Consider the following 103027-nt stretch of genomic DNA (forward strand, 5'->3'; position numbering starts at 1 on the left):
AAACAGAATCCTAGTTTCTTTCTCAATGACTGATGGGCAAAAGAAATGTTCAAACACCAAAGGATCTTTTATTCGATATATGTGGCATAAAAGAGTTCAAGTTCTTCAAGCACCTCGAATTCCTTTCCTTTCTTATGTACGAGTATCACATCTATTCCTAAAAGTGTCCTACCCGTTTGCACTGTTTTTCAGACAAAAGATATGAAAAATGCTGAATAGTTGCTTCCAGTTATTTGTTTTCAGCACCTATTATTTTGCACGAAAGGCATTAGGACGGTATCCATCAAGTCTAACAACATTTGAAAGTATGGGCTTTAAATATCAAGTTGCTAGGGTACGTCCGACCTTTAAATACAATGGCTGACCAAATGCTACTATACAAGTTTGCTGACAAAATTCTCGAATCTTTCCAGTGCCTGGCACAAAACTGTGAAGCCGATGTCATAGTAATTACGAGGAGCATTTATGACTTACTGGCAACCTACAAAAGTTATTTTGTAAAGGCTATCATGGGCAACTTCCTTCAAATATCTGTTCCACCCCACAGGTCATTGATCTCCCTATGAAGCTGCAAGACATCCAACATGAAGAGAATATGTGCTTTTAAATATTTATAAACATCATGCAGATCTTTCATCATAATTGCAGTTAAACCTACATCATTATTTCATTCAAAAATTTTTAGCTGAACAGTCCTGTTAAGTTCCAACAAATTGTGTTGGTTGTTAAGTCTTTTATTTGAATGTTCTTATCTTGAACAACTACAGTTTTTGAGACGATACAGAATGCCTCCCATCACGTAGAAAAACGATGTGCCCATCAAGTAACTGAACATAAAGTCTGCATTGCCATAAACAAACAGAGAAATGTTGCCCACAAAGTTTCAAACATAGGTTTAAGATAGATGATATCCAAATGTAAAACTGAACCATAAGCGTACAAAACCACAACATGAATTTAAATTCTGGGAACCCTGTACTTCGTAAACATTTGATGATGAGCCTTCCTGCAATGGCGAAAGAAATGAATTTTGCCTCAAATCTCTCCAAATGCTGCGTGCAATAGCGGTCAACTTTTTCTTCCATTTTCCAATGTTCAACAATATCACCGAAAGCATAGTGTCAGGAATTAGTTCCCTGTGTCCTTTCGGAAGACAGTCTGATATGGGTACTGTGTACTAGTATAAACCTGGAACCATATGTCTTCGATAATTATGATAGCAGTCATCAGAACAATACGAATATGTTCCTTTTAAAGTTTTCTGTTGGTATCAAGAATATGATATGATTATATACCCTGTTCTTTTGAAGCCTAAAACTATGATTTATTTGGGTTTATGGTTATTAGTGTGTCATGTCCGAACATTCTAAGAAGCTTGGCTTCTTCCACAGTTTTTATGTCCTGGCGAAAGTTGCCTTCAATTTCGTCCATCTGATCATCCCGAGAAAGTGACAATTCTCTAGAAAAGAAAAAAATTATCTTCAGTGATGGTTGAGAGTTTTATTCCTGAAAAGACCAGCCCTTCTCCCTTTCTTTGTGTAAAACTATAATACTGCCCATTTGCTGCTAAATCTGAAATTGTTTGAACACATTATGTCTTGTACAAATGTGTTACCGAGTTTCTTAGGTTCAGTAAGTTCCTCACTTCTAAACACAGTACACAAATTGGATGTAGCCTTGGGAAGTCACCTTTGATCATTCAGGATCTGCAGGGTTTTTATCAAACCACAATATATATATATATATATATATATATATATATATATATATATAAAAAGAAAGATGATGAGACTTACCAAACAAAAGCGCTGGCAGGTCGATAGACACACAAACAAACACAAATATACACACAAAATTCAAGCTTTCGCAACAAACTGTTGCCTCATCAGGAAAGAGGGAAGGAGAGGGAAAGACGAAAGGATGTGGGTTTTAAGGGAGAGGGTAAGGAGTCATTCCAATCCCGGGAGCGGAAAGACTTACCTTAGGGGGAAAAAAGGACGGGTATGTGTTTGAATTTTGTGTGTATGTTTGTGTTTGTTTGTGTGTCTATCGACCTGCCAGCGCTTTTGTTTGGTAAGTCTCATCACTTTCTTTTTATATATATATATATATATATATATATATATATATATATATATATATATATATATATATATAACAGAGGGAAACATTCCACGTGGAAAAAATATATCTAAAAGGAAAGATGATGAGACTTACCAAACAAAAGCGCTGGCAGGTCGATAGACACACAAAAAAACACAAATATACACACAGAATTCTAGCTTTCGCAACCAACGGTTGCTTCGTCAGGAAAGAGGGAAGGAGAGGGAAAGATGAAAGGATGTGGGTTTTAAGGGAGAGGGTAAGGAGTCATTCCAATCCCGGGAGCGGAAAGACTTACCTTAGGGGGAAAAAAGGACAGGTATACACTCGCACACACACACATATCCATCCACACATACAGACACAAGCAGACATATTTAAAGACAAAGAGTTTGGGCAGAGATGTCAGTCGAGGTGGAAGAGTAGAGGCAAAGAAGTTGTTGAGAGACAGGTGAGGTATGAGTGGCGGCAACTTGAAATTAGCGGAGATTGAGGCCTGGCGGATAACGAGAAGAGAGGATATACTGAAGGGCAAGTTCCCATCTCCGGAGTTCGGATAGGTTGGTGTTGGTGGGAAGTATCCAGATAACCCGGACGGTGTAACACTGTGCCAAGATGTGCTGGCTGTGCACCAAGGCATGTTTAGCCACAGGGTGATCCTCATTACCAACAAACACTGTCTGCCTGTGTCCATTCATGCGAATGGACAGTTTGTTGCTGGTCATTCCCACATAGAATGCATCACAGTGTAGGCAGGTCAGTTGGTAAATCACGTGGGTGCTTTCACACGTGGCTCTGCCTTTGATCGTGTACACCTTCCGGGTTACAGGACTGGAGTAGGTGGTGGTGGGAGGGTGCATGGGACAGGTTTTGCACCGGGGGCGGTTACAAGGATAGGAGCCAGAGGGTAGGGAAGGTGGTTTGGGGATTTCATAGGGATGAACTAACAGGTTACGAAGGTTAGGTGGACGGCGGAAAGACACTCTTGGCGGAGTGGGGAGGCTTTCATGAAGGATGGATCTCATTTCAGGGCAGGATTTGAGGAAGTCGTATCCCTGCTGGAGAGCCACATTCAGAGTCTGGTCCAGTCCCGGAAAGTATCCTGTCACAAGTGGGGCACTTTTGTGGTTCTTCTGTGGGGGATTCTGGGTTTGAGGGGATGGGGAAGTGGCTCTGGTTATTTGCTTCTGTACCAGGCCAGGAGGGTAGTTGCGGGATGCGAAAGCTGTTGTCAGGTTGTTGGTGTAATGTTTCAGGGATTCCGGACTGGAGCAGATTCGTTTGCCACGAAGACCTTCGTGGCAAACGAATCTGCTCCAGTCCGGAATCCCTGAAACATTACACCAACAACCTGACAACAGCTTTCGCATCCCGCAACTACCCTCCTGGCCTGGTACAGAAGCAAATAACCAGAGCCACTTCCCCATCCCCTCAAACCCAGAATCCCCCACAGAAGAACCACAAAAGTGCCCCACTTGTGACAGGATACTTTCCGGGACTGGACCAGACTCTGAATGTGGCTCTCCAGCAGGGATACGACTTCCTCAAATCCTGCCCTGAAATGAGATCCATCCTTCATGAAATCCTCCCCACTCCGCCAAGAGTGTCTTTCCGCCGTCCACCTAACCTTCGTAACCTGTTAGTTCATCCCTATGAAATCCCCAAACCACCTTCCCTACCCTCTGGCTCCTATCCTTGTAACCGCCCCCGGTGCAAAACCTGTCCCATGCACCCTCCCACCACCACCTACTCCAGTCCTGTAACCCGGAAGGTGTACACGATCAAAGGCAGAGCCACGTGTGAAAGCACCCACGTGATTTACCAACTGACCTGCCTACACTGTGATGCATTCTATGTGGGAATGACCAGCAACAAACTGTCCATTCGCATGAATGGACACAGGCAGACAGTGTTTGTTGGTAATGAGGATCACCCTGTGGCTAAACATGCCTTGGTGCACAGCCAGCACATCTTGGCACAGTGTTACACCGTCCGGGTTATCTGGATACTTCCCACCAACACCAACCTATCCGAACTCCGGAGATGGGAACTTGCCCTTCAGTATATCCTCTCTTCTCGTTATCCGCCAGGCCTCAATCTCCGCTAATTTCAAGTTGCCGCCACTCATACCTCACCTGTCTCTCAACAACTTCTTTGCCTCTACTCTTCCACCTCGACTGACATCTCTGCCCAAACTCTTTGTCTTTAAATATGTCTGCTTGTGTCTGTATGTGTGGATGGATATGTGTGTGTGTGCGAGTGTATACCTGTCCTTTTTTCCCCCTAAGGTAAGTCTTTCCGCTCCCGGGATTGGAATGACTCCTTACCCTCTCCCTTAAAACCCACATCCTTTCATCTTTCCCTCTCCTTCCCTCTTTCCTGACGAAGCAACCGTTGGTTGCGAAAGCTAGAATTCTGTGTGTATATTTGTGTTTTTTTGTGTGTCTATCGACCTGCCAGCGCTTTTGTTTGGTAAGTCTCATCATCTTTCCTTTTAGATATATATATATATATATATATATATATATATATATATATATATATATAATTTTTATTTATTTATTTATTTTTTTTTTTTACTGCAAAGGAAGACACTAATGACTTTAAATTGGGGCTGACCTTGCTGGATGCTGTTTACTTATGCAGCAATGAAAGTTTTATTTATGATTGTTCCAGACATTTTTCATGAACTGTTATTGACATTTCTCATTTGAGATGGTTGCCCTTCTCATCCCTTCTTTTCAAACCTATGTTTCTAGGCCTCTTTGTTTCACTTTTGTCGTTGAAATTCCACTATGCAATATCACACTCCAATATATTTTTACAAATATAACTCTTCAAACACATTTTGGAAACCATCTTTAATAACAACCAATGCAGAGAATAAGAGCAATTAGTGAAGTCTAATGAAAACAAGCCAATGTCAGTATGAGTTGATAGTGAGGGGACAGTAAAGGGGTCAAACAAATGAGCCCCACCAGCAGATCTACTAAGCAGCTTGAAACCCACAGGCTCAGACAGAAATAAAATGAGATTGTGAATGTTAGCAAAGGGAGTGAAAATACAGAAAAGAAATGCACACATGGTAGACAGGAATCAGTCCTGGGAATTAGTGCTGAATGATGATGATAAAAAAATTCATCTCTTCAAGTTGTGTAATTAAAAAAGAACAAAAATTAAAAATATGTAATACTCAGAAGAAAACAAGGTTTCTGCATTTTTAAGGGATAGTTTAAAACTGTAATCAACTTGCCGAAACACATAGTGGAGCATATTTTCAGAACCACTCCAAATCTTACCACCAAGAGTTCTTTTGTTCTCCATATGGCAAAATGGTTCAACTTACATGTCAGCTATATAATGAGGTGTTGTTAACAAATGACTCCCTGGGGAGGGACAGGAGGTGTATTATATTTCCACGCATCCATCCTGAAATGGTGTTGCCAACTATAATTTGCAACACCTCAGCAGGTGCAATTTTGGCTGGCATTAGCTATGACAAGGCCAAAGGAAAGTTCCCATGTGTTAGTCAGATCTACTGTATTGATCCATTGAATTGTCTGCAATATCGCTTTCGAACCTCTTATATTGCGCAGTTTTAGAAGCTTTAACTTACATATGGTTCTATGATTCATCTCATGTAAACACAGTGAAGAAGGTTATTACATTGGTGAGAACAAACAAGAAATTTCCCCTGCCTGGTAATGAGAATAAATGAGAAGAAAAAATAACTGGAAGTTGTTCATAATCTCGTTCTTCATTCTTATGTTGACATGCATGGTGCCCCAGCACAGATAAAAGTGAAACAATTAAATTAAATTATCCGCACCACAGAAGAGAGTACATTAAGGCAACTAAGACAGGAATAAATTGACACTGCTTGAACTCTTGTTCTTACAAAATTTATTTAAGTTAAAAAAGTTGTACTGTACAATTGTGTAAAACACTCTCTCTCTCTCTCTCTCTCTCTCTCTCTCTCTCTCTCTCTCCCCCCCTCTCTCTCTCTCTCTCTCTCTCTCTCTCTCTCTCTCTATGAGTGACTGGAAAACTCAGTAGCACAAAAGAATTACAAGAAATAATATATATGAAAATAGTTTTCGAATCAATGAGTATTTGTAACCATATGATAAAGAAAATACTCAGATTCTAACACATCTTACTTTAACATCCAATGAATGAGAGAATAACAAAACAGGGTGAGGGTTTGTATACAGTAATTTGTGGTAGTTTAAGTGGCTAGTTTATTCTCTACAATAAAACTTATAGAGTGATGTCACACATGAGTTACTCATAGTAAGAATGTGGAAAATTATATAAAAATAATCTGAGTTTCCTCTTTCCCTACATATTTACAAAATATTACAAATTCACCAGAATTACAGTGCGTCAACAAGTTTAATAAATATGATTTAAAAACTCTGCAACATTTTTTTCTTTGTTTGTAATCTGCAACATTTTCTATTTTGATCAGATTTTAAATGAAATAAAGACAAACTGTAAAGCAGTTTAAAAGTTCTAAAAATAATAATATAACCATGACAGGAAAAGCTGAGCATTTCTTATCGGGTGGTAGAAGCTCTTCATCTGTTTCCATATGGATTAGATCCAATGTGCTAATAGAAATGGTTTTACTTATAAAGCTATTGTAACAGTAAAATGAAACAGACATTTACTTATCAGAACTCGCACACTAACAATGTTAGTGTAATAAATTAATTTCTTTCTGCTGTACTGGGTATTGAATCATATACTGATTTGGAAGGAGTTAGGTATCTTCATCAGCTTAACGACAAACTTGAACATTTCTGTGACAGATATTCTGACTTGTGAATACTGACAGTGAGCAATACATCTTTACGACTGATTGTTGAATGCTATGTTAAATTTATGGTACATGGCATACTACGGAAAAGATCATCATCACAAGTGACTGCCAGTTATTGTTTCCAAGTTCTTCTCTTAACTACAATCAAACAATTTTGATTTACTTTACCAATTTAGTATAACAGAGCTGTTACTTTAATAAAGTCATGTGGTTCCTATAATGAATATCTTTGTGTGAGTTAAAAAACCACTAGAATTAATGCTGCATGATAAGTTCACAACAACTGTTTGGGTATCAAATCCTATCAAATATATGATTAGCTGATACTACTCCTACCTGTACTTATGTGTAAGTGAACTAACAAAAATTAACTCCTTCGTATTTGCATAATTGTTGAAAATATTTTTTGCATTTAACTGTAAATCTAGTTCTTTTAATAACTCCAATCTCACATTAAAGACAGATGAAATGATCACATGATTAAGAAAATACCCTTACATTTTTAACAACAGCTGATGATATTCTATTAAAGGAATTATCCAGGCCAAGGAAAAATAAGCTTTTTAATGGCAGTGGCTTATTCTCTTAGTTTTTAGTGTACTGAATCCTAATGTGATTTTAAAAAAATCCATATTAACTACCATTTTTTGAAATTAATATTCTGTCTTCTTTTTTAATGCAATTTTACCTATTTTAAGTATATATATATATATATATAATATATATAACAGAGGGAAACATTCCACGTGGAAAAAATATATCTAAAAAGAAAGATGATGAGACTTACCAAACAAAAGCGCTGGCAGGTCGATAGACACACAAACAAACACAAATATACACACAAAATTCAAGCTTTCGCAACAAACTGTTGCCTCATCAGGAAAGAGGGAAGGAGAGGGAAAGACGAAAGGATGTGGGTTTTATGGGAGAGGGTAAGGAGTCATTCCAATCCCGGGAGCGGAAAGACTTACCTTAGGGGGAAAAAAGGACAGGTATACACTCGCACACACACACATATCCATCCACACATACAGACACAAGCAGACATATTTAAAGACAAAGAGTTTGGGCAGAGATGTCAGTCGAGGTGGAAGAGTAGAGGCAAAGAAGTTGTTGAGAGACAGGTGAGGTATGAGTGGCGGCAACTGGAAATTAGCGGAGATTTAGGCCTGGCGGATAACGAGAAGAGAGGATATACTGAAGGGCAAGTTCCCATCTCCGGAGTTCGGATAGGTTGGTGTTGGTGGTGGGAAGTATCCAGATAACCCGGACGGTGTAACACTGTGCCAAGATGTGCTGGCTGTGCACCAAGGCATGTTTAGCCACAGGGTGATCCTCATTACCAACAAACACTGTCTGCCTGTGTCCATTCATGCGAATGGACAGTTTGTTGCTGGTCATTCCCACATAGAATGCATCACAGTGTAGGCAGGTCAGTTGGTAAATCACGTGGGTGCTTTCACACGTGGCTCTGCCTTTGATCGTGTACACCTTCCGGGTTACAGGACTGGAGTAGGTGGTGGTGGGAGGGTGCATGGGACAGGTTTTGCACCGGGGGCGGTTACAAGGATAGGAGCCAGAGGGTAGGGAAGGTGGTTTGGGGATTTCATAGGGATGAACTAACAGGTTACGAAGGTTAGGTGGACGGCGGAAAGACACTCTTGGCAGAGTGGGGAGGATTTCATGAAGGATGGATCTCATTTCAGGGCAGGATTTGAGGAAGTCGTATCCCTGCTGGAGAGCCACATTCAGAGTCTGGTCCAGTCCCGGAAAGTATCCTGTCACAAGTGGGGCACTTTTGTGGTTCTTCTGTGGGGGATTCTGGGTTTGAGGGGATGAGGAAGTGGCTCTGGTTATTTGCTTCTGTACCCGGCCGGGAGGGTAGTTGCGGGATGCGAAAGCTGTTGTCAGGTTGTTGGTGTAATGTTTCAGGGATTCCGGACTGGAGCAGATTCGTTTGCCACGAAGACCTAGGCTGTAGGGAAGGGACCGTTTGATGTGGAATGGGTGGCAGCTGTCATAATGGAGGTACTGTTGCTTGTTGGTGGGTTTGATGTGGACGGACGTGTGAAGTTGGCCATTGGACAGGTGGAGGTCAACGTCAAGGAAAGTGGCATGGGATTTGGAGTAGGACCAGGTGAATCTGATGGAACCAAAGGAGTTGAGGTTGGAGAGGAAATTCTGGAGTTCTTCTTCACTGTGAGGTCAGATCATGAAGATGTCATCAATAAATCTGTACCAAACTTTGGGTTGGCAGACCTGGGTAACCAAGAAGGCTTCCTCTAAGCGACCCATGAATAGGTTGGCGTACGAGGGGGCCATCCTGGTACCCATGGCTGTTCCCTTTAATTGTTGGTATGTCTGGCCTTCAAAAGTGAAGAAGTTGTGGGTCAGGATGAAGCTGGCTAAGGTAATGAGGAAAGAGGTTTTAGGTAGGGTGGCAGGTGATCGGCGTGAAAGGAAATGCTCCATCGCAGCGAGGCCCTGGACGTGCGGAATATTTGTGTATAAGGAAGTGGCATCAATGGTTACAAGGATGGTTTCCGGGGGTAACAGATTGGGTAATATATATATATATATATATATATATATATATATATATATATATATATATATATATATGATGTTCCAGGATAGAAGTGGAAGGAATCAATAGTGGGGCAGAATAAACTGCCCCGCAAGGAAATATTTCAATACTAATCAACACAACAATTCAATTCCAGTAACTCTCTTGAAAACTTGTACACCGAATGTTTCTTCAAGTAAACTATAACACTTTTGTTTTCAAAAAGAGGTTTTTGTCACACTTTATGTACTCCATGTCAGGCCCACGAATACTATTCCGCAGGTTGTTGAGCACTGTCATCTGCAAAACAAATTCTACACAACTTCCATCCCCCAGGCCCAAACACAACATTCTCAATAAAGTTGGCCATTGGGTTTGAGAAGAATCTAGAAACTGCTGTTGGCCCAAAATGGCACTTGCATTCGATAAGACCGCTCCAAAATCTGCAGTACACAGAACTGAAACTGAAGCAGTATGCGAGTGTTTGTGCAAGTGCTACCATAGATCAAGAACACTGATATCAGCTTCAAGGTGATCACGACCATGCCAGAGCCAAGGCCAGCTGCCGATACTCCTGATACTCTTTAGATGTAACTGACAGCTGTCAATGGTGCAGAATAGAGGCAGTCCCACAGACCTGCTGGGCCAGAGGACTTGGTATACCTGTTGTTAGGCAGAGAAGGAAACGAAACTACTGAATCTGTACAAAATATGTTGCACTCTTTAATAAACTGCAGCATTTTAGGTGTGACCTTTAGAAAAGATCATTAACTGTGGATGCTAAGTCTTAATGCTAACCTTTTGGCCCCAGAGTTTGAATATTTGCAAATAAGATTCATCTTTCATAAATAGTTTGTCCTAAGATGGAGAACGTTTCAAGAATTTCAGCGAGCAAATTCCCCATTTATCAGGGGCAAAATTAAAAGCAGTCGGGTTGTTTGGATCTAATATTTGAAAAATGATATTTCATTCCATCTTCAAATCATAAATGACTGTGAGTAAGAGGGAGGGAGGAGGTGTTTGTTACCAAGTTCTCAGGTAATAAAAAAGATCCACATCAAATTTCTGTTGTAATTGATATGCTGAAAAAGTCCATGAAGTTAGGCTGTTTAATGGGGCTCAATTTTCATTTTTGAGCACATGCCACAATTTTCTCCCTGCAAATTTGTGTATGTCGGAGAGGAACAAGGTGAGCACTTTCATCAAATCATTAAAGTGATGACAAAAGGTATCACAATTGCTGGAACACCCATACAATAAGAGAGACTGTGCATCACTTTGAGACGTACAAAAGGCAATTCGCCACAGTGAAAGCAATGGTAGATGCTTTAAGGAGGATAGAGAAAATTAATGTAAGTCAATGGCTTATACAGAAAACTTACGTTAAGTCAGTGGACACGTACGTGCTATGCAATAACGACTTTTTTTTCACGCATGTCCTTAGTATAAAACCTTCACTCATGCTGGAAAATTAAATTACTTTCCATTACAATTACAAATGCTTTGCTAATTTTCTAGTTTATAAAGAAGTCATGTTGCGGTAAAACTTATGTGATGGGAAAAAACTAGTCAGATTAGGATTCAGTATACAAAAATCCTTGGGATTAAGCCATTATGTAGCAAAAATTAGTTAAAGACATTTTTCATTGGCCTGGGTTATCTTTGGATTTTCAATGCAAACAAATTAATCATGCTGCAGGAAGAGATTGATGGAGTTTACTCAGTTTAAGAAACAAAAGACAGAAATGTCAATTGCATTTGTTTCAATGCTTGTTCAGACTTGGAGAGAAACTAAAAATATTTGGAATGTCAATTGTCTCTCATAAAATACTAAGATCACTTAATTTGTGACAGAACTGCTACCAAGAGATTTCATAAGATTGTAGCATTCCCCAAGCCTCTTTCGGTCACCAATTCTCTCTAGAGTCTTTGCTGCTTCTGCAAGCATGCCAGCACGCTCGCCTGGTGATGAGAGAAGCTGTGCTGGCAGGTGCCGGCAAGCCAAATATAAGGCCATTGCATGCTCTCGCTCTCCACTAACTTCTTGTTGGCTTTTATCTACAAAACCAAACAATGAGTGCAGTCAATCACAACTGTATATCTGAACAAAGAAGAAAAATATATTTAAAATACATAACATCACAGCAATCTTAGTAATACAATACACATTCATTACTCAAAAAAAGTCTGTATTTTTGAATGGAATTTTCTCACTATTTCAAACCTGTTCCATTTTTCACTTTTTAAGAATAATCCAGATGTTTCCCAGAAGGCACAAAAAATTTAAGAATAATACATTTTATTACTCTTCAAAGATTTCACTGTGAGATTTACAGCTCTTGTGAATTATTAACTTCATTTATGAATTTATAGGCTGTTATTTTCTTACCACAAAATGCAGTCTCTAAACTAAAACAAAATTCCTCATTCAAGAATTTCTCATTACCGTTGCCATGTGTAAAATAGTGTACAAGGGTCAAGTGAAGAGGTCTTGGCCAGGCATAAAGAAGGTATTCAAATCAACAAAACATTGCATTTTGTTCCAATTTTGGTACACACTAGGCAATAATATCAAGTCAAGTGTCAACTTGCATGATAGAATAGCTTTTTCCATTTGGAAAAATAGTTGCATGTCTTTTGTTTAAATTCGTAAAATGAGGCAGTGGTGGTGTAAAATTCCTTGTTTTCAATGTATTTTCACCAATGGAAAGATTCATAAGGAATTTGCTCCTTCATTTTGAATGGTTTAGAAATGGACAGCTTAATTCAACACCCTCCCACCTTCTCTCTCTCTCTCTCTCTCTCTCTCTCTCCCTCCCTCTCTTCCATTATACTTTAATATCCCATCAGCTGCATAAGACATGGGTTTGTGAAGGTGGTTATTGTACAGATAGGAGAAGAAAACAACAGTTGTGGCCTTACTGAAAGGATAATATTGGTTGAAGTAATATATGGACAGAGGGGATGGGGTGGGGTGGGTGGGAGGCTAAATCAAGAGAGCTAATCATAATTAAACTGGCTTCTCTCCTGTTGCCAGAGATGTGTCTTTTGATAAAAATCTACCAACGAATTGTACAAACCTTCATTTTAATATCTTGAAGTTAGCAAAAGGAATACAAAGACAGAAAAGTTCTTCAAGCACAGTTTCTCCATTATTTGACATGGAAAATAGTAAAATCAGCCCCAAAAAAGTATTTCAAAGAAGAAACTTTTCAGATGGCAATATTACGATTTTTAACTTCCTATTAGCTAAGGAAAATTGGGACAGTGTTTACATGCAAACAACTGTTGATAATATGTTCTTAAGCTTCCATAACACCTTCCTTTATTACTTTAATACAGCATTTCCTTTTGAAACAAAAACTTCAAGCAATCAAAATAGAAAGTCATGGGTAACAAAAGGAATAAAAATTTCTAGTGTGAGAAACAGATTTCTCCAATATTGCTCCAAAAAATTCATAGTCACTGAAGAATTTTCTGACTATTGTAAAGCCTACAAAAAAAAAAAAAAAACTTATCTTAGAGTGATTAGACAGGCAAAACTTTTATGGAATGACAATTTCATAAGAAACTCTTCAAACAAAATGAAAGCTATGTGGAAAGTTATTAAAAAAGAAACTTGTAGTTCAACATCTAAAAAGGAAAACATTTCTCTAACACTTAATGATTCTAAGGTCACAGATCCATACACAGTTGTAAACAAGTTCAATGAATATTTCACCTCACTAGCAGAAGATCTCATTCAGGCAAACTGCAAGGTATCGTTCTTCAATTCCACCAATACGTCAAACAGCACTAATGTTACAATGTTTGTTTATGAAACAAACCCTGATGAAATTATGAACATAATAAAATTGTTACGCAATAAAATCTCTAGTGGCTATGATGATGTACCTGACCTCATATTAAAGGTGTGCGCTCCCCATATAGTAAAGCCATTATCAACCATCTACAACCAATCATTAAAAACTGGCATTTTTCCAGATGCTCTCAAAATAGCTAAAGTCTCACCATTACTAAAGAAAGGTTCCCCTGATTTAGTATCCAATTATAGACCATTATCCATATTAAGCATCTTTTCAAAAATCCTGGAAAAACTTTTTTATGACAGGCTTATAAATTTCATAAAAAACCACGCACCAATCAGCATTCAACAACATGGTTTTAGTAAATCTTTATCCACCCAGACAGAAATTTTTGAACTGTTGGACCACATACTGAAATCAATTGACCAACATAATATAGCTGCAGGTATCTTCTTAGATCTCTCTAAAGCCTTTGACGTACTAGATCATAAAATACTGCTTGCTAAACTGGAAAGAAGAGGAATAAGAGGTGTGGCTCACAACTGGCTATGCTCTTACCTACAAAACCGCAGACAGAAGGTATCACTTCAATACGATATTAATGTACAGAATAAAATAAATAACACAGTTTTCCTCTCGGAGGAAAGAACAATAAGATATGGTGTTCCCCAGGGTTCTGTTCTAGGGCCATTACTTTTCCTCATTTACATAGATGATCTTGTTGAACGTATGAGCCCACAAAAAACTATCCTGTTTGCTGATGATACAAGCATAGTGTTGACTGGATCTAGCCCTGAATCCCTTCAGACAATATCTGATAACTCTATGGAAAAACTTTCTGAGTGGTTTAACAAAAATGGCCTAATTGTTAATAGTGGGAAAACTGTATGTATCAACTTCCATCTAATTCCCACATCCAGTCAAAAAGCTATCCAAGTAAAGTTAAATAATGATAAAATTGAAAATGTAAATGCAACAAAATTTTTGGGTCTATGGGTACAACAAAATTTAAAATGGGACACACATATAAACAACTTATCAAAGAAACTCTCATCATTGTGCTATGGACTAAGAATACTAAAATCTACTAGAAGTAAATCCACATTAATGCAAGCATACCATGCGCAGTTCCACTCACTGCTCCGCTATGGAATCATGTTTTGGGGAAATTCAACTCACAGCACAAATATATTTAAACTACAAAAAAGAGCACTGGGGATAATCTGTGGCCTCAAAAAGCTGGAATCCTGTAAATATCAATTTATAAAACTTAATGTCCTAAGCATCCCATCCCTATTCATTCAAGAAACAATCCTATTCACCAGGGAATACCTCTCAAGAACAGGCAAATTAATCCAAAACAATGATATACACGCTCATTATACCAGAGGGCAATCTAATATCCATCAAATTTTTTCAAGGACATCATCATACCAAAAATATATAACTCATCTGGGTGTCGTATTACACAATAAAATTCCAGAACAAATAAAAACTGCTCCAGATCCAATATTTAAAAATAAACTAAAGGCATTTCTGACAAAGCACTGTTTCTATTCAGTACAAGAATTCCTGGAAATGAAAAATTATAAAGTTCCTTTGTAAAATACTGTGATTAGAGTAAAACATTCTGTAGGCAAAATAATAACCTAATTTCTACTATACACAACTATGTTTCAGTTTCACTTCCCAAAATTTTTCAACTCGCTTTTGAATGTACAAGTACACATTCTATTAGTATTAAAACTTAATTGTCTGTGAAATCTCAATGTTAATTTCATGTTTAATGTAGTTTTTAAATGACATTGTCCTTCTGTTGTGTTTCCAGTTGACATTTTCACTATTCTGTAATCTCAGTGATTATTTGTGTAAATTTAAAGTACCACTACATTGCCTACATGTTTCTTAGTTCCCCATGTAAATTGTTTGTATTCTCTGTATGTGAAGTTACTATATTCATCAATGAACAATTCTGTGTACATTTTTTAAATGGCAGTCCATTACCTATTTTTTTTTTCTCCAAACTACATATTTGTTAAGAAAAATGACTTGTCCCATATCATGTGTACTTTGTACAATATGTGATCCACAGGATAAATAAATAAATACAAATATTTCACACTCAACACATTCCAATGGCATACAAAGTGAAAAAAAGACTTGTGAAAAAAATACCTTAAGCAAAAATTATTATCCAAGAGTGTACAACAAATTTCTCATTTTCTACTGGAATAACGCCAAGGAATGACTAAAATCTTGTCAAAATGAGTTGGTCATAATTATCTACCATCTACTTCAGTACCATTCATCGATCAGTCCACATAAGCTGACTCAAGCAAATGTTAAAAAGGTACTGATGGTGGGAACTCTTAACGAACAGAACTTGAAATGAAGGGGAGATGGAGAAGCAGGTGTTATTTCTGTGGACATGAAGGACAGCTGTCAACAATTCTAATGGTACAAGCATCTAATGATAATATTAATGATTTAAAGTTCTAGAGACATCTATGTGCATCTTGTGACCATTGCCTTTTAATATGAAACAAGAAAATACTAATTGTTAACGAACATTTATTACTGTGCCATTTACATCTTACTGGGCACTACTGTATTAAGCAAAGAGAGTCAATAAGCACCTATAGACAGAGTTACTTCAACAAATTGTGAAAAAAATGAATGAATGAATGAACTGATTTATAAAGTAACAACTTAATTTTCACCTATTTCCTAATATAGGAATATTCATATCTGGAGGCTTGTGAAGTTGTGGAAAATTAAAGTTTATCAGCATAGTTATAGAAAGCTTAACATGGCTGCAAAAGAGCAACTGTGTAAATCTGAAGAGGTTGAAAAATCAGCCAACCAGTTGCAAATAAAGGTTTATAAGTCCTTGACCTAGGTTTCAATATTTGTAAAAATATCTTCTTCAGAAGCAGTGGGCCAGGCCTTGTTACATGACATATTGGTACATTAGATTAGATGAAGCCGAGTGGCTCTTGTCATAATCAATGTTGACAAAACTAGAATTACCACAAGCCATGGCTTTAGATAGCAACCAGAGTATGTGCATTGTACTTCAAAATGAATGCTCACTAGTAAATGCCAACAGGTAGAGGTTCTTGTCAACACAAAATTGTAATAGGCGACACAGAATAAAATATTTGCATAAGTTGTGTGTACATCCTGCCAGAGACTAAGTTCCTAGCATGATGTACATGTAACTTATCCAAATAAGTCTCTGGAATGATGTACACGTAACTTATGCAAATATTTTATCCTGTGATGCCTATTACAATTTTAATACTAACAAAGAGATATAGGAGCTGGCCAGTACTTACCTCAGCTCAGTACAGCCGATAGATACACAAAAAACAGAACCGAAAATTTACGTTCCTAGCTTTCGGAACAAATGTTCCCTCATCAGTGAGGAGAGAGGGGAAAGAAAGGGATGAAGGGAAAGGAGATTCAGTTACTCACAACCCAGGTTATGAAGCAACAGGGAAAGGAAAACAGGGAGGGTAGCAAGGATGGAGGCATGGTTGTCAGAGGGAAGCCAAAGATATTCTACTGTAAGTACTGTGCCAGCATCAAACCAAAGAGGATGCATACAGAAGTAAAGAGGTATATAGTATAAAGATAAATACAACTATGTAGGATGAAAAGATGCGTGAATGGCTAAAGAGGAAAGGGAAAGAGGAGAAGACTGAAGAGTAAATGGGAGTGAGGATGTTTAATGTAGGTTCAGTCCAGGGGGATGGCGGGATGAAAGGATGTGTTGGAGTGCAAGTTCCCATCTCCGCAGTTCAGAGGGACTGGTGTTGGGTGGGAGAAGCCAAATGGCACATACGGTGTAGCAGATTCCTAGGTCCCTAGAATTATGCTGGAGGGCATACTCCGCTACTGGGTATTGGGCATCTCCTAGGCGGACAGTTCATCTGTGTCTGTTCATGCGCTCAGCCAGTTTAGTTGTTGTCATACCGATGTAAAAGGCTGTGCAGTGCAGGCATGTCAGTTGATAAATGACGTGTAGTTTCACACGTGGCCCTGCCTTGAATTGTGTATGTTTTACCAGTAGCGGGGCTGGAGTAGGTGGTTGTGGGGGGATGCATGGGGCAGGTTTTGCAATGGGGTCGGCTACAGGGGTAGGAACCGCTGGGTAGAGAAGGTATTCTGGGAATATTGTAGGGTTTAACAAGGATGTTACGGAGGTTAAGGGGGCGACAAAAGGCAACTCTGGGTGGTGTGGGGAGAATTTTGTCAAGGGATGATCTCATTTCAGGGGTTGACTTGAGAAAGTCGTATCCCTGGCGGAGTAATTTGTTGATGTTTTCGAAGCCAGGATAATATTGGGTGACAAGGGGGATGCTTCTTTGTGGTCTGGGGGTAGGAACATTGTTGTTGGACGGGGAGGAATGTATTGCTCGGGAAATCTGTTTGTGGACAAGGTCTGCAGGATAGTTGCGGGAGAGGAAAGCAATGGTCAGGTTATTGGTATAATTGTTGAGGGATTCGTCATTGGAGCAGATACGTTTGCCACGAATACCTAGGCTGTAGGGAAGGGAGCGTTTGATGTGGAATGGATGGCAGCTATCAAAGTGAAGGTATTGTTTGTTTGTGGGTTTGATATGGACAGAGGTGTGGATGTGAGCTTCAACAAGATGAAGGTCAACATCCAGGAAGGTGGCTTGGGTTTTGGAGAAGGACCAGGTGAAATTCAGATTCGAAAAGGAGTTGAGGTTATGGAGGAAATTAAGGAGTGTTCCTTCACCATGAGTCCAGACCACAAAGATGTCATCTATAAACCTATACCAGGCCAGGGGAAGCAGCTGTTGGGTCTTCAGGAAAGACTCCTCCATGCGGCCCATGAAGAGGTTGGCATAGGACGGAGCCATCCCAACAGCTCCTATCTCTCTTCAAAGTCCTCCACCTCTCAAATCCTTGCTTGGAGAACACACTCAGAAACATCATCCTAGAAGCCAGCTGCAAACTTGAGTTCCATGCCACACACCACCTGAAACAACTATCCACAGTGCTAGTGCAACACCTAAGAAGTGGGCTCCCTCTCCCTATCCCTCACAAACACCAACCACAACAGAACCTTCAACAAATCCCCCTCATAGCCAACAAACCTAGCCTAGCCACCCTACTCAATCTCCCCATCCCAGCACATACCCCACACAGACCAAATCTCAACTATAACCACAGTGAAATGCCACATATCACCAGTCCCAATTCAGTTCTAAACCTCTCATCCAGATCCCTCTCTCCTCCAGAGACATCTGTTCTATCAAAAGGCTTAACCTTTAGCCCCACACCTAAATTCAACCACACTGCCCTGGTTAAAGATCTCCTCTCATTCACCCGGAACCTCAACTGGAAATATCACTTCACTACCCAAACACAGCCCCCAAATCCTAGACCCAGTGTTGAACCCTGTCTAGAACAGTTCCGACCGCCATCTCAAAGGGATCCTCCTCCCCTCCCCCAAAACCATCCCTTGCAGACATTTCAGGAATTCCTCACATCCAGTGTTGCCTCCCAGCCTTTCTTGAAGAACAACCCCCAACATCACCCCAGCTGAATCCCGTGCCATTAAGGAGCTGAAAATAGACCGCTCTATTGTCATCCTCCCGGCGGATAAAGGCTCCACAACTGTCGTACTTGACCGTGTGGAGTATGTGGCACAAGCACTGCGTCAACTCTCCGACACCTCAACCTACAAAGCTGTTACCCAGGATCCCATTCCCTCCATCCAGACTGAGCTGCAGAAAATCCTAAAAATCCAAGGTCCCTCACAAGGCCTCACAACGGCTTCCATAGACTTACTCACACCACCTGAGCCACGTACCCCTACCTTCTACCTATTACCCAAAATCCACAAAGAGAACCATCCTGACCGTCCCATTGTAGCAGGCTTCAAAGCCCCAACAGAATGTATCTCAGCTCTGGTAAACCAGCACCTCCAACCTATCACCCGCAGACTCCCATCCTACATCAAAGACACAAACCACTTCCTAGAACACCTCAAATCCATTCCCACTCCTCTCCAAAAACCTCGTTCCTTATCACACTTACCAACTTCATCCTCACCCATAATTACTTCACTTTTGAAGGCCAGACCAACAAACAAATCAGGGGAACGGCCATGGGAACCAGGATGGCTCCGTCCTATGCCAACCTCTTCATGGGCCGCATGGAGGAGGCTTTTCTGAAGACCCAACAGCTGCTTCCCCTGGCCTGGTATAGGTTTATAGATGACATCTTTGTGGTCTGGACTCATGGTGAAGAAACACTCCCAACCTCAACTCCTTTTCGAATCTGAATTTCACCTGGTCCTTCTCCAAAACCCAAGCCACCTTCCTGGATGTTGACCTTCATCTTGTTGAAGCTCACATCCACACCTCTGTCCATATCAAACCCACAAACAAACAATACCTTCACTTTGATAGCTGCCATCCATTCCACATCAAACGCTCCCTTCCCTACAGCCTAGGTATTCGTGGCAAACGTATCTGCTCCAGTGACGAATCCCTCAACAATTATACCAATAACCTGACCAGTGCTTTCCTCTCCCGCAACTATCCTGCAGACCTTGTCCACAAACAGATCTCCCGAGCAATACATTCCTCCCCGTCCAACAACAATGTTCCTACCCCCAGACCACACAGAAGCATCCCCCTTGTCACCCAATATTATCCTGGCTTCGAAAACATCAACAAATTACTCCGCCAGGGACATGACTTTCTCAAGTCAACCCCTGAAATGAGATCATCCCTTGACAAAATTCTCCCCACACCACCCAGAGTTGCCTTTCATCGCCCCCTTAACCTCCGTAACATCCTTGTTAAACCCTACAATATTCCCAGACTACCTTCTCCACCCAGCGGTTCCTACCCCTGTAGCCGACCCCACTGCAAAACCTGCCCCATGCATCCCCCCACAACCACCTACTCCAGCCCCGCTACTGGTAAAACATACACAATTCAAGGCAGGGCCACGTGTGAAACTACACGTCATTTATCAACTGACATGCCTGCACTGCACAGCCTTTTACATCGGTATGACAACAACTAAACTGGCTGAGCGCATGAACGGACACAGACGAACTGTCCGCCTAGGAGATGCCCAATACCCAGTAGCGGAGTATGCCCTCCAGCATAATTCTAGGGACCTAGGAATCTGCTACACCGTATGTGCCATTTGGCTTCTCCCACCTAACACCAGTCCCTCTGAACTGCAGAGATGGGAACTTGCACTCCAACACATCCTTTCATCCCGCCATCCCCCTGGACTGAACCTACATTAAACAACCTCACTCCCATTTACTCTTCAATCTTCTCCTCTTTCCCTTTCCTCTTTAGCCATTCACGCATCTTTTCATCCTACATAGTTGTATTTATCTTTATACTATATACCTCTTTACTTCTGTATGCATCCTCTTTGGTTTGAAGCTGGCACAGTAGTTACAGTAGAATATCTTTGGTTTCCCTCTGACAACCATGCCTCCATCCTTGCTACCCTCCCTGTTTTCCTTTCCCTGTTGCTTCATAACCTGGGTTGTGAGTAACTGAATCTCCTTTCCCTTCTTCCCTTTCTTTCCCCTCTCTCCTCCCTGATGAAGGAATATTTGTTCCGAAAGCTAGGAACGTAAATTTTCGGTTCTGTTTAGTTATAGATATATATGAGACTGATTTTGTACAAAATTCTTCATGAAATTATGTTTAACACTTTACATCTATTAGCTCTATGATTCAATTAATATACAGCCCATATAAACAGAAAAGGAGACTGACAACAGATTAAATGTTTCCTCTAATTCCCAGAGGTCTTTGAGATGTATGTCAAGAGTGTGGATAATAACTTTACTATATTTAGGTACCTTTCAAAATTTTGCTCTACTTGAAGTGTACTACAAAAACGTAGCACCGCTATCAATTTCCATCTCTCTTATAAGAGTGCCCAGCAACCAACGTTCTAATCAATTAAAAAAACAGTATTTTATGCTGTACATAAAAGCAAGTCTTTAATTACAAACTCAACACAATTTCAACACAAATATAAGAATACTTAGCTTTTTGTTTGCTCTTCACTTGAATATGTACAGTAATTTTTTGGGGGTTGATAAAACTTCTATCAACTTCACAAAAATAAATCACTCAGTAGCAGTAAGAAAGGGGTTGGTTGGCTCACTCATCCACAATGAAAAGCTATTAACCCTAGGACGCCTGGGGGGGGGGGGGGGGGAGGGTGTTCGTTGAACCCACAATTTCTTTATGTCCCCTGCTTTTGCCCAAGTAACTTTCATACTACATACTCCCTTTGAGTTATTGTTTGTTGGCTATTTTATGAAACGTTAGTATCAATATATTTTATAGAAAATTCCTGCTTTGAAAGAAAAAAATAAATAAACTTATTTTGGGTCCAACAACCTCCCCCCCCCCCCCCCCCCCCCCACTTAGGCTTCCATACTATAGAAAATTTCCCTTAGTAGAATTTCGTATTTCTCATCTCCACAACAATGCAAGTTAGTTTCTTGTTGGTTGGTATTCTTGATATTCACAACAATCGGTTTACTTTCAGAGTAAGCGATTGTTGATGTCAGTCAGCTGTTATTTATCTTTTAAACTTGCAGTGAGTTAGTGCAGTTCCCTACTGTTCACACCCAGACTTAGAAATGACTAAAAGAATACATGACTCGTCTTTAGAAAGAGTTCTGAATGAAATTTTAGATGAAGAATCTGACTGAAGGAGTGAAAGTGAATATGAGGATGGTGTTATGGAGTATGATTCAGATCGAGAAAGTGATGTGGATGTTAGAGAAGATGAAGATAGTGCAGCTTCAGGCAGTGACCATCAGGATGTTATTGTGGCCAAGTCTGGAAGAAGGTATGTAACCAAACAGCCTAGAATTCCTCGGAGGTCTGTTGCTAATATAGTAAGAGAGCAGGCAGGAGTAACTCCAGCTGGTGTTTGCCATTCACCTGGAGAAGCCTTGAAGTTACTTCTTACGCTTGACATCATGGATGTTATAGTAAAACATTCAAATGAAGAGGCAGTTAGGCGAAATGTTACTTTGACTAATGAGAAAGAATTGTATGCCTTAATAGTAATCATGATACTTATCGGGGCAAATAAGGACAATTCTGTCAGTGTACACGATCTTTGGTCAGACCTAATGGGTTGGCCAGTTTACAAGGGTATTATGGCAAGAGAACGTTTTAAGGAACTTATTGCAGTCATAAGGTTTGATGACAAAAGTACCCACCAGCTAAGAAGGGAAGCAGACAAGTTCACAGCAATCCGTGATGTTTTCAACAAAGTGAATGATAGGTTTCCACTACTGTATAAACCAGGGGTCCACCTCACCATTGATGAGATGCTCAACTTGTTTAGAGGGCGCTGCCCCTTCAAAGTATTTATGAAGGATAAACAGGGCAAGTATGGCATCCTTATATGCATGATGTCCGGTGCAGTTGACAGATACGTCTTGAATACGGAACCCTATGCAGGTAATGTTCAGAATTAGTCGAAAGAAGAACGGGGTACAGCAGCTGTCGTAAAAGTCTGGTAGCACCTGTGAAAAATACTGGTCGAAATATTACTACAGACCGATACTACACATCTGTGGATTTGGCAGAAGAGTTATACCAAGACTACAAGGTTACTACAGTAAGAACTCTCCAGTCAAACAGGAAGCATATTCCAGGCATAATGAAGAACGCGTCAAATCGAGAGCTATATTCATCAATGTTCTTGTTCACAAACCCATGAACAGGTAGGCCTCCAGTAACTTTGGTGTCCTACATAGCAAAAACGAAACCAAGTAAAAACTTACTGATGCTGTCAACAATGCACCAAGATAAAGACACTGTTGGAGGAGAGAAGAATAAAACTGAGATAAATGCATATTATAATTCCACTAAAGGTGGAATTGATACCATTGATCAAATGGTGCGTATGTACACTTGCAAGAGGGGAACAAAGAGATGGCCTCTCTATCTGTATTTTACTCTCTCATCGACATTTGTGCTATCAATGCAACCACCATATTCATCCAGCAACATCCAAGATGGAATGAAAAGAAACACAACAAACGGAAACTTTATCTTCTGCAAGCTGGGATGGAACTAGTGAAATTGCAGGTAGAAGAAAGAAGTGCCAATGCAAGAGGGTTATCTAACCAAATTGTTCAATCAATGGAGACTATTCTACAAAAGAAAATCAAAGAAATGACAACAGAAGCACGTCAGCCTCCTGCGGGGAAAGGTCGGTGCCATATTTGTATAAGAGAAGCTAAAACAAAGAAGCAGAAGTACAACAATCTAAGTAAACCAAAACAGTATTGTGGGCAGTGTCATAAACATGTGTGTAACACACATTCAGAAAAAATTGTGAAGTGTGTCTCTTGCCTTGAAGTTGAGGATTCAGAGTAGTCCACTATATATGAACACGCCTGTATTTTGTATTGTAATATGTCAATTTTTTTATTCACTCAATCCAATATTTGCAACAATTAACAACATTTATAAACCGATGCCTTAGTTAAAATACATAAACCACTTTGAAAGTTGTAATTTTTTGTCAGTAAACTTATTTAATACCTGTGGGCTTGCCGAACACCCACCCACCCTCTTAGGCATCCAAGTTAGGAAAAAGGGCATGGGTGTCCTAGGGTTAAAGCCTGTGCAATAAAAATCATTTCTGTGCAACTTTTTTGAAAATTTCATAAATATTACACTGTGTGATAAATGGAAGAGACCAATTGTTAAAAATTCTTCACTTTCTCAAGACATATCCAGTTACCTGCATATAATGAACTTGTTTTTTACAACATCTCTTTCTCTGGAAGTATGTCGTGTTGACCAAATTGATAACAAGATGTTAACTAGTTGATAACGGACATCCTGTGCATTTCAAAATCATTTACTTGCCAGACCAGTATTCAGGCGTATAGCCCGTCATCAGTGGCATATATCACATTGTGCACATCTGCATCAAACAACATGTCATGTAGAAATCTCTCTGTCTGTTAGAATGCTGTGGATCTCTGTGGTACATGGATCATCATTTGTACATGCTAAAACTATGAAACATGATGCACACATACACAGCATACACTATTTATCACAATATACCACGAAGATAAGTTGAATAGTGGTGGTTGTAATGTAATTAACTGTCGGAGATAAAGTTTATCTCATGGGAAAAGTACGATGCCCACAGTAAAGAGCTAAGGTAACTTCATTATGTTGCCTGAATGTGTGTTTATTTAATTATGAATATTTTCTTTTATGATAAATAATGGATTTGTTTGAGATGTTAAATGTTGTAGATTTATATGTATTTATTTATATGTATCTTTGGAGTTTATTAAGGTCAGTAGACCAAAGAATCTGGAATGCAGGAATGTCTGCAACTTCCGGGCACATTTTGGCTTGCCCGCCACTTCTTTGTCGGTATTGGAGGGAGATGGACGTGTTTACGTGACCAGTACAGTACAATGCATTTAGAGTATCAATCAATGTACATAGTGAAAATGTTGTAGTTACTAAACAAAAAGTACGAATAAATATAATTTTTAGCTGAAAGTATTTCGGATCCGGTAGTGTTTATTTCAAACAAGAAGAAAACCCAGGCCATGCTTGATGGAGTAATTATTTTTGCAGACAAAACTTCGAAAACCCCTAGACAAACGAGATCTGCAGTGTGTAATCTTTCAGCAACTACTAATAAATAAGTCTTGCTGAAATTGTGCTGGAACTACTCGTATTATTCTCAATTACAAACACGTGGTGCGAATGTGGTCCTACCACAATATACCGCGTAAGATTCCACAATCATTCAGTTATCAAGAAACGAGAAAGGTAACAACCAGTGCAATATGGTGGCGTCGTTCGGGATTATTGAAAATGTTACCGAAATAAACTACCACCGAGATTGCGAAGAAAACGACAGAATTCGTACATCCTGGATGTAAATGTTCAAGGAAGTCGTATGCTGATACTTCCAAGACAAAGGAAGTCGAATGCTGATACTTCAAGACAACGGAATGCAGTTACTGGAGCAAGAATAACGGGGCAATAAGTCAAGAAAGAAGAGAAAAGTGTAAAGTGTTGTGCAACAAAAAAGCAATATTCATATAAGTGTAGTGTTTCAGTGTTGTGAATTCCATCATGCACCAATCAACAAAGAAGACGTTATAAGATAAGAAAATCAGTAAACTGTGAGTAAGATAGTTTAGTATCCTTTAGAAAAGATAAATTTGTTGTGTTTTGTTTATTCCTGTGTAAAAAGATGACTATTGTGAAAGAGGAAAGTATTGACGGTGGTGTCGCCAACGCTAGTACAGATGTAAATTTATCATACGAAAGTGAATTCAACAGTAATAGTCCGAATCCTGTAGACAAAGTTGAAACTCGTATGGAAAGACAGAATGAAGTTAAAGACATGTTATCAAAAATAATGAATTATATGGAGGGAAAATTTAAGGCAATTGATGACACTAACAGACAAAACGGACAGTGGTTAGGAAATATTAAAGACAGACTCGATGCTAATGAGATTCGTTTGGATCAAATGGAGCAAAACAATGCTGCTCAGTTAGACCAGACTCTTAAGCTCATGAGTGATAAATTTGAAAAACAGTTCAAAGAATATGAAAAGAAAAATGACGATCACTTTCAAAAAGTAGAAGCAAAAATTTCTAATTTGAGTCGTAATATGGTTAAGATCACGGGGAAGGTCAATTATGTCGGGAGAAAAGTTAAAAATGTAGATGCAAAAGTAAAAAATCTGAAAACTGAAGTTAATACAGGTAGAGAGAAAATCCATAATGCGTTTAAAGTTGTGCATTCAGATATCAAACATGAAGAAGAAACAGTATCTGATTGTATTTCTCTTGTAGACGATAAAATTGTTAAAGTAGAAAGCAAATTTGAACAAAAGATAGGAATTATTATTGAAAAAATAGATGTAAATAATCAGATAAACAAAAATGAAGTCAAGAGTTTAGAAAGTAGTATTAATGACATCACTAAGAAACTTGAAAATGTTAGTAGCAATATGCTCACCAATAGTTTGCCGAACAATATTGGCACTTTGTGGTGCAACATTCCAGTAAAAAACTTTTCAAATGAGAGCAGTATGCATCTGGTAGGTGTCTTGTAGCATTGCAAAGATAACTTTTTTCCAAATATGAATGATAATTTGAAAATTAAATTTGTGAAAAGATTTCTAGAAGGTGAAGCATTGTCATGGACTAATCATTATTGTACGGAGGGAATGGCTTTTGCAGAGTTTGAGGAGAGATTCTTAAGTAAATTCTGGTCAGAGACAGAACAAGCAAGAATAAAAAGCGAATTCTTCAATGGACCTGTTTATAAACATGAATATGGTAGCATGAAGCAATTTTGCAGAAATCAGTTAAGGAAACTCACTCACCTAAGCAAACCTTTTGATGAACTCACTCAAATTGATGCACTTAAAAGGAGGCTACCGTGTGAACTACAGTGGGAGTTAGCTTATGGTCCAGATGACACAATTGATCAGTTTTTGAAATATGTTGACAAACTAGACAGAATTATTGAGAAAACGGGTAAACCACCACACCATAGTCAAAACAATTTTCGAAAGACAGGGCATACAAATTGGGGAAACACACAACATGATAAACAGGAACCACGCAGTTTTGGAAGTAGTGATTCTCATCAGAGAAATCTCCAGTACAACTTCAAGGGATCACAAGGACATAATTTCCATTACAAGGGTCAATATGGAAATAGTCATAATCAATTTGGTAACAGACACTTTGGAAATAAACCAAAGGAGTGGAATAGTCATAATGATATGGGGAGAACTGAACAGGAGTTAAAAAACTGAATAGGGCTCCATTGGCGGTCCGCAAGGTAGGAGCTACTTATACACAAATGGAAAGGGCCAACCCAAACTATCAAACTAAACAGAAAGATACCAGTGACATAATGAGCAATTATTTTAAAGAGAAGTGTTATCCCATTAATGTAGTATCTGTTACAAATAATATATGTCGTACAAATAAACCAGAAACAAAAGGTAAGTTATTTAAAGACACTGATTGCTTAGAAAACTGTGAAGAATTAAACTTAGATTCATTCTATGAGTGGGCTGAGAGGGGCACCTTGCTGGAAAATAGTTGTTCAAATGATCCAAGTGTATTAGGAATTAGAGAACTTATGGAAGAGTTTGGTGGGCTAGGAATGAAAAGAGCACCTAGTAAGGATGATTTAAATGTGTATCTGCATACTGAAGGTAAGGGTGCAGAGGATCAAGGGGATAATTTTTGTGATGTTGATTGGGAAGGAAAGGAGATTGAGGATAGTAGTGAAGAAAGATGTTTTATTGGTGTAAGTGAGGAGTTGGAAGCTTTAGGGATTACTAATATAAAAGAGGATAGTAATGAAGTTAGTGAGGTACACATGAAAACAGTTGACAATTTGAATGACAATGATGCCAGAATTTTAGTCAATGAGTTATTTGATCTTGATACATGTAAGAAAAATGAGAAGGAATTGACAGCAGGTAATCTTAACAGCATTAGGGGAGTAGATGATGAAATGTCAGATAGTGAGAAATTTTTGTTTAACCTATGGGTTAACAGTAGTGCCATTAAAGATGATGAAAATTTCAGAAAGGTAACACTTGATATATGTGAAACGTTGTATCCAGAATGGTGGCATAGAATTAAGTATCACATTGCACCAGTGTTAAGAGATAAATATAAAGGAGAGACACACAATAGCACAAATGAATGTAGTTGGATTAATGAAATATTCAGGAATAGTAATCAGGCCAAAGAAAATGCAATTAGGGTAATAACAGCATATAACTCTGGTGGTAATGATACAGGTAAGGACACTGGAAAGGGATATGGATTTAGTGAAATTGAAGATGACTTATTACATGAGAATATTAACAAAAAATTTGACTTTGATGTAAGCAGTCCGTTTATTGATGTGCAGATAGGATCATGGAAAGGAAAGTGTTTAGTGGACACAGGAAGCACAGTAAATCAATAAGGAGACAAGACATGTCACCCACCCCCACAGTTTGAGAATAGCAAATCTCATAAATTTTGAAATCTTGTTCTTTCACTTAAATAGACCATAATGCTTAAAAAATTGTATAGTTAATAGACTATATTTTCTTGTAAATGCAAGTGTGCTTTTGTTTTAAATCATGCTCACCGTAACTGTTTTTATTCAGCTCCGTTTATAACACAACACAGATACTTTGTTGGCTTATTTTGCCTCTTAATTTTGATATCACATAATTTACAAGGCTCATGAGAGAATAGTGTTGTTGAATTGAAATACTTTTTCAACCTCACTGATGATATAGGAGTTAGTACTATGTTTGTTCTAATATGAGAAAATGTTTTAACTTTAGTATTATTTTATAGTAAATTTCTGGGCAACAAATCGACATATGTATTTATGTAATTTATGTTGTGAGACAAAGGAGGAAGTCAATGGTTGATGAAAGAATAAACAGTTTACTACAGTTGTGATAAAAAGTTGTATACAAGCCAAGACAATGATGCAATTTCTGTATCGGACTGACAAGTGGACCAGGGTACACTTGTAAGTCCTGGTGGGCTATTGTAATGTAATTAACTGTCGGAGATAAAGTTTATCTCATGGGAAAAGTACGATGCCCACAGTAAAGAGCTAAGGTAACTTCATTATGTTGCCTGAATGTGTGTTTAATTTATTTAATTATGAATATTTTCTTTTATGATAAATAATGGATTCGTTTGAGATGTTAAATGTTGTAGATTTATATGTATTTATTTGTATGTATCTTTGGAGTTTATTAAGGTCAGTAGACCAAAGAATCTGGAATGCAGGAATGTCTGCAACTTCCGGACACATTTTGGCTTGCCCGCCACTTCTTTGTCGGTATTGGAGGGAGATGGACGTGTTTACGTGACCAGTACAGTATAATGCATTTAGAGTATCAATCAATGTACATAGTGAAAATGTTGTAGTTACTAAACAAAAAGTACGAATAAATATAATTTTTAGCTGAAAGTATTTCGGATCCGGTAGTGTTTATTTCAAACAAGAAGAAAACCCAGGCCATGCTTGATGGAGTAATTATTTTTGCAGACAAAACTTCGAAAACCCCTAGACAAATGAGATCTGCAGTGTGTAATCTTTCAGCAGCTACTAATAAATAAGTCTTGCTGAAATTGTGCTGGAACTACTCGTATTATTCTCAATTACAAACACGTGGTGCGATTGTGGTCCTACCACAATATACCGCGTAAGATTCCACAATCATTCAGTTATCAAGAAACGAGATAGGTAACAACCAGTACATGGTGGAGGCATGTTTATAGCTGGAGGGGAAAAAAAGGATAATGTCTAGTGACATTAGTACAGATACCGAATGTGAAATAATTTGGATGAAGACAAGTTTTAGAGATGGATTGAACATGGTCATCAGATGCTTTTATAGACCCCCTGCCTCAGCATCAGTAGTAGCGGAACACTTGAGGAGAAACTTGGAGAATATTTTGTGTCAATTCCTTGGTTATGTTACAGTTTTAGGTGGAGATTTTAACTTAACAGATAGAAGGCACAAAGAATCATATGAACTTGTTCTATGTGCTTTACCTGAAAATTACCTTGAGCAGTTAATCAGAGAACTGACTCTTGAAGATAACACTAGATCTGCTAGTCACAAAAGACACAAACTTTTCGACTCAGTTAGCGTAGAACAGGGAGTGATAATGCAGTTATGGTGAAGCTTTATTCTTGTTGTGGATTGATTTCAAGTGATCAATATATTGTGAGATGCCTTGTCTTTATTTGTTTCCTGTAACAATAGGTACCTTCTTTTCCTAATTTCCCAGTCACTGTCTTGTTTTCTCTTAATGTTGTGGTACTGCTATGCAGTGCCGCGTATTTGACCGCTGACTTCTTTTCTAAATGCAGAGGGAGAGTGCTATACGAGAGCTTCTGCATTTAAACAACTCACTACAAAATCACAAAACACTGTTTCCATAGTTCTTCTGTATTCAAATAAATTCTCAACTCACAACAACTGATAATTAATAAAGTTTTTCAGACAACATGTTCATAAATGATGCTTCAATGCTTGACTAAAACCATACCTCTGTATTTAACTCGAGATTGTACGGCATAGACTTTATACAACAACATTCATTTTTCTTTAGTACTTGACCACTGTCGCCAGGCCCCTCTTGTTTGTGGTCCACAGAAAAGCATGACTGCCAAGTGCAAGTGGCACCTCACTGGCCTGTTCAGTTTATAGAAAACTGACAATTGTTTACAGTTCCTGGACCTGAATATAAAAAAGCAGGGCAACAAACATGCGTTCTCCGTTTATAGAAAACAAACTACGACTGATGCCGTGATCCCGAATGATTCATGCCATCCGCAGGCTTATAAAGAAGCTGCTTTCCGTAGTCTCGTGCATAGGGCAGTCAATATACCTATGAGCGAAAAAGATAGGGAGACTGAAATTAATACCGTTAAGAGAATAGCGATGAATAACGGTTACAAAATAGATATGGTTAAAAAACTGTTAAGGAAAAGTAATAAGTGCAAAAAGAAAAAACCTGATGGAGAGAAAGTGAAAATTATCACGATGCCATACTACGGAACAGTCTCACAGAAGATAGCAAATGTTTTTAAGCCATACGATGTTAAAATAGCTTTTCAGACTAATAACCTAGTGAGGTATAGCCTTAAGCACGATATTGGCGAGAAGAGAAATAAGTTTGAAAGATCGGGAGTTTATAAGATTCAGTGCAGAACTTGTGATGCAAAATATATAGGGCAGACAGGAAGATCATTCGCGAGCCGGTATAAAGAACATAAAGATGCGTTCAGGTTAGGAAATTATGACAAATCAGCTGTTGCGAAACATGTATATGCAACAGGCCATCCCCTTAATAGCATAGAAGATAACGTAGAAATATTGCATGTAGAAAAGAAAGGGAGGAAACTTGATTTACTAGAGGAATTCGAGATAGCTATCCATGAAAAGAAACAAAGCAATATTCTAAATGCACAAGATAATTTTAAAGAAATGAGATTTTTTAGCGGGTTTTTAGAATTATTTTAGGGTAGGTATGCGACTTTAAACTTGTTGCATGTCAATGACGGAGTTGCGAGAGGCTAACGATGGCAGACCAATGCAATAAGGAAATAAGGCGCCCAATAGCATAGCATTATCGTCAAGCACACGGCTGTAACCATGCCACAACACCTAGGCACGTCAGTCCACAACAGCTCCCGAGCCGGCACAGTGCGACAGCATACTTGGTAGCTATGGGACGGCCATCGACTTGTGTCAACAACTTCAATGTAAGACGAGGACCCACAGTCCAATATACTTTTAATTCTGTACTCTATGGACTTCCCAACTATTTGTGATGGTATTTTGTCTTTTTAGTCCGTTTAATTTCATGACATAGACTTTACAACCTGATGATGAGAGCATTGTCTCTTGAAACGCGTTGTTAAAATAAAAGAATCGCGGTTGAATGCTAACAGTGATAACCACTACTTTGGATAGATATCTACCCAGTATAATAGTTCGTAATGGGAGGGACCCTCCATAGTATACACTCTCTATAAGGAAACTTCTAAAGAAACAAACTACTGCATAACAGGTGCACAACAAAGCATAGGATTATAGATACAGAGATGTTGAATGAAATGTACTTGGCTGTCGAGAGAGAAATGCGTGAAGCCTTCAATGACTACTGAAGCAGAATGCTGTCAAATGATCTTTCACAAAATCCAAAGAAATTCTGGTTGTATGTAAAGGCTGTTAGTGGCACCAAAGTTCGAGTTCAGTCCCCAGCGAATGAGACAGGAACTGAAATAGAGGGCGGCAAAGCTAAAGCTGAAATGCTTAACTGTGTTTTCCAATGTTCCCTTACAAAAGAAAACCCAGGAGAACAGTCCCAATTTAATCCTCAACCACTAATAAGATGAGTGAAATCAATATTGGGTTAGTGGCGTTGAGAAACATCTGAAATCATTAAAACTGAATACAGCTCCAGGGCCCAATGGAATCCCTATAAGATTCTATACTGAATTTGCAGCTGAGTTAGTTGGAAGAAAGCACAGGTCACACCTGTCTACAAGAAGAGTAGTAAAACTGACCCACAAAACTAACATCCAATATCTTTGACATCAATTTGTTGTAGAATTTTTGAACATTTTTTCAACTTAAACATAATGAGGTATCTTGAACAGAAACATCTCCTTCATGCCAACCAGCACATATTCCAAAACAGTTTATCATGTGAAACTCAACTCATACTTTCCTCACATTACATACTGAAAGCTATGGATCATGGGAGTCAGGTAGGCACAGTATTTCTTTATTTCCAAAAAGCATTTGACACAGTACCACATCTACACTTATTGTCAAAAGTTTGATCATATGGGGTATCAAATGAAATTGGTGACTGGATTGAGGACTTTTTGGTACAGAGAACACAGCACGCTATCTTGGTTGGGGAATTGTCGTCGTCAGATGTAGAAGTAACTTTGGGTGTGCCCCAGGAAGTGTGTTAGGACCCTTGCTGTTCATGTTGTATATTAATGGCCTTACAGACAATATTAATACTAACCTCAAACTTTTTGCAGATGATGCAGTATGTTGTATCTAAATGACCCTGCAGATAATATTAATAGTACCCTCAGACTTTCTGCATTTCTGCAGTTATCTATAATGAAGAACTGTGAAAGAAATTAAGTAAATATTCAGTCAGATCGTGTTAAGATTTCAAAGTGGTAAAAATAGGCAACTTGCTTTAAATGTTCAGAAATGTAAAGCTGTGCACTTAACAAAATGAAAAAAATACATAGTATCCTGTGACTATAATATCAATAAGTCACATTTGGAATTGGCCAACTGTTACAAATATCTGGATGTAAAACTTTGTGGGGATACGAAATGGAATGTGCCTCTGTGATCGTAAGTTCAATTCTGGATAAAGCAGGTGGCAGACTTCAATTTATTGGTAGAAAACTGGGAAGTGCAATCAGTCTAAAAAGGAGACTGTTTACAAATGTACGACCCATTCTAGAATATTTCTCAAGTCTGTGGAACCCATACCAAACAGGAATAACATGGGATATTGAACATACACATATAAGGGAATCATGAATAGTCACAGGTTTGTTTAACCTGGGGAAAAGTTTTGCACAGATGCTGAAGAAACTGAACTGGCCGAGTCTTGAAGATAGATGTAAACTATCACGAGAAAGTTTAATACCAAAGTTTCAAGAATCTGCTTTAAATTATGATTCTATGAATATACTACAATCTCTTGCATATCGCTCTCACAGGGACTGTGAGGATAAGATTAGAATAGTTACAGCATACACAGAGGCATTCAAACAATCATTCTTCTTGTTCGCCAAAAGTGAATGGAATGTACCCTCTGCCATGTAGTTCACAGTGATTTGCAGGGGGTAGATGTAGAGGATTATTGGAAAAAAGCACAGGTCATTCCCATTTGCGAGAAGCACTGCTGAACAGACAAGCAAAACTATAGGTTTATATCTCTGACATTGGTCAGTTTTGGAACACGTTTTATAGGTTTATATCTCTGACATTGGTCAGTTTTGGAACACGTTTTATGCTCGCATTTTATGACATTCCTGGAGGCCGAAAATCTCCTCTGTAGGACTCAAGATGGGTTCCCAAAATAATGGACATGTGAAATCCAGAAAGCAGTAAATGCTCGGTATCCAGGTAGATACAATGTTCCTTTACTTCACGAAGCCATTGGATACAGTTCCAAACTGCTGCCTAATGAATAAAATGCGAGTGTACATAGCATCAGACCAACTGTGTGAATGGACTGAAGAGTTTCTTGCAAAGAGAGCACAACATTTCATCCTGAATGGAGAGGAGTCCTCAGAAGTAAAAGTAACTTCAGAAGTGCCCCAGGCAGGTTTAAAGGAACGTTACTTTTGACAATATATATAAATCAGATTTGCCGATGGCATTGTAATTCTGTCAGAGACAGCAAAGGACTTGGAAGAGCAGTTGAACGGAATGGACAGTGTCTTGAAAGGAGGGTAGAAGATGAACATCAACAAAAGCAAAATGAGGATAATGGAATGTAGACAAATTAAATTGGGTGATGCTGAGGGAATTAGATTAGGAAATGAGACACTTAAAATAGTAAAGGAGTTTTGCTATTTGGGGAGCAAAATAACTGATGATGGTCGAAGTAGACAGGATATAAAATGTAGACTGGCAATGGCAAGGAAAGTGTTTCTGAAGAAGAGAAATTTGTTAACATCGAGTATAGATTTAAGTGTCAGGAAGTTGTTTCTGAAAGTATTTGTATGGAGTGTAGCCATGTATGGAAGTGAAACATGGACAATAAATAGTTCGGACAAGAAGAGAATAGAAGCTTTCGAAATGTGGTGCTACAGAAGAATTCTTACAAGGATGCAGATAAAATAAGTGAAAGAGTTAGATGTCTTTGGACATGCCAGTCAAAGTAATGAAACGAAGTACACGAGCAGCTGTTCGAGCGTCATCAGCTAAAATATCCTGTAAAGTAGATGGCAGAGACAGGACAACACGAGATTGACTAAAACGGGGACACGACAATAAAACATGGCGCACTGTTAATGCATGACCACAAGGGCACTGCGGGGCTGGGTCACCAGAAAGCAGGTAGCGGTGGCTAAACCGGCAATGCCCAATTCGCAACCTGGTCAGAAGGACCTCTTCTCGCCCGCCGAGATGGTCGGGAGGAGGTTGTCCAAACTGTTGGGAACGGTTTTACTGCCCAGAGCTTGTCTCCTTGAAGTGAGGACCAAGTATCCCACCACAAGGACACAAGCCTCTTACAAACAACCCGACTAACGTCAGTTGACGGGACACAATGGGAGGCTGGCCGAGGCAGGAGGACTGCAGCCTTGGCTGCAGCATCAGCAGCCTCATTCCCAGGCACTACCACATGGCCGGGAACCCACAGAAAGCTGACAGGAGAGCCATCGTCAGCACCCGAATGGAGGGACTGCTGGATCCGTTGCACCAAGGGATGGACCAGATACGGAGCACCAAGGCTCTGAAGAGCACTGAGTGAATCAGAGCAGAGTACATACGATGAATGGCGGTGGCGGCGGGCATACTGAATGGCCTGATGGAGAGCAAAAAGCTCGGCCGTAAAGCTGGAACACTGGTCGAGGAGCCGGTATTTAAAGGTGACGGCCCCGACGACAAAGGCACAGCCGACACCATCGTCGGTTTTGGAGCCATCAGTGTAAATAAAGGTGTAAATAAAGGTTTTACTGCCCGGAGCTTGTCTCCTTGAAGTGAGGAACCCACACGTACCCTAAACTTTTGATCTGTTAAAAAGGAATCAATAAAAAGGGGCAGGCGACCGCGTAGACCCACCTGTGCATAGTGCAGAGGATACCTCCTCTCCAACAGGTATCATAAGCCTTCTCCAAATCGAAGAACACGGCTACCGTTTGGCGCTTTCGCAAAAAGTTGTCCATAATGAATGTCGACAAAGTCACAAGTTGGTCAACAGCGGAGCGGTGGCGACGAAAGCCGCATTGAACATTGGTAAGTAGCCGTCGACATTCAAGAATCCAAACTAACCGAGCGTTAACCATGCGCTCCATCACCTTACAGACACAGCTTGTAAGAGAAATGGGACGGTAACTGGAAGGAAGGTGTCTAACCTTCCCGGGTTTGGGTATAGGAACAACGACGGCGTCACGCCAACGTGTGGGGACTTGACCTTCGGTCCAGACGCGATTGTAGGTACGAAGAAGGAAGCTTTTGCCTGCCGGAGAAAGGTGTGCCAGCATCTGAACGTGAATGGCATCTGGCCCCGGAGCAGAGGACCGGGACAGTGTAAGTGCACATTCGAGTTCCCGCATAGTAAAGGGGGCATTATAATTTTCGAGATTCAGCGAGTGGAAGGAAGGTCGCCGAGCCTCTTCTGCCTCTTTCCTGGGAAGGAAGGCAGGGTGGTAATGGGCGGAGCTTGAAACCTCCGCGAAAAAGCGGCCGAAGGCGTTGGAGACATCCACAGGATCAACAAGGACCTCATTACCTGAAGTCAGGCCAGGTACGAAGGAGTGGGCCTTAATGCCCAACAGCCGGCGCAGGCCACCCCAGACGACAGAAGAGGGAGTAAAACTGTTAAAGGAGCTGGTGAAAGGGGCCCAAAAAGCTTTTCTGCTGTCTTTGATGACTCGACGGCATTGCGCTCGGAGTCGTTTGTATCCAATACAATTCGCCAACGTAGGATGGCGGCGAAAGGTGCGTAAAGCACGTCGTCGAGCACGGATAGCATCTCTACAAGCCTCATTCCACCAGGGGACGGAAATGCGACGCGAAGAAGAGGTAGTACAAGGAATGGAACATTCGGCAGCATTGACGATAACAGCCGTGAGGTATTCGACCTGACTGTCACAACTGAGAAAAACGTGGTCTGGAAAGGTCGCCAGGGAGGAGTAAAGCCCCCAGTCAGCTTTCGGTATGTTCCAGCTCGAAGGACGTGGGGATGGGGTGTGGTGCAGGAGACGAACGACACAGGGGAAGTGGTCGCTCGAATAGGTGTCAGAAAGGACATACCACTCGAACCGACGGGCAAGAGTGGTAGAACAGATCGAGAGGTCCAAGTGGGAGTAGGTATGAGTAGAGTCCGAGAGGAAAGTCGGGGCGTCAGTATTGAGGCAGACAAGATTGAGATGGTTGAGGACATCCGCCAAGAGGGAGCCTCTCTGACAGGATGCAGGAGAGCCCCAAAGGGGATGATGGGCATTGAACTCGCCAAACAATAAAAACAGCAGAGGAAGTTGAACAAGCAGGTGCATCATGTCAGCCCGACTAACTGCGGATGACGATGGAGTGTAGACAGTACAAACAGAAAAAGTAAAGGCAGGAAGAGTAATACGGACAGCTATTGCTTGGAGTGGGGTGGTCAATGGGATTGGATGGTAATAGACATTGTCCCGAACGAGCAACATGACCCCACCATGAGCTGGAACACCGTCCACAGGGGTGAGGTCAGACCGCTCCAAGGTATAGTGAGTAAAAGCAATACGGTCAGTTGGGCGAAACTTGGTTTCCTGGAGATCAAGGACGAGCGGACACTGCAGGCGGAGGAGCAGTTGTAATTCCTCCCGATTAGATTGAATACCTCTTATGTTCCAATGTAACAAAGCCATCGCTAGTCAGAAAAGAGGGGGAACGAAACGGGTGAAGAGCTGGTCACCTCGATGGCCGCGGAGGGCCAGGTTTCGAGGGAACAACGCTACAACCGGCGGGAGGTGGATCCTGTTCAATCGAGTCGTCGCCAGCGCCGGCTGCGTTCCCGGGTTGCGTAGGAGGGGCAGCATCATCGCCAACGAGAGGCCAGCTGAGCGCCTGGCAGCAGAGCATCCCGGCGAAACTGAGGACGGCTGGGAGCAGCGACTCACGGATGGAGCGTCAGACGAACGAAACGCGCCGGGGTGAAGAGGGGGATAAAGACTTCTTCTTGGAGGCCTTCTTGGAAGGCCGATGAGGCACGGGGATGGTGGGCTGGACCCGAAGAAGGTCCTCACGCGCGGGGTCCATTTTGGTACGCCGGACCTCGGAAGCCGGGGTCCGGAACGTTTCCCCGATGGACGCCTGAGAAGAGGATCGCTTCTCAGGCGGCGGAGGGGGAGGAGGAGGAAGGGTGGCCCCTGGGGCAGAGGGGGCAGGGGCCGCGAGGGAGGGTGATTTGGAAGGGAGGGATTTGGGAGGCGGAGGCATAGACCCCGGATGGGGTGAGGAGGTGGAGGGGGGACAGGATAGGGGTGAGGATACTGTGGAAGGAGTGGACACGACGGAGGCAAACGAAGTTGTCAATGTCACGGGATAGAGACGGTCATACTTCTTCCTGGCCTCAGAATAAGAGAGACGATCCAAAGTTTTTAATTCTTGAATCTTCTTCTCCTTCTGATATGCGGGGCAGTCTAAAGATCTAGGGGAGTGGATGCCAGGACAATTGACGCACCGAGGTGGTGGGGTGCATGTATGTTCCTCACGAAGAGGACGTCCACAATCGCCACAAAGGGGCTCAGCCTCACACCGTGACGACATGTGCCCAAAGCGCAAACACCGAAAGCAGCGCATAGGAGGCGGGACGTAAGGTCGCACGTCGCACCGGTAGCACATCACCTTTACCTTCTCCGGGAGAATGTCCCCCTCGAAGGCGAGGATAATGGCTCTGGTGTCGATGCGACGGTCTTTGGGGCCGCGCTGAACTCGCCGGACAAAATGCACACCTCGGCACTCCAGGTTGGCTCTGAGCTCCTCATCAGATTGCAGCAGGAGGTCCCGATGAAAAATAACCCCCTGTGTCCTATCCAGTGCCAGATGCGGGACAATGGACACTGGGATGTCTCCTAGTCGGTCGCACGCCTGGAGCGCCGCCGACTGTGTGGCGGAGGCGGTCTTTATAAGAACGGACCCCGAACGCATTTTACTGAGAGCCTCGATTTCCTCGAAGATGTCCTCGATGTGCCGGACAAAGAACATGGGCTTGGAGGTGGCGAACATCCCCCCATCGGTCCGAGAACAGACTAAATAGCGGGAGAAGTACTTCGCCCCAAGCCGGCGGGCCTGTCCTTCCTCCCAGGGAGTGGCCAAGGGGGAAAGGGCAGGAGAACCAGAACCAGAGACAGTACCTTTCTTTTTAAAAGACTCTGCCGCAGAGCGACCTGATACATGTTGACGTTTCATCTGTTAAACGTCCGTCCCGATACCACCCACTCCGACAAGGGGCTATCCCCACGGGCGCCACCCAGCCTTAGCAAGGGCCACCTGGCAGGATGACCGTTGCCGGGAGTCCCAATGCCCCAAGAAGATGGGCATCTACTCCTTGGCCGACGTGGGGAGGGTGCAGCTCAGGTATCGGCAGTACGATCCCTGTGTTGTCAGGGGGCTACAACCTAGAGAGTACATGACGACCCCACCACAACGGGCTGGCTACCGTGCTGGATTTCGGGTGCCATGGAAAGTCCATCATGATCGTAGATGCAGATGGGGACGCACTATGGGCGTAACTTGTGCAACCCATCAGGTGTTTAGGCCCAAATTGAGGAATAGTGGGTGTGGTTACAACGCCGTTGCAATGCTGTGTGCCAAGGTCTTAGTGCACTGAGGACCAGTGATACACCACGTAAGGCGTCCTTCCCCAAAAGGCTCGTACTTCTGTAGAATTTTGAAAAAAGGAGGTCAAACCCCAAGGGGGACCATCACATGGAATGCCGAAACGGTTGAAACTCCTTTTAGTCACCTCTTACGACAGGCAGGAATACCTCGGGCCTATTCTTACCCCGGACCCGCAGGGAGGATAAACAATTTGTGACAGTGCCACTTCCCTATACACAAATATCCCACACGTCCAGGGCCTCACTGCGATGGAGCACTTCATTTCACGCCGATCACCTGCCACCCTACCTAAAACCTCTTTCTTCATTACAGCATACGGAAAAAACAAGACTACTATATCTTTCCGAGCGAGCTCTGATTTTCCTTTTTTCATTGTGATGATCATTTCTCCTTATGTAGATTGGGGTCAACAAAATATTTTCGCATTCGGAGGAGAAAGTTTGTAATTGAAATTTCGTGAGAAGATCCCGCCGCAACGAGAAACACCTTTGTTTTAATTATGTCCACCCAAAATACTATATCATGTCCGTGACACACTCTCCCCTATTTCTCAACAATACAAAATATCCTGCTCTGCTTTGAACTTGCTCAACGTACTAAATCCTATCTGATAAGAATCCTACACTGCACAGCAGTACTCCAAAACAGGACGAACAATCATAGTGTAGGCAGTATCTCTAATAGATCTGTTGCATCTTCTAGGTGTTTCCATTATTTAGGGTCAATTGCCAATTTTCACACCATACAGATATCTTATCTACATCCTTTTGCAATTTGTTTTGATCTTCTCATGACTTTTCTAGATGATAAATGACAGCATCGTCTGCAAGCAACCTAAGATTGCTGCTCAGATTGTCTCCTAAATCATTTATACAGATAACAAACAGCAGAGGGCCTTGGGGAATGCCAGAAATCACTTCTGTTTTACTCTATTACTTGCTGTCTGTTACTACAAACTGTGACCTCTCTGACAGCAAATCACAAATCCAGTAGCATACCTGAGATGATATTCCCATAAGCACGCAACGTGATTACAAGCTGCTTGTGAGGTACAGTATCAAAAGCCTTCTGGAAATCTAGAAATGTGGAATCAATTTGAAATCCCTTGCCAATTGCACTCAACAATTTGCATGAGTAAACAGCTAGTTATGTTTCACAAGAACAAAATTTTCTAAATCTGTGTTGACTGTGTGTCAATAGACAATTCTCTTCGAGGTAATTCATAATGTTCAAACACAATCCGTGTTAAAAAATCTTGCTCCATGTTGACATTAATGATATGGGCCTGTAATTTAGTGGATTACTCCTGTTGCCTTTCTTTAATATTGGTGTGACCTGTGCAACTGTTAAGTCTTTGAGTACAGATCTTTTATCGAGTGAGCGATTGTATTTAATTGTTAAGTATGGAGCTACTGCATTAACATACTCTGAAAGGAACCTAATTGGTATACAGTTTGGCTGTAAGACTTGCTTTTATTAAGTGATTTAAGTTGCTTCACTACTCTGGGCATATCTACTCACATTGTCAGCATTCGAATTCTGGAATATCTACTTCATCTTCATCAGTCAAAGAATTTCAGAAGGCTGTGATTAGTAACCTGTTTTAGCAGAATGTAATTGATATTATTTCCATTTCTATCAAGCAGAGAAGGCACTGGTTATGTATTGCTGCTAGCATACTTTATACATATTACCGGAATCTCTTTGGCGTTTCTGCCAGGTTTCAAGAAAGTTTTGTCGTGGAAACTATTATAAGCATCTGACATTTAAGTCTGCAATAAATTTTGAGCTTCTGTATAAGATCGTCGGTCTTGGGGATCTTGCATTCATTTAAATTTGGCATGTTTTTTTCATTTTTTTGCAGCACTGTTCTGCATACCAAGGGGGATCAGCTCCATTGTTCGTCAATTTACAAGGTATAAAGCTCTGAATAGTTATCAATACTATTTCTTTGAATTCAGGCCACATTTGGTCTACACTTGCATTGTTAATCTGGAAGGAATGGAGATTGTCTCTCAGGAAAGTATCAAGCAAATTTTTATCTGCTTTTTTGAACATGTATATTTTTCTTTTATTTTTGAAGGATTTGGAGTTACGGTAATCAGTCTCGCAATAACAGCCGTGTGTTCACTAATCCCTGTATCCATTTCCTTGCTTGTTATTAGTTCAGGATTATGCTGAGAGATTCAGTGCGAGTTCACAACCATTTACTATTTAATTGGGCTCATGAACTAACTGCTCGAAATAATTTTCAGAGAATGCATTTAGCACGATTTCGGATGATGTTTTATGCTTACCTTTGGATTTAAACATGTATTTTTGCCAACATATTGTGGGTAAATTGAAGTTGCCACCAACTATAATTGTATGAGTCAGGTACATGTCTGAATTTAGAATCAAGTTTTCTTTGAACATTACAACAATTTTATCATTTGATTTGGGAGGTCAGTATAAGGATCTAATTGTTATTTTATTCCACTTGCCAAGAATGACCTCTACCCATACTAACTCATATGAACTATTTACTTCAATTGCACTACAAGATAAACCACTTCTAACAGCAACAAATACACCACCACAAACTGTTTTTAGCCTATCCTTTCTGAACACCATTAGGTCCTTTGCTAAAATTTCTGGTGAACTTATCTCCAGCTTTAGCCAGCTTTCAGTGCCTATAACGATTTGAGAATCAGTTCTATTAGCATTTGGAGCTTTGGTACTTTCCCAACACAGCTATGGAAATTTATAACTGTTGGTGATTCCTTGATCTAAGTTCTTCCTGTGTTTTGTGTTTCCCGAGACCCTCTAACCTAAAAATCTGCCCACGTCCATGCCACACAGCCCCTGCTACCCACGTAGCCACCTCCTGCGTATAATGAACTCCTGACCTATTTAGCAAAATCCGAAAACCCACCCCCCTATGACGTAAGCTGAGGAATCTAAAGACTTATATGGTTGCAGAGCAGTCTCAGCCTCTGATTCATAACATCCACTTGGTTCTGTACCACAGGTCCACAATTGGCACTGTCAACTATGCTGCAAATAGTGAGTCCTGCTTTCGTCTTGCAAGCAAGACTGGCAGCCTTTACCACTTCTGATAACCACTAGAAACCAGAGAGAATCTCTTCTGATACAAAGTGACACAAGTCATTGGTACCGATGTGGGCCACCTGCAATTCCTGAATTATCAATGTTAGCTGATGACACCAGCATCCACATCATGCTCCCAAACTCAATGGTGCCCACAGAGAGATGTGGTGCAGTGGTTATGATATTGCACTTACATTTATTCATTATGGGGTTCAAATTCCGACTACGTTTTCATGAATTAGATTTTGCATAGTGTCTGTAAATATATTAAGACAAGTGCTAGAATACTTCCTTTGAAAAGCTCCCTTTTCTTGTTTATTTCAAGACTGAGCTTCATCACTAATTACTGTGTCATCAATGAGATACTAAACTGTGATCTTCCTCATCCTTAAACTGTATCAAATGCCCACAGATAACAATGTTTGCTGTAAATTGTCAACTGGTGTTTAAAATAATCACATTCAATATGTACACTTCTGGACATATGTTTCTATGGAGAAGATACAATGGAATCTCACTTAACGAGTACCTCCCATAACATGCAATTCACATAATGAGCAAAACAAATTGTAAAGAAAGACTTGCTTAACGAGCAATGTTTCACATAATGAGTAATGATGATTTAGTGTGACATCATCAGCTGTTGGCATGTGGCAGGGGAAACATTCAACAATATGAACATCTTCCATTGTCAGCAGTGGCATATGAACAATGTCTTTAGTATGTACTGCAGTCTGGGTTTAGCATTTTTTCGCTGCCCTCTTAGTGCAGCTTGGGATCAAACTTTTTCTAAAATGTGTTGCTGAATGTGACTGAGGCATTTGAGTCAGTACCTGCGAAGGCTATAGTCAACAAGATTGTGCCTTTGGCCAAGAGTATGGCACTACAAATGGATAACAATGATATTGATGAGCTCGTGAAAGATCATAGCCCAAGAAATGACAACCTAAGAGCTTATCGAGTTGCAACGTATTTCACAGCAGTAAGTTGTGAGAGTTCTTCAGATGAGAAGGAGGAGGCCGTAACAGCAAAGCAGCAATCTTCAGTGTAACATGAGAAATGCTGAAAGCATGGAAATTGGTTGCATCGTACACTGAAAATCATCATCCCAATAAAGCAGTGGTTATGTGCGCTGCAAATTTATTTGATGATAATGCTGCATCGCATTTTCGGCAAGGGTTGAAGCATCTGCAGAAACAAATGACTACAAACAGCTTTTTAGTAAAAAAGAATTAGTTATATACCATGAATAATAAAGTACGTAACATTGCATGTAAAGTTTTCTTTGAATAAATGGCATGAATAAGAGAAAACTTTCAGTACTTTTTCTGCATGGATTGCATTATAATGCAATGCATTTTACATTAATTCACATGGAATAAATTGTTTCATTTAACGAGTGTTTCACACTACGAGTAAGATTCTGGAACGAAATATGCTCACTATGCAAGGTTCCGTTGTATTGACATCTGTAAAAACAATACTGAGCTTCTGAAGATGACAAATTCATTTGTCAAAACTTGAAAAGCATAATAAAATCTATTTGCAACTGATGACTGAGATTTTTATGAAGGTGGTAAAAATTAAGAGAGAGAGACCAAGATCTGACAACAGAATGAAGGTTCAAATGGATGTAGCCTACAGTAGTTACATAGAGACAAAGAAGGTTTCAAAGTTACAATACAAGACGAAAGCTGTGTGTACAACAAAACATACACTCAAAAACTTACCCTTTCCACAGATAATTGATCCACGACTATGTCGCTGTCGAAGACTTCTGTCCAGAAGTTGTTGTGTGCGTCCTGGTGCAGCACCAGCCATCATTCGTGCTGTCGCTTCATACAGGAAAACTCGTGCCAATGCAGACTAAAAGAAATCATACCATAAAACAATGCAATATTCACTGTAAAATATGTTAACAACACACCAACTCAGTTAATACAAAATACACAGTAATTTGTGCTTGGTCTAACGATAAATGAAGATAAAACCAAATACATGGGCAGTGGAAAAGCATATCAGCCCAACATGCCGTCAATTTTCAGTGTGAATGGATACACATTTGAAAGAGTTGATAGCTTCAAGCATCTTGGTTCCACAGTCACTTGCTTTAATGACATCTCAACTGAAATTAAGATTAGGCTGATATCAGCAAATAAGGTATATTTCTCCTTGAGTAATTTATTTCAGTCAAGACTCCTCAGCCTCCCAACTCTCACTTATGCTTCGGAAATGTGGCCCTTGACGGAAACCGATGCAAGGCTGCTCGACGGATTTGAGAGGAAAGCTTTGAGGAGAATAATTGGCCCTGTGCATATGAGAGAACAATGGAGGAAAGGGTACAACGCAGAATTGTACACTATATACACCGACTGTAACAAAAATCATACGATCAGGAAGGATGAGATGGACAGGTCATGTGGCAAGAATGGAGGAGTCTGAGGTGATAAAGAATATTCTAAAACAATGAAAAAATCCCAGAATTCTAAAAAATTCCTGGGTTTTTCCGGGATCTCCCGGGTCGTATACACCCTGAGTGTTTACGTAACAACTGGTATATGACATGTCGTTTCAACTTTTCCAAACTCTACCCCTTTTCCTAAACCTAACCAATCCTTTTTCTTCACCAATCTTCCTTCCCCTCCAACTCTTCTGCCAGGAGCATGAGCCACTGGCTCCATAGGCTTGTGTAAGTAATACCTTTTATATGTGTGTTTTCCTGCCACCGCTTGGTGAGTAGATTAGAATATGAACTTTCATAAAATTATGTATTATGCTTTTGGCTGTGAGCCTGCTGTAAACCTGTTCTACTGTTACCTTGACTGTGTTTGGGCCCCTTTATCAATAAGCAAACACAGTTTTTGAAAAGCCCTCCAATGTCCCAGGTAGATCATTTATGTAGAACAAGAATGGGAGTGGGCCACTTACCAAACCTTGAGGCAAAACATTTTTAATATTTTCCCAATCTGAACTTAATATTATTCTTTTCATTTCACTTGCTAAGGTGACATTTGAGGAGAAGCTTGGAGAAGGCCGAGTGTAAATTTCCTTGTCATATTACAATATTAGGGATAGTTTTCACCTAATCAGCTACAAACTGGGAGACTAAAGTGATTAGGATGATATTAGTGGGAGTGAATCATGTCACATTGTTCCAGACATCTTATGCAAAAATTACCTTGAGTAGTATCTTAGTTCTGGTAACCAAGAGGCTCAAACTTTTTGATTCAGTTACCATAGAATAGTAAATCAATGATCTAAGGCCAATACAGCATTACTGTATAAGGCTGTAAATAGGAATGTAAAGAAAGATATTTCTGCTCAACGGGTATGACAAGAAACAAATTTCAGATAACCTGAGCAGTCAACATGAAACATTCATCTCCAGGGCTGAAAATGTTGAAAACAAATGTGTCTGAAAATGTTGAACACAAATAGACTCAATTCAAGAACAATATGCCTTACACAGGTACGTGCTGAAAAAAGATGCAAAGAATAGCAGATATCTAGTGTGGTCTGATAGTTGTGTTAGAAAGCTGCTCTGAAGACAGAGTGAGCATCACTGTAGATTTAAATGTAGGAAAAGACTCAAAGACAAACAAAAAAGCAAAAATTATTGTGTGGTGTGCCACATGTGAGAGACTTTCACTGACTTCAAAAGTAAAATTCTATCTACCAATCTGATAGAAAATCCTAAGAAGTTTTTGGTCTTATGCTGAATCAGTTAATGGATCAGAGGCATATGTTCAGACACACTGACCATACTTACATCAAAACAGAAGCGAGGTGTAATCCTGCATCATCTTACTGACAAACGATACTCGCAACAAAAGTAATTTCTATAGTAACAAAATCACAACATAAAATGTCAAATATAATTATTCAGATATTGTGTGTTAATTTGATTTTAGTTTGCATGTGGAGAGCTGAATTGAGGGATGATGTCTGTCTTTAGCACAGGACGGGACAGCAGTCACAGTGCCTCAGTGAGAGGAAATACTTGCTGTGACACAGCAATAAGCATTTCATGGATCATCACTCTGACCTGGAGGTGTGCAGACACACCGAAAAATTATATAACAATAATACTGAGAAGTTGTAAAGGAAGTTAGAGAAACTTTTGTGATGAAGAATAATCATGAGTGATACTTTATTAGTTTGTCAATGCACACTAAGCAGCACAAAAAACACAACATTCAAGTTTTTTTAATTTTTTTTAAATTAATCACTTTTATGACACTAACTTAATACTTAATGATAAAATATTATGTGTAGCTTCATCTAGGTATTTAACAATAGATAAAAAAGAGCTAATAATAGAAGACAATTACAAACAAATTAAGCAAGAGACCGAAAGAACACAAATGGATTCACACTTCAAGCAAATTTTGGGAAAGTTTATGAAGGTAATGTATGTCCATATTGGATTTCAACACTTCACTCTTCACTTGACACACCTCTCTTCATATTTTTAGAGGTGTGTAATACCTCCTCTTGCACTATCAAGGGATTCAACCTATCGGATATGCTCCCGATTAATGCTTCAACGTCCTCTTGAGGGATCATCTCCCATTTTTTTCAGGGGAACCTCCCACAGGCCATCTTCGATCTCTGGAAGGAGCAGATAGACCCTTCTCTCCAGTTAGTCCCATAAATGTTGAATAGGATTCAAATTAGCCGAGTCTCCGCTTCATCCAGTAACTCTTGCGCAATTCTCAGAACATGTAGGCATGCAGTGATGCATTGGTGTAAAGCCATCACCAATAACTGAAGCAAAAGGCAAAAAACATGATCCACAATAATTTCCTGCACATATCAATGCGCTGTACGACTCCTATGGTCCACGGAGACCAAATTCGTCCTTGCAGTAGTCAGGATGATTCCTGTCCACATCCAAAAACCACCATGAAAAGGTGTCCTGAATGAGAATATGCATGGGAAATACTTTTCCACAGTTCTCCAGAGCATCTCTCTACCATTAGGGGATTGCAGGCCAAATCAAGACTCATCAATGAACAACATATGCTCCCATTTTTGTACTTTCCATCCACTATATTCCCCAGCAAGACACAGATGAGCTGTGTAATGCTCTCTTTCTGGGGCTGTAGCAGGTCTTCTCGATTGAAGATTGGTAACACTGACCCCTCCAACTTGGTGGAGTCAATTGTGTGCTTCAGCAGCTGCAGTATGACAATTGTGAAGACCTTGAATTGATAGAAGTGGTTGTCTCTTGCTGATACTGATCTTATTGAAACTGATCTCAGCTTCCATGTATTGTTGCCAGTTTCCCCTCTACCTTCTCACGATTCTGGAAATCGTGAAAGTTTTCGTTCTCACTACTTCGGCAACATAACGCATTGTGAGACCACCTCCAGGGCTTAATAGCATGTTTATTCTTGAAAGCTGATTGCGATAATCACAGAAAGACTCTACAAACACATCTGATGGCCAGGGATCAACACAAGGAAGAGCTAGAAGAGTGGGAAACATTATTTCCTCACATCCGGAGATGTGTTTTTCAGGTTGTACAGCTACACTCCCAATTTTCTACATCCAGAGCAATGCCAATACAATTCACTGTCAAAAGTTATCGCATAAACTGCTACACTTTGATTAAACAGATAATTAATCATCATTTATTGTGTAGTACATTTTTTGGTCAGTGTATTTGAAGGACATGGAAATATTTGAACTTTTAACTTACAGTGTGACAGTTATTGAACACTATGAAAAAAACCTTAAATTACATACAAAATATGGTCTGCACACTCTTTTTTCAACATTTAAATGTCACTACAGATATTTGGATTCAGGTTATGACATGTTCAATATGCATGCTATCACTGGCGATGATGTGCTGCAGACGAATAGCGAAATTCTGCATGACCTGCTGAGTGTCAGAACATTGATGCTGCCGAAGACCTGTATGGCTGTTTTCAACTCAGTAATGGTTTTAGGGTTATTGCTATAAATCTTATCTTTAATATAGCCTCACAAAAAGCAGCTACATGAGTTCAGATCTGGAGAATATGGCGGCCAGTCGAGGCCCATGCCAGTGCTCCTTCAGGACATCAAACACTCTCCTGCTTCAATGGGGTCGAGCTCCATCTTGCATAAACCACATTTGGTCAAAATCAGGGTCACTTTGGATAATGGCAGTGTTATCATCTTCCAAAACCATCACATACTATTTGGTATTCACTGTGCCAAAACAAGGACTATCACAATGATTATTCCGCGACTGAACACTACACACCACACAGTCACCCGCTGAGGGTGAAGAGACTTCTTGATCGCGAAATGCGGATTCTCAGTCCTCCAAATGTGTCAATTTTGCTTATTGACGAACCCATCCAAATAAAAATGGCTCAAAAAAACAACGTGTGTATGCATGCACACAGTAATTCCCATCAGGCCCCACAGCCAACCATGCAGATTAAACATCCTAATGCAAACCATTTACAAATAATGACAATTTTATTTTATGTGGTTCGATCATTGTCACCCTGTACAACTGGCATGGGAAGTTTTTCCTGGTTAGTGGTGTAGAAGATTAACATTGTTTGAATTTACTGTAGTAATTACACCTTTGGTGTTTGTGTCCAGAAGATAAGTATGGGAAGTACACGGTCAAACTACAGCTATACATTTCTAACAGCCAGCCATGTTAAAAGCAGACACTCATTTAAAATGTACTGTACAATATTCTTGAACTTTGTCAATTTATGCTCAATACTTCATACTACAGAAATGTAATAATAAAACATGTTCCAAAATTGTATAAAATACAAAAGGGGCAGGCTATTTCTGTTTTCTAGGAGGGTCATACTTTTTTAAATTGTCCTAAAAATGTCCAAATGACAGATACTGAAATAAGTGAACACTTCACAGACTAAAAACCACTGGATCTGATGGAGCACACTTGTGATTCTACACAGAGTATGCACAAGAACTTGCTCCTCCTCCACCAGCTGTGTACTGTAGGTTTGCTGCAAGAACAAAGTATTGCTAGTGACTGGGCAAATGGGGCAGGTTATTTCCATTTTCAAGAAGGAGCATTGGACAGATGCACTAAACTTTAGGCCTGTATCACTGATATCAGTATTTTATACAATTTTTGGAACATGTTTTATTATTACATTTCTGTAGGATCAAAATCTCATTAAAGGAATCAGCACGGATTTAGCAAACAACGGTCATGTGACACCAAGTCATCTTGTTTGTGGACGAGTTGCAGAAGGCAGTAGATACTGGCAGCCAGGTTGATGCTGTGTTTCTTTACTTCCAAAAGGCTAATGTTAAAGTTCTGTACTGTCACCTACGAGGGCACTGTGTATCGGACCAGTTGTGTGATTGGATTTAAAAGACCTAGCTAACAGATCAGAACAAAACAGAGCAGCCACTAGTAGGGACTAGAAAATTTAACATCATTTTTGGCAGAATTCGCATGTACTTTTGGCAAAGTTTACACCTACTTTTTGCAAACTTCATGTATATTTTTGTTGAAGTTCATGTCCACTTTTTTAATTTTTTTTTCTAAATGTTTAGCTACACAAATTTAAAAGGTTGTCATACTATGAGTGAAGAACAACAAAGCCTAGTTCTTAGGAATTAACCACAAAAAAAGAAGGAAAAAAAGGAGGAGGAGGAGGAGGAGGTGACTATTTAAACTTTCAAAAACGGTTGTTCTATTGAAAAGCAGCAACATTTTCTCACTGGTAAACTGAAAGTGTCTACAATTTAAGGTGTTTATAGACATTATTTGTCTTTTACTGCCCAATTTGATGATTACAAAATCTGAAGGCTAGTAATTTTGACCTTTCACAGGCATTCATAGCCGTGTGACCCATGCTTGACAATACGCCAGATAGAACTAACAAGGTAATTATCGGAGATGTAGAACCAAACATGCAGTAACTCTGTTTTAATGTTAGGAGCAGAATTTCGACAGTCAAAAAACATTAGAGATTTTGTTTTCCAGTCGCTGTAGCACAGGGTGTGGGCAATATAGGCTATATTGGCAGATGGCTACGTGTGTACGCAAGCTATAAGTTTGACTTCCAGAGGGATGAGGAGCAGTATGGGGAAACAAGCCCTACCCTTCTTTCATAGGACAGTAGCCTACACCAGAACTGACACATTGTCATAGATATTGCCAATCTCTTCTGGTGTTGTAAGGGTCATAATCAAAATCCTTGATGGACCAAGATTAGTTGCTTCAATTATTTCAAAATAAGAAATTAAAATGATGAGAAACACACAACACAAAGAATGTGGGGATGGCTACCATGCAACTACTTGTTGAGGTTAGCAGAATGTTGTTAACATAGTTCAGGCCCAACCTCTAGCGGTATTTGACACAACCACAGTTCAAAATATCTGCCACCTAATTAGCCATGTTAAAAGTGTTCGCATTATACCATCTTCTGAGCTTTAGTTAACAAACATACACATTTCTCTGTTAGAAAATGCTGGGTCCCACAGCTGAACACTACATTGCATTATGCAGAATGCATCTTTAAATAGACCATTCAACCACCTGCAATTGGCATGGCAACACAGAATGCACTGATATGTCATTGCGTTTGTCCACTTTTTATTTTGTGAACAGTTTCTTGCACACAATCTTTCCAGATTTGGCTTTGCTAGATGATGTACAGTAACAGTAACTCAAAAAGTGTTACTTTTTCGATATTTATGAGCAGAAAATAACATTTATTTCAAACTATCTCTGATAAAATAGTTCATCTGGATACAATTCGCTAAAAAATAGCATCTATTAAGTAATTTCGCGTTTTGCATTTTGAGGCAGATTTAGCAACTATTTTGCATTTATCGTAAAATGCAAATTTTTCCAGTCACCAACAGTCAAGAACATTTTCTTAATAGGAAGAAGTCTTCAGACATAAAAGTATCTTCCGGGAAACTGCCAAAGGACCATCACCATTCACAATACACACTGAAGTGACAAACGTCAGGGGATAGTGATATGCATATATACAGACTGCAGTAGTATCACATATACAAGGTATAAAATGGTAGTGCATTGGCTAAGCTGTCATTTGTACTCATGTGATCCAAGTAAAAAGGTTTCTGACGTTTGAACACGGAATAGTAATTGGAGCTAGACACATGGGACATTCCGTTTTGGAAATGGTTACAGAATTCAATATTCAAAGATCCAAAGTGTCAATAATGTGCCGAGAATACCAAATTTCACGCAATACCTCTTACCACGGACAATGCAGTGACCAACAACCTTCACTTAACGACAGAGCATTAGTGCCTGCATAGAGCTGTCAGTGCTAACAGACAAGCACACTGTGTGAAAGAACAACAGAAATCAATGTGGAACATACGACAAACTTATAGATTAGGACAGTGTGGAAAAACATGGCATAAACAGGCTATGGCAGTTGACAACTGATGTGAGTGCCTTTGCTAACAACTTGATATTGTCTGAAGCGCCTCTCTTGGGCTTCTGATCATATCAGTTGGACTCTAATAAAGAACTGGAAAACTGGGGATTTTCCCATACAACCATTTCATGAGTGTACTGTGAATATCAGAAATCCAGTAAAACATCAAATCTACTATGTTGCCGCAGCCGGAAAAAGATACAGCAAGACGGGGCCAACGACGACTGAAGAGAATCATTCAACGAGACAGAATTGCAACCCTTTTGCATATTGCTGCTGATTTCAAAGCTGGGCCATCAATAAGCGCGAAAACCATTCAACGAAACATCATCGATACGGGCTTTCAGAGCCGGCGACCCACTTGGGTACCCTTGATGACTGCATGACACAAAGCTTTATGCTTCGCCTGGGCCTGCCAACACTGACATTGGACTGTTGATGACTGGAAACATGTTGCATGGTCGGATGAGTCTCATTTCAAATTGGATCGAGTGGATGGACAAGAACGGGTATAGAGACAACCTCATGAATCCATGGATCCTGCATGTCAGCAGAGGACTGTTCAAGCTGGTCGAGGCTCTGTAATGGTGTGAGGCGAGTGCAGTTGGGAGTGATATGGGACCCCCGATATATCTAGATACAACTTTGACAGGTGACACGTACGTAAGCATCCTGTCTGATCACCTGCATCCATTCATGTCCAATGCGCATTCTGTCGACTTGACAATTTCAGCAGGACAATGCGACATGCCACACGCCCAGAATTGTTACAGAGTGGCTTCAGGAACAATCTTCTGGGTTTAAACACTTCCGCTCGCAACCAAACTCCCCAGATATGAACATTATTGAGCATACCTGGGATGTCTTGCTTGCAACGTACTGTTCAGAAGAGATCTCTATCCCCTCATACTCTTACAGATTTATGGACAGTCCTGTAGGCTTCATGGTATCAATTCCCTCTAGTACTACTTCAAACATTAATTGTGTCCATGCCATGTCATGTTGCGGCACTTCTGTGTGCTCGTGGGGGCCCTACATGATATTAGGCAGTTGTACCAGTTTCTTTGGCTCTTCAGTGTACAAATGTAATGTATTGTATATAAATAGGCAGAAAGATGAATTATTGTGTAACTACACGATTGCAGAACAAACAATGGAAGTAGTCAGCCATTAAATACCTGGGTGTGTGTATGATGGGATTTGAGGTGTACGACGACATAAAAGTAATCAAAGGTATGGTAGATGCCCCACAGATTCATTGGAAGAGTTCTCAGGAAGTGCATATTGCTCATTAGTCTGGGAGCCACACCAAATAGGATTGATAGAGCTGAGTAACAAACTCAAGTGGCAGATGCTACATGACCAGCATTGTGCATCATGAAGTGGTTTACTGTTAGAATTCAGGAGCAGATGAGTCAACCAATATATTACTTTCTCCTAAGTATTTCTCGCAAATCGATCATGAACATAAAATCATAGAGATTCAAGCTCACACACTGGGTTACCAACAATCATTCTTCCCAAACACTATTCATGCCTGGAACAGGAAAGGAGGGCCGTGACAGTGGTGCACAAATTACCCTCCTCTACACACCATCAAGTGGCTTGCAAAATACAGATGTAGATGTGATATTCTGTTGTAATTTATCTTCTTAATTATGTCTGAGGAAACATGAAAGATGGAGAAGGGTACATTATTACAATGGATTTTTTTCATAACAGATGCTCTTGACACCGTGAGAGGTATTCCTTCAGTTTCTAAAAATTGAAACTCTTAAAATATTTAGCTGTTTAAATCAAATGATGGGAGCTCCAGGTAGGAATATCAACTATAGGAAAAGAGAGTTTTACTTCCCAAAAGAAGGCACATTAAGTCGTAGACAGGCATAGAGCTTTTGGCTGCAACCCTCATCAGCAAGAGAGAAACCCACATCATTCATACACACAAGCAAGCACACCTCATGCACACATGACTGCCAACTTCAGCATTCTGCCCTGAGATGCTGGAGTTGGCAGTCAAGTGCGCATGAGGTGCACGTGCTTGTGTGTACAAATAGTGTGTGTTTCTCTCTTGTTGATGAAGGCTGTGACCGAAAGCCTGATGTAAGTGTCTCTTAACTGTGCATGACTGCCACTTAAGGTGTGTTCCTTACGATAAGTAGCAATCTGTCTTTTCCTACATTATTTAGCTGTTTAGATTTTTTCTTTAGTTCATTTGTTCATATACTGTATTTCCAGAAACTGTACAAAACTGAATTTAGATATGCTAACTGAAAGTTAAAATGAAAATAAGACACAGAGAATGAAAAGACCAATCACTGGAAAATAACAAATCAGAAAACATAAACATTAAATAATAGTAGTAAAGAAGTTATTTTCTTACAGGTACAAGTTGTGCAAGACGTCTCAAAGATGACAGATCCCTCTGAAATCCTGTAAGAACTGCATTGGAGACTGGAACTGTGATGTTTGTTGAGTTCACATCCACATCGCCCATTTCATCTTCCCACAAAGATGTTCTCGTCTCAAGAAGACAGTCACATATGAGTAACTGAGCAAGCTGGAGAAGGAAGTAAGCTGATGAGTACACAGATATTTACATGCAATAACAGCAAATATTTTAACATTTTCCAAGCACAATACTCATCTGACAAGGGTACCATACCTATTTGTCATCACTAACTCCATCCAAATTTATGGTACATACAGGGCTTACGCAGAAATGAAAGTGACAAGTGGGAGCTACAGATGGCATGGCATTTATAAAAAATAGCACTTTTAGTGCCAGCCGGACAGGTATGTGCCATTTATGTTAGTGCTATTTCCAGGCAGCAGTTGGCACAGCGGAAAGAGTACTAAATGGTAATCTGAGGGTTGTGGGATCAGTTCTCTACTTTGAAACTTTTTTATTCTCAATTTTTACATTACTTACACTGAAAATAAACCAAAATAATGCTTAATATATTGTATTTATTACTATTTTCAAGAAAGGCATGAAAAGGAAATGCAAAGGAAAATTTGAGATTTGAAATAAATTCCAAGGAACTACTGTACTTCACAGCTTCCATGAGGACTCTGCAAACAACTTTCCAAGAAGGGATTTTAATTGATGCACATTGTATTTCATTAATTTCAGTTTGACCTTCAAGCAGCCTAAGGAGCTGCACCGAATAATTGGTTCCCACAATGGATAAAATCGGCCCACAGGCCACTGGGCAAACCACTAGCAATGGCTACGGAGCTCATTCAGTTGCTAGCTTTTGACTGAGCAACATGGATTTTTTTAGAATATTATCAGAACACAGCGAGAATATTGTTTTTATATACAAACTTTAAAACAACCATGCCATTGTAAAAAATGTGGTGTTTATAAACGTGTTCAAGAAGCTGAGAAAATTACTACTTCCCGTTCTTTCGATGAAAATACCCCAGCACATGTAAATCACAACCTGTAAAATAATAAAAGTATCTAATTTTATGTATGAAGTTGTCCTGTACACACTACAGTCCCTCCCTGGAAGTTTCTTGCAATCCCAAATTTTCCTTTGCCTCTCCTTTTCATGGCTTTTACGAAAATATTAATAATTACAATATACTGAATGTTATTTCTATTTATTAGCAGTGTAATTAACAACAACAACAAAAATTCCATTAGGGACTCGGCCCCCATGACTGCTGGATTGCCGTTCTGTGCTTCTTTCATTGCGCCCCGCCCACTGGTGCCTGAAAATTACGCTGACATAAATGGCTTGTGCCTCAACTGACCCAAGCCTAAAATGCTATTTTTTCCTAACCAATTGGCCATCTGGAGCTCCTGTTTCTCTTACTTCCATTTTTGGCCAAGCCTTGCATACACCATAAATGGGAACGAAATTGGTGAAGATGAGTAGGTGCGATCTCCCCTTTTGGGATTAATAAATACCCTTTTTTTCTTTTCTCAACTACTAATGTATGGCATATGGTGTTGAATTTGTTATCGGAAAATACAATTTAAATGCAATGAAACACAGATAAAAACAGTTTTGTTGGCAGAGCTAACACGATAAAATTTCACAGTATAACCCTATTACTGTACTTTGCTGATGCTTCTGAACACTGGGGTTGCATTGTAGAAGTACTGCATCTTTTATATGTCACATGCAATGCAACTACAATGCACACCAGGGATCATGAATCAAACGAAACAACCTGCTGACAACTAAATTCATAACACATCATAAAAACACACACAAATAAAGCAAGTATCAATTGCAGACACAGCTTCAATTTTGAGATTTTTTTTTTTTGTTCCATCAAGTAACTGAAAATCAACATTAAAATTTTTAACTGCCATGAGAGAAGTCAAAATGATCATAATATAGCAAAGACAGCATAACAAAGCTTAAAACCACCCAATTTCTTCAAAGCCAGTTCTCTTAGACAGCCTGTCAAACTGAAACAAAATGTTAAGACAATGGAAATTCTAGCGCAGAAGTAACAAACAAGAAATGAGAAAAGTCAACCACTCACCTGAAAATGAATGATGTCTGGCGCATTCATGTGAACCCCCCTCCCGGTGTGTGTGTGTGTGTGTGTGTGTGTGTGTGTGTGTGTGTGTGTGTGTGGAGAATCTGATACATAAACTCAAACTATACAAAATGATTGCACAAATCTATAACACCTAGTGAGTGGACTAACGAGACAGTAGGTAGTGAGCATTTAATGGAATCGGAAACACAATCATTTTACTCACATTTGAATCCATGTGATCTCATAGTGTGCAGCAATTGTTGAATGTAAACAATGGAAAAAAGAACAGCAATTGATCGAAATGTTTTATTAATGCAGATCTAGATTTCAACTATTACACAGACATCTTCAGTGCATATAACAACAGGTAACATTAGGGCTGAGTGTCACTCAGTAAACAAGAATAGTGGTGTAGAGTTTATCGGAGTCTAAGATCAACTCCTGTAAGAGCTACACCACCAATATTGTTTATGACGTGACACTCTGGGACTAATGTCACCTGTTGTTATATGCAATGAAGATGACTATGTAATAGTTGAAATCTAGATCTGCTGTTATTAAATAACAGATTTCACAATCAGTTGCTGTTCTTTTCTCCACTGACAAAATTATTTGTCAATGTTTGATAATGGACATATTTACATGATGTAGAGGCTGATTGGAATATAAGTGTTGATGAGAAGCTTTGCAAAGGCAATGGCACTTTTGCATCAAATACTCGAAACCAATCATTTATGTGGTAGGTTTGAGGCTCTGATGTAGCCTTAGCAGTAGCTGTCAGTTTCATTTTCTTGTAGGACACGAAAAAAAGGGAGGTTGGAGCATATTGTCTTTCCAACATCAGCAAAGTGTCTTTCCAATATTAATATCTTTCAAGATATTTTTATCTCAGAGAAGGGTGGAGCAAGGAAACAGTTGCCTCGGGTAATTTAGGAAACACTGGAAAACCTTAAATCAGGATGGGTATCTTATCCACTACACTACCTTGCTTGACTTTCTTGTGTTGATTTTTGCATGCATCATAATGATGATGGAGAAAACCGGCATTATAATGCATGTAAATCACTAAATAAACTGAGAGACATTTTGTCGAGCAATGTTATTACTGAAATACTAGAAGCATTTCCTAAAGAGTTGCAGTTTTCTGAAGATGAGCTTTAAAATACAAATCGCTATGTTTAACAACTGCTTTTATACAACACTAGCCACAATAATTCAGCATGATATTGTGCAAGATAAAAGATCATAGTTTTACTACAATTACAACTACACACCAGAACTGTGTTGTCAGATGGTCTGCAGCTTGCATAAGTCAAACTCTCATCAAGAAGACTGCCTGCAGTGTTGCACAGGGCCAATGCATGTTGGGCTGAAGAGCGTGCCCGTCTTCCCGGACTCCTGCTACTGCAGTGTACTAATGCAGCACGTCGAGCACGGAAAGCGGCTAACATAGCTCGTGGCAAAGGGTCAGCTAAGCTTTCCAGAATCTCGGGCATTGCCTCAACGCGGGCGTAGAGCCTTTCTGCCTGAGTTTCCTCACCCAACATCCAATAAGCAACTACACCAATAACACCTGACCACCAGTGAGCAACTTCATCTTCACTACCTGCAAACAAAAACAAAAAAAACTGCTACATTTATCATACACAATATAGAATAAATAACCTGAACTCAGCTGTAAGAGAGCCAGAGACATTTAATCCTATGCTAGTATTATACAGCTACTGTGGGATACGTACTCCAAGTGTACCAGAGCACACAGAGCGCTTACAAGGCAGGTATCTCTGGAGCTGGCCCTAGCTTGGAACTCCCAAATTAAATAAATTCATATCCAGATAGGCATAGCTTAACTTCTTGAAGTGGTCATAATTTAACATTTCATAGGGAGCATATGTAACTTATGGAATGTCCTAGATGTCACGAATCAGGGACAGAGGTGGTGTGTGTGTGTGTGTGTGTGTGTGTGTGTGTGTGTGTGTGTGTGTGTGTCTCTTTTGTGCCTAAACAAATCAGGTAAGACAAGCCATAGGTGAAAACATATTAGAGATGCATCTGTGAGAAGGTCAGACTAACATATGGCTTCTTAAAAGGGTCAGCAACACTTTCAGTTGTTACAGAGGTGGAAGTTTTTATGACCGACTGATATGGCCTTGTAACAGTAGAGCGCTGGTAAAGATTACTGATAAGGCTACAACCAAGCATAACACATGTCAGGTGAAATACGAGGAAGATTGGTAGGATAATGAATGTCCAGCAGCAATTTCAGAAAGCAGAGAAGTACTAAGAGCATATAAAAATGCAGCATGAAGCAAAATTTCATTCAGCTTAAGGATGCCCAGCACAACTGAAAATAAAGCTTAAATAAAAGAGGCAAGGGGCTGGATAGCTTAACAACTTAAATCAGCACAACCCAGTTGTGAAATTATGGCAACGAATTTGAAGATATTGCAGTCCTCAACACTGCCAAACCATCTAGTTATGAAGTATACCATCTAGGTTAACCTCGCAAACAGCAGAAAAGGTGACTGAAACCAACCAAGTCAAAGATTATCATCACAAAACTGCGCAATTTTTTACAGTAACTCAAGATACATCTACTACCAACAATTAATTTCTAGTCCTCAAGAGGCAAACACAGGCTGTTAAAAATGTTAAACAACATGTGGAAGGACAAAATTAAGAATCTGGAACTAAAACCAAAACCGATATCCCAATTTTAAAGAAAAAAGAAAGAAGCAACATGGAAATATTTCTACAGACAAATATCACTGTCAAATTGCGTCATAAAATTCTGGAATGCGTGGTTAAAAGGTATCTTGAGTAGCACGTCGCAGATTTAAAAAGAAATTTTTGGAGAAAAGTGAACATGCTGGATGAATATCATCATGAGCTCTGAGGGCAGGCAAGTATTAAGTGAAGAAGAGAAGACTGGAATGTAGAAGGAACACAGGGGCTATACGAGGGAAAGAAACTAGATGACCATACAAGGGAAATACAAGTGGATGAATGTGAGATGGTGGATGCGATACAGCAAAAAGAATTTGCCAAAGCACTAAAAGATCTAGGGCATAACAAGGCACCTATGGTAAATGACATTTCTTCCTAATTATGAATACCCTTCGGAGAACAATCCACATTATATGCAAGCTATAAATGGGTAAAATACTCCCAGACCACAAGAAGAATGTAATAAATCCAGTTCCCAAGAAAGCAGGTACTTACAACTGTATGACTGAACCATCAGTTCACTGTTGCAAATACCAACACAAATTATCTGCTGAAGAAGAGACTGATTGGTAGAAGAACACTTAATGTTCCAAAATTTTCAAGCTAAAATTGTTTTTAATGAAAATATTACACATTACATTCAAATAGTTACTGCAGTCTAAAATTCAAAAGATAATTGATTCTTGTCACTACATTTGCAACACAGTACGTATAAATCATATTTTTTTAGGAACTGAAAAATCACAGAATAGTATTTATTACTTACTTGTGACATGAAATGCAGATGCGTGCTGATGCTTGGAAGCAGTAGCAGCAACAGCATTTTCCATAAGTAGCTGGACGTAAGTGAGAACATCTGCTGTCTGGGTACGCCGATATGGTTCTGAAATCTCTGACATCTGAGATGTAGTTCCAATTAATGGAGTGTTTCCTGCACCTGGTGCAGCCAAAGTTTGTAACGCACACAGAAGAAGGTGATCACGGTAAGCACGTGCCACACATGCTACTGGATCAGCACGCGAGCCCAGCTGGCTAAAAGGTGATGGTGCTGCAGCAGCGGGTCCATAGATCCATCGACCAGATACAACAAAGCGATGTCCATATGACGTAAACAACCACTGAAGTCTTGCAGGAACTTGGCTACGGCATACATTACGTGCCAAACCAAGATAATACCTATATGGAAGACCAGATGTGCCTATTAGCTAGTTAAATATAGAAACTTATGGTTCAAAAAATTAGACTGTCACACATGAGATTCACTAATTTTTTGTTTTAAATGTCTTAACAATGCTGACTTACAATATCACTGTTTCCACATATAACAAAAGCAAGTACACAAAAACATGTAATGAATGAAATCATTAGTAACAGAGAACTTGCAAGAGTTAAAAATGGAAAAAGGGTAGGAGGAGAAGATAACAGGGGTTTAAGTGTCTATCGACAATGACATCACTGAGACAGAGTACAATGTCCAATAGGCAAGGAGTGGGAAGAAAATATGTTGTGTAATTTTCCAAGGATCCATCTGGGCATTTGCTTTAATCAACTTACAGAAATCGTAAAAACCTAAATTAAGATGGCAATACGGAAGTTTAAACTATGCTCCTTTCAAATGAGACCCCAGTACGCTTACCACCAGGCCACCTTGCTTAGTGATTAACAGTAGAAAAGTAGGGTTGAGGATATGTCATGCTTTTGTTGGAGGAACCATACTGTCAAACATTCTCCATGTTATTTAAGGAAATGACAGAAAACTTAAAACAGGGCTGACAAATCAAAATATGAACATGGCGAAATACAAGTCTAGTGTCTTACATTAAACTACCAAAATAGAAGATCCAAGAGAGGATCTTTATATGCTTTAAATATTTGAAAATGCACATACTTCACTTGTGATACATACCACGCCACTTTCTCCTTACTCTGTTACAGTCATCAACAATAAACGAACTTTTTTTGTAACTTTTAACCACTAACAAGGATGTATCTCACCTGTTCAGTATCTGCATGAAAGAGGGACATGATTCTTTTATACGAAGTGCAGCTGCAACATATACATCTGCCATTTGCTCCACAGTTAACAGATGGGCAGCTGCTTCAGACATATTGACAGCACTCAGTGCCAACATAATGCCTGTCCAATGACCATCTGCAGATCCTCCCACAAGATGTAACTGGTTCAGTCGATGATACACTTGTGACAGGTCACGAGCAGAATTAATGGCCTCCCGTCGTGTTGAGCTAGTATAAAAAATGAAAATGTCAACATAACAAATATATCATGCAAGTAAAATGTACATGCAGTTCCACAATAAATATAAAATAAAGAAAAGAAGTTTCATAATTTCATAACAGAGGGGTAGTTCGAAATATAAACTATCAGAAGCATCTCAAGTGCAAATCATTTGAAACTTGGCTACTAACTTAACATACAGTATCAGATCACAGTAATCTGATTTAATTTTTGTAAATCACTTGTCCCACAATTGCAATTCTTATTAAATTGAATTACATGTGAAATCAAACAAATATCTTCTTCTGCAGATGGAGAATACATTTTGCAATGGAAGTAAAATACTATATGGTGACAGACTTCTACTGTTGTTTGGTCATGTTATCATTAACAGTGATTGGGAATCAGGGTTGCCACAAGTATCCCCAAGTGAAATTCCCTGATATTTCCTGATTTCCAGACAAGTTTTAGCATTTTTCCCAGACAAGTTTTGAGATCTCAAGGGTAAGCACAGACATAAGCTGAGAATCCATTCTTGCAGCTATGGTACAGAAAAACAATAGTGCCAAATGAGAAAATATCTAAATAAAACTTGCAAGCAGACAGCATTTCCTAATGTGAGCAAAAATCTTTAGTACTAACAGCAACATCTTTTGTAATGAACTGTTTTTAGATGGAGAAAGCAAGCCAAATGGTGTATATGTTTCATTAAGATCACTGATATTATTTTATTTCAATAAAATGAAACAAATTTGTTGGCAAAAATACGCATTTCTTTGGAGTCACAAGACAGATTTAAAATATGTTACTGATTTCAGAAAAAACATCAGAAAAAAAGGCCTCCTGAAAGAAGTGTATAAGCCAGTGAAGAGTTGTTTTACACAACAATATAGGTGACCACCAATAAAATGTTAGTTGTTCTATGTTCCTTATTGTCAGTTATCACCCAATGTGCAACGTCTATTACTTTACAGATATTATCTGATTTTTCTTTCAGAAATGTTTAAGTACATAGCTTACAAACTGCCAGTGACTGCCAGAATTTTCTCCTTCCTATCGTCCATATTTTGTAATATATAAACTACTTTTAAAGTGCCAAAATGTACTATAACAGATAAAACATATATATAACGCAACACCTTACAACATACTTGCGGTGAGACAGTTGCAATTTCTGAAATCCATCGCCCATGGCCTCTGACCTGCTGAGGAGCACTGCAGTCCTAGGTCCATGGTGCATTATGCCACACAAAAACAGTGCCGGCCTGCAGCCAGGTCGGTGAGACTAGATCTGATGGGCAGGATCTGCACGTTAGTGGGAAACGATGGGCTTCAGATCAGCAGGCCCAATCCGTTAGAGATAGACGCAGAAATGGCCTGCGCTTTTGGCCTGTTATGGAAATCCACTAGCATGGCCAGCTATTCAGGAGTCACAGATAGCATGTTGATGAAATGGGACCGCAGTGATCAATCCATGCAACAGATAACTTGTGCAAGTACTGTGAGAATCAATAATAATGAGGATATGTAGCAACTCACCATAAAGATGATTGCTAAGCTGCATTTTTTTTTTTTTTTTTTACAGGCAAGCAGAAAAGACAATCGCACTCTCACAACTAAACTTTTGGCCATAGCCTTTGTCAAAAAACGAGTGCACGCACACACACTTTGACGCAATCACTTGACTCGTGGACACGTGAATGCCGTCCCCAGCCACTGTGTCTACAGTCTCTGAGAATCAGATCCAAACAAACCAGTCCTCATGCCTCCCTGCCTGTCGGCAGCTGTTAGGCTAGTGGCGACAAGTAGTGGCAGCACTGACTGCAAGCTGAGGTGAGTGGTAGGAAGGGGAGAAGCAGTAGCAATGAGGGAGTACGGAAGTGGCACATGTGCTCAGCTGCACCCAACCAGTGATAATGCATGACATCTCAGTAAACAAACCATTTCATCTACTGAGTGCTTTCCAGTTGTCACAACTACTGACAGCGTTGGGAGAACCAGTCATGACAATTCCACCTGGCGTGCAAGACTTATGACACGTGTGAAACACCCTCAGATTTCAGGAGGAAAGTTATAATTCCAATTTAGTGTTAACTGTTTATTATGTTGGCCAAATAATGATTTGACATTATCAGCACATATCATATAAAATAATATGCTTAAATACAATCTGAGTATATATTGTTGGACATGGGTCGTACTGATCATCAGTGCTACAAGTCCCGAGCAATCTTAAACTGGTCCTGATAGGGATGCATACTTCTTGGTGTTGGACAAATGATGGAGTGGTAGTACAGTTATTCACATGTATCTTAACAGATACTGGATGCACAACTGCGCCAACAAGGGATACCACAACTGTAGATACTGGGATCATTCTTCCTGCAAGTTTCAGAGTTCCATAAGTGGATGGGACTGCCCATTATCATGAGCTCCTGTGTTAGGAGAGTGATGGAATCAGCCAGTGAATTTACAGCTGTGTCGACAAGGAAGTCCATGTAGAGAAGTATGGTTCCTGGCAGTCATGTCCAGGATGTGTAGGTGGCACTGCTGGCAGATCAAAAATGGCTCTGAGCACTATGGGACTTAACTTCTGAGGTCATAAGTCCCCTAGAACTTAGAACTACTTAAACCTTACTAACCTAAGGACATCACATACATCCATGCCCGACGCAGGATTCGAACCTGCGACCGTGGCGACTGCTGGCAGATCAATGGTGCTAATTGTGTGGGCATAGGGGCCACCTTTCATCGGCTGGTTTGAGTGATATTCACTGCCATCGTGATATACAGATGAATTAAAATAATGTCTTGGTTTTGCATAATGTATTGTTTTGCACAGAACATGATCGACATGCTGTAGCTTTCCAAGTGGATAATAATATTTTCTACAGTCTCATTTCATAGCATAATGGCAACTGTTCTTCAGCCTCCTCTCCTCCAGATGTTATTTACCCTTATCCTGTCCAATGCAGTTACTCAAATCATGTAAATGACATGTCCACTTCACTTCCACGTTCTCTAACTTCCTCACTTCCTATAATGTTTCCACACTCCAAATTAACATGGACGTAATCTTTTTTTTTCCTTTCTGGTAATACACTCTGAAGTAGTTACCATTTGCAGACAGGAATATGGAACTATTTTACCTAATCTGGGACTCTTCCTCCTTACTTTTGTTTCTCATTAGAAAACAATAAGATGTTAAAATTTATCCTCATTGTTTAGGACCACCAAACACTGTGGATAATTTTCACAGTCCCAATATTTAAACATTCTAATTGACACAAAGAATCTTGTGAATAATACTGTGGCTATGTAGCAATATAAGTGACATTGACAGAAAGACAGCAATATTACCCACGGAGTCAATTTTAATGTTCCTGGGCCAGGTGAATATCTTTAGTGCCCATCATTTCTCAAGACGCAAGATGAAAACTCCAATTTTATGTTACATTAAATTGCAGAGACATATTAACCTTGTAATGAAATCTGATCTGATGACTATGTTATGAGAAATGAAAATCTGCAGTGAAAATCAACAGTGGCTGTCTACATACAGCAAACTCCATTATTACATTTTTCAGCAGACTGACCCAAGAAGCGTAAAATACAAGAAAGCATATGAAATGCAACAAGCAAAAATGAATAAATTATTCTAACTGTTATTTTCTTTATATTGTTCAAAATATAAAACAAAAACAATTTAAATTTTGTCTAAGAGAGAGAGAGAGAGAGAGAGAGAGAGAGAGAGAGAGAGAAGAAGAAGAAGAAGAAGAAAGAAGAAAAAAAAATTTTGGCGACAATTATTTTTGTTTCTTTCTAACTGCAATTAGCTCTTTCTAACTGCAATTAGCTCTCCAAAATATACAAAGCACCAATCACAAAAGCAGTAGCCAATTGATGACACACACAAATTCGCACGCTCATTTCCCTCTTCATTCTGATCATATCTAATAGTGTACACAAAACACAGAAGCAAGTCTTTCGTGAAACCACATTAAAGAGACTTGTTACTGATAATCATTATAAAATTATGGTACATGAACCTGTAACACAATGTTGGTTAATACACTGAAGTTGGTGGTCTTCGTAAACAGAGAACAATAGGCACGAAATCTACAACCGTTTGGTAAAAAGATCACTCGGTTCTGGGACATCCTGGGGGAGACAGAGGTCAGAAATTGTTGTCATGTTATGGAGCATCCTGAAGAGGAATGTTTATGTCTGACCATCGTAAGACTGTGCATCTAGTACTGATTAGCATATTTCATGCAGGAGTAACAACAATTCTTGAAAGCCCATTATAGAGACAGCCTTCTTGAAAAGCAGTGTTCATTCAAACATGTGAAATTAAACTGAAACAGCTGGAAGATATAAGGGGAAGTTCCCGGCTATATATATCCATAGTACCTGATTTGTTTACTGTGGTCCTTGTGTAATAGATAATTATCTGGGCAATCTGATGGATGGCTGGGGAGGGAAGATGATAAGTGACTAATAATATAACTTGATTTTGAGAAATGAAGAAACCACAGAACAGTTGCTTAATCCACAATCTTACTGTGTACATGACTGATTTTGGAACAAGAATTCCATCATTTGGGTAAAAATATAAAATCTGTGTCAAAAGGGCAAAGGGACAAAAAAACCTTTGGTTCCATGACAACACCCTGGGGTGAGGATGACCTCAGATGATTAAGTGATTTTATTTTTTAATACCAGATGATTGAACATTGGTATTCTGAAACCAGTCCTGTGCATAAGAAAATATTGTGGATTAACCAATTGTTCTGCGGTTTCTTCATTTTTCAAACTGGACTTGTACAGTTGCAGCTACCCCATAAGGAGTACAGTTTGTAATATCACTTGAAAAACACTAAAAATTACAGACAATGAAACTCCCCTGTAATGTTTATATTGGGATGGAGATGCATCAGACAAACATAACTGATGACAAAACCAATTAATCACAGTTTCTGTAATGAACAAATATGGCACAGTGAAGGTAACAACCAAGGTTCTGAGAGGGTATTTCATTCAAAAGTGAAAAATATAAATGCAGGGAGAATAAATGTCTTTAATGTGTAAGAAGGAAATATTACTATCAATGTTAAAATTGAGTTTACTGTTACATGGATTATGTCTATTAGCCTATGAGCAGAAAGGGTTGACCTGTGTTCATAGCTTTACCATATTTTTGGAACACATTTTCAGTCACAATATCTCTTTAATTTCTGGATTAATGGTCTTACCTATCAGCAAAAAAGCCACCAGCATGTTTTGCTAACCAGCGGCCAACCCAGAGTCGGTGCAGCAGTTGTCTTAAAATCTGCCATGCTGTTGATGACAATAACTCGAGCTTTGAGGCAGGAAGTGGTTGACCAAACGCAACAAGGCAACGGCGAAGTTCCTGTGTAGCTGCAGGTAACTCACCCTAGAAAATTGATGGCATTACCACAAAATATAAATAGCTAAGATCTCAGGTATGTAATGTATTACGTGTATCTTAACACACTTCGAATTTTATTTGCAATAATTATTTTTAAAAAACTATTTTCATAAAGTAATAGAAAGGGGGGGGGGGAAATCTGTTTCCAAATTTCTTAGTTATAATTTACATGTTATAATAAGTTATAATTTACCTGTTCTGAGGCATCAAGGAATCACCAATTTAGTACTGGAGAGCAGCATGGAGGGTAAAAATCGTAGAGGGAGACAAAGAGATGAATACACTAAGCAGTAGGTACTGGGAGATGAAGAAGCTTGCACAAGATAGAGTAGTACGGAGAGCTGCACCAAACCAGTCTCTGCTCTGAAGACCACGACAACAAACAACAACAATTTACATTACTGAAGAGAAAAATGAACAACATATTATTTACACAGATGATAAATTCTGTTACATGAGTAAAACGAAAAAGAATAGACACGACATTCAACATCAAGGTACACAACATAATGAGACAGGCAGCAGGAAACACCTAAAACAATCAAAAGAATTACAATCTGGCAGATGAATCTTTGGTAATGACAGCTCAGTACCATTCCTTTGCTGCCTAATGATAGCAGCAAGCCAAGCAACGATGAATAACTCATCAGCAGGTAGAATGATCCACATTGCTCCACTGTAAAACAAATGCTGACAGCTGTGAAGCACAGCAGTGAGTTTCTTACAATTGACAATTATTGGTGTTTCACAACTTGAAAATTAGATTGTTGTTTACTTCATTTTTGGTGTTTATTCACTTTTATTTCATTTCAAAGCACATTCAGTCCAACAAACATTGTAAGCCCAACATGTGAAATGAAATGGAAGAAGAAAATCAATCTGTACAGCCAGGCCACTGAATTAATGTGCTCAGTGAGGAAGTAATTTGAGAAAGCAAAGAAAAAAAGTTCAGAGTTTATTACCTGTTGCTTAGGGTTTAAAGAGATCAGAAACAGCTTTAAATATAAACAAAAACACTGCTGTAACATTAGGGTACAAAAGGTACAATATGGGTTGTGATGAGAGTGTTACTACAAAGTTACGTAAAAAAGCAATCGAGGAAGAGGCAAGTGACAGCTTTGGACAATTTTCAGACAGACGCCATTCATTGTCATCTATGACTACTACAAGGAAAGAGTTATCAAACACGACTGAAACTACTCCTGTAGCTTCAGAAAGACATCCTTTATAAAAGCAGCAAATTTTCATTGTATACAGTGCTGAGAGACAAACTTTAACTACTTAGTTACTAATGGACACAAAACATTAATGGAAATGACAAATGCTGTTGCATGGTGATGCAGATTTCTGCAGAGGATTATGGGTGTGCCATCTGATAATAATATCCGAGTACATGAAACTTGGGCTAACACCAGTCACTTAAACAGAGGTTGGAGTGATAGAACACCCAAAAGGACAATTGCAATGCCTGTTGGAGAACGAGACCAATACATAGAACAGTTTCGTGTCAAACTGCCTTTCATTCAAAAAAGTCACTTGATTAATGCAAAGGAATGAATAAAAAGGTAGGTGATTAAAGTGATAGGATGAATAGTGTAGTCTCTCTCAAATGGTTCATAACATCACTATGAAAAATATCATATAGGCAGCAGTCACTATCATGGATAATGCACCAGAGAATATTTGAAGAAATCTGAATTGTTCAAGATTGTGACACGAAATAAACGACAATTTCCACAGTATATCATCAATGAAACTGCTGAAAGACGTGCATGAAATATTTCAGATACCTACATATCATTATCTTTCCAATGTTATTGAAGAAATGTGGGTATAAATAAAAAATAACAATGAAAAGTTCACCCTCTCTGAAGTTGAAATTCTCTCCTTGTGAAAGCTGTGAGTCAAGCAACAAGTGAGACCTGGAAGAAAACAGTGAACAGCATTGTTAAGCGTAACCAAACGGGCAGCAAAAAACAGTGGCGTCACTGAAAATTAATTGTAAAGCTGAGGAACGAAATGACCATATGTTGGGACCAGAAAATGTAGCATCTATTTTTCGCAAAATTCACATCAATTTTCTTTGTAAATGATTAGATGCACAAATTTAAAAGGTTGTCATGATGTCTCAGTGAAGACAAACAAATTATTAGTTATCTGAAACTGACTGTTAAAAAAAGTGCTGATTGCGAACTTTTTGACTGGAATGTTTGCTTTTGAAAAACTTCCAACACCTTTTTCTTCCAAAATGGTCTTTGTTTTCTTCGTTTGGCTGCATTCAAGCTTTCAAAAATTATTGTTCTGTTGAAAAGCAGCAGCATTTTCCCATGAGTTAAGTGAATGTGTCTCCGATAAAAGGTGTTTTTTAACATTATTTGTCTTTTCCTGCTGAATTTGAAGATCAAAGAATCTGCGCACTACTAATTTCAAGATTTTGTGGACATTTCTAGCCCTATGATCCATACTTGACAACGCTACAGATAGAACTGACAAGACACTTAGCATGGAAGTAGAACCAAATGTACAGCAACTCGATTTTAATGTTAAGGGAAGAATTTCATCACCATAAAAAAACATTACAGATTTTGTTTCCCAATTGCTATAGCGCAGAGGGCAGGCACTATAGACTATATTCACATATGGCTGTGAGTGTAAAACGACTAGAATTTTGACTGCCAGAGGCAAAGGAGCAGTGCAGGGAAACAAACCGTGCCTCCATTTCACTGGGCAGCAGTCTACAGCAGAACTGACACACTGTCACAGGGATCACAATCTCTTCTGATGTTGTAAAGATCATTATCGAAATCCACGATGGACCAGGATTAATTGCTACATTTATTTAAAAAAAAAAAAGAGCAACGCACAACACAAAGCATTCGGGGATGGCTACCATGAGACTGCATGTTGAAGTTAGCAGAGTATCGTTAACGATGTAGTTCAGGCCCGACCTCTAGCAGTGTTCAACTACAGTTAAAAACATCCACCAACAAATTTGCCACATCAGAACTGTCCGCATTATACTATCTTTTGAGGTTTAGTGAACAAACAAACAAACATATGTTTCTTTCTTATAAAATGCTAGGTTCCATTGCTGAGTACTACATTGCATTATGCAATGTGTATCTTAAACAGACCATTCAACCATCCACATTGGCATGACACCGGATCATTGAGAGCATTGATACATCACTGTCTTCGTACACTACATTTTCCAAGTAAGTTCTTGTGCACATTATCTTTCCAAATTGGGCTTTGCCAAATGGTGTACAATGCCAGTAAATGCTTACATTTTCAGTATTGTGTACGCAGAAAATAAAGCTGTTTCAAACTATATCTGATACATGGCTATCTGGATTCCATTCATTATGAAACAGAGACTATTAAGTGATTCGTGGTTTCACATTTTGAGGCAGAATTCGCATCTACTTAGGATTTATCACAAAATGCGAATTATTCCGGTCCTTAAGCATATGGCATAATTGGCTGGGAGAGCTCATCTGGGGGTTGTTTGGCCATCAGGTACAAGTCTTCCTATTTTACATGACTTCGGTGACTTTTACAACAATGAGGACGAGATGAAATGATGAGGACAAAACAAACGCCCAGTCCCTGAGCGAAGAAAATTTCCCAGCCAGTTGGGAATCAAACCTGGTTCCCTTCTATCTAGAGGCAGTGACACTAATCACTAGACCACAAATTGCAGACATACAGCTGGAGAGAGCAGTGACAGCTCACGCAGTGCAGAAGGAAATAATTCTGAATCAGATTCTGTGAGCAACATTACTAGTGCCATAACTGGCAGACAGTCAGGAACTTAAGAGGAAAGCAAGCCATTGGTCAATCACAACACATCATAACTGTCAGTGTACTGTACTGATAAGATTGTTCTGGTATAACGTTATGTTAGGAAGGAAGACAAAAGGGAGAGACATACTCTAGGAAGAATATCACGTACCACTGAAAGACATTACACTGAAGGAAGACTACATTCTCTCAGAATTATTGAGATTTTTATGTGACACAGTTATTCCATCTGGTACACAAGGTACACAAGATAGCCGACATATCCTCAGACTTTCGAGAAGAATGTAATAACACTTCCAGAGAAGGCAGATGGTGACAGCAATGGATATTACTGAACCATCAGTTTACAATTTTTTAAAAATTGACAAGTTATTTACTGAAGGGAGTGAGATAGGGTTGCAGTCTATTCTCAATGTTTTCAATACGTACAAAGAGTAACCATCAAAGGAAACTGAAGTTCAGGGTGAAGGAAATTAAGCTTTGATGTCTGCCAGTGATACTGTAATTCTGGCATAGATGGCAAAGAACTTGAAAGATCAGCTGAATAAGTGTATACTGTCCACAAAAGAGGTTGCAAGATGAAAATCAACGAAAGTAAAACAAGGGTTATGGACTGTAGTCAAATTAAATCAAGTGATGCTGAAGGAATTAGAATAGAAAACGTGACACTAAAAGAAGTACATCAGTTTTCTTATTTGGGGAGTGACGTAACAGATGTGACAAAGTAGAGACAATGTAAAATGAAGATTGGCAATATGAAGAAATGAGTTTCTGAAAAATAGAACTCTGTTTAAGTGTAAAGAATTTTTCTGAAGGTGTATGTATAGAGTGTAGCCTTGTATGGAATTGAAATGTGAATAATTCAGACAAAAAGCCAATACAAGCCTTTGAAACGAGGTGCTACAGAAGAATGCTAGAGGTTATATGGGTAAACTGCATAACTAATGAAGAGTTACTGAATGGAAGTGAGGAGATTATAAGTTTATGGAATAACTTGATTAAGGGAGGGGCTAAGTTCTCAGTACACATCCTGGGGCATCATGGAATTGGGCAATTTGATAATGGAGGGAACACAAGGAGGTAAAGATATTCAAAAACTCTAATTACAAGTACAACTAAACTGAGAGTATTTTATCCCTTGTGCAAACTGTCACGACATACGGATCAGAAACATGGACAATGACAAAAGCAGACAGTAACAGCCTAAAGGTATTTGAAAGGAAAAATCTTACAAAAAATCTATAGGCCTGAGAGAGAGGCAAAAGGTTGGAGAGTGAGATACAACCATGAAATACAAGAACTTTTACAAGGGAAAGATATAGTGAAGAATACGTTGGTTCGGACATAAAGAGAGGATGATGGAAGACAGGATGCCCAAACGAATAATGAATGCCAGACTGTATTCCACCAGAAGGAAGGGCAGACTAAGAGCTAGATGGATGGACAACGTGCTGGCCGACCTAGCTAAGATGGGGATCTGTGGATGGAAGAAAAAAGCTGAGAACAGAGAGATTTGGAGGAAGATTACTGAGGAGGCCAAGGCCCACCAAGGGTCTAACTAACTTTAACCTGGGAGTCCATATGAGATTTTGACTCTGGTTTTTATGCCCTGAAGTGTTATACCTTTGTACACAATGTGACCCACAAATAAGCAAAGGCTGCCTGACTGTAATTACTAAAGTTTCAGACTGGCAATAACTTCTGCAAAGCACAGACAAAGAAAAGTGTGTTTAACCAATGTTAATCAAGAGAAAACTGAAATTAGAATCCACACTGTAGACCCCATACATCTACTGACTGTGTATGTAAATAAATTGTAGCTTATAGTTACAAATTGTGCTGTGCAAATTTTTTCCCTTCTGTGCCCTAGTTACCCAACACCTGAAAAACTGTGAACTTATTTGGTAGCAGAAATTATTTAAATGTCTCTGTCAACCCTAGTACATGTATCTAAATTCCACACCGATATGTATAGCTGAAATTGTTACATAATATAATTGTGATCACTGCTCAAGTTAGGCTACTTCATCCCAGCTTTAAATATAATTAAAAATGGATGGGGTAAGTTTTGAGAAAGTAGTTCTTCAGTGAACACATGTACAGGTATGGAGCACGAGGAAAGATTCATTTAAAAAAAAAAGATCCGGGAGAAGGATAATAAATTCATAAGACCGCTAGTGTAATTAAATAAAATATAATGAAGAATGTTCATGCACAGCATAACTTACTTCATGCTTAAATAAGTGCCTTCACATCCTCACCGGATATGGCAGATAAAAGAAAATTAAATAAATATTACTATTACTTCCTGCAACATGGTCTTACATGTGGAAGTTACATTGGCATGAAACGGCAAAAAAGTATGAAAATAAACTAACTTTTGCAGCCGTATGGAATATCCAGTATAAATTACGTGCATTCCCTCTTCTGTATTAGTACAGATTGCATGCACCTGTCCACATTTCTACTATGGCTGCATAACGTATAAAGAGAACCTTGTTGTCCTCTGCCACATCAAGTCAGAATACACTGATTCTAACTGTGAGACCATCTCTTTCCTTCTATACAGGGTGGTCAGAAACAGTTTTCAAGTGGCCCGCCAAATACAATCAGTGTCAGTTGATCTCATGGCGCAGATGATAGCGCACATGACTGCTGAGCCTTTGGCTCAGGTTCGATCCTTACTACCCTCGCACATCTAATTTTTGTATTGCTCTTTTGTTCGCTTGCAGGAAACCAAACGAAGAACACATCTGGCAAACACTGTCTCTGGCGGGCCGCTCAAATTGGCACACGTAACAATACGGTTGGCTGACTTCAATGCTAATTAACTCTGAAACAACACAATGTACCAAATTTTTTTCATAACAATTATTTCTCAGCAAAACCTGCCATGCAACACCCTTACAAGTTTTTCAAACTGTTTCTGACCACCCTGTGCAGAAGCAGTAGTCAGGTGCGTGATTCTTGATTTGAGGTTGTATGAAACTTCCTGTGAGTGGGTTAAAGCTTTGTATGCTATGAAGTAAACAGTCAAATTTCAATTAGGCATGCCAGTGGCTTCTTACTGATGAATCACATAGCAGACAAAGCCACCAACTTCTAAAAAGTACATGATAAAGATGCACTTACAATGTCACAGATAAGACAGTACAAATACGTAACAATATCAGTCCCTGAGCATAAAATACATGACATAATTCATAATCATACATTAAAATAAACTTTCTACTTACACTCTTGTCTGTATCACTTGCACAAACACTACTCATTCAAATAAGTACATAGACGGTGCGCAACTAAGGTGTTAAATGTGCATCTTTCAGCACTCAACCGAACCGTCTAGCTGCCTTATCCAGGCAGGCACACACTACCCAATTCCCCCAACTAGACTCAACAGGCCGAAACACTTTGCGCGCCACGCATTGTTGCAGCAAGCCGAAGGCATGAGAAATGCTTCATTCGCATTACCAAATACAAAGCCGTCAAAGAAGAAAGGTTATGTAAAGCATCTGAGCATACGCCTACTCCTACAAGAGTGACCTTATGCGAATGTGGTGCACCATGGAAAAGCACGAATAGGTGAACCATCGCAGTATGCTTTCAGCAGATGAGTGGAATAGACATCTTGTTTGCGTCCTGTCTGCAGACTCGTGAGCGCGCATAGTTTGTTTACTTCCTCGAGGCAGCTACTATTCGCGTCCATTGACACTGAGTCATTAAGGCTCATTCCTACAGAAAAGCTACTATCAAGATCAGCTTCCAGCCCGACCACGCAAGACCACGAGCATTTGAAATCTTGACAAAGTTCAAATACCACCATAGCACATTATCGGTATTCTATTATCCATCACAAGTAACACTGTCTACGTCAAGGTGGTCTATGACGAGTTATGTCATGCTGTTGTGAGGTGAGTAATTGTGCAAACACTCTCAAGTTCAAACACTCCGATGGTCATGTCGGGGCAGTTACAGTTGATCATGCAGGCTAGTAGGATTATGCAGACTAAGAGTCTTCGAACTCCCGTTCAAAGTGGCACCGGACGTATTTATCGCAGTTTTCTGACAGTATGGGACGGTAATTAACCACATGGCCGAAAAATGGAACACCTTTGAAACTTACCCGATCCTCAGCGGTGTCCGACAAGTCAAAACTGATTTAAAGAAACACATGGCATCCTACTGAGTCATAGGTGGATGTCGAGCAATCGTAATGTACGATGGACAGCCACGTACTTGTTCTGGTTGCGGCCATGAGGGTCATGTACGCTTGGTGTGTATTCAACATCAAGTTTCACAAATCCCATTAGGTGACACGGCACCACCTCCTACGGTAACGGCCCTCCCCATCAATTATGCAGGGGTGACATGGTCGACCGTCATGGCAGACGAAAGACCGCTTCAAAGACAGGGAGCGTGTTGAAGAAGAAGAAGAAGACTAGGAGGTAAAAATTTTGTAGGGACACAAAAATGTGACTGTATACAGGATGCATGTTGTAGAAACTATGCAGAGGTGAAGATTCCTGCAGAGGATAGAGTAGTGTAGAGAGCTACATTAAACCATACTTCCAACTGAGGATCACAACAAGAATAATATTAACCTGTTGCTTATTGTAGAAAAATTTAGTAATGAATAAATTAACAATTAAAACAAACCACAAATATTCTATAATACAGCAAAAATAGTTTGCATTGCTATTGTGAAGTATAACATTAAGGCATAATAATTACTGAGCAATTCATTGCAATTATTGGAATTTTATAGTAAAATTAATAACTGTAAATATATTTATACATACAACTATGGCCAGAATATTGCCACTTTTCTGTTTTGCCACTAGCAAATATGAGTTGTTGTGACCGTTAATGTCACATTATGCAACAAATCCACATGAATTGTCAATAGCAATTATTTGTCATACGGACTATAAACGTATTAAGTTCAGGAGAAAGGAGCTTTAGTCCCACAAAAAATTTTTCAGAAGGCTGTTATGAACTGTCCATGACACTATGACTTGTGTTAAAATTACTGTTGCAACATTACAGCAAAAATGTGAAGACATGAGCAGCAACCTCAGTGTGAGATGCTACCCACTGTTGCCATACTGCATTGTGAAACATCCGTAAGCAATGTAAGATAAGGTTCGTATGAGCAGTTGCCAGCGGGCTCGTGCGCATGCGCAGAGCTGAATTCGCGTATGAGCAGCGCCTTCCTCCCGCTTCTGGCTACTTGGAGCGTGGCTGTTTGGTGTACGAGCAGTAGCAGCAAGTAGCCAGAAGCTACCCGGAAAAATTTTCCTGGCGCGCCCAAGCTGCCAGATTCGCGCATGCGCAGAGCAAGCTGAGTTATAGTGGGGGGTCCTTCCTCACGTGACCCATGGCCTTGTCTTCGTTTACAGCTTCCACGTCACATGAAAACAAAACAGATTTCTGTGGCCGGGAGCCATCAAGTGAATTAATATACATTCTCATAACCATGAAAGACCAAAATAAGTTAGTAGTTTCAATTTTCTGATTTTATATTATTTCCATGTTATTAGTAATCAACCATTAATGTCTTAATGAAGCTATTTCTGTCTGTTTTATAGAGAAATTTGCTTCAGTTAAATTTTTTTTTCCGCTGAGGCAGCTAGTTTATTTGAAACGAAACCAAGTGTTTCATTCCGCGCTATTGGCTACTTTCAACCACGTTCAATTTAAAATGCACATTTTCATTTTCTGGGACGAATGACGTTATACCATAATAAAGAACCAAATATGAGAATACTGTATTGGACCTCCAAGAAAATTTGTATCACGAGAACCACATGAAAAGCTGAATATCAGGAACTTCCGCGTGCATCTGGACATAGAAATGTGCAATTAGAGCGGAATGAAGCATTTAGTATGGTTTATGGAATTCCGATGCTGCTGGAGTAGTCTCTGATGTCCTGTTCCTTGTATGACACTGTAAGATCTCTTAATGCTATATACGTACGAACATACGTAAACACTGACTTGAAGCTAAGTAGGCAAATTTGGTCAGTGGTTTTGAACTAAATATTTTGTTTCAAATATAATGACAGCTGTAGCAGAATTTTATAGATCTGGCTTCTGTGAAAGTGTTTTCCGATCACAAGGCACTTGTCTCGGACTTCCTCTGGGCCTGAAGTTATTTCTTAATTTGTGTTTACGTCTTAAATTTATAGAATGCCATTCTATGCTAAATTTTAGACTGGCAGCATACCATGTTTTATCGTTTTAACTCCCCACATGGCTTCATATTTATTCCTAGAGTAGAATATAAACTGCCAGTTGTACAGTTTCTTTGCCTCATAGACAACCATGTTAATTTTTTCACATTTTGAAATAGTCATGAAATTTATTGTCCTTCATTCTGGTGTAAGCTACACAAGAAACTCTCTGTTTTTTGTTGCAAGTAATTTGTATTCCATCCTAGTAGCTTTTTGCAGTGATGTGTAGATGTAAACGTGTTGGAAATGCTACATAACAACATTGCAGAGCACGAATTAAAAAAAAAAAAAATCTGTCAAAAATCTTATGGTACTTCGAGCTGTGGAGTCTAATTTTGAAATGACTCAAAAGCCAAGAACTGCTTCCTTATTTGCATCCTTTATCTGTGTGGGATATGATAAAACAATTGCTGTAAGTACAATTCAGTATATCCTCTCAACAACATGCCGCACGGGCAGCACGGCTACACATGGTCACGTGATGCCCCACCAGAAATACGACGAAAAGCGTATGAGCAGAGCAAGCACCAAGCACGGGCTGCCTACGTCATCGTAGCTGCGCATGCGCAGTACAGCCTGTTTTCTGGCGCATTCTGGTAACTGCTCAAACGAACCTATAATAACCTTCCTACTCATACTTCCAACAGGGCTAGGGTTCAGCTTGTGATGCAGTTAAAGAAAAGAAAATTAATTAAACATTTATGCCATTTCTTTACTGGACGAATTAATATAACATTTTTAATATTGATGGTTCATTCCAACCCTTTAAATTTCACTGACTTCACAAAGCCTGCCTGGCAACATCACTGCTTGCTGACTTTGGAGAGCACTGGATAACTTTCGGCAAGTTTGATGAACTTTCTGTGGTGTATTTGTTTCTAAAATTAATCACATCATTTAGGTAGTTATTCGATCATGAATGAAACTCTCTTGAAAAAATGATTCGACTGAGAACACAATACACATTTGCGGCACATGGATACTTACTGATCTCATTAAATGCCATTCAACTAGGTGAGTACTATGTGCACACTGCAACCACATCACCTGATGTAGCAAGTGTAAAATTACAAAAAAAAAAAAAAATAAATAAAAATCATTTTCTGGCACCAAAATTAGGTACATATAAGGCACGCAGTAGGGCATTGCAGAGTAGGAAAAGGTAGTACACTATGTGACACAAAAACAAACAGTGTCTTCCGTCCATAATGTGATATAAAAGACAGACCTGCTGGCCAGTACTTATCTTCAGGACAGGTCATCAGACCCCAGGATTAAGGGCATCCACCTGTAGTAAGGATAAGGGCAGATAAAGACGAAGGGAGACTCAATTTTCTTTTGATACAATTAACCGCCCTTGTCTGTAATTTGCAATTCGTGGTGAGTGAAGAGCATTTATCATTGATTTTCCTCTTGTTCCAGGTATGGTGAGGCTACGGGTGTTGGACAAAAATATGGAAATACCTCAACAAATACATGCTTGCCAATCCTACACAATGCACTGCTATATATGACCACCAATGGCACCTATGCAATGTCCTCAGCATCTTGTAAGTGTGAGACATGGTCGAACAGTGTTCTGCAGTTGTAAATTCCCTGTATCGGAGCTAAGTGAATTCAAAAATGGCCAAAATGTTTGGTGTTCAAGATACCACATGTCGAAGATTTTACTGCATACAAGGAAAACGGAAAAACAAGTCTGCTAACTCTCAATGCAAATGAAAGTGTGTATTGAGTGATTGTGGCAGATGGTCACTGAAGAGGATTGTGATGAAAAATAAGGCAACAGCGGCTGCAGAAGTTGCTGCAGAACCAAATGTTGCACTCAAAAACCCAATCAGCACCAGAACAACACAAAAGGAGCTCCTTAACAAGGGAATTGCTGGGTGAGCTGGAATTCCAAAACCACTCTTCAGTGGTTCAAGTGCCTACAAAAGGAAACTCAGGTATTGAAGCCATAAAACTTGGACTATGGGGCAATGGAAGACTGTCACTCGGTTGGATGAGTCTTGTTTCACATGATTTCCAACTTTTGGCTGGGTTTATCTACCAATAGTGAAGCATGGTGTGGATTCAATGATGAGTCGGGCAGCCATAGCATAGTATCCATGGAGCCCCTTGGTTATTCTGCAACATCGCATTACTGCCAAGGACTATATGACCATTTTTGCTGACCAGTTTCATCCCACAGTACAATGTTTGTTCCCGAATAATAATACTGTGTTTTAAGGCAATAGGGACACTTTTCACAAAGCTCAGATAATCCAGGACTGGTTTTGAGTACGAAAAGGAATTGTCACATCTCCCCTGGCCACCACAGTCACGAGATCTCAATATTATTGAGCTTTTGTGATCTTTTAGAGAATGGTGTACAATTGCTATCGACCTCCATCATCATTACCCGAACTTGCCAAAATTGTGTAGGAAGAATGGTATACGATTCCCTTAAAAACTATACAGGACCTGTATTTATTCATTCTGAGATGACTGGAAGTGATTCTGAATGCCTACAGTGTTCCTACACCGTATTAATAATGGTATTATGTTGTGTTTTTGGTGTTCCTGTATTTTTGTCCACCATCTGTATTTAGTGGCCGAGTATCAGACAGAAAATTTCATTACATCATGTAACATTACATCATGTAACACATTATTGTCAGTTGCCAGATGTGGGAACAATTGCAGTGTGTGGTGTGGGATAAAGACAAAGAGCACAATGACACCAATGGAAAGTATCCTCCACTTCCCACTCAACAGAATGCATGATGCACCTGTCTTTACCTTGCACAACATTCCAGTATATGGCACCTACTGACACTGAAATTTAAAAACAGAAGACATTGTGATGTTCCTCTCAGCTTGGACAATTATTTGTTTGGAGGAGCCCGAGTGTTATTAAAACTTGCTACAGTGCTACTGTGCAGCAGACTATTAACTTCACGAAACGTGTGAAAATTAATCTGCCGACAACACATAAATAACTCTGCGATTACTGTTGCTTGCCAATCTCTTCAGTTAGTACTGCAATTCAAATCTGATTTCTCTGCATATCATGTTCATGTTCAAAGTTTTTGGTACTTTTGAAATTATTTGTGTCTAATAGTGTAATTGTTAACTTTTTTATAATCTTTGTCAATAAATGCACAGTAATTACATCCCAGAAACTATTTAAAGTAGATTAGCTACCACATCTCCACTTATAGCCACATAGGTACTCAGTGTGCATCTCTGAATGAATCCAACAGCAATGTAAGAACTGCTACAAGAGACCACATCATCATGAGAATAGCACAGAACATGCAGTGAGGAGCTCTCAACATTGATCCTACAAAGGGTTAACTTAACTTTTGCAATCTCAAATAGGAAGAAAAGGCCATTTGTACAGTAAGTCACCTACATCACTTTCTGTGGGCTCATGGCTAGACTGAGAAACTTTTATTGAGATATAGTACCATGGGGGGGATCTTGCAAAGTCCATAACTGAAATAAAATAAGTACATCAAATAAAGCTTAACCACAACTTGACAGGCTCAGTCACAAAATGATGATGTTATACAACTTAAGATAACTGCAATATGAGGAGGAGGACAGAATGCTACTCACCATAACAATGACCATTTGAGCTACGGACAGGCACAACAAAAAGCTTTCGACCAAAGCCTTCTTCAGCAAAGAAAATACACACATATTCACAAAAGCAAGTATCACTCACACACACGATTGCCACCAACGGCAGCTCCAACCACAATGCAACTTTTACATGAATAGTAACCAGGTAGGGGGGGGGGGATGAGGGCGGGGCTGCAAGGTACAGGTGGGGGGGAGAAGGGAGAGAAGAGTGCTGCCTGGCGGAGCATTCAGACAGTGCTCTTCTCTCCCCCTAACTGTACCCTGCTAACTCTCCCCATACCCTTCCCCTGCCCCATGTGAAGGCTTTGGCCGAAAGCTATGTTTAATGTCTTTCTGTTGTGCCTGTCTGTAATGGTTCATCTTTACGGAGATCAGCAATCCCTCCTTCTCCTAATATTATTGACATATCAACCTAGAGTTTCCACTGTTTAAATTTGCTTAACAGCTTAAGATGATATTAAAGTAAAAAAAAGTGGCAGTTCACACCAGACTTATCTATGAACAAACCTTTCAAAGTCGTACTCAGGTAATTTCATTGAAGTGCCAAAGAAACTGGCACAGGCATGCATATTCAAATACAGAAATATGTAAACAGGCAGAATACAGTGCTGTGGTCGGCAACGCCTATATAAGACAAAAAGCGTGTGAACCGTGGTCAGATCAGTTACTGCTGCTACAATTGCTGGTTATCAAGATTTAAGTGAGTTTGAACGTTATGTTATAGTCGGTGCAAGAGCAATGGGACACAGCATCTCCCAGGTAGCGATGAAGTGAGGATTTTCCAGTATGACCATTTCACGAGTGTATCATGAATATCAAGAATCCAGTAAAACATCAAATCTCCCACATCGCTGCAGCTAGAAAAAGATACAGCAAGAACGGGGCCAACAAACACTGAAGAGAATCATTCAACATGATAGATGGGCAACCCTTCCGCAAATTGCTGCAGATTTCGAAGCTGGATCATTAACAAGTGGCAGCATGTGAATCATTCAACAAAACATCATTGACATGGGCTTTCGGAGCTGAAGGCCCACTCATGTACCCTTCATAACTACATGACACAAAGCTTTACGCCTCGCCTGGGCCTACCAACACTGACATTGGACTGTTGATGACTGGAAACATGTTGCCTGGTCGGATGAGTCTCTGTATTGAATGGCTGAACGTGTACGGGTATGGAGACAACCTCATGAATCCATGGGCCCTGCATGTCAGCAGGGGACTGTTCACGCTGATGGAGGCTCTGTAATGGTGTGAGGTGAGAGCAGTTGGAGTGATATGGGACCCCTGATATGTCTAGATATGAGTCTGCATGTACTGATATTTACATAAGCATCCTGTCTGATAATCTGCACCCATTCATGTCCATTGTGCATTCCAACACACTTGGGCAATTCGAGCAGGACAATGCGACACAGGATTCATGGTGTCAATTGCCTCCAGCACTTCTTCAGACAATAGTCGAGTCCATGCCACATTGTGTTGCGGCACTCCTGCATGCTCACGGGGGTCTTGCACAATATTAGGCAGGTATACCAGTTTCTTTGGCTCTTCAGTGTATAACCATGAAGGGAAACACAGTTAAGGTCTCAAGATTTCAAGTTTGCTTTACCTTTGTTATGTCAAAGTCTGCTTGCTTTCGGTGTCTCCAAAATACAGTTGATGCAGCTGATTTTGAAGGCATTACTGGATCGCCATATACAAATATTTTAATGAGACATCCAACCAAAATTATAAAATTGAAAAACCACAAAAACAGTGATGTGCTTGTCAAACTCCATATGCCTCCATCAGAACCTACAGGAAAAGAAAAGGTGGATGCACATCAAATTAGTTTTTCAGAGAGAATTCAAGTTTATGTTTTATATTTAAGCACGAGTGGTCATTCTCACTCAGTTAAAATACTATTAAGTTGTTATTTCATCCTTAAAATATCTATTAACAAAAAGATACACAAAGTATCAAAATGGCTGTAATATAGCCTCTTATTTCCTACAGATTGTGTGTGTTTTGTGTGATGATTTATACTGAGTTTCCTGTCCCTTAGGAATCTGCATCCCTTGTTATCTCTATTACATTTCTCTTTTACAGCACAGGAACTTTTGACAGAAATTCAATTGTATTTTAACATTGATTAGCTTCAGCACTAGTCAAACTGTTCCTGTTATGGTGGTTTACAAAGACTTTTCAGATGCACCATAAATGTTGTTAGTCATTCATTCACATATGTTCTGTAAACTGCATCATGAAGGAGAGCTAACTAGGATGTGAAACACATCAAACTGTACTGTAGACCACTCCTGTAACGTACACTAATAACAAATAATACACAGTGTTGAGCGAGTCACATTGATAAATATGGGGATTTACTCTACATTACTTTATACCATGTGTAATAAAAAGATATGGCCAAACTTCCAGCTAACCTTCTTTGCACAAAGAGGAAATGTGTTATAAGGACGTGTCTGGAAACACTTGACTTCCATGTTAGAACTAATTTTCTCCTTTTCTTCATAACATTTATCATGGGAAATGCACAGAAACAGAATGTACCAGCAATACATGAAATGTTTTCTTACATGAAATGCTCCGCAGTCAGCAGCCAACACCCAGAGAAATGAATGCAGGAAGATTTTAGTAGTTTTAAGGTCCTCTGATACTGAGGTCACTGGAGGTGGAGCACACGATTGGATTACATAAGGATGGGGAATGAAATCAGCCATGCCATTTACCCGGAGTGATTTAGAGAAATCACAGAAAACATAAATCTAGATGACTGGATAGGTACTTGAACAGTCGTCCTCCCAATTCCTTGGCCTCTACATTCTCTTGACTTAAATCCAACAGCCTTTTAATTGTGGAGGCATTTGAAAGCTTTCGTGTACAGAACCCCAGCAAAAGATGTACAGAGACTTTGTGACTGTGTTGAGGAAGGTTGAGAAACAAAACACAATTCTCCAGGGACACATCAGCACACCAGGGAGTCAATACAATGACAGGTTGATGCATGTATCCTTAGTAATGGAGGGCATTTTGATCATTTCATTTAGGAATGTGTTTCATACTGTGTTTCCCATGATTAATGTGTTGAAGAGCTGGAGGAACTGAGATCCAACTTGAAAATAAAGCATTTCTGGATCCATGTCTGTGTAACATATTTCTTCCTCTACATTTACAAATTTTTCCTCAAAGATTGGCCATAGATTTTGGTTACATCCTGTGTAAGTAAGTGTATTACAGGAGAAAAACAGCTGCTTTGAAAAAGTAGTGCATGCTCACTAATTTCTACTTTTGGTAACTGATTTCTACTTTTGGTAACTTTCCTTCTTCAACAATGCAGCTGCTGTTTTCCATAATACTTTGAAACAAAACATTTGCGTAACATCATAGACCACAATCAGCTGTTCATATACTGACAAACTCAAAATCTGTTTAATATGAACATTAGTTTTAACTGGAATTCACATCCTGGAGCCTAAATATCTTGATAGGGTGGCCAATAAGATTCACTTTTAATTTGTTTTTTATTATCGGTGGATTTACAATTTCTTTTTCAATGACAACTAGAAAACTATTACACATTCATATTGGAATAAATAGCTCCATTCTGAAAGCTAGATAGAGATGCATATTTAATGGAAATTTCCACAGATTGGGCATACTGCCTTAGGACGTTAGTCCAATCATCCAGAAGATTTTTTTTAATAATACGTTTCACACTCATGTCACACAAAGAGAGATTATTACTTAAGAAAATGGAGTCTAACCTTGTCCATGTTCACTGATCTCTACTTCTGGTAACTACAAGCCATTTTGATTTGTTTGGTATTGTGTAATATGAGTCTTAGTAAGATTAAGCCATTGTTGTGAATCAGTTGAGCCCATTCCATTACCCTCCTGGATGTGTATAGTAGGGGTGTGTTTGTGCCTTTATCAGTAAACTTGTGTGATCAGCAAACATCACAGTTTTTGAAGAGAACTCCAATGTCCTGGGTAAAACATGAATGTAAAAAAAAACAAATGGGCCAAGCACCAGACATTTTGAGAATATGGAGAGTAGGGAGATGAGTCTATAATTAGAGTTCATTTGCTTATCTCCACATTCATAGATGGAGTTTACTACCTCATGATTCAGTCAGATGACTCATGAGTGATTATGATGTTAATTCAAAAGGGGGAGGGGACTGCACAACTATCTTTAACATGTAAATTTTTCCGGTCTCGTCAGTTTCTTCCCACATTCTCTGGATAGTAATGCACTCTTTTGGACAGTCTCCAGAGCAGTGAAGTTCTTGGAGATGCCTATACTAAAGCAACTAGACTTCCAGCATTTGCCTGATTTGGCATGTTTGACCACAGTCCAGTAGATAGTCCTGTTATTAACATTACTGTTACCAACACAATCTCTAAACTGCTTTAATTCTGCCCGGGTTGCCACAGTCTGATCTGTTTGAGGTTTCAAGAGCAAATATTCCTTCTACATTATCATGTAGTGATATTCACAACTATTACACCAAAGGCTAGTTACAATTTCCAGGCAGGCTAGATGCATCACTGCATCCAAGGTGAAAAAAGTGTAGACACCCTTGATTATTTTTCATAATGCCGTGGCTGTTTTCACTCTTTTCCATTATGACAATACGATGCATGTTCAGAAAGTAAGTGTACTGGGCTTTTATACTTTTTTAGAAAAAGCATATTTGGAAAAAAAAGGATATAGTTGACACTCCTGTTGACTATTTTTCCAGATAATAACCATCCTGTTCAAAGTATGTGGTGAGCAATAACACAAGCTTCTTCACATCCTCTAAGAACTATCCCACCAGCTCCTTCTCCACTTCAGATCCTCTTTCCACTAATGGGTGTCTTCAGGGCAGTGAAAAAATGATAGTCTGTGAAGGTGTCAAGTCAGGGGAAAAGGAGGACAGGTTCAAAACACCTGAGCTGGGGAGCACCTCAGTGGCTAAGGCTGTATGAGGATGGGTGTTGTCATGCAACAAGCACACTCCTGTCACAACATTCCCCTGCTTTTGTTTTGCATGCTCCTTTTGAGTTTCTCTAGGGTCTCACAATATTATTGTGTATTGAAGGTCTCATCCTGAGAGAGAAATTCAACCAAAATGCTGCCTTTTTACTTCCCAAACACCGAGGCCATGGCTTTTCCCCCAAAATTGTGGTTTTAAATATTTTAGCATATGGGGAATCGGTATGACACTACTGTCACAACTGTCTTTCACACACTTCATTTCCAGTCGCAACAGAACTCAGAAAAAGCTCACCTTCTAATTCAAGTCACTCAAGAGACTTGCGAGCACTATTCACCTGATTTTTCTTGTGCTGCTCAAATGGTTCAAATGGCTCTGAGCACTATGGGACTCAACTGCTGAGGTCATTAGTCCCCTAGAACTTAGAACTAGTTAAACCTAACTAACCTAAGGACATCACAAACATCCATGCCCGAGGCAGGATTCGAACCTGCGACCGTAGCGGTCTTGCAGTTCCAGACTGCAGCGCCTTTAACCGCACGGCCACTTCGGCCGGCTCTTGTGCTGCTCTGTCAGATATTTTGGGACCCATCTAGCGTGCAGTTTTTAGTGTCCCAGCATTTCAGTGATTATCTCTTACAAAAGAGTTCTGAAAACATCACTGAAATTTCATCCACTGTCAAATGGCAGCCTCCACGAACGGTTTCCAACTTTTGCACCAACTCATCAGTCAAAATAGAAGGTCTTCCACTCCTCTGTTCATCATGAACATTTGTTCTGCCCCCACTAAATCCCCTAAACCACTTTAACACACTTGTTCTGTTCATAATAACATCGCCATAAACTGTTTTCATTCGTGAAAAAATTTCAGTAGGTGTTACTCCTTCCACAAATAGAAAGCGGTTCACAGTGTCACTCCCACTTGGCAGGATTTCTTAATGACATCTCTCACCCTACTGGACACTACAAAGTGATTTTACAACCCCCCATGTACCTGCGACGCTCGCTCTGGTCACAGGATCCTTTGTACCACCCTCAAAAAATCAACAACCAGTTATGGTCACAATACACTTATTTTCTGGACATGCATTGTATTTTACTTTAATTTATACAATTTATAAATAGCTACTCAACAAAAAATCCAATTACAAGACTTCTTAATGTTTTGCGCAATAATAATACTTCTGAATGCAAGAAATACTTGTGTTGAATATGAATATTACTGAGCTAGCAAAATGTTAAATTACTAACAAGGGAAACTCCTCATCGCATCCCCTCAGACTTAGTGGTAAGATGACCCAGATAGCCTGTCAAAAAACTGAACTCAGATCGAGCATGAAAACAGGAAGAAGGGTTACTGAACTTTAGTTGGGGAAAAAACCACCCACCACACACACACACACACACACACACACACACACACACACACACACACACACACACACAGTGGACAGTCCAAGCTTAACAAGTGCTGGCAAACAGAGTTCAAAACTGCCTCATGCCTCTTTTTTCCCCCACAACATTATGAACTGTAAGTCCGGTCACTGAAACATTTGTGCTTTTTCTGTGGTCTTAGCAGCTGTCACACTATACAGTGGTTATAGAAGCCGAGTCATGTGGTAAGAATACATTAGCGTCACAAGTTAATGTGATGAATAGTGTGAGCATGCGAGATACAACACAGAAATCTCACAGAAATGAAAACAATAAATAAACGGGCATGACCTATGTTACAACAAAGGAATTAAGAGTCAAAATCTCCAGAATGGAATACAACTCCAAAACAAATTAAAAACATATGTTTTGACAAAGCACAAGCAAACTATGCGATTGTGAAACTGTTGCGTTTATTTGTTGTAGCTTATGTGACAAACTATTATGTTTTCATCATTTCCTTCAGAAATCGTGCAAGGAGACATATCTCACTCAGTCACTAGGCATAGAAAATTAGGAGCATCGATAATATATACCTATCACATGACCCATGTACTGTCACTAATGCCATATATGATACACCAGATATGTTCTTCAGTGGAGGATTCACTTGACTTATCGCCTTGTCGTCAAATGTTTGCGGTTCCCGTTCGAAAGCCACTTCCTTTCGGCTGCTAACAGAGTAGTTGTGCAGAATCAGCTCTCATTATAGGTCTCTACCTTACACCTCGTAATTACATCACGAAACAGACACAAATTTGACTACAGCAAAAGAAAAGAAGGGAAAAAAGAAAAAGTAGAAAAGGAAAAAAAAATTTATTGCACGAGGGAGTTTTTAATCCATCTCGTCCGTCTTGCAGTCCAACACTGTGACCAGTTCCCCATGACACTGTGGCTCCACCACTCTGTCCTATGTTGCACATCTTTTGCTAGGACCATTCACTGTTCCTATTTTGCCTACTTTTTCACAGTTCAGTACACCTTCTTCCTGTTTTCATGCTTTATCTGTGTTCAATTTTTGATGGGCTGTCCACTGGGCCCTCTTAACACTAAATCTGAGTGGGGGGGGGGGCATATAAAGGGGGGGAGGGGTGCAGTGAAGAGTTTCTCTTTTAAGTATTTTCGATGGAAGATGATGTTTCTTATACGTGATATAATCACTTCTACAGCACAGACTTAGATTAGTTTATATGTTGTGTTTGCTACCCAAGAATAAGGTGAATTTTTTTTTTTTTACTGAAATATAGGTAAAGCAATTTTCAACTCCTATTTACTATCACTATTTGACACTTACAAGAGGATCACATGGCAATCTGATTTTTGTATTGTTTTATGTGTACCTAAAGTAGTTAGACTTAACTCTTAAAAATTTTTGAGAAAATTGATTTAGAAGCTTTCAAAGCCTTTTTAGTACCTTAAAGTACGGTCATATTTTCAGCGAACCGCGTAGCTCTGTTGTAGAATGTTCGCCTGTCATATGGGTGGCCTGCATACAATTCTAAGCCAATTCTAAGTTTTTAAACAAAGGAGCACATTTTATGAGCTTCTTGAAGATGAAATATTTAGAGATGAATGACAGACCACACAAGAAGTGGTTGTGACAGCTGGTACCAGAAGCACTGAGGACGTCCATCCGCAGCAGAAACATCGCTGCACACAAACCAATCAGGCTTCCTGTGAGAATCATGCCTCCTAGAGTGGCAGCAGCACCAGGAAGAGAGGCACATGCTTAAGTAACTGTGCAAGAGCAGAAGTTTAGAGTTGCAAATTGAAAGTCAGTCTGGGTCTTGCTAGGGAATTCCTGCAGAACGTTCATCATGTCTTCAAGTCGTCGATAGAAACAGTGGCCAAAAGACAGACAGTAGTCAGTTTTCAGTGTCAACGGAACAGCGAATAGAATTATCATGTATGGACAGAGATTGTCTGCCTAGAGATTTAACTGAGTACTGTTAGTTTATAAGAGTTCCTCAGACAATACACCAAGACAGAAGATTAGTTCTGAGCACATTATTTAGCTTATGTTCATGGAACTTTAGTCAACACGGGACAGATAGGCTAAACTTGCATTACCAAAGTTGAGGAATATACTTTGCTATTCACAATTCTGGGTTACTTTAATTTTGTGTGTGTGTGTGTGTGTGTGTGTGTGTGTGTGTGTGTGTGTGTGTGCGCGCGCGCGCGCGCGCGTTTGTTAGTTTGTTTGTGTTGGTGGGGGGGGGGGGGGGGGTCAGTGTAGGTGTGCTGCCCTAGGAACCACGCATCCATCCTACCAGGACACCCGTATCAGTCTTTCTTATAGGTAGTAAAATTGTCATCAATGTGGAGCCCCTGGTCCACAACATCTTTTATAAAAGATTGGTAATTTGCAATGAAAACTGAATTTTTGTTTGTGATACGCAATTAGAAATAACAAAACGTGCATTTTTCGTAATTGCTAGTTGAGATATGTTTGATTAATTATTTAAATGACACAGGTTTTCAAACATAATGGAAAAAAGAAAAAAATGACTAAAGCCCGACTCATATTAGCGATCCATCCGATACCAGACATGAAGTCAATTTGCATTGAAGACCACAAGTCAGCTGAGCACTCTACCACAGACTTGTGTTGCCTGCTGAAAAATCTACCTTACTTCAGGGCATTAAAGAAGCTTGGAAATCTTCAAAGTCTATTTTCTCAAGAATTTTTGATAGTTGTGTCTAACTGCTTAGTGGGATAGGTATTTGATTTCTGAATTTCATGTAGCACAAATATAAAACATTACAAAATCTGATTGCCATACAGTTGCCTTGTAAATAATTGTATAATATAGACACTCATACTTCTACAGCTGTAGATACTCTACAATGCAATTTCTAACAAGCTTTTACTTCCACAGCAGCTTTTTAATCACTAAAATAGTCACATTTGGTAATGTTTGCAAATCCATGAAATTTATTTCTAGAGTCTTTATTCAGGCTAGACAACAACAGTGAATTTAGATGCAAAATCTACAGGTAGTTAACAACATTCTGAGTTATATTCAGAATACATAAGCTGGCAAAACCAGTATCTGCTGTGAAAGCACCACTTTACACACATTATTTTGCAAACTGAAACACACAAATTAAAACAAATTTTATACAGTGAGAACGAAATATTTACCTTCATCACTTAGAATTGTTCTTCCTACTGTACTTGGTTGGAGATAATCAGTATCTGTGCTCATGTATTTGTTGAGAACTATACCAAATGGGTTAAACGCCATAACAACAAACATGAACATGCAAAGTGTCATTCTGGAGTGGTCAAGCATTCCACTGCTGACCCTGTGCATACAGTCGCTATCTTCTTTCTTCATCTGTGAGGAAAGAACAACTATGATAATTGCTGAATTCAAGAAAAGTAAACAAGGATAAAAGTGCATCATGTTTATGAAATCTGGTTGGAGACCTCACTGCAAATCTCTACTGATGCAATGGCTACTCAAATTCCAGTTAAAAATATAACAACAGTAGTAGTAGTACTAGCAACTTAAGCAGGAAGTGTGTATTGCAACCACTTGCTAAGTAATGAAAAAAATTTATAAAATCGGTGACAGCTTATAGACTCAATGAGAAAAGGACACACACAACGGCATACAAGATAATAAAGGGCAGATATTTAAGCTTTAAAGTTTATGACAACAAATAATTATTCTATTTGCTTGGGTTCCTTCTCAATCCTATTAAATTGTTATTTTGAGGATACTGAGTCAAGAATTTGAACTGCATTTCTATTTATATGTAACATACATATATACAGCTGCAATGAGCTCCTGCAATTCACATACACCGATTGAAAACTGATACATAATCAAGTTTTTGCCCAACGATACATAATCCAGTTTCTGCCCAAATTAAGAGTAGATACGGCATCTATTACTGATACAGTTCAAATCTTATAATGTGTGCGATAAATGATATCTGCTGTTCACCACTATCTCATCATTATGACACAAAATATTCCAGTGTTCAGTTTAGTTTTTTAAATTAAGTCTACTATATGAAAAGAATTGTCTAGTAGGATTTAACACTCAAGTGAATAAATAATATCTGATGGGTGGTGTGATATGAGAAATAGCACTCAGTTACATTCTTTTTGACCTAATTTCTCAACCAGTAGATAAGAAAATGAACACACAACAAATACATGACTTATTACATAAAATAATCAAAAGAAACTTTTACATTTCCACAAGACACTGTAGTCGAGATTGCGAAGGAAGATCCCATCTACAGAGCTGTGGTAACAATGAGGCGTTGCCACAAAGACGTTTATTAAATCGCGTTATGTTCTTTTGTTGTGGTAGGCCCATGAAGCTGTGCTGCCCAGCCCATTGCATCTGTCAAGGATCAACTTACGCTGACTCGACTACAGCAGTGACACAGAAAAAAGTTTAATATTATGTCTTACGGGAAGAGAGAAGAGAAGAGAGAGTGCAAATAATATCTGAAATGAAAATGTATCTGTTACTTCATTGGTACCAGCAAGTGAATCAAACGTATCAAAACCTTCCGTCTGTTAGAAAGCGATATCTATTATACATATGTCTGAAGACATAAGAGTTTAACAAAGCAATAACATACCTCCATTTCAAATGAATTCTCAGGTGATGGTGGTACAGAACTGTCCGAATGAGGTGGTGAAAGCGATGGAGAAGAAATGTCTGACTGTGGTGGTGTAATCTCCCCATCAATGAACATTTCAGACTTCACACTTTCTGGCTTCAGCAGCTCTTGTAAGGACTGCTTCTGAGCACTCATTTTTAGAGACATATTTTCTTGCTTTAACTTTGCATTTGCATTCTGGAGGTATCTGATATAATCAATGGCCTTACGTAAAATTGCCGATTTATTTAACTGCAACAAAATAAATAAAATACCACAATCTGTGACCAATGACATAAAAATGTATTCTGCATTATTGTTATTAGCTATTCCAGACGACATGGATACTATAGTGAGGAGTAAGATTGCTCATCCAAGTGAAAAATATTTTTGTTCAGGAATGTTAAGTACCAACCTTTGCATCAACTCCGACTACAATATTTTTCAATTCAATAATTTTATCATTTATGCTTGTTCGGTAGCGTCTTTCAATAGCATTATGAGCACTTCTCTTTACTTCCTTCACCTTCGGTTCTCGAGTAGTTGGAGTCACAGCTGCTATTCCATTGAGAGCAAGTTTGTCAGTGTCCAGCACAACTGGAATTCCTGTAATTGTTGTTATTAGTGGTGAAATACATTTGACAGGTCAAGTAAAAGCACAAATCAATGAATGAATCCGGACTATTCAGTTATAATATGAGAGTGTAATTAAGAAGTGGTGCATCAAACCAAGGGCTCACCTGTAGCAAGAATTGTACCATTGGCAGTATTTACTAGTGTGTGTATTGAAGTTCCAGCAGGAGAGGGACTGGTTGTTGAGCCCGTTACATGTGACGTAGTGTACATGACTGCTGTTGATGTCATCTGTGGTTCTGATTTTAAGAGTTGTGTTTGGAGAAGTACCTATAAATTGAGATCCAAGAATGAAAAGTGAATATAACCCATAAACCTCTATACAAATAAATTTGTTCTCAGAAGGAAAAAAAAAGCAGTATATGACATAATTAGTTGCCAACTGCTGGAACCAAAATAATTTTGGAATGGTATGAGAAGTTAGGGCAGATGGGGGGGGGGGGGCGGGGTTAAGAATGATTCTTATGAGCTGTTGCTCACTAAATGCAGAGGGTGATACCCTAAAGCTAGGAGAAAAGTTTTAAAAAATCTTTAGGAACAAAATTTAAAAGCCTCTGATGCTATTTATACAAAGTCCCCATCCACATTTTTTCTTTTGTTCACAACAAAGTAAAGCAATTAGCACAGTAGCAGAGTCTCGATTGTCCAACATTTTGAACCATTGTAGACAGCAAACAGCAACTATGATTTAAATTGGTGATTTATATGAGTATAATGCGCAACAAATCACATATTTTAAATACAATTTATTTCCTGTACCAGAAACTAGTTTTCACGCCACTGCAGACTCACCATCAGATGAAGGTGTTACAGGAACATAACACAACCCCTGTGCAGCTGGAAGCTGTAGTCGTGCTGGTGGATATAACAGAAATTCAGTTACAGGTAACAAAAAGCTCATAAAATGAAAAGGTTATTACACCTTGCGTGTGTAATGAGCTGCTTATTCCACAAACTTCTTCTTGCTAGTAACTAAATTTCCATTTAATCTGCCTGTACCATGACAACAGCATCTAGCTGCACATGTTTGAGTATAACCAGCACTGTTACACCTCCATTTGACAATAAGCTTGCAGCAGCTTGTAATCTAGTTAATGACAACTGTATCATAATTAAAGAAAGGGACTTGTCACATATCATAACCAAATAAATCACCAGAGTAAATACCACCCAATATTACTGCACACTTATAATGAGAAGTGTAGGAAGAACATTAATAATATTGAATAATCATACTGACTACAGACCGCTTTAGGTGTACTTTGTTAAAAAATCACATCAAAGTTTCTGAGATATGCACTGTCATTTCTCATCTCTAACACACAAATAGTTCAAGTGTGATCCTACCAACTTAGTACAAAATTTTAAGACTAGTGTAAGAAACATAATCACAGCTTGAAGAACATAACTTTGTAATTAAAGAAAATTATAAAAATTATTAGTAGAGTTACACTTTGGAAGTATAGTCTGTAAATTTTGTAAACACTATTTTATGGAGTAAATCTAATCTATCTTAGACAAGTCGCAATGCCTTAGGGAAACGCAGAGACAGTCTCATAAAAATTATGTTTTTGTTATATATTTCAGCCTCTGATTGCATACATGGTATCTTTATTGGTTTCAACTTTTTACCAAATCATCAGATGATTCTTTGGTGACGACTTGGCAATAACTCAAACCCAACAAAATGATATCATATATGTGATCTTGAGGCTGAAATATATAACTAAAAATGCATTTGTGATTGATCAGTATGCGCAGTGGTTGCCGACATTGTCAAAATTTCATCAGTGTAACTGGTGGCCAATGATTTGAATGCATCATCATTTATGCCAAAGTCGACATCTGGAAACTCAGTTTCATTTGTCTAACTCTTAACTCACAAGGTGAATTTTCTTTAACGTATACTACGAGGTGTGGTCTCCAAGACCCCTATCTTTAAACCCAGTTTTAAGCTGTACATTATTTGAAAATTTAATTCATGTTATATAACATTAATGGTTACAACTATATAAGTGTTGTTTTAATACCGGTACTCCTTGTTGATTTTATTGCACGAAATAAAGTCAACACTATTTTATTTTTGTATCACACAAAAATCACATGCTTCCGTGGAGCTTTTTCAATAGTACACTTAAATAAACTGTTAGAGAACTGAATTTTACATTCTGAAAAATTATGTTATCTCTGTAAAAAGCAAATTATCGCATAAAACTAATTTACGGGGTTTAAACTTTGCATATACAAACTGAGCTCAATAGCCAGTAAAAGAAAGGCTGTAAAATTAATATTCACTACTGAGATATACATCTTTCTTTACCTCCAATCAGAATACATTTAATTTTACCTAACACTTCAAGTATTTTGTTGGAGAAACAGAAAGGTTCTCATCACCACTATACTGAAGTTCTTCCTCTGAATGGTCCTCTTGTTCGCTAGCGGAATTCTGATCACTGGCTACTGAAAAATCATTATTTTCTTTATCTACTACTTGTTCAATGTCATTGTCACCATTCTCCATCCACTGACTAAAATTTTCATCAAACTTAGAATGCGTCAAATTGTCACATTCTTGCGAACACATTTTGTACTGAACTGATGAAAACAGGTGCCTACTTCACGAGACGTGGTCTAGGAGACCACATCACATGTCAACAACACATCAGTAACAATCAAATAAGGTGATAACGCAACTAACAATAATAATTTGTAGGGTTGGTGAATAAAGGAGGGTAGGTGGTGTATAAAAACATTCTGCCATAGCTGACCTATGAGAGCAACTTAGAAAAGTCTTTACCTGTTTGTTATCTTCTAAGGAATTGAAACATTTTTATTCACTCTTTCAATGTGTTATTTCTGTACACAGTACAGGTTTTCCTTTACATACGTGAAGTATGATTTATGGTAATAAAGTTTTAACTTTTCATCACTTTGTCCTCTGTGTTTTTAGTTAGTAGCTCACTTGTAATAAAGTCTAGTGAACAACAGGAGCTATTGATATAATCTTCTAAGTGTGAATTACGCTATGTAGATGGCATCTGCAACATTTCGATTCATGTATTTTAGTTGTCGGTGTCATTCATTCACACCCTTTGTTTACAATATGTTGTTTATTTCTTGTGGGTGATGGCTTGGATCAATTTGTTTAACAGACCTAAACAGGTCTTGTGCAGATAGCAAAACCATTAATGGGGATGTCATGGGATTGGATCATGTTGTACATTAGACCTTGAAGATTGCAATACTTTTATTTTTTATTTTTATCAGTGCTATCACATCAGAATAGTAGTAGCAGATCTATTTTGTAGTCCAAGGTCTATTTTAGATTATAAAATTATAGTTTGATTTTGGCTTAGTGACGACAACAAATGTGTCACATACACAAACTTTTTGTCTTTAATGAGGGACTGTAATAACATATTTAACTATAGCATATCCATGGTTTAGGCTGGTTGGTATGTCATAGTTTGTTTCAGAAATTAATAAAACAAGTATCGTAATATTTTTTACATACACTACAAATTACATAGTTACAATATTAGAGAAGGAAAGTTGCTACTCACCAAATAGAGGAGATGCTGAGTCACGATAGGCACAACAAAAACAGACCTGCAACACAATCATGAACCTTTCCTCCAGAAGCCTTAGTCCCACAGAAATATCAGTCCTTTCCAAAGGCCGCACCTTTTGCCCCACCCCCAAATTCAATCATGTAGGGCTTTTTAAAGACCTTCTCTCGGTCCATACAGTGGAAACATTTTTTCGCCACCAACTCGACCAATGAGACTCAAACGAAGACCAATACTGAACCTTGCCCAACTCAGCTCACTCCTCTAACCAACCGTGATCCACCCCCTGTTAACTTTCCAGAATTTCTTAACCTCGAACCTTGCCTCACCATCATTCATCAAATCCCTCACCATACACACTAACATTACATCTGCAGAAAGAACTTCAGTCCACCATCTAAAAACTGATCCTGACCTTATAATCCTACCTGCAGACAAAGGCTCCACCACACGTGTTTTGAACCCCAAGGATTACGTGGCGAAAGGACTCCATCAGCTGTCAGACTCTTCCATCTACAAACCATGCCACAGTGATCCCATTCCAACAATCCAGCAGGATCTCCAGTCACTACTCAAATCCTTAGGCCCATCCCAGAACCTCAACCCACAGTCCGTCTCTCTACTTACCCCTACCACTCCCACCTTCTACACGCTTCCTAAAGACCATAAACCCAACCACCAAGACAACCCATTGTGGCCGGTTACTGTGCCAGCACTGAGGGAATCTCTGCTCATGTAGACCAACACCTTCAACCTATTACCCGGAACCTATCCTCCTATATAAAACATACCAAGCATTTCCTCCACCGACTCTCCACAGTTCCTGTCCCTCTCCCACACGGTGCCCTGTTCGTCACTATTGATGCCACCTCCCTGTACACTAACATTCCTCATGCCCATGGCCTTACTGCTATTGAATACTACTTTTCCAAACGCCCTATAGATTCCAAACCAACATCCTCCTTCCTAGTCGCCATGACCGACTATATGATCACCCACAATTACTTCACCTTTGAAGGTATAACCTACAAACTAATCTGGGGTATGGCTATGGACACCTGCATGGCACCATCCTATGCCAACCTATTCATGGGCCATCTAGAGGAAGCTTTCCTAAAAACAGAGAATCCTAAACCCCTCACCTGGTTCAGATTCAGTGATGACATGTTTGCTATCTCTATTGAAGGTGAGGACACCCTATCCACATTCCTCCAGAACATCAACAACTTCTCCCCCATTTGCTTCACTTGGTCCTACTCAACCCAACAAGCCACCTTCCTACATGTTGGCCTCCACCTCAGAGATGGCTACATCAGTACCTCCATCCATATCAAACCTATTAACCACCAACAATACCTCCACTTCGACACTTGCCACCCATTCCATACCAAGAAGTCCCTTCCGTACAGCCTAGCCACCCATGGTCATCGCATCTGCAGTGACGAGCAGTCCCTCTCAAAATATACCAAAGGTCTCAATGAAGCCTTCACTGACCGTAATTATCCACCCAACATTGTACAAAACCAAATCTCCCACGTCTTATCTTTCCAGTATGCCACCACCACCCAAAGTCCCACAGTCTGACCACAGAGGAGCATTCCCCACGTAACTCAGTACCATCCGGGACTGGAGCAACTGAATTACATTCTCTGCCAGGGTTTTGATTACCTCTTGTCGTGACCTAAAATGTATTAAAATCCATGGAGAAGAAATTAAAACTTTGAGGTTCGCCGATGACATTGTAATTCTGTCAGAGACAGCAAAGGACTTGGAAGAACAGTCGAACGGAATGGACAGTGTCTTAAAAGGAGAGTATAAGATGAACATCAACAATATCAAAATTAGGATAATGGAATGTAGTCTAAGTCGGGTGGTGCTGAGGGAATTAGATTAGGAAATGAGATGCTTAAAGTAGTAAAGGAGTTTTGCTATTTGGGGAGCAAAATAACTGATGGTGGTCGAAGTAGACAGGATATCAAATGTAGACTGGCAATGGCAAGGAAAGCGTTTCTGAAGAAGAGAAATTTGTTAACATCGAGTATAGATTTAAGTGTCAGGAAGTTGTTTCTGAAAGTATTTGTATAGAGTATAGCCATGTATGGAAGTGAAACATGGACGATAAATAGCTTAGACAAGAAGAGAATAGAAGCTTTCGAAATGTGGTGCTACAGAAGAATGCTGAAGATTAGATGGGTAGATTACATAACTAATGAGGAGGTATTGAAAAGACTTGGGGAGAAGAGGAGTTTGTGGCACAACTTGACTAGAAGAAGGGACCGGTTGGTAGGACATGTTCTGAGGCATCAAGGGATTAGCAATTCAGTACTGGAGGGCAGCGTGGAGGGTAAAAATCGTAGAGGGAGACCAAGAGGTGAATACACTAAGCAGATTAAGAAGGATGTAGGCTGCAGTAGGTACTGGGAGATGAAGAAGCTTGCACAGGATAGAGTAGTATGGAGAGCTGCATCAAACCAGTCTCAGGACTGAAGACCACAACAACAACAACAACAACAACAACAACAACAACCACTCCTTCAGTGGTATTCCACCGTCCACCGAACATACAGAATATGCTCATCCATCCTTACACAATCACTGCTCCCAACCCCTTACCTCATGGCTCACAGCCCTGTAATAGACCTAAATGCAAGATCTGTCCCATACATCCTTCTACCACCACCTACTCCAGTCCAGTCACTAACATCACCTATCCCATCAAAGGCATGGCTACATGTGAAACCAGTCATGTGACTTACAAGCTAAGCTGCAACCACTGTGCTGCATTCTATGTAGGAATGACAACCAACAAGCTGTCTGTCTGCATGAATGGCCACCCACAAACTGTGGTCACAAAACGAGTGGACCACCCTGTGCTGAACACACTACCAAACACGATATCCCTCATCTCAATGACTGCTTCACACCCTGTGCCATATGGATCCTTCCCACCAACACCAGATTTTCTGAATTGCACAGGTGGGAACTTTCCCTGCAATACATCCTATGTTCCTGTAACCGTCCTGGCCTCAACTGTCCTTGGTCACTGTCCTCACCCATCAGCCCCTTCCCTGTTCCCATTCCAGCACTACACAGCCGTCATTTCACCACCATACCCAGACTTTTAATTTCTTTTTATTTCTCTCCTTTCTGTTACTTAACCCCCCCCCCCTTCCCTTCCCTCCTGTCCTCTGTCTAAACTGTCCGCCACCCCCACCATACTATCCTTCCCCATCCCTGCCCCAGCCTCCTCCTTACCCCCACCCAGTCACCACTCCAATCATGCACTGGTGCTGCTGCTTGCACTGTAGTTTCAGCTGTCTGAGCCTGCAGATATGTGTGCAAGTTGCATTTGCGTGAATGCGTGTGTGTATGTGTGTCTATTGCTGACAAAGGCCTTAATGGCCGAAAGCTATAATTGTCCTCCTTTTTGTTGTGCTTATCGCAACTCAGCATCTCCGCTATATGGTGAGCAGCAACTTTTCTTCTCTAATATTGTCAACATTCCATCCTGGATTTTACATATTTACATTTATGTACCCAATGAAACTCCTTATTTTCTCACTATGATTTGAAATTTTTAAGTTTATAGAATTCTTCACACTGTTAATAACAAGAACTATCACCCAAAACTCCCTACTCAACAAAAGGCCTGTTAATTTGACAGTATATCTTTTGGTAATGTTTAGTGTCAGTGAAATCATAGGCCTAAATAGGTCATTTCTCGGGGTTTGAATCTCCACCCTGTCAATGTCTCAAGTCTTTCAGAGCTGACTGCATCCCCTCCCCCCTCCCCGCAAACAGACAGAAAATCCATGCTATACAAAACAAGTCACAAGTTCCAGTTAAGTATGTATAGCTTTAATAATATTCAATGCACATGCACATAGCATTCAAAACTGTCAGTATCACAAGCCTTTCAACTTCCCGCTGACTTAACATGGAATTCAAATACTCCTTTAATGATACACACACTAAAATGGGTAATATGGCTGAAAAAGCTGTACGAAATATGAACAGCAGAAATAGATAAGTAGCATGAACAATGACCATAAAATGGAAGCTTGAAGACATTATTGGACATAATGTATAGTTTACATTTTATACAACCTACAAGCTGGGTGGCTGAAGCGGAGAGCAAGCTCGGAGTTAAAATGCAAAGAAATGAGAACACATCAGGTTGCAGACACTTTGTCATTTAGTTTGTTCAACACATGACCACCTATGACTGATAATCTTTAGGTAGAGATGGCTTATGGCACATACGCCTAATATGAATGTTGGTCTTCAAATTAAATTACTGATTGCACACTTTTACTTGGCACCTGAGCAGAGTATGCTGGGAGCAGAAGCTCGCGATTGGCTGCTGAGACAACCCCTCGTCCGCCTCCCAGAACAGTCAGCTTATAGCTAATAACAGAAATGAATGTGTATTGTATTAACCCATCACTAATGTAACACAAAGGTAATGTCAAGTCACTAGAAGTACCAAGTAGAACCTCTTTGCTTATTTTTTGTATTAACAATCACTAGCATCAACTTTGGTCGGTGACGTTAAGATATATGGAAAATGGCATAAACAACACGGTGACTATAACGTGATTTTTTCGAATGGGCCAAGCTACAGATCAGTACTGTCACCACAGCCAGGTTTTTTTAGTGTCATATTCACTGGTTTCACCAACTCTCAATCAAACTGTCACCGTGCAAACTAACCTAGACCTCGAGCAAAACTACAGCTCAGTCTGTCACAACAAGCAGATTTTTAAGTCAAGTTTGATGACTTCACCAGCTCACAACAAATTTGTTACCTTCCAACCTAACCTATACCTTGGACTAAGCTACAAATCAGTATCACCAAAACCAGTTTTCCTATTGTTCCACATTCGTTAGTTTCGCCAATAAACAACAAAACTGTATACATGCACCAAAAGGTGATCTGAAAGCAGCCATTAACATTATGTCATTGGCCAAAGTCAATGACTTGTAGGCCTACTGAACATTCATCTTGATCCCACTACGGTTACATGGCAAGAGGTTGGTCAACTTCCACCAATCAAAGTGGTGGGTGGGTAGTGTTTAACGTCCCGTCGACAACAAGGTCATTAGAGACGGAGCCAAGCTCGGGTTAGGGAAGGATTGGGAAGGAAATCGGCCGTGCCCTTTCGAAGGAACCATCCCGGCATTTGCCTGAAGCGATTTAGGGAAATCACGGAAAACCTAAATCAGGATGGCTGGAGATGGGACTGAACCGTCATCCTCCCGAATGCGAGTCCAGTGTGCTAACCACTGCGCCACCTCGCTCGGTCCCACCAATCAAAGAAGGGCCAACGTAAAGCACGTGAACAGCCAATGCTACTGAATGGCGACTGGTTTGTTATGTCCTACTTACCTGCTGCACTTTATCAGACGAAACTTGTCCCATTCCTTGAAGAGTGAGAAGTTGATTTAACTGGCCTGGAACCTTCTGCAGCACAGGAACAGTAGTTTTTTGTGTAGTGGGAGCTGGTGCCACTTGCTTCACTATAGGCTGTTGCTTACGTGGCTGAACATATTGAATGCGAGGTCCAGCAGGAGTTGCTTGCTGGGTAGCTGGATGCAACAACTTTGGTGTCTGCTGAAGAGATGTCTGAGAGACGCATGTTGGTATTGCGGTTTGGCTCCTAGTTGTCTGCGAAATCTAAATAGCAAATTTAAGTACTGGTCAATAGCATACTTACATCACAGTATTCAGTTTACTCCTTACGAATAACACAAGAACTGCCCATTCGTCATTACACTCCCACAACAAAGGAACGACTTTGTTCTACCTTGTAACTATCTATATTACATGAATAACGAACAAATTAACAATTGACAAAATACAGGCATTTTAACTACAAACAAAGAAACAAAAACAGATCTGTCATTAGTTTACTTGTTGCTGAAATGCCAGTCCAGAGTTCTGAAGTTGTGGAGCTGTTTTCTGATGATCCACTGCCTGTTGCTGAACGACAGTATTTGGAAATGGCACGGAGCTCGATACATTCATAAAGTCAAATGATTCATCTTCTTCGGTCAGTTGCGACAACAGGGCGTCATCGGCAAATATGTTACTGTTCTTGGAGAACAACTCATTCTCGCAGTTTGATATCAGATCTGCAAAATATAATAAACTCCTAATATCAAGAAAAATTATATCATAAATTAGTGTTGCTAAATTTCATATGAGTTCTGCGACAATCCATATAATACTTAAATGATGCTACTAGTAATACCTGAAACGGCATACTTTACTAGGTAATGCTGCTACGAATAGTCACTGTCGCTTCTCTTCTTGTAATTGCACACTTTATATTTTTACGATTAATCATGCTTAAACGTTAATAAGACACTGTATGTTTGATTAAAAAACCATTCTCTTTCTGCCAACACGACAAGCAATATAGTGATATATCAGTTCCAATATTTCTAACATGTGCAACCGACAACCGTGATTATTGCAGCACAAGCGAGTACATAAAAAAAAATTAATATATAAATAAACACAACAAAATATCAACACATTCTTGCAGAACACTGGCACGTGCTGCCTGCTATGATTGGTATGTCACTGCAAAGGAGGAAAAAAAAAAAAAGAAACGAGAAACCAAACTCCACATTCAGCAGACGAACTTAAATAAGTACCAAACAAGTTTCACTGCAAATGACATGAGTGTACACTGTTGATTACCATCTAGGTTGTTAATGTCGCTGATATTAAACGTGTCACTCATCATCGCGAAGCTGTTTTCGTTGTCATACTCTGGCAACTCCTGTTGCTGTGAAATATTCCATCCTCCCGGGTCCGCCATGTTTACGAATTAATCAAAACACCTTTCGTCAGCCAATGGCGTGGACGCTAGGAATCAGACGATTTTACGTCACAGGCGATGTGCGTAGTAGTTGGAATTGAGGGTATTGTTGTGGCACAGCAGTCGAACAGTTTGTGTGTAGCACAGAACAGCAATTTCCACATTCAAATATTTGCGCCAACTTGTCTGTACAGGAAGAGTTCGTAGACACAAGTGCTTGCGTGTTAATGGGTCACTGACTGAAAAAATAGTCTACTGTCTATACTCGGCTGCGCGAAGTCTGGCGCGCTTGACTTGACGCAGTCCGCATTAGGGTAAATCCGTACTACT

At 39.6% G+C, this 103027-nt stretch overlaps 1 protein-coding gene across 2 annotated transcripts; it reads right to left on the reverse strand.

Annotated features, from left to right (window-relative positions):
- Positions 1-9544: 9544 nt before the first annotated feature.
- On the reverse strand, positions 9545-102697 carry LOC126198842 (sterol regulatory element-binding protein 1). 2 transcript variants are annotated; one of them, XM_049935424.1, is made up of 15 exons: positions 102577-102697; positions 101782-102002; positions 101257-101544; positions 92406-92568; positions 92081-92271; positions 91645-91917; positions 90182-90377; positions 82230-82414; positions 66751-66932; positions 61255-61503; positions 60026-60435; positions 57807-58138; positions 54407-54583; positions 44335-44470; positions 9545-11552 (listed from the first exon to the last, which is right to left on the reverse strand). In XM_049935424.1, the coding sequence occupies exons 1-15, from the start codon at positions 102695-102697 to the stop codon at positions 11335-11337; spliced, it is 3342 nt and encodes a 1113-aa protein (XP_049791381.1). In that variant the 3' UTR covers positions 9545-11334. The 2 variants fall into 2 exon arrangements, with proteins under 2 accessions (XP_049791381.1, XP_049791382.1); XM_049935425.1 differs by lacking the exon at positions 102577-102697 and adding an exon at positions 102122-102272.
- Positions 102698-103027: the final 330 nt, after the last annotated feature.

The sequence above is a fragment of the Schistocerca nitens genome, chromosome 8 (genome assembly GCF_023898315.1).
Source record: "Schistocerca nitens isolate TAMUIC-IGC-003100 chromosome 8, iqSchNite1.1, whole genome shotgun sequence".
NCBI lineage: Eukaryota > Metazoa > Arthropoda > Insecta > Orthoptera > Acrididae > Schistocerca > Schistocerca nitens.

Coding starts and splice junctions, on each gene's coding strand:
- LOC126198842 (XM_049935424.1), bottom strand. CDS start 102,697: ATGGCGGACCCGGGAGGATGGAATATTTCACAGCAACAGGAGTTGCCA. Junction 92,272..92,405: donor TGGTACAATTCTTGCTACAG/GTGAGCCCTTGG, acceptor CAACAATTACAG/GAATTCCAGTTGTGCTGGAC. Junction 58,139..60,025: donor ATCTGCATTTCATGTCACAA/GTAAGTAATAAA, acceptor TTTTGTTTGCAG/GTAGTGAAGATGAAGTTGCT.